General features: G+C 36.0%; 4 protein-coding genes and 1 long non-coding RNA gene across 6 annotated transcripts; 3 read left to right on the top strand and 2 right to left on the bottom strand.

Annotated features, from left to right (window-relative positions):
- Positions 1 to 240: 240 nt before the first annotated feature.
- LOC110805103 (uncharacterized) lies at positions 241 to 1,044 on the top strand. Its single transcript, XM_022010717.2, has one exon. The coding sequence runs from the start codon at positions 351 to 353 to the stop codon at positions 882 to 884; it is 534 nt and encodes a 177-aa protein (XP_021866409.1). The 5' UTR covers positions 241 to 350; the 3' UTR covers positions 885 to 1,044.
- A 4,126-nt stretch (positions 1,045 to 5,170) lies between these two features.
- On the bottom strand, positions 5,171 to 26,291 carry LOC110805107 (calcium-transporting ATPase 8, plasma membrane-type). Of its 2 annotated transcripts, XM_022010723.2 has the most exons (35): positions 26,113 to 26,291; positions 25,597 to 25,866; positions 23,966 to 24,082; positions 23,845 to 23,884; positions 23,504 to 23,613; positions 23,240 to 23,371; positions 23,033 to 23,122; positions 21,176 to 21,245; positions 19,114 to 19,184; positions 18,843 to 18,926; positions 18,690 to 18,767; positions 18,531 to 18,602; positions 17,022 to 17,105; positions 16,816 to 16,898; positions 16,606 to 16,714; positions 16,467 to 16,522; positions 15,632 to 15,674; positions 15,470 to 15,553; positions 15,180 to 15,317; positions 13,705 to 13,770; positions 13,534 to 13,632; positions 13,043 to 13,153; positions 11,974 to 12,144; positions 11,331 to 11,390; positions 9,960 to 10,124; positions 9,690 to 9,806; positions 9,488 to 9,586; positions 9,035 to 9,172; positions 8,822 to 8,922; positions 7,132 to 7,177; positions 6,890 to 7,024; positions 6,555 to 6,662; positions 6,360 to 6,451; positions 6,023 to 6,120; positions 5,171 to 5,578 (listed from the first exon to the last, which is right to left on the bottom strand). In XM_022010723.2, exons 2-35 carry the CDS (start codon positions 25,759 to 25,761, stop codon positions 5,574 to 5,576), a joined length of 3,237 nt encoding a protein of 1,078 aa, XP_021866415.1. In that variant the 5' UTR covers positions 25,762 to 25,866; positions 26,113 to 26,291; the 3' UTR covers positions 5,171 to 5,573. The 2 variants fall into 2 exon arrangements, with proteins under 2 accessions (XP_021866415.1, XP_021866416.1); XM_022010724.2 differs by having other exon boundaries at positions 25,597 to 26,187.
- Positions 26,292 to 26,300: 9 nt separating this feature from the next.
- On the top strand, positions 26,301 to 28,912 carry LOC130467724 (uncharacterized). The gene is made up of 2 exons (XM_056836383.1): positions 26,301 to 26,440; positions 28,458 to 28,912. Exons 1-2 carry the CDS (start codon positions 26,411 to 26,413, stop codon positions 28,878 to 28,880), a joined length of 453 nt encoding a protein of 150 aa, XP_056692361.1. The 5' UTR covers positions 26,301 to 26,410; the 3' UTR covers positions 28,881 to 28,912.
- Positions 28,913 to 41,281: 12,369 nt separating this feature from the next.
- Positions 41,282 to 42,431, top strand: LOC130466725 (uncharacterized). The gene is made up of 3 exons (XM_056835341.1): positions 41,282 to 41,885; positions 42,160 to 42,257; positions 42,399 to 42,431. The coding sequence occupies exons 1-3, from the start codon at positions 41,282 to 41,284 to the stop codon at positions 42,429 to 42,431; spliced, it is 735 nt and encodes a 244-aa protein (XP_056691319.1).
- Positions 42,432 to 43,187: 756 nt separating this feature from the next.
- LOC130466743 (uncharacterized) lies at positions 43,188 to 47,156 on the bottom strand. The gene is made up of 5 exons (XR_008926895.1): positions 47,098 to 47,156; positions 44,877 to 44,998; positions 44,061 to 44,141; positions 43,687 to 43,755; positions 43,188 to 43,396 (listed from the first exon to the last, which is right to left on the bottom strand). It is a non-coding gene; the product is annotated as an uncharacterized lncRNA (long non-coding RNA).
- Between the last annotated feature and the right edge of the window lie 74,740 nt (positions 47,157 to 121,896).

The raw sequence follows: 121,896 nt of genomic DNA, 5'->3' as shown, positions 1-121,896 counted from the left end.
TTAAAAGGTGGTAAAATGAATTTTTGTTTATATTTTAGGCGGTAAAATAAAAATTTGAGAACTCTAAATGGTAAAACACAAATTCAGATTCATTTAGATGGTAAAATACAAAATCTCCATATAATAAACATAAACAGAATAATACTCGGCTCGACCGGGTCGGTTAGTTCTCACTAGAGTCAGTGTCTTAGTGACTTAGTGAGTCATTAGTCCTTAACCTCTTTAGCCAAAACCCCAAATGCTACCAAAAAAAGGAAATATAAACCTCCCTTTTATTTCCCCCTTTCATCAACCTTAGGAAAGAAGAAAGAAGAGAGAAAATCCAATCCAAGCTAACAGTTCCAGCAACAATGGCGATCAAATCAGAAACCCTAACTCGTCAATCCACAACCCCAAATTCATCCTCAGATCAAATCGATTCAATCGATCCAATCCTCCACATCCTCCGAATCATCCCATTCTCTTTCCTTCATCTTCCTCGCCTCCGCCTCAAACTCCCCTCACTCTCCCTCCCTTCCCCCATGACAGTTTTCTCTCTCATCCTCCTCACCTACTTCATGGTCGTCTCCGGAATTGTCTATGACGTTATCGTCGAACCCCCCGGCATCGGTTCCACTCAAGATCCCCGCACCGGGGCCGTTAAACCCGTCGTCTTCCTCGCGGGTCGGGTTAACGGGCAATACATTATTGAAGGGTTGTCTTCTGGGTTCATGTTTCTGCTTGGTGGTGTTGGAATCATTCTAATGGATCTTGCTCTTGATAAGAACCGCGATCGGAGTGTTCGAGTTTCGTATGCTTCTGCTGGGATTGCTTCCGTTGTTATTGCTTATATCATGAGTATGCTTTTTATTCGCATTAAGATCCCTGCTTATTTAAGGTCGTAAGTTTTGTATAATTGTTATATGATCTGATCTTAAGTGTTTGTAGCTGTTGAGGAATTATTATTGGTTTTGTAGGATTTCGATCATTGAGCTTGTTTAAATGATCATATTTTTATCTAGGAATCCAACTTATATATAATATCACATGAATTTGGCCAATGTATGATCTAAGTGTTTGTAGCTTTTGAGGAAGTATTGGTTTTGTAGGATTTTAATCATTGAGCTAATTGGTTTTGTAGGATTTTGATAATTGAGCTTGTTTAAGTGATCTTATTTTTATCTAGGAATCCAACTTATATATAATATCACATGAGTTTGGTGAATGTATGACTTGCATTGTAGACATTGTAGTATGGCTGATGTTGCAATGTTGAAGTGTTTCTGGGGTTTAACTTACGATTGGGTTATTGGGGTCATTTTTTAACAGAGGAGAAAGGTCTCAGTTTGATTAGTCATTGATTCGTTTCTGTAAATTCGACTAAAATTGTTGATTTGTTTGGTTGTATGGTTAATGTTTGAACTTAGAAGTAAGAAAAATACACCAGAGCACGAAAGCCAGGATCTTTCCATGAATGTGGCAAGCTTTCTAGTGTTCTACACTTCTATTTGCATTGTTGTATCTTGTATGGTTAATGTTGCAATGTGGCAAGCAATCTAGTGTTCTACACTTCTACGTGCATGGTGTATCTTGTATGGTTAGTGTTGCAATTGATGAAATTACAATGTGATTCCGGGTTTTGACTTTTGATTTGGTTGTCGGAATCATGTGTAATTGAGGTGAAAGTTCTCAATTTGATTAGTTATTGAATTCGTTCTCCTTGGATATTAACAGAATTTGTTTATTTGTTTGGTTGTATTGTTAGTGTTGGAATTTGAGAGTTAGAAAATTAGAGGGTAAGATTGGCGGTTATTAGAAAAGGTTGCCGATGAGAGTCGTGTTTGGGAGTTGGGATGGTACTGCGTTCAACATCAGTCTCAATTCTGACACGGTATGGTGCAGTTGCTTGGATGCATTAGTAGTGTAGGCAGGGGTGTAGTTTTAGTTAGGTAACAGTGCTAAAGTAGTTTAGGAGTAACTGTATTGAGTTTGCTGACAGTGTTGTTGTCTTGAGGTTGAAGTAGGCACATAATTACGTATGATGTGACCCGATCTCATAGAGGTTGAATCCATGTTGATAATATATTGGCAAATGCATCATGTTATAAGAATCGTTTTGTCAATTAGTGTCCTTGACAAGCACAAGTGCATACCACATTTGGTAAAGTTAGATATGTTTGAGCTGTTTATAAGAAGTGCACATCACCTTAGTTGACCCCTTTTGTGTAATCCCTCTTAGGAATCCATGGTGCTTTTATTAAAATATCTTTTGATCAGACGTTACCTTGTGATTCTAAGTCTAGAATATCAGAGCTTGTTTGCCTGTTTGGTATAGAGTTTTTAAGTGGTGGAAATGGAATCAATTAACTATTTCCATTACCTAATGTTTGGTATGAGAGGAGTAGTAACACAATCCATTTCCTAAGGGTAAACATTACTACCATTTGTTACTTCTCCCAACCTTATGGTAACAACATTGTTACCCTCCCCAATCCCCAATTCGTTACAAGTGAGTCCTTTTCTAAGGTATACCAAACAACTAATATACCCTTTCCCCTTCTTATTTATTTCATTTTCATTTCCTTTCCTAAGTTTGTACCATATAATTCTGTCTAGATTCTATGTGGAATTCATAGAAGTGCACATCACCTTAGTTGAGCCCTTTTGTGTAAATCCCTCACAGGAATCCATGGTGCTTTTATAAAAATATCTTTTGATCAGACATTACCTTGTGATTCTAGGTGCAGAACATTAGTGTATACAGTATAAGTTCTGTGTAGATTCTATGTGGAATTCACAGTAAGACGTGGCAGTAGTCTTGGATTGTTGGTGCAGCCTAGTACGTAATAGTACTTAAGCTTGGCGATTGACGAAGCTAATGCATCCGTCATGGATATTAGATGTTAGGAACTTGTGTTTAGGGCTTTAGGCTCGTTGCTAGATACGGAGTATATCTGTAACTCACATAGAGTAGCGGTTGAACTAGATCAAGAATGTCGACTTTAGGGTTTGCAGGGTAGAGCACTTGATTGGTCAGCTGATAATGATATCCTATAATCCTAGCATATATTATGTCTTTCTTGGTCTTATAATGACAGAAGTATAAAGAGGTTGACTGTGCGGATATTGAAGATGAGGAGTTGAGGACAATGGCCTGCCGCCTGCTAACGGTTGTGTTCACCAACTTACATAAAGGTAAGAACCTAATGTTCTGTTTGGGAGGGCGTAAAACGTGTTCATGGAAAACAATTTTCCCCTTTTCAATCATTTTACGTTGTTTGGTTGGGTAAGGGATGGAAAACAATTTTCCATGACTCCCTCAAAGGTGGAAAACCCTTTTCCATTTGAAAGGGAGGGAAAACACTTTTCCTTCTTTCCTCCTTACCTCCCTCTCCTTTCTTCTCCTCAATCTTCACGATCTTCACCCATTTTCCTTTAAGGTACCAAACAAAGGAAAACTAGTTTGAAATTGTGTTTTCTCTTGAAAAACGTTTTACGCCTTACCAATCGGAGCCTAAGTTACTCCAAACTTAGTTAGGTGGAAGAACGACATGTGAGACTCTCTTTAAAGCTGGGCATGGGTCGGGAACTTTTTCTGCAAGATTGTCTTCGAATATACCCGCTTTGATTGCTTAACGAATTAATTTCATTGCTTAACTAATTGGTTTCACTGCTTAACTAATTATTTCAAATACTTAATTGATTGGTTTCACTACTTTGGTTTCAGTACTTAACTAATTGTTTTCATTGTTTAACTAATTGGTTATATTACTTAACTTATATGACATCAAAGCGGTCTTTTGTAAGACCAGTCAAGCGCTCCTAGTGTTGCCCTTTCATCAGAGTTTCCTTGAGTTGGGTCATCTCGGGCCGAATAGCACCAGCCACCTCTACTCACATTTCTGAATCTCTGTTGTTGACTCAAAACACAAGAAAACAATAACAACGATTGAATTCAGCTTAACACAAGGAGATGCTAAATCAACCAATATCTTGATTGCAAGGAATAAAACTTGAAAGAGAGTAGAACTAGCCCGCGCGTGTCTTAAAGTGACGTGTCTGAAACGGACTGAGGAAAAAAATGTGACACAACACGTGAGTCACGCCGTGCATAGCTGTTAGCACTCTCCCATTGAAGTGCAAAAGGTCTTGCGCGCACAAGGTGTACAATAAATTTATTGCCAAGATAACTTTAACCATTTTATTTGTAACTTTAACCTAGTTTTGATTAACTTTTATATTAGTAAAAAAAAATTGATAGATAAATATTTTAAATGGTTAAATGATTAATTTTATACATTATTAGTAATTTTGAAGAAATAAGTTTTACTAAAATGAAAAAATTTATCACTTAAAAATAGATAACTTTTACATATATAAGCTTAACTTTTAAGCATTTTGGGTTAACTTTTAATTTGGTGTACAATATTTATTGTACACCCATTATAAATAAGAATTTGTGATTGAAGTGCTACCGATTTTTCAATTTTAGCAAGCTAAACAAGATAGAGGAAGAAACAACTTGACAAAAGAACAAATGATAACAAGGATTTTACTATTTTAGGTTCACTAGTTGTTGGATCGTGCGCGCTAGCACATGATCCCCCAAGGTATAAAATATTATTTTTGTAAAAATGTTACTTAAAAGCTAGGAACTTACAATTTATGGTAAATGCTAGAAATGATATGTTAAAGTTAAATGTTGAATTTACATGTAACGGGAAATAGAAACCATATGCGTTTTAATTGATAGTTCGAAGGTACAATATATAGGAAGTTATACCCAAAGAAAACAATATATTTTGTATAGCAATGGAAGGGTGAAACCGTAAATGCTCTATTGTTAAGAATAAGACAAAATAAAACAAAGAAGAAAATGAGGGGTATGCACGTAAATGCACTATTGGGTGAATAGTAATCAAAGTATGAAGCTTTATAAGTGTTAGGATTTTGCCAAAGTTGTTTCAATACTAGTGAAGTTGGACGAATTTAGGTAAGTCTATCACTTGTTTCTCGACAGACATTTGTTTGAGTCCAGGAATATATGTCACATACTTGTACAATTTTCATAAGCAATCACACGAACCCAACAAAAGATGATGTAAGAAATAAGATGAGTTATGTAGTTACACACATATCATATGCTCGAAAGAGTAGAAATACGACTCCTTTCAACACAAAACAAAAAAAATGGAATAATAACAATGGTCATACTCATACTTGCTATCTGAAGTGAATATACACATTTGCCCAACAACTACACAGAAATCATTCTTGTATCTCGAATTCTCAAATTCTCAAATTTTTGTCATATGCCTTACGATCCCAGAGCTAGAACAAAACCTAAACCAATAACTCTTTAACACACCAACAACTTGTAATCGTGATATTAACAACCCGGCCAAAATAGGGAGTGGTAGAGAAAAATCTGTTTACAAAAGATTTGGCATCAATGATATCAGGAAGAAAAATTATATCCACTGTCAACCCGGTATGTTTTTGTTAGTCACCAAAAGCAAAAGCGCGCAGAAAATCTGAAGCTACCATCTACTTTCTTGTAAGTATACTGTCATCCGAATGCCAGTCTTCCCTCCCTAGCCTGAAATTCCAGCACAGATGAACAAGTTTGAATAAATGCTCACGTGATCAATACGGGGTGAACAAGTACTTCCTCCGTTTAGAAATAGTTGCACCTTATTTTACTTTCACGTTTGCCAAAGCACACCTTTGACCGTTAATATCTCTATTAGTAAAAATGATTTTTTTTTTAATAATTTGAAAAGTAAACATTGAGGCTAATCCAACCATTTTTTTTATGATAACATTTATTGTTTTATATATGTATAAAAAGATAGTCAAATTTAATACTTCGTATATGAAGAGTGCATAAAGTGAAAGTGGTGTAACAATTTCTCAGCGGAAGAAGTACATCTCAGAATTCCTTAAACTAAACAAAGGTCAAAGCAATGTAGTAGTACTCTTTGGAAGAATTTTGAAAATTTCACGAGGTAAAACTGGGATGAGGAGTTTAGATTAATCTTACTGTCGCTATTTCTCTGACGAGATTTTCCACACTTTAAAAGCTCGCTCAGAGGAGCCTTTGGTACTGGAATAAACTTCCCCAGGGCAGCAAGAGGCCAACTAGTTCAAGAAAAGGAGAGATCAGAACATGAGAAACATCTGTCAAAAAGATAATTTAGGCAATACATAACATAAATATGGAATATGTTGAAGGACAAACAGCAAACCAAAAGAGAGCATTCAAAGGGAAAGCTATGAAAATACGCATTATAACGGGTTTAATATACATGACACAAATATGGTTTATGCTCGGGGAGAAACAGGAAACCAAGAAAGCGCAGACAGAAAAAAAGAACTACCTGATTATACCAATGACAAAGCAGACGAGCCACATTTGCCAGTTCAGCCTTGTAGTTTTAGCAAACTTGCCAAGGAACTCAACTATCACGACCTGTCATATACACAACAAAGCAAAAAAGGAAATAAAAAAAAAATAAAAGTTTGCACAACTTTGAATTATTAACAGTCCATACACGTAATTTTACCAACCTCACCTGTAGTACTATAGTTACTGCTATTATTCCCATAAACAATTGGTTTTTAAGAACTCCTTCAAATATGTTAACCTGATCTGGCTTACGAGCATTGAACTCGTTAAAAATCTGCACATTAACAAATTGAATCAAAGTGTTAATGCATCAGTCGAAGTCCACAGATTTATCAAAACACCTAACGCCTGCACCCTAATTACATCTGCTCCCTAAAAATTCTCAAGTGTATATTAACTATAGGTCTATATACCCATACCAAAAAGAAAATTGTAAGCATCTAGGGAATGAAAAGATATGTGAAAGAACTACAAGCTAGTTTATCTGTACTCCAAGCTCACCTGACAAAGCACAAATGCATTGAAGATCACTGTGTTGTTTACTTCATTAGCGAGTTCAGTTGTATCATGCCGCAAACGCAAGATATCATGACCTCGGAAGTTGAGTGTAAGCAGAACAATCACTTGATATATAGCCTATGATACCGAAAAAACAGGCAAGTTATATTATACAATAACATTGAACATTGACCAATTCAACTATATAAGTATCTGCATTTAATATTTGTACATAAGAGGCACACCTGTATCAATAGATTCCTCCACATAATATTTGTTATAAGAGGCTCCCTACAAAAAAAATAAGTTAATTTTTTTAATATTTTCCAAGATACTCAAGGACAAAACTAGAACCAATCGCTTAATAACCAGTTCAAGAAATCTTCAATGCAACACACATGAGAACTTCCAGCTATAAAACATGATGCTATCAAATGTCATCAAACAGTTCAATACCTATTTATGGCATTGGAAAATCACCATCTACTCATCTAATCTAAGGTTAATAAAGAAAGGGAACAGCTACAACCTCTCAAATTTTGGTACAGGATGATGATGAAATGGAAGAGAACATAGTAAAGATGAGATTATTTAGAGCTTTAGGGACCAATCTAGCAACCATGAAAAACTACTTTTTTTTCTTTTTTTTTCCGATTAATTTGTGTTGATTGTGTCTTTACTCAAGTCTTCTCTAAATGATTTTTCCTTGTGCCGGTACCTAATAATAAATTTTGCTTCCCTTTGTAAATTTAAGCGTTTATTATGACTTTTATCAGTGATATATTGTTTCGAGTACAAAATACATTCTGCAAATGGTTTTATCAGGTTTTCGGCATTTTAGGTGCGCCTGACGGCCTGACCTACAGAAGATGCGCGCCTTTTTGCCTTGCTCCTAGGCTCAAGGGATCCTCTCAGCACCCTGGTGCGCCTTGCACTTATAAAACTAAGCACTTTTAAAAAGTGTTCCTTAACCAGTTGATCATACACTCCAGAAATATCAATCATTTTTCGGAAATCAATATGCTAATACAGCAATAAATTTCCAACTATGAAGAATGTGAAATGTCTGGCAGCTTAAGTTTCAGCATTCCAGAAATGGGAACAGCAGGACAAAGAAGAAAAGGAACTGGAACAGGCAGAAACAACGGGAGATATTTCTGATATTGAAATCTATCACGAGCAAAAAACGTGGAACCTACTTATTTACCTTAACCTTGACCTAGCTGACTAACCCCTTCTCTGTCACCCCTCTATTCCATCTTGTCACTGTCCTCATCAAACTCCCTTCAATTGCACTCTTCGGTTAACACCGCTGTTAAATCATTGGTGGTCACACCCTTCTCGTACTGGAAATATTGATGCAATGGACTAATCCCTGAATTCAGAATTTATATTGTTGAGTATTATATGCTGCTTTCACTCCTGTCACACTGCCAAGCTGGAAAACTGGGTTGGTGGTCTAGTGGTGGTAATGTGGTATTGTGTCCCAATTTTGGTGATAGCTCTCTACTTTCCTCTTATTCTTTCTGCTCAGTATGTCAATGGTCTTGTTTGGTCATGTAAGAAAATTTAAGTTGTTTTATAACTTTCTCTTTTAACACCTTTAAGCTTCCTATTGTCAAATGTTCCCTTGTTTGCTAGATTTTGAGAATTCCCGTTTCCCGATTCACCTGGCTATCTAGACCAAACTCATACATGTAAAGCATTGCGCCATTGCATTCTCTCCCACTCAAACCCTATAGTATAGCTTGTGGTTAGAGTATGAACTGATACATCACAATATTTAAAGTAGAAGATTTTTGCAGACTGTAAGAAATCTTCATAATGCAAACATGAGAAGCAACTATATGGATGGACAGTATGTTTCCTGTATTTTAAATAAATTTGATCGAAATGAATAAACATATTTCTAAGAGTTAAGCTTCCTATACAAACCTTCGACCAACTGGAGGTCTGTGCATAAGGTGATCTGTAGGTGGTTCTGTAGCCAATGCGAGCGCTCCTAGAGTATCCATTATCAGATTGACCCAGAGAAGCTGCATAGCACAAACGCGATATTATTGAAGACGGTCATCTGAATGTTATGCAACTCGAAACTAGCAAATGCTATATCCTTTGAAGTAGAGAAAGAACAGGTGAGAAAACTACCTGTACAGCATTTAAGGGGACATCACCAGTGGAAAATGCAGCAACAACATTGATTATGAGGGCAGCCACATTAACTGTAAGTTGGAATTGAATGAATTTCTGAATGTTTGCATATACAGATCTACCCCATCGAACAACCTGCGAGTTACAAAAAAAGTGTTCCTTAACCAGTTGATCATACACTTCAAATACTAGTATGAAGAGCAGGAAAGAAGATTCGCACTTAAAGAATCCACCCAGAGTACCAGTATATATATATATATATATATATATATATATATATATATATATATATATATATATATACACACACATACATACTTTCGTAAAGCTTTCAACAAACATACAGCAACATCATACTATGTCTCCAGAGATTCCTCATGCATCATGACTACTAAGTGAAATGAGCCACAGTTCTTTGCATCAATTGACTACTAACTAAGACCAACCTACCTTAACAACTGAAGCAAAATTGTCATCCAAGATGATGATATCTGAGCTTTCTTTTGCCACTTCTGTACCAGCAATACCCATTGCAAGACCAATGTCTGCCTAAAGCCAAAGAAAAAATAGACTTTCAGTATTAACAATACAGAAGAAAGGTTAAGTCTGCTAATAAGAAAAGGTGACTGAGAGAGATCCATTCACAACATACCTCATGTAATGCTGGAGCATCATTAGTTCCATCACCAGTAACAGCTACAACATGGCCCCTTCTCTTTAAAGCTTGAACAAGCAAAAGCTTGTCATTTGGTGAAGACCTTCCCATCACCTGTAACACATAGTTACTGCTGTCAGTCGATGTTACTTGTCAATTTATTATTTAAGCACTACACTTGAAGGTTAATTGTTCAATTCTTTCCAATGCAATAATGCAGGGGGATTAATGCTAACTTAAAAGAGTAAATAAAGTTAAAGTGTATACTGATATCTTGTCTGCAATCTCTTCTCTCTCAGCTTCTGATTTGCTACGAAATGACTTCCCCTCAATCAAGTTTGGTTCATTACAATCTGCATCTGAAGCTAGGATACCACACTCCAAAGCTATTGCTTTAGCAGTCTGAAGATTATCACCGGTGACCATGCGCACCTGAAGCCACATCAGACAAGGATTAGAAGTGGGATTACCATTCTAAATAAATACACAAATAAAGCATGATAGATCCTAGGAAAATTCAGGAAAAAAAATCGTCAAAAACTTGAAAGCACATGGAAGTTTGTGTAACCTTAAACATGACATGTCAATGAACCAACATAGTAAGCAGTTAGGCAATGCAGCCACAACCTTAAGCATGTAAATCTTTACAACTTCTCCAAATCTGTCCCCCCTTCTCCTGTCTCTTTTAGTCTACTCATATGACCCAGAAAACTAAGCGGTTTCCACATTTATAACATAAGCAGTTCTCTCCACAACAACTCTACAAGTTGTTGTCAAAAAAAAAAACTCTACAAGTCTACAACTCGTGATCACCAGGATGATAGCATAGGAGGGAGTCAAAGCTTATGCCAGATACGTATATGCCCTTACAGAAGTCAAGCCAGAGAGATATAACAATCATTCTGTATTTTTTGTCTTTTTTCCCCTGTTGTTGCGATCGGAATGAATAAAGCGAAGATTTTGGATAGATTAAAATAAATAGAGCGAGCACCGAAACCCTATTGCTGCCAAAAACACCAAAGCCTTAGACAGTACTCTCTTATAGATAATTAGATACCCATTTGTTCAGCCACGTCAATTTAAATACATATTAAAGTGGTGTTCTCTTCAACTTATAGGACCTTAATTTAAATAAGTTTCAGGTTGATACTGTAGGTTCCAATGAATAAAATATGTAATATTATGATTATTATTATTATCATTATTATATATTTGACTATTATTTATGTTGTTATAAATATTCTTCCCTCACACAAAAAAAAAACACTAATATAAATATTCTAATGGCTAAAAGTTTATAAATAATCTACTGTAATAAACTTTAAATAAGATCTAATAAGGTTTTATAAGGGCAAGTTCAGGTCCTATAAGTTGAAGACTTGAAGAGAACACACCCTAACTTTGCTTCCGCGAGCCAGTGTTGAATAATGGGCTAGTTACCCAGGTTCAAAGTCCTTAGCACGGCAAACAGGAAAAACAAAGAAGATGCACATGGGCAATGGTCAATGTTATCAAGATATGTTAAACTATCATTGGAGTTCTAAAAACTCAACAACTTGATAATACAAACTTTGGTGGCAAAAAAGGCTTCATTAAGCTTCCAATGCAACAAAATTGATTGCAACTTAAGAAACATACCTTCACACCAGCAGCCGTGCATAACTCAACTGAATCTTTGACTCCAGGGCGACAAGGGTCCTACAAATTAACAATCAGACTTCTTAAATTTTGGTAAAACACTTTGACATTCAACCCCATCATCTCCAGCACTAAACATAAACACGAAAGGCGTAAAAACAACAATCGGTGGTATTAAAACAAAGGGAAGAAACATGAAGAAAATAATCAACTGCTAGATAAGAAGACAGTAAATATTTGGTGAACCTAACGCCTCCCAATAACTGCTACTCCAGATACTGTCCCTAATTCTGACCTGGTTTTAAAAAGACATAGGTTATAAGGTGCAAGGCAATTGTCCAATACATGAATACATAGACGCAGAAAATTCAAGTGTTCGCAGATGTTTTTAAATGTTTATTCGTGTCTAAACTTATTGCGTTGTCTATAGCAATGCAAACCACAATAGACTCCAATGATATGGATTCAGACATCCGGTTTCCAGCATTGAGATTTGAACTAATCAAAGCTAGCACTGACAAGACCCAAGACCTCCAAAAGCATAGAATAGTGATTCTACAGAGCATAAATATCCTTTAACAAGAATTGTGAAGGCATAAACCCTTCGCACTGACAGTGACACTCATATTAACTGATCAAGTACCTTTATACCAACAATTGCCAGCAAAACCAACTCATCGTCTGGAATCACCCACTGAGATAGTTTCTCTTCATCAGACGGCACTTGATCCAACTCGAGTGATCTATATGCAATGGCAACACAACGGAGACTTTGCTCTGCCATCTGGTTAATAGCCTTTTTAAAATATGCCACCTGTGACATCAGAGGTAGCCAATTAAAACCATGTATCATGAAACGAGTGCATGCACTTAAACAGCCTACCAAAATGCCGATCTTAAAAATCACCAAGCAAATTCTTAATAATAACAATGTTTTTTATTCCAAACTTGGCAAGAATTCGAGTCCTCTAAAATATGCCCACAATTTGGTACAATCGAGAAACTCAAGGAGAACTAACATTACTATTACTGACCTCTATCAGAACAAAGATAACAGTATGATTCACCCAGTTATATAGTTCTGTACATTCTTGTGTAGACTAAAAAGTCAGAATACAAGAGGGAAACTAACAAAGCTCTTCGGCCCAATTGTTTCTACTTTCATCCCTATTCCATAAGGAACTCTTGAGGTCATTATCGTAAATGACCTTTTGGTGTCCTCCTATAAAATAGTCTAAAACGCTCCTTAGTACTTACAAACTATATTAACATTAACTGTAAAACAAAATAAATTAATCAATCATATTTAATCACAGTTGACAAAAAGTCAAAATAAAAAAGGAAAGTCACAACCAAATACTTATTCTCAATCAAATATACTCCTTATTTATAACATAATTTATTTCTTCTTTCAAATACTTCATTATGCCACATTTTGATATTGTCACAAATAAATCATATTTTAACTTAAAGTTTTTAAACAAAATTCAATCAAACAAACATAATAAAAATCCATCCCCCAATTATTTTGATGTCTACTTTTTCTTTTGTGGATAATTTTTTCTACATAACATAATTTGGTTTTCAAATATATCTTCGCACGTCCCGCGTGCATATAAGACTAGTATAATATATCAGAAGACGAGCCACAACAGATTTAAAAAAATAGGATAATGTGTGAATATTCTATTGGACCACATTTTCTGCTTTACCTTCTGCTCGTCCAGTGGAGCCAAAGTGTCATTTTCATCCAAAAAACTAGTGCACGAGGCCAAGACAATTTCAGCAGCTCCCTTCCAGTGTACATGAACTTCAGAACCAGTCTGCAAATAAGATATAAAAAAGGAGCAATAAGTTCATGGTAGAAAATAGCCATCTGTTCAAGTACCCACTCTCCCCACCATAAAATTAATATTTCAAAATTGGCAAACGGAGGAAGAGAGACCAGGGTCATTCTTAGCTTATTGACACTAAAACTGTCTAGAGGATTTAATAAGCAGGTTGTACCATGTCCATGTAAAAAACAAAGATTTACAGCAACCATTACACTAATAGTTTGCTCATTCACCAGTCACCACTTGCGTATATAAAAGCCCATTTAATTATATTTTGGTGTAGCATAATCTTCACCATCTTATCATGATGGAAGGATCAATTAAGGGGGAAAAAATGGGTTGACATAAAATTCTGTCACAAAACTTACTGTTTTAACAGCAACGCCTCCCTTTTTTTTCTCTGAATTGAACGGGAATGCATGGATGATCTTAGATTCTGCTCTTTTAGCATCAAAGTTCATTCCAAGCTGAAAACTTCAAGTTAGTAACGAGGAAAAAGATATTATCAGCTTCAATTACCAATATCGCAAATTAAGTACCTTAACTCCCCAAGAAAGGATGGCTTTTTCTGTTGGTGACCCAGAAATTTCGATATCCCCACCACCCTGCATTGAAAACAAAAAAAGTAGCACACGGCCATGGCTTAATAATTCCACTTTAGAAAGCCAATAACTATTACTTGGACTAAATTTTCAAAAAAAATCTAATTTTAGGGTACTTCTAAGAGAGGGGTAAAACTCTAGAAGCTTAACTGCCTCTGTATGTTGGGATATTATTGAACCTAAATTAATTTACAATGCATTAAAGTTTTTTATTCATAACTAAAAATGCTCTCTATCTTAATTATTTATCCAGCCAACTTCAGACGGAACAAAAAACAAGATACATAACGATCACAGAAAGAATTTCTGGTTCAGCAGCAGTGGGTGATTTCTATTAGCCACCCTTAGCCCCACCATGGAGAAAGAGGCACAAGATATTCAACAGAAAGTTAACGATGCCAGTAACACATAATTCCTCTGATATTTTTCTATTGCTACATAATCTTTATGAAGTTTCATTCAGTGGCAAGATTGGCAACATTCCTAAGTGGACAATTTGACATTCAAAATGGCATTCTTGAGCTTACTTCAATGTTGTCAATCTTTTCCTTTCACATAATCGCACGGGTCAAGTGGTCCATCCCTACCCTTTATCAAATTTCCTTAATTTTTGCGCCCAACCCACATAACGCAATAGATATTGAATGGAGAAAGTATTTCTTATACCAAGTTCTCCAGCATTTCAACCACCAGAAGACAGCAACTCAGAGAGAGGAAAACATCAAGACAGGGTGAGGGAGAACACCCAAAATACTGTATACTTCCTCAGTTCTTTTTTTATTGACACGCTTCTTTTATCACTTTTTCCAATGCACAACTTCAACCATTTATATCTTTAATTATAAATAAAAATTAAAAAAAGTTGATATTTTAAAAAACACAATTACACGAATCTAATAAGATCCTACATGGCTATATTTTTTTATGTATAAGTCACAAAAGATAGTCAAAGTGCAATATGTGAATAGTACCAAAAGTCAAAATGCGTCAGCTACAAAAGAACGTAGGAAGTACAAGTTAGCACAGTTCCTCTGTTTCTCCCCAATTGGATATACATATACTTTAACAAGCCACAACTGCCTTAGCCCCTAATCGCTACAAATTAGTTTGTCCCATAATAACCTATCACAGGAAGAAGCAACTCTATCAAAAATTCTACCATCCTGTTCCAGCCAAATGGTACACAAGATAAAATCAAGGCATTTCTCCATAACAGACTTTTCTCTTTCATCCTTCCAACCCCCAAAATATGAATTTACAACCAATTTATTATGTTCAACAGACTAACACAATCATCTACGTGGACCACAATTATCATATGATTCAATTCAACCCAGTCCATCTGTCCACACCCCAACATTAAGTTTCATGTAAGGAATTTCCTTTAGAGTGAAAATTCAAGGTGAACTCACCTCGGGAAGAAACACATTGCCAGTTGTATTCTGCGCAACGCCCTCGACGAGAACAGAGGATAACATGGGAGAAAACAACGAAACATCATTTGGTGGATCAAATTTCTTCCCATTGGCATGAGCTTCGACGACAGTCATCTGCAAGGATTTAAACAGAAATATGAGGTGTATCGTAATGCATTCAATAAACAAATCAATATTAAGTAGAGTATATAAATTTCAATCCATGAATAAATAAACATAAGAACGTGCAGCGACTACTTGTAGTAATTGTATGAACAGAGCCTTGCCTGATTAAGGGTCAACGTTCCAGTTTTGTCACTGCATATTGTAGTGGCAGAACCCATGGTTTCACAAGCTGAAAGCCTACGAACCTGTAGTGGAGTAAGATTTGATCAACACGACATCATCAAATCAACAATAATTACTCAATAAATGCTTGAGATACAAACCAAAGCCTTGTCCCTCATCATTTTTCTCATTGAGTAAGCAAGCCTGCAAGAGACATCACAAAATTAATCAGCAATGAGAAGGATACAAGTATGTAACAGAACAGTTATCTAGAAATACCGTTCTACACAATTGTGATATTGGAACAAACAAGAAGAGCACGTATGCCATCTTGCTGATCCTTCTAAGTTCTAGAAGATTTTACTCTTGCAGCACAAGATTTAATGTTGTTTTGGCCCTACCCCGGTCATATTAACAGATATTTAACTAACAGATATTTAACGAGCAAGAATATAGTAACCAAGACCCCCTCGCTCTGCATAGCTTCCTTCAATATTCGTTTAAAAAATGACGGAAAACTACATGCACCAAGAGAATCTCTGCATGCTATTATTTTAACATCGGTGAGGCCTACAACATAAGCAATGATCTCTATTGAACTCAACTATATTCACATATGTTCATGTCATCAAGAACTATGGGAGACTTAAGGTTACTCTGTGGGTAATTTTGCCGTACATAGGTGATCCGCTCAAGTGTTAAACTTGGACATACATATAACGACTCCACAGGTCCAAAATGCAGTGTCGACTCTGTCGAGTTACCGTACCCAATTTCAGAGATTCTAGTGCCCGACAACAGAATACGAGAAAAAAAGACGAGTCCAAATGACATAATTCAGGACAACAGAAGCAGTCATACATCGTAAATATGGGGAAAATAGAATAAACACGAAACAGAGCCTATAAGATTTATACACAAATGTTGAGTTCCTTTAACTGGAGGCCACAAAGGAAAAACGAAAAACCAAATGAAAGAAGAGGGTATTAGACATACGTTAAGGTTACAGCCAAGGGAAGACCTTCAGGCACCGCAACAACCACAATAGTCACCTGAAATGTCAATTAGCTGTAATGCCCACAAGAATAACAGCATATTTATCAAGAAAAAAAAAATCCAGGAAAGGTGTACATACAGCAACAGTGACAATCCTGACGACTCCTTCTATCGCATGTTTTGCCCTTGTCTTTCCTTTCTGGAACTCTGGCATTCCTTTGGCATCTGTTGTATGACCAGTGAAGTACCTACACCAGGGCGCCATATGTATTTTATGGTAAACAATAATACAGCTGTATTGCAGTAATCAGAGAATATAATGTAAAATTGTGAACTGAATTTGACTTACCTTGCAAGGAGGACAACTAAAACAACAAAGGCCACTGTTAAACCAGCAATACCTATAAAAGTCGCAAGGCCATTCAGACGCACCTGAGGAATTGAAGACATTTAAATTAAAAGAAAATAAAAAAGGTGTTACAGAAAAACAAAAATATGTATGTATGTGTATTGATAAAAATCTGTTCATAGCGACATGTGTATTAAGGAACATACCTGCAATGGTGTTTCTTCACCGGTGTCCTCTGAAATGCTGGCCATAAGCATACCCCATTCCGTGTTTATACCCACACTCGTGACCTGAAACAAATTAAATACTAAAAAACTGATTCCTTCAAACTGGGAATCTCATACGGAGTACAACAGGTCTAAAATAATTTTTTAACTACTACAGTTAAACAACACGAAACGTATACTACAGTAGGCAGGAAGAAACAAACTAATCAAATGAATCCTGAAGATGGTACAGAAGTCAAGAAAAGCCACATTAATGGAAGGTAGATTGCAATAACTGGCAGCATGTGTAACTTTTGAACCGACAACAATCCTCTACTGTACTCAATCTCTGAACAAATAAGACCATGAGTCCTGTCAAGGATCACGCCACTCAAGGATTACAACTTGCTAGAATGACCCCGTTTCAAATCAACTCTCATACAAAATTTTCTAACAGCCAGTGATAATTGCTCGCGAGTTCTTGTTCCCTGCTTTCCATGATGACTTGATGAGATTGATGACAGTATGACACGCATTCTAACACATTTTCTTGCCCCTCTGAATTTCTCTTACCAAATCAACCAATATACTTTCATCCATCCATACCCAACAAGACTGTAATTCTCTAGGGCCAACGTTTCACTTCTCGAGTTTAGACAAATGAAATAAAATTGTTCTACTAAGTTTTTGCTTTATCATCTGCTTAGAGTAGTAAGTAGATGCCTTTCTATGAAGCATCAAGGTTGTAAAACAACCTCTCGCATATTTTAGGGGTAAAGCTGATTGGGCGTAAGGTATCTAAGTAAGGCTGCAAATACATGACCCATTTAACTCATCCCAGGACCCAGGCTGTAGCTGAGAGCCTTAGTAGAGCACTGTAATAATTTCATGGGTTTGTATGATTTTGGGCCATTGATAGCAGCAACACATATCGAATACAGGACATCAAATTCTGTTGCAGACTTGTAGCAACAATCCAAGGAAAATTGTGCTGGAAGCATACAAATGCCAATGTAGAGAATAGATAATTAGTCGACTTGATTTGAAAATTCGGGAAAATAAATGATGTGCCTACTTATCCCTATACTATAAGCATCCTCTATCTGCACTCGCAATTCACAAAGAAATACTACCTCTGCTCTATATCAACTGTACCAGTCGTCATTTAGAAAGAAGCAGACAACTGTTATAGACACTTGCATAGTCATGAGCAAATTACAGAAAGTGACGGTGGATACTCAGGGAATTCCAATAAAACAAACCCGATACTCCTGGAAACTAATACAATCATTTTGGACAAGAAGAGTATAATTTTGACTTCACCGAACCAACAAAGTTAAAATGTCAAGATTGTGGAGTAAAATGCATCATGGCAGGTAGTATAATGAAAGAAAACTATTCTTAATTTAAACAGAAGGCTGTACAATCCAAAAAAACACAAGTCTCAGTGCAGTTACAAACTACAACCGCTGATCAGGGCTTACATACAACTAAGGGTTTGAAATTTACCATCATAGTACCGTAGCCATCAGCTACTTTGCAGCCAGACATTAAGAAGGGTGACTTTGCATCCTTGGTAATCTACAAAAGTCCAGTTCACGAGGTTCAACAAGTGGAATGAGGTGAGTACTTAAAAGTGTCAAGGACTAAGAATAGGAAGAAGCGTACGATTTTGCTCTCTCCGGTCATACTTGACTCATCAATTGCAAGAGATTGACCAGAAATTAGCACTCCATCAGCAGCCACCTAAAACAATCCAGCCCAATAAGCATATACATAAACACACTGCATGAATAAAGAGAGAAATAAAAATAAATTTACCTGATCACCAATTTTAAGCGGTATAACATCTCCAACAACAATGTCAAAGATTGAAGACTCCACCCTTCTACCCCCTCTGATAACCTGCGCGTACATATAAATAGAACATGGTTACTCCGATGAGGCATACAAAAACAATCTAATGATACATGCAACAACAATCTAGTAGAGCATGCACGAAAGAGATATATATTCAATGAGGCTACTCCTCCTAGTCTTGGGCTACGTGCTTTTAATATGGTAGAAAGAAAGTGTACAAGTATTAAAGTACCTCAAGATGTATATTTCTTTTCTGGTCATTCAGATTCTGGAACTGGAGAGATTGTCTGTAATCACTGATGGCTACAAGATAGGGGGGAAAAAGTTTCACATCTCCTTAGAAAAATTAAGACAACACAAAACAAAAGCAAAACAAACCAACAAAAGAAGATAAAATAAGCTATGGGGCTGTTTGAACGGCCGTAACGAAAAAGAGACAGGAATTTGAACCATGTCTCTCTCGGCCGTTGATTGGTTTCCCATTCTTGTAGTCATCTTTCCATATTTTTTTATTTTTTTGAGCTCCCTCTTCCCTCACTTTGTTTCCCTACCCAAGCCAACTTGGGACTTCTCCAATATCCCATTTCCCTCCTCTAGGTCTCTACTCATCCTGTACTGTCAGTCCAACAGAGCTTTAACCCTAGCCGTCACTTAAAACTCCGGCAATGATCCGAGGCCCAAGGGTTCCCTGACACACTTCCACGACAACACCAACACACCTTCGACAATGGTACAATTCGACCCTATCATGGTCAGTCAAACTTGGGCTGCAAGGTTCCAGATCTGGAACCTCCAGTCAAATACGACGCTATACAATTGAATTTGAAGGCTGACGGTGTCGGATATCAGATATGGTGGTTGAGAAGAGAAGATAGTGGTTACAAGGGTGTGGTCTTCGATTATTTGTCTTTGATATTGATTAAACTTATTGTTCTTTGATTAAGAAAATATCAAATCATGCAAATTGAAAGTGTTCGGAAATTTTACGATTCATCGGTGGCTTAGAGGTGGTGTCTGGTATTGGTGTTCGTGGCGGTCAGAAACAGTTGTTGAGAGAGGTGTTAGCTTTCCTCTCCTTCAATCTTCTTTACTCACCAAACATTTAAAAATAAAATTAAAATCTTTCTCACCTCCAACCAAAAATATTGTTCTTTGAATAGACTTTGATGCAATTCTTTTCATTCCTCTTTCTTGTTTCCTTTCCTTATCTTGGTTTATGAACCACACAACCCCTTAATATAACTTAATTTGTATTGTACTTCGTATACATATTGCAATGTCATTTTTTATTAGGTTAAGAAGAAGGGACCCTACTGAACCACCAGCGCCTATCACATGTTAGTCAGCCCAACTCTACACTTAAGCCCCTCCCAAGTATATCGCAACTGATGGGGCTCGACCCTGTGACCTCCAAGTCACAAGGTGAGTTACTCCACCAACCAACTTCTATTGGCTATATTTTGGAACCATAAATGTAACCAACTTCTCATCAAATATCAAACAAAATACAAAAAGGGTTTTCTTTTTCAACACCAACTTTGGAAATCGTTCCTATATACTAGAATTTTCCCAATGGTTGTTTCCAATAAAGTTAAAATTACTTTGCTAAAGGACTTTCAAAATACGATGCGACAAATTAGAATGATAAATTGACTCACTACACTGCTTACGCTTTGTATTCATTGTGAATAACAAACATCTATTGCGTATCTGATTAAGAGTAAACCAGAAACAGCCTCAAGGTACTATTCCGTATATGCAAGAACTTCACCCCATCCTTTGCAAAGGTTTCTTTGGGATATTTATAGTGTGAAAGCAAATATTTTATTTCCTAAAATGGAAATGGTGCAATATTTGTGAAACTTCCTTAAAAGATAAATGGTGCAATAATATTGGAACGGAGGAAGTATGTTCATTGGTCATCCTTTCACATCAACTTTTAAGTAAACTATTCTTGCAATATGTAACTTTCATTTCACATTTCGTGTTCTTAGCCCAAGATCTACATCAACTAAGTGACTAACCCCTTGAAATATCATTAGGTTACTAACATTGTTTCCCTTTTTCTCCCCATTGATCTAAGTAGCTTGGTTACTGTGACCTGTTCCTATTAAAAGCAAATTGTTAAGTCTAGCTCATTTGACAACACAAACGCCATAAGGAATCGAAGTATCATAGGCCTTGGTAATGAGTTCCCCTCCTTGTCAACACTGCCAACTTACAGAGAATAGAAACAGTTTTATATCAAATAAAGGATTCACATCCGCGATCCTTGAGAAGATAATCAATTATACCTGTAACAAAAATAACCAGGAACACAGCAAAGAGAATGCTTCCCCCATCATACCATCCTTTCTGAATTCCCTGTAAAGATAAAAAAACAGTAATGATAAAGAATAAAATTCCAAGTGCCAAAGAAACATGAAAAAAATCAACTGTAATGAACATGAAATTTAGAAAACAAATTTCAAAAAATGTTGTCAAAGGTGTGGTACGCTCTACATCTTTGAAATAAATTAGATAAAAAAAAAAAAAAAAAAGGACCACTCCTTCAAGCTAAGGAAATTTTGTCTAACAGCCTATTAGATATAATATTTAGAAAAGAACTACCTAATAATCCTGAACTTGTTTTAGAGACAACTACCTATTTTCAAGTTTTTAACTGAACAATAAGACCAATATTCCAATAGGCCCTGATTCTTCCCGTTCCCTTTCTTTACCTCCCATTTTCGAGTTTCCTCTTATAATTTCTCCATTTTCCATTGAATCTTCAAAGCCATCTCAATCAAAATCCATCATCTTTGAACATCCAAGCAACGGATCGAAAACCGGGGGGGGGGGGGGGGGTGTATTACCGAGTTGTTAGCGTAATAAAAGGAGGTTATGATTAAGTTTTGAAATTGGGTCTAAAGTAGCTGAGATATTGTCCAATTCTATATTATGGTTTTCAATAGAGGTTAACTGTTCAACTTCAGATCTGGGATTAAGTGTTCCATAAGTTCATGTTATTTATCAATTACCCCCATAATTGTTAACCCTAATCCAAAAATTAGTGAGAAATAACAATATCAGACATTAAAAGCCCCAAGGTCTTCAATTCATTACTTCTAGAATTCAATGGAGTGTATGTTTGGTATATAGTTTTTAAGGGAAGGAACTATTTCCCTTAAATACTGTTTGATATGAGAGCAGTTTTCCTAAGGCAACCATTACACCATTAATTACCACTCCCAACCCTATGGTAACAACATTTTTACCCTCTTCAATCCCCAATTTGTTACAAGTGATTCTTTTCCTAAGTTATACCAAATAACTAATATTAGTAATAGCTAACACTACCCTTCCCCCTTCTTATTTATTTCATTTCCATCTCCTTTCCTAAGTTTATATCAAACATGCCCTAAGAGAATATCATGTGTTTTGGTATTGTTAACGGAAAATAGGCCCTCAATGACAGAATTTTCTAATGGTAGACAACTGTTGGTAGAGCTAGTCAAATAAAAACTTAATAAAAGGGGTTGCTTTTAGAAAGGGGAAAAAAAACAGATTGTTTTTGAACTTGATAACTCGTAGGACATTGTTCACACAATTTCTTTTAATTATTCATCGTCTTTTAACTACTCGGGGAAAGCGTATCGATCCGAAAATTCCCTTATCCATTTAACAAATGGGATTCGGAAAGCACAGGAGAAAGGAACTATAGCCAAAGTAAATAAAATTTTAATACCAAAATCAGCCGTTTTTATTAATAATAAGAAATCTTGTCAGTTGAAAATTTAAATTTCATATTACTCTTGAGCTAGAACAATCAATAGAAGCAATAGAGGACTTCGGAAATGAACTATCAATGAAAACAAAATTGAGCATTAGCGAACCATTCAGCTCAGCACTTGATTTCTCACTGAAAATCATGACACTGATATAACCTCAAAGCAGTTGTATTTGTGGACCAAAAAAGGATGCAATAGCTTTTAAACCCGAGTATCAGAGAACCATTCAGCTTTGCACTTGATTTTTCCTAAACATTTATTTTTACAAAACTGTTTGACGCTTGTTGAGGTTTTGATTAAAAAAACCCAAGCCATTTAATTATCAATGAACCAACAGCAAACATATACTACAATTTTCTTCCACCAAGGCTTCAGACTCACCTCTGATGTGATACCGAGAGCCAGAGATGCCACAGCAGCTACCATCAATATTACTAAAGTCAAATCTTGACAAGCTTCCCAAAGGAACCGCTAAACCATGTAAGAAAAAATAGAGGAGGATAAGTCATATTGCATATCCTTCATTTCAGAAAATTTATTAAAATCTTTCAAGCAAATTATGTTCCTTGGGAAAAAAAAAAATCTAACCCAAAAACTTCGCCCCTTTTTTCGAGGATAAGTATTTGATCCAAATACATTTTTCCTTTGCTGCATATCTTCTTCAGTCCCTGGGATCCCCTTCTCCAAATTTGATTTAAGCTTTTCTGCTAACCGAGGTACCTAAAATTCAAATACATGTAATGCGTGTTAAAATAGAGAAGACAAACAGCATTAAAAACAAATTAAATGCTTTATACACAGCCAGAGGACAGGAATCACTAAAAAGAACTAGCTGAATACTAACAAACTTACCCCACCAAATTGCTGCAGAACTGATGAATCGTGTTCTTTTGACATGGCAGCAAGTTCCTCTGGCTTAACTCCATAATCGCCATGTTGAACATCAGGATACTCTTGGGTTACTTTGAAAAAACAAAAACATATGGTGAGAGAATAAACAAAACATCATAGCAGGAACCACAAGCCACTTAGCTGATAACATTATGTAGCAAATAAGCCTAACTGCACAACCCAACATGATTAGGGAGAAATAGAAAGATACCACCAAAAAATGCAACATTCACAACAACCAAAGTAAACTTTCACATAATTACTGCTGCCTATCTATGAAAATAGAATGACAAGAGAATTACCCTGTGCTCTCTCTGCAGCTTCCTTGAAAAGATTTGCAGCCTAAAACAGTGACAAATACAAATGAAAAACAATTTTAAATAGTCAAATATAAATGAATAGTCCCCAGAGTTAAAAACATACCCGTACGACTTGTGCATGCGTTCTGATTTTTCTGATTATTTCTTTTTTCTCTTCTTCCTTCTTCAAATCCAAGGTGTAACGAAACCTCCGAGAAGCATTAAGAACAAGTGCTGCTTGCTGGAGATAAACAGTATTTAATCAGCTCAAACTGCTTCCCATGGTATAGCATTATATACAGTTATAACTTATAATGGAAACAAATAGTGACCAATTGGTTCCAGCGCCGCTGTGCCAACCAAATGGTGATGAAAGCCTCAACTCAAGCACACTTCAGCAATCTAGTTTTTGTTCATATTTAATTGTTACAAGTGCTTCTTAAGCCTCCAAAAGTATTAAGGTAATTAGCTCAACTAGTTGAACTCTACAAATTCAACCAGTAAAAACGCAAGCTATGATGCTTAGATGGTAATGCGTGTCAAACTTGGACATAAATCCAGTTCAACAGTCTGGGATATGAAAAGATGCTTAACTAGAAGATGCTGGACATGGTTACAAGCGTAAAAAACTGAACTATAGGCATGAGGAGAAACATACGTTCCCATTTACCTTGTTGGCCAAAATTGAGGTGTTCAAGTGTCTATACCTATTTGGAGTATCAAGTCAAAAATCCGGAATCATAGCCTATTCTTCATTTCACCTCAAATATCCAGATCAGATACTTGATTGGTATGACAATTAGGTCTTTCGTTTTGGGCCAACATCATATAAGTATTATAAAATGGACGTGTCTAACAGTTGGACGTGTACCCCTATTTGACACCTCTAGCCGAGTCTGAGTAACATAAATCAAAGCACACATGATTGTGCGTGAAACAATCCTCATACGCAATTCAGCTTGCTAACAGTATTCATGTTGGGTTACTAGATCAAGCTGGTCCATGCATGTTAGAAGTGTTTTTGCTTTTATCAACCAACATTCACTTCACTACTCACCAACAGTCCGGAATCTATACAAACATACGAACAAAAGAATCCCCCCAATCCCCAAAGATCGTCTACTTCGTATATCATATTAACTATGAAATACCCTCCATTATTCCCCCTTCTCATTCAAATTTGATCCACTACATTCATACCCAGATTTTTTTAGTGAAACAAAGCAGTCCACCCTATATCTTATCACTCAACTTCAATTATTCAAACAAATAAACTCATTACATACAAGTATACAACACCCAGATTCAATACACAATAAATCTCATTGTAACAAATACTACCCACAGAATTTTTCCTCTTAAAAATGACATTCCACAAACTACCCAACCAATATATCTAAAATTAGCTCATCCACAAATTAATCCAACAGGACCCAAAATAACAGTACCAAAAGAATTAGCACCAAAATTTACAAAATTAATCTCAATACAGTTTGCTCCCCTGCACAGATTTTACACTCAAAATGCAACTCAACCTAAATCTCACAACCCACAACACCCTAAATATCATTCATAAACAAATACCAACAAAACAAAAACAAAAACAAAACAAAAACAAAAACAACCAAAACAAACCCATCAATAAACTAATCCAATAAAACCCAAAATACAAAAATTAGCACCAAAATTAACAAATTTATTAAATAAATAAACATCAAAAAATAGCACCAAAACAAAAATTAAAAACTGACATACCCTCCAGCGTTTGAGGCGTTCAATAGGAGCATTCTTAGTAGTGGTAATATCAAACGGACTAAACCCACCACCATCCTCGTCGGAAAAACCACCGCGGCTACTTCCACCGGCTTCCAAATCTTTATGCCGCCGATACGGCGAACCTTTGAGCTGCTCAACTTCCATTGTTTTTTCCCTTTACCTTCTTCGCAGGAGAGATAACACTCAAAAGTAGTTTTCCCTTGTAGTGGTAGTTGTGGGTAGTTGTGGTTGAGTTTGAACTCAACTTTACTGCATTATTACTACAACTCGATTATTCCTTTTCTTCCTTCTCAATTCTCTTGAAAATAAATGTGAAATGAATGATTTAAACATGGAAATTTGAAAATATTATACGATTTGTTAAAGTTAAGCAGATTTAATTAAAAATGGTAAGATGGATTTGAAGCAATAACTTTGGAATAAATTCCTTGTTGCAACATTGAAGCAAAAGAGCAAAAAGGAAGAGGAAGATTGCTATAAATAATGAAAATATACCCAGAAATATTCGGAATTCGAATCGTCTTTTTCCTGCTTACTTTCCTTGCCTTCTTTTTCTTTCCTCTCTGTCACTATTCACACACTTGTGATGGTGACTGGTTTACTGGTGAGAGCAGTTTCAGCAGTTTCAGCAGTGCAAAGCCTGAGGAAGAAGCTGAGAAGTTTCCAGGAAGTTACCGGTCAATTTATTTCCTCGAATAAGAAAAAACGTCAATTTCAATTGGTTATTTTAAATTTCATAACTCCATTTCCGTTTTGGGATAATGCCGACTTCGAGTAGTTGCCGACTTCTCCTATGAAATACGGAGTACTTGTTCGGATACGGGTACGTGTTTAAGGGTTTAAATGTCCAACTCGGTTGGATTTTGTTCTTTTTTTATCTGATCTAATTTAATTTATCTAGTTTTTGAAGTGATCTAATTATTTTTTACAAGTACTTTTTCTTGTTCTGGTCTAATCTGGTTTGATCTAATAAGTAATAATAAGGTAAATAGAATAGAGCTTGACAAAGTACTAATAAAGGACAATAGCCTAAAATAAAGTGTTGACAATACTATTTGACAATTGATCAAAGAGTTATTTCTGTAAACGGTTCAACCAATTGTTTGTTGGTTCAGTGGTGATTGGGGCTGAACTTGGTAGGGAGAACCCGTGTTCGATCCCCCGCAACAACAATTGGGAGGGTGAACCGGTTGTCAACACCAACAAAAAAAATCTGTAAACAGTTCATTCATTAATGGACAAAGTGACCATCATTACATACGAGTGGATACGGCGATACTTTAAAATCTCTCATTTTTTTAATGTAAGATGAAGTGTCCTAGCGAGTCAGAAACCATCACGGGTTAACTTGTATGGATTAGCAGGCTAAACACTTTAAGAGAGGGAATAATAGCAAGGATAACTCTCCGTTAAAGTGCCCCCGGTGAAAATTGAACCCCAAAGTTTTAGTTGGAAAATGGAATCCTTTCCATGGGCCAAAACATTTATTGATTTTACTTTTTTTTCAAATAAGAAAAGAAGTAAGATGAAGTTTTACTGTATCTTACGACATGAGAAAACAATACTCCATATAAACTTACAAGCGAAGCTTAAACTTAAAAATATCTTCAAACACTAAGGTCATGTTTTAGTTCACCTTATCTGTTTTGATCTGATCTGATCTGATCTGAACTTATTTTTTCTGAACTGGTCTGGTCTGATCTAATCTGGTCTGATCTGATGTGATTCTTCATAATTAAGTTTAAATAAAAAACTACATTTATTAATATTTCTCCGTAAACAACTTATGTGTAAAATAAATGTTACACAAATTTATAATATTGTTATTATTTATTTGACTTTGCTCATGATTTAACTATTCCTTATATTAGATAGACCTAGACATGATCTTGATAGATCGGTTATGATCTAGACATATAAGTTATGATCTGGATATGAGCTGTACATATCGATTCTGATATGGACATGATTTGATAGATTTGTTCTGTTCTAGACATGATTAGTTCTGATCTGGACATGATCTGTACAAACTAGTTCTGTTCTGGACATGATATGTACAGTTCAGTTATGATCTGGACATGATATGTACAGATCAATTTGGATCTTGACATGATTTGTACAGATTAATTTTGATCTGGACATGATTTGTACAAATCAGTTCTGATCTGGACATGATTTGTACATATTAGTTCTAATATTGACATATCAGTTCTGCTCTGGACATGATCTGTACATATCAGTTCTGATCTTGTCATGATCTATACAGACTAGTTCTGATCTGGTCATGATCTGTGCAGAACAGTTCTGTCTGGTCATGATAGTACAAATCAATTCTGATATGCACATGATCTTTGCAGATCAGTTCTGATCTGAACATAATCTGTACATAGTTGATATCTAAACTAGTTATAATCTGGACATATCGATTCTGATCTGGACATGATCTGTACAAATCGGTTTTGATCTGAACACATTGGTTATTTAAGGATCAGTTCTGATGTAGACAAGATCTTTACAGATTTGAACATGATCTGTATATTATCTTATCCTATCAGTTATGGTCTAGATATATAATGGTTATGATCTATAAAAATCATTTATAATATGGACATGACTTGATCATATCGTTTCTGATATGGACTTAATGGTTTTAATTTGGACATGATGAATTTGAATATTTTGTTAATATTTTTTTATGCCTTAAGTAATACGGAGTGGATTTTAATTGCACCTACAACAACATTCTTTTTTTATTATACCAATAATAGTAATAAAATATTAATAATAATAATTATACTCTTTTGGATATTTGCTATCGGTCGGGGATTTCTGCTCGCAAGGAGGTTGATGTTGGGCTGACTAGTGAGAGTGATGGAGCTCTTCGTCCGGCAGATATATTGCTCTATTCATGGGATGGCGGTCTAGATGTTTGTGTTGACTTGACTGGGTCTTCCCCTATGACGCAATCGTGGTTGTCAGGCTTCGTTCCGGGTCGGGTTGTGGCGGTTGCAACGCAACGGAAGCAGGATAAGTATGCGGCACGTTGTAGGGCTTTGGGTTACGGTTTCTTTCCTTTTTCCTTCTCTTCTTTCGGGGAATTAGAGAAAGGAGCTGTTTCGTTGCTGAAGCGGGTCCAAGCGTACTCCAGGGCTCAAGACATTGGGGCGCGGACAGCTGCCCACATTTTCAGCAGGATCGGGTTCGCCATAGCTAGAGGAGTGGGGGCCCAGATTGTATCTCGGCTCCCCTCCAACTTCTTGTAGTTTACTTGATCTTTGTAGCTTGTTAAGCTTGTAACGTTTTGATGTGGTTTCCCATAATAATAATAATAATAATAATAATAATAATAATAGTAATAATAAAATAATAATAATAATAATAATAATAATAATAATAATAATAATCTGGTCTGATCTGATCTGATCTGATTAAATCTGAAATAAGTAATAGGATCCTTAAATAAGGTGAACTAAACAGAGCCTAAATTAAGATCCACCCTCAAAACCAAATTTAATTCTCCGTACAAATGGTAGGAGAGACTCTCATAGCGTCATACCATTTGAAAATAATTCAAACTAATTAAATAAAGAAATAAATTGTTAAAATTTAATAATATTATAAAAAAATTGAAAAGAAAAATGAATGCGAATAAATGAGATATTTCGATTCCTTTAAAAACATCAAATATTTACTTATGCATCATGGACATGCATGATGTAAACTAGTTAATCACTTGCTTAACATGGTTCATCATCATCACTTGATTCATTAAAATAATTTAACAAAACACAGATGAGTAACAAGTAAAAATTGAACAACATCGAAAGTGAAAATGTGTCAATCGAAAGAAAGGGAGGAAGTACACATTTATACATAGTACGATTTAAATTTTTGGTTTGTACAACAAAAGATGTTGCCTAATGGTAGGTATCAAGTTAATTTGTACTACATTTGTAACTAGGGCCCAAGAGTCAAGAGTGTAAACGAGTCGAGCGACTATTATTTTATTCATGTTCATATTTATTAACTTAAGCGAGCTTGGACTCAAGCTTTCAACACAGTTAAAAACTTTGTTCAAACTCGGTTATTAAGAAAATTCTTTTGTACATGAACGGTTCGTAAATGACACGTTTATTACTTTGAACCGGATTGATAATCAAACTGATTACAAAATCACTTTTTTTTTAAAAATCGTATAAAAAAGTATTTTCTTTAGGTTTTCTCGTAAATGATTTTTATTTAAAGAGTTTTAAAATTTAAAAATACTTCGAGTAAAGATATAATCATAATCTATAATATATAAAGTACATTATATTACTTTTTCGATAAACAAACTAAAAGTTTAAATTATAAATTGCTAATACATTTAAAAAACTTAAATTGTACTCCTTGACCTCACAAACTTATGGGATATTAACTAAAAATATAAATAAGTTGATCATGAACGAATTGTTCGTGAACGTAAATAAGTGAATATAGTTATCTTAATGTTTAAGCTCATTTATTATACGAATTCAAAAATTATTCTATCTTGATTTATTATCAAATAATTGGAGATAAACCCGAATAATTTACTGCAAATCTTGACTCACTCACACCCTATTTGTAACGTCAGTGAAGATTTAATTATGCTTAAAGCAGATCTTACAATAAAACTGTTTAAGATCCGCCAGCAGTATCCTTGTATGTCAAACGATATAAAAAAGTTGGTGTACCGATTTTATAAAATGAGTGATGAGTCATAACTTAAGCTATAATATTGCCGCGTATGTATTGTCTATAGTCCAGCTAAAAAGGACATGAAATCGTGTTCTCGTCCCTTATGAGTTGTAATTTGACGATTTGTTGTAGCCTTTTTCTTTTTTCTTTTTTCTTTTTTCTTTTTTCTTTTTAAAAGGTTAATCTCCTACATCACCTGCTCGATACGTGGTGATGGTCTCCAAATTTTTATTTTATTTTTATACTGAATCAAATCATAGATCCCTTGAGCATAATAATAATACACTTTTGTTGTTAGTCTATGTTCTAATTTTTATTACTTATCAGATTAAATTACAAAGATTATATCAGATTAAATCAGAAAAAATAAAATAACTCATAAGAAATAATCCAATGAAACAAAATTATACCAGATTAAAAATAAATTAAATTAAATCAGATCAGATCAGGCGAAGAGAATAAAGACTTAGTTTATGAAAATATAATTGGAACTACACTAACATAGTATGTTAAGTAATGTATAAAAAGACAATTAGATGGAGTGATGATGAGGCAACATACATACAAGCAACCAAATGAGGTAATACCCAATTAATTAATTAAGTTAGGTTTAATACAGACTATACTTTATCACAATAGTCAATACCTTTCATTATTATTTTTATTTTTCTTGATGTTGGTTGCCTGCTGGATTGCAAGTGCCTTATATCATCACCAAAAATCTCGTGAATTATAATTATTTAAATTTTTGGACCCTCAATTGTGTCAATATTATGAACTACGTAGCAGAACATTATTATGTAATGGATGAGTATTGGTTTAAAGATTATGGAAATAATAGATACCATGTAATAATAATTGCTATATTTTTATATATATTTTAGGTACATTAATAATGGATATATATACGCAATATTATAATATATATATTTTAGGTACATTTAATAACATATTATTAAGCACATAAAACATGTAATACGTATGTAGTAGGACGGAAATTGCATATAATATGATTAAGTATTTTCAAGATTTATTAATTAGTGAGTATGTAATAACTTTTAGGGGAGACACTAGCATAGCACCCGTGCGATGCACGATTTATAAGCTTTAACATTAATTTTACACGATTTAAACTATATCTAATTTAGTGAGTAATAGTGGTGATCTTAACATTACAAACACTCTCTCTGTCCCAGATTAGTTTTCACACTTTCTACTTTTAACCGTCCCATATTAGTTTTTACGTACACTTCTATTTTGGGAAAGACCCCACAATTATTTAATACATATTTCTTTCCACTGCCAAAAAGTTTGGCTCTCACACTCTCTCACATTTAAAAATACTCTATTATCTTCTATCACATCTATTTTTCAATGAAATAATACCAACTGTCTCTTTTCACATCTATTTTTCCAATAAAATAATATATAATACCAAACAACAACTTATCTTCTAAAACTATGTGTCCTGATAAGTGTTAAACTAATTTAGGACCGAAGAAGTACGATTAATGGCCTCCAAATTAAACACGGACTTTCAAAATAACCCTATCGCCTCAATGCTCTCCCCTTAGGACATACTATATATTTAATTTTGACCTTAAAACTCAAAGATTCAATTATCCTAAAGCCTTTTAGTAAATATTGATCACATCTCAATAAAGACTCTTTTTTTCAATCCCAATATTCTTTTAAACGACAATTTTTTCACCATGTACCCTTTAGGTTTACAAATATTCATCAAATACCCTCATGTTTTCAATAATTCATAATATAACCCTGAGACTTTACAAATTCTCAGTGTGTCAATGACGTTTAATATCCGTTAGAATTTCTCAGTTTCATCTTCATTGCCTCTCGGTTTCATCTTATTTTCTCCAACCTTAGTCATCTATTTTTTCCGAGTTACACTATCACTTAACTATTGAATAATTTCAAATAAAAGATTTTTATTATTTTTAAAAATTGATTTGTTAAAAGAAATAATTTATCTTTTAAAAAAATCTTTTGTCTAGTACTCCCTCATTCCATAAAGTTCCCACTTTTTTTTTATTACGTGCGTTCTTCATTGTACTACTTTGAGTATTAATATCCTCTATTACGTATTAGTAAAAATTATAAAAATTTGATATTTGAAAAATTTGCATTGAAATGAATCAAATAAGATGCCACAAGTTAATGTTTGAATAATATTTAAACTACCAATTATGGTCAAAAAATTTAAAATTATGGAACCGGGGAAGTATAAGACTCGTGCACACGATACACTTTTTAAAATTTATACTAATAATTTTAATAGGGTCTGAATAAGGCTATATTAGTTTGTAAGACTATACTATTTTAGTTTGTAAGACTATAATACATTTCGGATATAGTATAGTTATATATAGGATTAGGGAATGACATATTTTAATTTATTGCAAGATTATATTAAGATCACTTGGACAATTGGACTTAATAAAGCCCTTGGATGTACTATATAGGGAATGATTGATTTTATGTTTTTTTCCCTTTTAGTTTCTTCCTTGTATCTTTATCTTTAGTAAAAAAAAAAAAAAATTAAGATCACTTTTGATTTATTTGAAAAAAATTATTATTTGACATAAAATATTTACCCTCAAAAAAGAAAAATTGTGTATAATGAATATAAGATAACTATTTCTTACTAATATGCAAGCCTAGAAACGAACTTTGACTTATTGAGATATATAAATCTCGGAGTTCTATTAAAAAAATAAATTTATGCATTTTGCATCAGACGCTATATAAAATTTGTCGATATATGTCTATAATGAATCCCCACGATAAAAAAGTTTAGTGTTCCCCCGATTTGACAATAATATTATTGAGTGGTGTGACCCTTGTTAGACATAATGTAAAATTAATCATTTTTTTACTATAAATGTTTCAATTTTCACTGTAAAAGTATCCCTTATTTTCAACATTTCCTCTCCTAAAAAGTTATAAAATTTTCCTAAGAAAATTATAAATTATAAACTTTTTCTAAATTTTTTATAAAGTTATTCTTATTTAATGCGACTACAACGAAGTTCAAGCTTGAATTTTCTCACTATGTCGTTGGCGCAAGTGTTTAAGTTTAGTTTTCAGTTCATAATCCTATATTAGAGTGGAAACTAGTATAATACCCGTGCGATGCACGATTTATAATCTAAACATAAATTTATATGAAACTTGGTAGACGATTATCATCAAAATAGATCTTATAGCTACTCTGTATTCTCCAAATTAGAATTAATGATGGATAAGTTTATTATTGCTCATTCGATGTCTTATTTATTAAAATAGTTAAAACAAATAAGGGTACACAAATAAATTTATTTTCTTTCTTATTCACCTCTTGTGTCAAGCATAAACTTAATTATCTCATCTACCCTTCACTTCGATAGTAATACCTAGTTATTACTCGCAGAGTCGACCATTAAATTCATTACCCGGCCACTTAACACATAACTACACCATTTACTTTATTCAATCAGAGATAACTTTGAGGCGAGGTGAGGCCTGCACACCCATACCCGCCTATAATTTTCATCTCCATCCCCTCCATCTACGACATAAACGATACCCACCACTTCCAATCCCAGAGGTACAAAATAAACTTTATCCACCTCTTCATGACCCCCCCCCCCCCTTCCAATGTATCCATCCCCGCCTCAAACGCACCCCTGGACTCAATGTTTTTGGTAAGATAGTTTTGAATTTCAAAACTTATTGGGTTTTTGACAATTCCTTAATCTGATTAGAGTAATTGAATAAATAAATAAAATATTATAATAAGTTAGTTGTAATTTTTTTATATTATTCATAATCAATTAGATGAAGGATTAGCAACACAGGTGGGTCCAATCTAAAATTTATCCTTGTCCCGTCACCCACGACGAATACATTTTTTAACTCCATCATCCACCAAACTTTCCTCCATCCCCGTCCACTTGAGTAGGATGCACGGGGGTCTCCCAAAAAATATGTCTCGTTGACAATCTGACATCACTATATATATTCGATCAATAATCCTTTCCTTAACCAACTTTTAAATATATGAAAAAAATATTACGATAATAACAATGTGGAAAATTTTGTTTTTCAGATTTAAGATTAAGTATGTTTTTCAGATTTAAGATTAAGTATAGGCTAGGACCCGTCATAAAAAAAATATGGCTAGGGGTCTCATTTTGTTAATTAAATTTGGGCAATAAAATGTTTGAGACAACCTTGTAAAATATATTTAATCAAGAGTTAAGATTTGTTATTCATATCCGGATTCATTATATGACACTAATTCTTAAAGAGATGATAGCATTGTAATAATTTAATTGATAGTACATGTTCAACTATTATAAGATTTTCGGTTATCAGAAAATGCATGCAAAGATTCATTGTATTTCAAATAATAAACGATCAAAGATAAACATTCGTTATATATATCCGTATCTAGCCTATGACATAATTTCTAAATAAAAATTGATACCGCATCCAGTAGTTTACAATTAGTCATTATTTATGTTATAAGCTAGAGAGGCAAATCATAGAGCGATATTTGTCCATATCCACATCGATTTGACTTCTGTTTGGTATAGTACAAAGTATATAGATATGGATATGGAGTATAAGTTTTAATTAAGAAATTTATTGGTCATAAGTAAATAGTACTTCGTAGTATAATCAATTATTACCATAAGTAATTAGAAGCTAGATTGTAGGTAAAATAAATACAAAGTATATTATTATTTTATCATATGATTTTTATTTATATTATAAGAGAGGCACATCAGACAACATTATTTTTTCAGGTCCACATCGATTTGTCACTATTTTAGTATTACGTATACAAATGTTGTTAAAAAATGATTAAATTATCATTCAAGGAGCTTTTTTAAGTAGAGAGTTAGTGTGTTAGTTGCACATCGATGTTCTTATTTACTACTTCAACCATGCTTTTGGATAATGCAATTTTATTTTCACGGTTGTTAATAAGTAACTTCAACTATTAATATCTTAAATTATCAAATAAGTAAAAATTATTTTTAAAAAATGGTAATATTGTGTAAGTATTTAGACAAATCCAAAAAAAATGTTAGGGGGTACATGACTATGTTCATCATAAAGTATTAATAATCACACAAAAAAAAAAAAAAAAAAAGTAGAGGGGTGTGTGAATATAATAGATAGTGTTAAAATCAAAGAGTTGCATCTAAAAATTGAGGAACTAAGTAGTAGAATAGTAGGTGGATTAGATTACGCAAGTTTTCTTCATGTTTAACAAAGTTACATTTTTTTTTTATATATAAAAATAGTAAAATATTACTATCAATGGCTTTGATAATATCGAATTTAGTTGATAAATATACTACGTATAAAATTGTACAACCAATTGCGGTTTTCAAATTTAGTTGTTAAAATATTATAGAGTACTATAGTAGTTTTTTTAATACACTCTTATTCATATATACTTGATTGATTTTCTGATTTATTTGTATTCTAATTATCCAATATCTGTATATTGCTTTTAAAGTTTTATAAAAATCATAGGTACTAAGTATAATGGATTAATAATCTTTATATATAAAAAGATAACAGTCATATTTGTTAGCAAAGTACATAAAGTATAATTTACAAAATATTCTCCATGTGTAGAATGTTTTTTTTTTAGGAAAATAGACTCAATTTTTTTTATGAGGGGTAAGTTAATTCAATCAAGATTGAACCTCACTTCGATCGCCTTACGTTGTTCAAAATAATTACATAATCAAATATTTAATTTTTCATATATTTTTTTATTTCTATAAGAGAGGCAAATCAGATAGCGATATTTATCAGCTCCACATTGATTTCCTCTCTTTTATTATAGTATATAGGTAACCTAATATTGATATATTTGGTCAAAATCTACCTTACCTTTGAGCTAAATTTTGATAATTTTGACATAAATTTATTATTAAAAATAATTTTACTATTAACCATAATATTGATAAAAAAAAATAATTTAAACATGACCACATTTTTAGGATGTGATGATTGTTTCCAAGTCAATTAAATCCAAATCCGCACCATGCATCACCAAGGTGTGATGCACGATTTACATGTCAAAATATTAATTTTCCTCGAAATTTTATATATAAGTGATATTGCAACACTTCACATTAACATTTAATAATAATTTTTTGTTGCAAACATATTATAATAAAAATATTTTTACTAAGTAAAAGAAATGTCAAAATCATAAAGTAAAATTGTGATAATTTAACTTCTCATCCACCAATAATAATTCAATTGAGCTAGTTATTGTTGAAACATTGTAATTCGCTTGTTTTCAAACCTCACATAGTCACATTCGTTTCCTTTAATTTCCATGATGATGTAACGGGGTATCATAGTGCATGTTATAATAGCTAATTTTGACTCTGGTGATTTGACCGTAAATGATAGGAGTAAGCCATAATATGACATGTTATTATATATGTACTTTAATATGGAATATATTGTATAAAGGCGTGAGAATTGCACAGAATAGCACATACTCCCTCCGTTCTTGAATGTTAGTCCCCTTTCTTATTGAGTTATTTTTTTATTTTTGGAGTCTTTCCTTATTTGTTCAACATTTATCCATTTTATACCCTTATAAATATTCAAATGGCTCACTTGTTTATTCTCAATTAAAACTTATCCCCATTAAACCCCTTAATTCTTTCTCTACCCTACACACGTTGGTTAGATTCTATTGAAATACCAGATTTCAATAGTATTTTTTGTTGGAATGTTTTCAATTACAAAAGGGACTAACACTCAATAACGAAGGGATACATATTTTTTGTGGAAAACATTGAATAAAGATTGTAATGAAATGAAATAAACACTTATTAGAATGATAATTGCAAAAAGTAGCACATAGTATTGCATTCCATAATTTTGTGGAAAAGATTGTAATGCATATGACAACTTGCATGATGACAAATGGTTATAATATGCACTCAAATTTACTAACAAACACGTTTTGCGAAATATTTTTTGGAAAAGATTGTATTCGTATTAGAGATATGCATGTTAAAGAAAAGTAATTATAGTAGATATACTATAATTATGTTAGGTAGTCAATGTAAATATATAAAGATAATATAATAAAATTGTGTTAGATAATCACATGTAACTATATAAGTTATAAACATAGTAACAATATGTAAGAATAATGTTAGGTGTGACTCGTGAGATTGAAATAGAATTATGCCAGGATACATAGATCTTGATGTATTTTAATGAGTAATAAGTATATATAAAATAAAAAAGTCAAAAATATCTTTACAATAGTTACTTAATTAATACTTGTGCTTCACGTTTTATTTTTTGGAACTAATTCACGTTTTACATAAAGTTACAATGATATCATGATTTATTAAATGAGTAGTAATAAAGTTAAAGATATTATATGAGTATTTTCTGCAGGTTGATCAAGTTAAAGATATGAAGTATGTCTTAGAGAGTATTTTTAACTAAAAGAGAGGTGAATCAATGAGTGACACTTGTCATCACCACATTGATTTCCTCTCTTTTAGTATATTATATAGATAGATGGAGAAGGTGGGAGGTGGAAGCTAAAATAGAGGAGTGAAAAAGAAAAAAAAGATCTGACATTCAATACTACACCCGATTTCTTGAAATGTTTGGGTTAGACAATAACATCCAATATGATATATGCATAAATCGTTATTTTCAAATATGTGTAGTATTATAAAGAGAACCTGAATATTTAGACATATATCAACAAATTTTAGATAGGGTTTGATGCAAAATGCATATTTTTTTTTCTAATGGAACTCAGAGATTTTGGGACTAAGACTTTGTTGTTATTGTTGTTGTTGTTGTAATAGAACTCAGAGATTATATATCTCAATATGTCAAAGTTAGTTGTTATGCTTGCATATTAGTAAGTAGTTATCTTATATTTCATTACACATAATTTTTTTTTGAGGGGATACATTATACTTGGTGTATATTATGGAGGGAGTAGCAATGTTGTAAAATTTAGACATTTAGTAAAAGATTGTTAGTTACTCCGTAATATTGTTGGAATTTTATGGCATTTTCTATAGTAATAAATTATTATTATAATGAATGTAGTTTTTTTTTTTTGAAGGGATTATTATAATGATGGCAGTTAGTTGTAATTATAAAAATGTATCCATAATACATTTTTCCTAATATATCTCCTATAATTAATTCTCTAGCTCTTTACCTTCCTTAATAAGATTTTAGTTTAAAGAGTGAAAAAAGGTCTATGATTTGTATACCATATATTTATATATTAGTATATTACAATATCTTTTTAGCAAAAATAAACCAAAGAAAATTTCATATTTTTATATAAAAAAATATTATAATTAAAGGAGAGGCGAATCAATGAGTGACATTTGTCATCACCACATTGATTTTCTCTCTTTTAGTATAATATATAGATAGATGCTTCAGTTAAATATTATGTAAAAAAATGATACAAAACGAAGTACTAATTTTATAATATTCTTATGTTCACGGGATCAACTCAATCTATTAACCAAATAAGATTATTTTCAAATTAAATAGTTCTTTGGGTGCAAATAACTCTTAAAGTATATTTCTCTTAAATAAAGTAAACTATTACGTACCTCAAATCAACTAAAGGAAACATTTATTTTTGCAAGAAATAGTTTTTAAGTTTTTAAAAAAGCTTCTTAAGTGACCGATACTAAACATCATTACACCTAGGGGTGAGCACGGATCGGATATCCGATCCGAAATATGATTTCGGATCGGATATTCGAATCCGAAAATTGTGAAATTTGATATTTGTATCTGATTCGAAAAGTTTCGGATATCAAATATCCGATAACCGAAAATTTTCGGATCGGGTATCCCGGATATCCGATATCCAATTTCTTAATGTTTTTTTTAAAAAATTTAAATTTGTTTTCCATCAATTTCTCACTTTTACTTGTAATTTCACCGTTCACTATCCAAAACAAAGAAATAAAGTTCCTTATTATGAAATTGAGAACTGTAATTTAAGAATACATAAATTCTTACTTTGTATAAAAAACAAGTACAAGTGCTAAAATCTCCGAAAAATTTATATTAATCGACGACTTCAAACATACAACTAATTATGCCTTAGTGTTAAACAAAGGCCTAGTGTTGCTTACTTTTAACGTGTTACGGAGCATATACTTCATAAATTTTTCACATTGTAAAAATTAAGAATAAATTGCATTAGATTTTATTTTTATTTCGGATATTTTTCGGATATCGGATATCCGAAATGATGAAAATCAATATCCAAATAGGTATTTGGTATTTGAATTTTCGGATCGGATATCTGATCCGAATTCAATTTTCATACTGGATATCCAAAAAAGCGGATCAAATACGAATCGGATTATCGGATATTCGGATTTTCAGATAGTTTTGCTCAGTCCTAATTACACCTCCATTTCTAAAATATATTTATTTAGGAAGTCCTAAAAAATGTTTTTGTTACATTTATCATTACTAGTTGTTGGAACGTGCGCTAGCGCGCACGTTCCCCCAAGATATAAAAAACTATCTCCCGAGACACTATATAAATCATACACAAATTCTTGTTTATAATGGGTGTACAATAAATATTGTACACCGGAGTAAAAGTTGACTCAAAATGCTTAAAAGTTACATTTATATAGGTAAAAGTTATCTATTTTTTAGTGATAAATTTTTTCATTTGAATAAATATTATTTTTTCAAAATCACCAATAATGTATAAATTAATCATTTAACCCTTTAAAATGTTTATCTATCAACTTTTTTATTTTATAATATAAAAGTTACAGAAAAATAGGTTAAAGTTATGAAAAACTGCATAAAAGTTATCTGGGTGTACGATAAATTTATTGTACACCTTGTGCGCGCAAGACCTTTTGTAAATCATAAGCCTAATTACTCTATAGAAATAGTTGAAATCATGAAAAGAAACACCGTTAATTACTTGATGTAGGTTACATATATAGAAATCATGGCTAAGCACAAAAAAAATACATGACTAAGTATAGAGAAATTAAACACGACCGACATAATAGCATAAAGAACAGTCGCGATAGTTCCTCGCCCAACTTTGTGGCAACGTACAACTCTGCAAGAAAAGATACATTATTACTTAGTTGATCAATGATGAAGCAAGAAAGCAAGAAACTTGTCCGTCCTGCAATTATTGATTATAATTATAATTATACACAGACTATTGTCGCACTCAATCACCTGATATAAGGTCTTATGCATAATAGTATTTTAGAGTTGGATAACTACGTTTATTACGTTTATTTGCGCTGGTGAAATTTCAATTGCACCCTGAATATTTGTTTACATTATATTTACCAGAAAATCCAAATAGAATTAGCTCTTCATATTCATTTATCAAGTTCACTTATGTTGTGGTGTACTCTAAATTGTATTTTGAGAGAGTGCTGTAGAAATTTGTTGATTGATTATATGTAAGTTTAAGATATCATGTTCCATATTTGTTGCCCTGAGACTTCATTTGTAGATTATACGTTGCTCCTGAGATAAGGAGGGATTTAAAAAAATGAGCTAACTTTTTTTTAAAAATGACAAAAATTAAACAAACCATCCTTTCTAATGTGACAGACACAATGTTGAGTGTCCTCGACGACAACATTTCCAATACGTACTGCTAAATAATGAAACAAAAGCAATGCATTTGCTGGAATTTCAAGGCTCCTACACTCGTACCAATCTCTAACTTCTTTAGAACTTGGGGGAGCAAATTTCCTTACAAACGAGTATGCAGAGTACTTGTCTCCGTTTCTCCATAGTCTGACATCAATCTCTCTCCCTCGGAGTCCCAATCTATCTGATTCATCTTTTATAGCGCTCACTCAAAGATGCCCTCGTATGCCATCTTCAAATGACATATTCAAGCCTCAGAAAAGAAGAATGCAATAATGATGGCCTTAGGAAGAACTTCGCAATAAAGGGCTTGGATTTATCATCAAATTCATACTTGACCACTTCAGGTCTGAAAACGATCCTGAATATTTGTCCCAAAGTGGAGAAGATCAGGCTATCTTCTTGTTTTAAACGCGATAACCAACTGGATTTAACTGATATCCTGGAGTGCAACAGGGGACTCGTGAACAAGAACTTAACTTGCGAACTGAAAGTATCTAGAAAAGACGCGGTTATCTCAATGTTAGAGGTGTTGAATGTACAAGATTTAGAAATAACTGATGAAGTGTTAGGGATGTTGGTGAGGATGTGCCCTGGGCTGGCTCATTTGGATCTAGAGGATTGCGACGAGTTGACAGAAGAAGGGGTAAAAGAGGTGATAAAGCCGTGTAAAAAACTAAGATTTTTAAGCCTTAGTGCTTGTTTGAATGTGGATGTCAACATTATAGTGTGGATTGTGGATAACATCCTATCCTTGAGACGACTCGTCTCACCATCTTACTCATACCCAGACGACGAAGATCAAAAACGTTTCTTGCAGCAAGGTTGCCTTGTTAGTAAGGGTAAAGATTACGAAATGTATTGTGTTTGCTTTGCATTGATTTGTATGAGACTCTTTTCTTGTATTTTGTTGTGTACATTACCTTAATTTGGTTTGGGGTTGATGATTATATAATCTAATGAAATACGAAGTGTAATATGCTAATTAATTTATGCTTATGGTATGCTTAGTCCTAGTCAAATATTGCTACTACTTCAGGTTAGGTACTGCATCAGTTTACAAAAATCTCAGAATGTGAGGTACGGATTACTCATTAACTTTTGATAATATTGTAGTCACTTTTGGGACGCATTTTGATGGTTGCATACTTGATGTACGATGTGGGTTTGCCTGTAATATTCTATCAATAAACAAAGTTGACTTTGCTCTTTTGGTAATTAGATTGGTGGATTTGGAACCTTTTTTGTTGGTGCATTTTAATATTTGTTAACAATGTGTTGGTCATTTTTAGCTTAAGAACTCTGTAATATTGTCATTTTGTATTTAGTACTTCGGTTTGGATTGGTTCTGGCAGTATGGGGTAGTCAAGGTTAGAGGCGCTGTGTAGAGATTGTTGCAGTTGGTGTAGTGCATCAGTTTCTAAAGTCAGCAGGTTCAGACGTCTCAGATCGTAGGCTCATTAGGTGCACTCGTGAGCTGTTGTGGCTGTAGTAAAGCGATGGCGTTTGCTGGTGGTTTATAGGTGGTTGTGTATCGGAGTTATTGCAGGATTGTGTTAGAGGCTACTTGTGGTAATGTTGTATATATGTTCTTGCAATGTAGGTTATTTTGTTGCTGCAGTTGTCACTTGTCATTTAAAGTGAACTGACCAATGTTGACTTTTGGAGGGTGTTAAGTGTTGCTTCACTCGCCTGTGTTATCTTGTTTTGATTTCGTTTTGCAAGCATAATATACTTCGTATAAGCTAGAAAAGCAATCAAAATAGAGAACGATGACACGGTGTTCAATAAACGAAACCTCCATTAAAATATGACTTTTAATTACAGACCAACCCATTCTGATTGCAAACTAAACAACCAAACCCAAATAGTTTGAATCATGAACCAAATAATAGTCATACCTACAGTAATCAGGCTGACTTTGAAAACTGACAACAAAAAGCTGAAAAGTTTTCATAATTTGTAAAAAACAGAAAATTGAAAACAACAAATGATACTGAACGATCCCAGAAGCAAAATTAAAGCTTCCTATCACTATCCAAAAAAATTTATTGAAATTGCAGCTTAAGTGAAGCTAAGAAGACCACAATAGAAATTGGGTTTATGAAACTGGTGTACCTTTGAAAATGGGATGTTCTAAGATCGTTTGGAAAGAAGATCGTATACGAGAGAACCACCATGAAAACGCCATTAAAATGTTCTAGTTTTCCTGACGTAGCAGCCGTTATAAGAGAACCACCATGAAGACGACATTATACGAGAGAACCACCATGAAGACGATAGTATAGTTGATCAAATAAGTCTTTTTTGCAACAGGAAACCCACACCTATAATTGATATGTTTAAAGGTAGCCTGATGCAAAAAATTTGAGCAGAATTAGGGAAATTGTATGATTTTAGATTGGCAGCCATTTCACGGATAATGAACCACAAATAGAAATAAGGTAACACTGATAAGACCTAGTCTATATAAAGCATGAACTATGTGAAGCCAAATTAGTGTTGGTATCATGAAAGGTTGGTGTACCCTGAGAAATTATATCAGGGATAAATACCAAGTTTAAGACGGCCTAACACCAACCCAGTTCAACAGGTATTGTGGTACAGCTCAAGTCAGTTCAACAGGTATTGTGTAAAGCTCACCTGAGATGCTGAAACCCAGTGTATCATTGACTTAAGTTGTGGATCTCCACCAAATCTTCACAGCACACCCTAGTAAGAGATAGAATGGAGGAATGATAGTAAACATTAGAATGTCAATAATGCTCCCAAATTGCGGAAATTAAAGAATGGGGGAACGATAGTAAAACCCCTAAAAGCAAAATTTAAATACCTACCCCTAAAAAATTGAAAATTTGGGAGAAGATAAGACTCTGAACGTACACCAAGAACCCCTAAACCCCCTAAAACTCAAAATACTCTCATCGTCTGTAGAGTATTTTTACTATGTGCCTTAAATTTAATAGAAAAGAAAGGAAGGACATTGGTCCAGAATCATAAGAACCTGAGCACTTTACCTGAGCCTGCTATATGATCAGGATTCTGTCAAACAGCTGCTATTTGAATATTTTCTGATAATATGCAATTGAAGAAAGAACCTGCAACTTAAGAAGCATTGATTTAGACAAAGGAATAACAAGTTCAGATATAAATAGTACAATTAACTACAGTTCCTTAGTTTCAAGATTTTTTTGTCAGCAAAGGCGGCAATGTACTTATCTCTCTGTCTATGTATCTCTCTATCTCTTATAGTTATCTCTGAGTCTTACTATTTACACTCTCTCCCCCCATCTCCACTATCTCCCTCCTTTTAAATGATGATTTGAATTTAGAAAGGCTAAATGATATGAGATAATCTCGTGGGTAAATCTCCTGATTCCATAAATCAATATAGACTTTTACAAATCATCTTGTGAGTAAATCACCGAATTCTATAAATCAACATAGATTTTTACAGTCATCGAACTATTTCTTCACCACAACATAAACTGATGACAAAAATGCAACACAATAACATCACAAAGACGATTTCAAGTGCACAAACGATTCCAATTAAACATGAAAAAATCATCAGAAATCCTAAGCTAAAATTAACGAAGCGAAGCTCAAACTTCAGGAAAATTAAAGAATATCGTACAAACATAAGGCTAAATGAGAATATGAAATGAGTTATATTGTGAGAAAATCAGTCCTGATTCTAATAAAGCAAACCAGTTCGTGATAAATAAAGCAAACAAAATTGAATCCCTAAAATTCATTATACAAAATTGAATACAAGTAATTGAAGCGGGGAATAAAGCAAACCATATCTACAGCAAGCAGAAACCGACAACCTCAAGTTCATCTGGCGAGATACCCTCTTGTGGTATAGCCGGGTATACTTGCACTTCAGGAGAGCCTGCAGTAGCATAGATTCTTCCTTCTTCAGTGAGAACCCAGCGCTCCCTCTAATATCCTGAAAATTGCCAAAAATACATATTCGCTATAAATCATGCAACAAACCCAAGAAAAATCTAATCTAGTATCCTATACAATTACCAAACATGTATTAGAGATAAATAACATAAATACACAATAAAATCCAAGAATTTTTTTTCTCGAAGAGCATAAATCCATAGGCCTGGAAACAAAAACCTTTTTCCTTATCCACACAGTTAAACGAACTGACCTAATTGTACAAATCACAAATGGCTGAACAAACTATGCAAATTATATTCAGTTAATATAAATGGCTGGACTCTACAAGAATGGAAAAGTTAATATAATTGACCAAGCTTAATAACATGTATTTGAAGACCAAGCTCAACAATAGCTTATAAAAGATATCAGTGACATTGTGCACAAGTCAAACAAGTCACGGAGACACTCAAGTCATTAAAAATACAAGAATAAGTCTCACTATATAGGGGAACATTCGGCTAAAAACTCACTGTATAGTCGGATAATTGCTTGTTTATGCCAGCCTTCACTCAAAGTAGCAAGAACTATTACGGGAAAAAAACCAACTATTGAGTTCTGAAATAAGAATTTGGAGGTGAAATGTGATCAATAAAGAGATCACTTGTTAGTTATATACATCACTCAAAGTAGCAAGAACTATTACGGAAAAAAAAAATACAAGAGTGAGTAAGCTTAGTACTATTAGTCACATTAGACTCAAGAACCTTGTTTCAAGCAACCCTCAAAGTGTAACTAAAATCATTTTAGGCAGCTTACAAAAATTCAAGTGCCTATACAGTGTAACTACAATATATCACTCAACCATACTTCCCTGCCACTTACTTCCAAAACATTAAACCTAATTAACTCATCAAAGTTCCACTCTTTCCTCTTTTGGCGATATCTATTTAAGAATGATTCCCAATATTTGTGTCCTGGATATACCTCATATCTCCCCATACCCTCCTAGAGCTAATAGAATTGCTTCAGCCTGCGAAAATCAAATACTCAAATAAAATAATTATTCCCTCTGTTTGATAATCTAAAATATCTAAAATTAAAGGCATTTGAACAACATATAATTCAGATAAAACAACAGTGGACGGAAATTAATTTACTATCTCACTTGAGGGTTAGCCTCTCAAGTCTCAATTACATCAAACACGGATGAATGAAGTAATCAAGCTTACTATCACACTCTTATTCCTAAAAGAAGTAGGTCAAGCTGATCTAAAGATAAATGAAGTTTTCTTGAAAAAGGAAAACTTTCCAAATACAACCCTAAAAACTTAACATTTTACGGGTTACAACCTCAAACTCTCATTTTTGTTAATTACAACCCAAAACTTAAGCTCCCTTATTAAATTTCAACCCCGGGTCACATTCCTGCTAACTTAATCGGAATGTGATGTCATAATTATAATTTCAACCAATTTAATCCCAATTAAATGAAATTGAAAACAAAAATCATTAACAAAAATTAACAAAAAGGAATTTACTCCCTCAAATTAATCCATCTTCTTCTCAACTCTGTCCCTCGATTACTCCCTTCCCCAATTACTCCATCTTCTCACTCCCATAATTCTCAAATTGCTTCCCACAAATTCAGTTGTTCATCCATGGAGCTCAACACACACATCCTCAGTATCAAAATACACATATGAGGGCCGCTGCGCACCTCAACACAAAAACACAACTCCAGCAAAGACCGGTAAGAACAACACCAATAGGATGACCACGCAACTACAGTAAATTTAAACATAAAGAACATCAAATTTCTTTGTTGAATCAACAATAGTTATTCTAACTTCTAAGCAATTTGGCTATGTAATTGACCCAGAAACACAAAACTCCGATAGCAAAATACCCATACGAGGGGGCTTTTTGCACCTGCACAGGGATGTACTCGTATGAACCAATTCAACAGAGAGATACGAGAGATACTCGTATGAACCAATTCAACTAAATTGTAGATCCAAAACACAAAACCCTAATACAAAATCAGTCATATGAGGGATATTCTCAAACCTCAGTCCAAAAAAAAACACAAACCCAGTAAAGAAATATTAGCAGCTAATCATAAAAAAGCTTTCTTTGAGTTTTCTTTGTTTGTACCTTCCGATGTATCAATGTTGTACTCCTTCTCAGAATCCTCGAACGTGGCCTTCTATCACACTACAAAAAAACGCGGCACATTGTGACGCTTTTTGGGACAAATTGCGACGGTATAGAATGTCGCTATTTCACATAGCGACGCTTTGGGAGGGGGTCGCTATTTTCATTGCCGCTATTTACCGACGCTTTAGAGCGTCACAATTTGCAAAATATCGATGAATTTCGCCGCCGCTATTTGGGATATAGGGACTCTATAGATAGTCGCAATATTTAGACAGCAAAAAGCGTCACTATTTGCACACTTATAGACACATTTCTCCGCCACTATAAACCATATAGAGACGCTTTAGACACCCGAAATATATGGACTCTTATTAGAGTCCCTATATGTTCACTTTCGTGCGAGTTCTCCTCATTCCCTCCAAAATAATTTAGACCCTTTAGAGCGTCACAATTTGCGCACATATATATATATATATATATATATATATATATATATATATATATATATATATATATATATATATATATATATATATATATATATATATATATATAATCAATTAATCTAAAATCACAAATTATTTATAAAATATATATTGACCATAGATGGTAGTAATCAAATACTCTACTACATTATCATAAAACACCGTAACGTCGTGCTTTGATTATAACGATAACGATATAAATCATCCATACATTAAATTAGTTTTCAGAGTCTAGTTAACTGAAATAAAAGGAATATGTTAAAACAAAAACAACTTCCTAACATCATTTTTTCTACAAGAAAGTCCAAAATTTAATAAAAACTACTTCCTGACTACGTACAAACTAATTACCAAGTAAACCTATTGCTATGCTAGCTTAGCTTCAAGATAACTTGTTGGTCTTGATCTACATATACCATTACCACTTGAATCATCAATAATCTGCAAAGAAAATTTAATATGTCAAATATATGTCAAATATATATATATATATATATATATATATATATATATATATATATATATATATATATATAGATTTACACTCAAATGAGAAAGCACCTTATAATAGGAAGAATGAGAAGGAATCTTAGCCCTTTAAATCAACCGTCGAGATTAACGATGAGTTTTATACTTTATGTTTTCTTTTATTTTACTTCCTTCGGTCTTCTTCCTCTCAACAGTCATACTCCTTTATTTGAGCTCCATTGTATCTCTCCTCATGCATTCAACCAATTACCATGGAAGCAAAACCCTTACCCTCTTCATTCTCCCTTCCGGTCGCTCCATCGTACAACGTGCCACCGCACCGTCACCATCGTGATTCCGCCCAACCCGCCGCCGCCCCATCACCACCGTATTTCCGCCCAACCTATCGCCGCACCACCAGTCACCACCATCGTAATCTCGCCTAACTGGTCAACTTCCAAACTTCCATAATTGAGTTGTGTTTTCTCTCTCCTCCTCAAGCTTTCAACAATGGAAGCTAATATCCCCATTTTTCTCTCTCCTCTCATCAGCCCAATCATCAATTACACTACCACTGCAAACCAAAAAAGGTGTAGTTTTGTGTATGGATAATTAAATTGGAGATACTATTAATTCAATCGACAATCACCATTCAATTGAACACATAATTTTCGACAAGTAATGGTAATTTACAGAATTTGCTAATTAATTTTTGGAAATTTTCTCATTTGATTTTTTTTTTTGCTCATTTGATAAAATGAGTAAATTATTTTTGCTCATTTGTTAAAATGAGCAAATCAATTTTGCTCATTTGGATAAAATGAACAAATTAATTTTGCTCATTTGGATAAAATGAGCAAATTGTTTGTGCTCATTTGAATAAAATGAGCAAATTAAAAAAATATTGTTTCAGTGTTTCTTGTGAAGTCACCATCAAATGAGCAAATTATTTTTGCTCATTTGTTAAAATGAGCAAATTAATTTTGCTCATTTGGATAAAATGAACAAATTAATTTTGCTCATTTGGATAAAATGAGCAAATTGTTTGTGCTCATTTGAATAAAATGAGCAAATTAAAAAAATATACTGTTTCAGTGTTTCTTGTGAAGTCACCTTTAATTCTAATAAGTTAATTTTGGCTAAAACCCTTCTTATTAAATCATGTCTTATCAGGTACTTGGCCTTTCACTGCCACACACTCAACTTTCGCAAAAAATCCCAGAAAAAAACCCAATATTTCTTCTAATCAACAGTACAGTAATTTAATCGAAAACATCATGAAATAAAGGTACAGAGTATTGTTATAAGGGGGAAACCTTCATCGGTATTAGTATAAGTGTTTGCTTCATTGGTATTAGCGTAGGAATTTAGTCAATATCTTTACTTAAAATACCAATTGAAAACTAAGTTGGGAATTTTCAAATAATGGATTTTTAATAAATTGAAGAAATAGAAGATTGCCGGTGAAGAAGTTGTAAGAGAAAAAGCTGGTAATTGTAGAACTTTTCAGGATGAGAAATGGTGGAGAGAGAAAGAGGAGGTGGAAGATTGTGGAGAGAGAAAGAAGAGATGGGATTTGTTTCAAATGAGATTTAATTTCGGTCAGTTTACGACTCACGACTCCGTGAAATATCCGCCATTGGATCAATTTAATTTGTACAGTCTATACTCCTTCTCATTCTTCTCATTTTAAGAAACTTCTCATTGGAGGTTGACCCTATATATATATATATATACAAAAAAAAAAAAGTTAGGTATCGCAGATTCGCAGCTAGAGAATATATACATATACCTATAGTTGATATGTCAAACTAATCGCTTGTCCCATGATTACAGACCCCGGAAAGAGAATTCACTAGCAGGATTTCTGGACTAGAAATCTATAACAAGAATATCAGGGATCTTCTCAATTCTGAATCTGGTCGCACCCTTAAGCTAGAATCTAGGACCGATTAGTATGCTGGAGGGGAGAGATTGGTTTCTATGCACGAAACAGCTAAGATGAGTCCACATAAGCTAGAAATAGTTATAATGAACAAGCATCAAACTGTTAATGAATACAGTAAACAATTAAATACACACTAGGAGGAGAGATATACACCTTCAGGTTTCGAAAGCCACCATTCCTTAAGGAAAACCTGCAAAGTCCAAAAATAAACCCACTAAAATTAATCATTAGGGAAATCAAGTTTCAAATACTCGGGATACTAAAAGCAAAAAAACCCCTGAAAATAAAGGCATGCACATTTACACCTATGTAAACCCTAAAAAGACCCAGAAAAATTAAAAAATAAAAGAGTTACAAATGACCGACTTCTTATAATCAAAATACCTTCAAAAGCAAGTCACTACCAAGTAGCTTTGACTTTTCAGAGCACCAAAAGTAACAAATTTATCCATAAAGAAACTTCATTACAAATGATCGGCCAGATTGGGCTGCAGGTGTTTCCCAAGCTATTGAAGCAGAACCTCAACAGTATTTCTTAATGTTGCCAGTCTTTTAGTTTGGCCTTTGTCCCCTAAAAATCAGATAAATCAAATGATGAAAGAAGACCAAGGTTCAAAATTCCCCTACACAAATAAAACATGGACTTTGAGAAACCGTTTTACATCTAACCGAAACAATCCAAGTAAGAGAAAGACAAACAATATCATAGATTCACAACTATTTGGAACAAAAGTGATACGCGGACGAGTTATCTATCAAATTGAATAGTAGTACCCTCAAGAAACAAAGAGAATTAACGAATGCCATATTTATTCACCCAATGACTACTACTGCTACTTAGCTGATGTTTTTCCCTATTTCTAAATGAAATCCGTAGTAGACAACAAATGCCTTGCATATTGTGACTTGTCATCTCGGGCATGTATCAAAATATTAATCAAGTTAGCATAATGAGCTCACAAAACAGTAAGAGACCAGGGGCTACTTTGTTATTACTACAAAATGGCCACAACATGCTTACTACAATGGTCAAGGGAAATGCGCTTACTACAATCATTCTTAAAAAATAAATGCAGGAATAATTCAAAATGGATGTTTTCACAGCAGCATTGAAAAATCTCAAGAGTCCATAGGGTCCTATAGGAGAACATTAGATTGTGTTTAGTACCTGAAGGGCTAGAGGTAACACATCCTCCGGATAACTTTATGCGGAGTAAAAAAAACAAATTTGATCAAGCCTCTTATTCAGCAACAAGTACGTACTGCATTAAAACAACTTTCGAAAAACAAAAATTTGTCAGATGCAAGAGTCAATCAAATCAAAATGAATAAAGAATAATTTGAAGCAATTTCATTTGCTATTTTGCTGAGTCAAAAGCAAAGTGAGAGTCGTCAAAGCCTATTCTAGAGACAACCAACACGATTGATCAGAATTCATCGATCGTCCATCTTAAGATTAAATCAGTAGTCTCTGTTTAAGTACTTAGTTCCCAAATCAAAGGAAGCAAGGGATCATGGAGAAAAAAAATAGCAGAAGATGAAGATATATGTAACTTGCAAAGACATAATTTTAGCTGAAAATACCTTAAATCGGCATCTGGAATAATTCCTTCCTGATTCTCTCGTCTACGTACCCCAATCAACAAGTCACAACACACTTCCACTTGGATCTAATGAACGGTCATGCAAAGAAATCACTAATTAGGAACAAAAAGTATTAACTAAATCAGTAATTGGCTAAAAATCAGTTGAAACCCCATGATTAATTTGAAATACAAAATCAAAACGTTTTATTATCTGGTTAAAGTTGTACCATAGAACAGAAATTAACACCTTAGTATTCTATGATATCCTCAAGAAATGTTGAAACCCTAAAATTTACTAAACAGATTACAAAAATTCTAGAAAATTGAAACAACTTCCAAATTCAAATCATTAATCTCGCGCCTGTTAGCCTAATTGTGATCTACTCAATCCGAGATAAACCAAAAAAAAAGTAACACTAAAACCCTAGAATTCACCCGCACACACAAGATGGACGAGAAAGAGTGCAAAATTGGTTACGAATTTTGAAATTTACCTTCAGAATTTGAACATTCGCCACTGATATATCCGGAATTGATCGAAGAATCGCCATAACAAGTGTCAATGTATAGTGTGAGGAAGAACATCGGAGTAGAATTCAATCAGAGTTTCGTCGATCGGAAGGCCTGCAAGATAGTGAGAGACATACTCGGCATTTCGGCAGAAGAATCTGTACAGCAACGAATATATTAATTGGAGTAAGAGAGATATTTGGGAGAGGAAGGTAGAGGAGAGAGAGGGAGTGTAGGAACTTCGAGGCAGGCTACATCGCTGTCCACCAGCGACAAAAAGACCCCATACCCAGGGCAAAATTGTATTTTCGCTATATGAGTTGAAAAGTCAAACAAATTATTAAATATCGGCAATATGACAGTAATTGATACAACAATGACAGTATTTTAATACAACAATGACAGTATTTATGTAAACCATTATAATACTTATATAACACTTGTATACATACTTTTATCCATTTATTTAATATGCAACACTTTTATCCATTAATTTAAGTTGTCCCTTTAGTTTTTCTATTTCATTACACTTGTATACATAATTTCCTTTTTTTGGGTGATTGTGACAGTATTTTAATACAACAATGACAGTATATATATAACAATGACAATACTTATATCACCAATGACAGTATATAACAAGTTAGCAACACTTGTACACTTTTATTTAAGTGTGGGCCACCTTTCCAATTTTTTTTTTGTTTTTGGTGGGTATGGGTTTTTTTTGTCGCTGGTGGACAGCGATGTAGACTACCTCTAGGAACTTCACTGGGGAAAGAAAATGAAGAGCCGTGAAAGGGCCAAAGAGCAAAAGTGAAACCGACCAAGGGAGATAGGCTAGAGGGAAAATTATTTAATTCAAGTGTAATGCAAGGGTTCTATTGTCATTCTACTATTGTTAAGGAAATGTTAGGAAGGCTTTCTTGCTTTTTAAAGGGTTATGATATGTGACAGATCTGGTATCCTTTTAACTTAAACTCAGGTGCCGTCTTTCTTGTTTGCTGCAATAAATTGGCCCTAGGACTCTTTGATTACTTCCAAACATATCTACTAACTTATTACTACTCTGTAATAAGTTAGTAGACATGCTTGGTTAATTTAAACTAACAGATCACATGTGCCACGAGATCACTTATGCCACAATATTCGTGTTTTTATGTTCTTATCTCCTTAGCACCTGTAGCAACTGAAATGTAACAAACCAAATAAGATTGAAAAACAATCAAAATCAGCTCTCTGATTAGCAAAGCTTGTAGCACCACCGTTGTGAATATGACCTTGTACTTTGCTACCGCATAATTAAGGGGCAAACAAGAAAATATAATTTGTGATTTCTTATCTATGATTCTATTCATCAGGTAAATGTAAGAACAGTCTGTTCCTGTTCACCTACTCTGATCTTGAACTTCTAATCACTAAGAAAATTACAGACTAAGCTCACTGAATTCTTTTCTTTAAATCAAACCAAACTAAGAACAATAACAACACATAACAGCAGCCACTGGATCAAATAGAGCGGGTGGGCAAACCAGATAGTCATTATAGTAAAAAAGTTCACTTAGTGCATGAGAAAAGTAGAATTACCACTGCTAAGCAAGTGCAAACATAATCGCATGGCATAGCAACAAGTGAAGTGTAATAGAATAGCACCCCCATCCTTTTTAAATTAAGACAGAAACGCAATCAGAAAACAGCAAAATCAAGACATAGAACTATCGAAAAAATAAGAACATGAGACTGCACACTCACAGGGTGTTGGCTAAAGGGCGTACTGATCTAATTACAGTCATCTATCCAAAGGCATGTCAATTCCTTAATTCTGTGTGAAAGCACAATTTGTAAGTGTAACCTTGCTGACAGACAATATACCATATAAATGCTCAGGAAAAAAAAATTACTCGAGTTTGATCGAGGAGCCTAACAGAAAGCAGAACCAGAGGCAAGCTCAGAATATAGACAAGATAGCAGAGTAGCCCTAGCACGTGAATAAATTGGCAAAAGATGTGATGGGGACTTTAATAGAAACTGGATTCAGATGTTCTGAAAGGTAAATTACTAATAGCAGAAACGGATAAGGTAAATTACTAATAGCAGAAATGGATAGGGTGGAACCAAATAAACAGAAAATTAGAAATTAAAGCAATAAGGCATAAGAAGAAGTCAGAACCAACCCCCTTCTTAGAGAAGAACAACGATTTGGCTTAAGTAATTAACCAAATAAACGGATAAGCAGAAGTCAGAACCAACCCCCTTCTTAGAGAAGAACAATGATTTGACTTAAGTAATAAGGCATTCACATAATGACACAAAAGGCAAATTGAAGCTATTATATCATAAAATTAGAAATTAAAGCAACATAAAAACAACAGATCTGTTGTAATATGAGAATAGCAACATCAAGGAAGGAGACGTTTGCCAGTTGCCCGAACAAACGTGCCAACAACAGACTATCGGTCTCAGAAAGTACAAAGGTAATCAAGAGAAATACAACATAAAAATCCAATTTTTTTGAAAAGTAATGATAATACCTGGAGTAGCAACAGGGAAGGAGAAGTTGGTCAGTTGCTCCAACTACCGTCCCAAGAATAGACTATCGGCAACCGAAACTACAAAAAGAGATAACAAATAAGCAGTATACCATTTTTTTCTAGTAGAAAAATAGAGAAACTAAGAAGACGCTCTCCTTCCCAAAACTTTACAGCCAGCCAGATTTCAGAAGCCTTTGTTTATGGTAAGAAAACAAGGGTAGTACAACAACTTTATCTCACAAAAACTGAAGCTATAAAAGGCATCACTTCCTCACTAACATTCTATGTTGTAAACACAAACAACCTAATCACCAAAAACAAAATGCAACAAAAAAACTTCAGTGAAACCTAAGTCAACAAAGGCAAAAACAGCATAAAACACACAGAACAACATACTGACAGCAGATTAGGCAGAACAGAACCAAACATAAAATTAGATCAAAGACGCAGCAGATCAGAAGATCAATATACAGAGCAACAAGTATTAGCAATTCAACATCACCAGCATAACATGCATCAAACAACCCAGCAGTTTCAACAAATTAACAAAAACAAATAGACGCTCTCCTTCCCAAAACTGTACAGCCGGCCAGATTGAATTGTCGGCCACCACTGAATGCTATGAATGACCAGGGCATCATAATACGTGAAGCGGGAAACGTACTCAATCTCCGGGTAAAGTACTCAAATTGATGAAGTCATTTTATGGCTTAAAGAAAGCACCAAGGCATTGATTTACTAAATTGTCCTCTCTGCATTAATTTTTTTTGGATATGAACAATCAAAGACTGATTATTCATTATTCGCAAGGAACAAAGATGGAAAGTTTGTAGCTGTTCTAGTGTATGTGGATGATCTAATCTTGGCAGGAAATTGTCAAAGGGCCATAGATAATGCTAGATCTCTTATCTCAGCTCAGTTTTATATGAAAGACACAGGAGAACATAGCTACTTTCTCGGAATTGAAGTAATCAAATGGATAGGTCAAATCAAAGCATTTTTCTGTCTCATAAAAACACACTCATAACAAGACACAACCACACGCTTGCAAAATCTGATAGAATCGGCCCTCACTAGCATGTTGTATGCTAGCAACTGCTGCAATCCCCACTACATAAAAGCTACTGCAATTACTAACATTTTTTCTGTGCATATGCAGCCAATGCAGTGTATACAAGCAATCAGCCTCTAATCTAGCTCCCTATGATAACCATGTATGAAACACTAGGGTCATAACTCGGTCTCTGTTTTTTACTGTCAAAATTCAAGCAAAACATAAATGCATAATTCATATGATCAACCAACAATTCAACTTAAGGGAAATTCCCAAATTCCAACTTTACTACTCTCAGAGTCTCAGCTCAGTTATTTATATCAGAACATCAAGATAGAGCAAAACTACCCTCAGCTCAATAATTCCAAAAGCATACAACACTTTGATACAATTTTGTAACTAGGAGTAGCATGTATAACAACACAACAATAATAATCTTAGTGAAAAAAATTAAGTAGGTTTTTAATTTTAAAGGACTTGCCTCTTAGGCTCTCAGCAACAACTAGCAACCTGGGAACTTGACCAAGAGCACTAGAATAAGACCCATAAATCAAACTCGCCAACAAGAACAAAAACACAGTGCTATCCAAATTCATCAACAAATCCACCAATCCCATATGTTGGATTAAATATCCTTTCCAAGATATCCACGAAAATCAGCAAAACATCAAGAACAATTTCTTTCATAATGTTGAACCTCAAATATCTATTGAAATTAGGGTTCCTCGCAATAACAAAATAAAGGGAGAACTATTGATCTTATTCTTAAAACGAGCCCCAAAATTTATAATAAGACATGTTTATTATATGAGATGGAATCAAAAGCAACCTCCCACCCCAGGATTAACTTAAATCGTTCTGCAATCAAGAAAAAACATAAAATTTACTATGCAAAGCCTCATTTCTGCAACAAAGGTTATAAAAAAAACTAACCTGAAAGATCGAGATACTGGAGCGAATTTGTCCGATGCGCCAAGGAAGCAGCAAATAAAAAATCAGAGGATGCTCTCCGATAAAAAAAACCAGTGGAAGAAGCGAATTTAACTTGAATTTGTTGGGCGAATTGTGAATTGAATTGGGATTTTCCATGAATACATAGAATAAGGAGTGAGATAAAAGTGGGATGAACTGAGAGAATTGAGAGATTTGATTGTGTTAACGTACAGGTTGAAGACGAAATCCAAGGAATTCGTTAATGGTGCTGAAGGTGAGGAGGGGTGAAGACGGATTCATCGGGAAATCTGAAGAGGGATGTTAGGTTTTGGAGGTAGGTCGGTGAGGAGGTTGAGGGAAACGTGGGAGATGGAGTGAGGGTAAAGCGCGATTCAACGAAAATTTTAGGAGAATAAGCGGGATTTTTTTAGCCTGAATGTGTAAGTGGTTTTGTGGGTTTACAAACACGTGGGTTCCACGTATTTTTTTTTTTGCTAATAACGACGGTTTAGAACGTCGAAATATATTTCGACTGCTTAGAGTGTCGCAATTTGCAAATTCATATACGCGCTGACAAAACTCCTGCGACCCTTTGTCACACCGTCACAATTATTCCGTCTAAATATGTACCCTTTTGTTGTAGTGTCACCATAAAACAACATCCTCTTGAAGAAGAACGAACATTGACGATCTTAAAATCTAGGGTGATGGAAGGAGATGTGTGAAGGGGCGGAGGAGATTGTAGAGAGGAGAGCTAGGGTTTTTTGAAAATGAAAGGGGATGAAGATCCCAGTGTCGAGGAAAAGGAAAGGGGAAACAAAGAGGAACAAAGAAGGCAGATGGTTGATGGAACATGTGGCATCATCCAACATTATGGCAAAATTCAGTAATTAAGGTTGAAAGTTAGGGGCAAAATAGGCAGCACACTATTGCTGCAATAGTAAATTGAAGTTTACATGTTTTAAAGTGTTAGGATTGAATACATATTTTGAATCAGTATTTATAAATATATAATTTACATACGTTCAATTTTTTAATTTTTCTTAAGTTCTACCTTGAGATAAATCAAATAAGATTTTCAATAATATATATTTTTCTTATATATTTATTGAGAGATTATTTAACTCCACTAGCATCAGAATCTATAAAGACACAAAATGAGAAAAACACAAAGTAGTGAACAAAGGTAATAGTGACATCAAATGACATTTTGGTTTAAAACGTGAGTATTATTCCAAAAATTGACTAACTAGTTGTTCGGTATATTTTCAAGCAGACTTGTTCCCACCATTTTTTTTTTCTAAGGGACATTCAGTTTCATGAGTATAAAAGCAATACACCTATCTTCTTTAGTTGATACGTTTTGATTTCTAGCAATACTTTATTTGGACTGCTTTTTGTGATGTAAGCGAAGAACTTAACAAGAACTATGTCTTGGTCAACATTCTGGCTCTTGAGTGGTTCTTGAGGGGCTTTTCATGGAGAGCTACTTCAATGTAGCTCTTGCCCAAGAGCCCATCCAAGAGTTGATTCTTATTGAAAAGTGGGGAGTAACTTTGAAAAATGGATAGTAATTTTGGTTAAAAGACAATTAATTATGGACCACAAAATGGTAAAAAAGGATTGGGTAGCTTATTTAAGGAACCAACCAATGTACGTTGGGTGTTTTTAGGAATAATTGTAGAGAGATAGTGGAAAAAATTGCGGGTGCAAATTCTGCAATTGTTCCTTTAATAGGCTTTCTTAGAGCATCAATTATAAGGGTCACTCTTATTTACCCACTCATAATCTCTCTCTTCATTCACCTCATCACCATCTCTTAATAAGAGTTATCTATTAAAAACCCCAAGAAATAACTACGGAGTATCTCTTATTTACTCCCTCTTAAACACCTTTTACATGTATTTATTTATTTTTAACAAAAATGTCCAAAACAAGTATAATATTCTCACAATCATCCACCTCACCCCCCTCTTATTTCTAAGAGTTTACCCCTAATTTAGAGGATATCTTAATCAACTTCTAAATAAGAGGTAACTAAGAGTTAAATCTTTTTTTATTAAGAGTTAACTTTTAAAATTTCTCTCTCTTTAAGAGTGAGCTAAGAGTGCACCATAATTGATGCTCTTATAGCTCTTCAAGAAGTATTTTGAATTTTGAAGGGTCAACCAATGTACTTAGAGAAATTAGTATTATATTCATTGACAAAAGTAATAAAATAAATATGTCGACAAAGAAGAACAAAGGAAATATTTCATAGGCGAATGATAGTGTGATGCATCGGAAAAAAGAAAAACACATACTTGTATAGAGTAATGTACACAATTAGGTTTTATTATGTTCGACTTATTTCAGACAAAAAAAGTTCAGATACGTTCAGATAAGTTCAGATAATATAAGTCAACAAATTTAAGTTTTTTTTCCAGACATTTTCACACGCAAATAAATTTATTTCAGACAAAAAGTATTTTCAGATAAAATAAGTTCAGATAAGCTCAGATAACATAAGTTCAAACAAAATACGTCGAATAGAACGGAGCTTTAAGGAAACAAATGAGGTCTAAGCTATTACATAATATATTTTCCACTGTTGGGGGTCTAACTTACTCTTTTTTTTGTGCAGTTCTTGTGCGCACAAGGTGTACAATAAATTTATTGTACACTAAGATAACTTTAACCATTTTTTTCGTAACTTTAACCTAGTTTTGATTAACTTTTATATTAGTAAAATAAAATTGATAGATAAATATTTTAAAGGGTTAAATGATTAATTTTATACATTATTAGTTATTTTGAAGAAATAAGTTTTACTAAAATGAAAAATTTAATATTGAAAAATAGATAACTTTTACATATATATGCTTAACTTTTAAGCATTTTGAGTTAACTTTTACTCCGATGTACAATATTTATTGTACACCCATTGTAAATAAGAATTTGTGTTTTTTTTTTTCACTGTTTAGGGTGTTAGATGTATTTTCCAGCCTAATTTAACGGCGGTAGTAAAGTGAACGCTCTGCCGTGAGGTACAGCAGAAATATAAAATGTTCGAATGAAAAGCGGTGGCTGCGGTGGCGCACATCCCGGTAATTGATGGACATTCCTCAACGACAACAGGAAATAAAAGTCCAGTGTGGCAATTATCATGGAAGAAGAACATGCCGTCATTAAATGTTAATGGCCGGTTTGGTCGGTTGTCTTGGGTTTTTCGAACGTGAGTTCCAATGACTTCTTCACATGAGTCATCTTATGTTCTTAATTACATGTAATTAGTACTTAATCACTCCTACCAAGTTACCCCTAAGATGGAAGGATTCCTTAATCACTTGTGCACCTTTTGCTACTTTAGTTAGGTTCCGTTCTCTTTACCTGATTTGGTATATTTTTTTCTAGTCTTTGGTGTGGTCTGATTTAACCTTGGTCTATGCCTGGTCTAAATGTTTTTTGCGAGTGCTTTTTTTTTTCCTGATCTAGTATGATTTTTCTAGTCTAATTCAACAAGAATAAGGTGAAGAGAACCCAACCCTTATCACATCTATGACATTTACAATAATTTTGACAAGTAGTGAAAAATATCGACCAGACTTGAAATTAATAGACACGAAGTTACTATGTTTTGAACAAATTTCATGACTTGAAACTCGTATTTATCAGAACTTGAGAACCCTGGATTTATTTTGTTGAACCTAACAAAACTTATGGATGACCTATTGGAAATTACAATAAGAGTAATTATATAAATAAAATTAGTGTTAGATTTGTGAAACTTCCTTAGAGTACCTTATATTGATCATATTTATGGTGTTATAGTAGTTATAACTATATTAGGAAACTTAATGTGACTCGAAATGTACAATCCATATCATAAGAGAATTATATTCCCTATCACACCCCACGGTTATAGCAGGAGGAGGTCGTACGGTATGACTATTTCTAAAATCAAAATATAATTATCGCAAAAGACATTTCAAGAAATTGTCTGCAAACTGATATCTCGAGGAACATGGAGCACTCATACTCGACCCAACACAACCTTCTCCCGAACAAAATTGATATTCATCTCGACATGCATGTTTAGTGCGTAGGTGTTGTAGTGGGTTGCGAGTGAGGTAGATTGCATTGTTATTATCACAATAAGGAACAATTTCCTTTCGGAGAGGATAATATGTAGCTAAAGTAAAAGATTTCACAGCAAACATGCCTCAACAACAACATTTGTGAAGCCTCTATATTTTGCTTCTGCACTAGATTTTGATAATGTTTGCTGGCGTTTGGAGGACCCATAAATCAAATTTATGCCTAGGAAACAACAAAACTCCGAAGTCGACCGCGTCTGCCTGCCTGGACACCAGCCCCAATCCGCATCAGTATAAGTAACAATTGTATGCGGCGTCAATGCGTGGGTATTGGACTGAGCCAGAATCAATAATTCGGCAAGACTATTATTTAGAATACGGGTCATATGTTTTACAATCACAGTTGCTAATCAGATCCAGCAGTATTTCCGTGAGGCCCAAATGGACTACATGTCTACATTGTGTTCAAGTTTCTCGCTAATGGCAATATTAGTCCACAAAAGTTGGTAATTTGCATGTGAGTTACAAAATTAAAAGTCATAATTCATATGGAGTGATACTTTTTTATAAAGTGTTAAAAGTCATGGATTGAATAATTAACATTCTGTTGAATATGAGCATAGCCTTGCCCACAACAATTCGTGATAGGTGGAGTAACCATCAACAAGGGCGAATCTTAAACAGTTTTACGAGTGAGACCGTTTGAAAAAAATTAAGCAATATATTATGTAATTATACAATTATACACAAATTTAAGAGGTGGCGTAACTAAACATGCACTGCAAAATTTTTCGGCCGGGGGGGCCAGGCTCATCCCAACCCAAACAAAGATCCGCCGTTGACCATCAATATTACTTAGTATGGGTGTTGATAATGAGTCAGTAATGTACGATCTGATACCATGAAAATACGGGCCTGCGCTGCACATATTGGAAGAAGAGAAAGTCCACCTCACAAGACCAAAGAAGATTACACCGTGAAATCATATTGGGAATAAATGGTGTAGCTCATTAGCCTTATTAAACGAACATATTTTTCTTTTTTTGTAAAAGGTTTTTTTGGGTGCAACTAACCGCAAGGACTATACAAATTACAATGAAGATGTGAACGTTCGAACATAAAACCTATCATGCACAAACCACCCTCAATCTTAGCCACTACTTCCTCCGTTTCAAAAAGATCTTTACAGTTACTATTTGCACGAACTCCAATGCAATATTTAACTATTAATATATCCAATTTCGTATGTGAAAAAAATTATAAAAATTTGATATTCTGAAAATACATACCGAGACCAATCTGACAAGATCTTACATGTAATATTTTGATGTATATAATAGTGAGAATTTACGGTCAAAGTTTTTATACTTTGGACACATTTTTCAAAGCGTAAAGAACTTTCAGAAACAGAGGTAATACTTCGTATAAAACTTGATTCACAAGAATTTCCCCTAATCGACCTTCTTCACAACTTCCTAACCGTCACCCTCGAAGTCTCGAGTACGTTAGACTTTACATTGCATTATGGGAGGGTCGTCACTGAGATTTCTATATCATCCATTATAATCTCTTTGTTTTTGATGGACCATCCATTATTATCTTGTTGCACCATAAAAGGAAGAAATTCATTACGACGAATACGACCTACCTAGGTATAGACATAAGCACTTCATCACCATGACTTCTAAGGGAGTCTGAGGTAGTACACTAGCTAGTGGTTTACGTCCACTTCTAACTAAATATGATTATGGGTCGGCCGAGTCCACGAATTGTGGGCTTGAATGAGCCCAACCCACGTCAAGCCTGCTGGGTCTTATTGGACCAAAAATTTTAAAAATGGGGTAAGGCGCCCATGCTTACTGGCCCTCTTGTTTAGCAGGGCCGGCTAAAAGGCGGTCCAACTGGACGTATAAGGCCACAAAATTTTGGGCCCAAAATAAAGTAATTTTGGTTAAACCCCCCAAGTGAAGGAAATAATGCCCTTGGTCCAAGTATGCATTCTATGTTAAAGTCTAATAAATGCGGTTCAGTATTAATTAACAAGTTAATAATTCAGTGAGATCAAGTGAGCTGAATGCCTAGCTAGAGGCCGCTTCAGTTCAAGTGGAATTAATGATATTAATCCACAGCTTACTCTTGACTGAACCTGTAGGGTCACACAAATAGTACGTAAACGGATCAAGTATTTAATGGCATTAAATACTCCATCTATGAATATTCGGAACCGACGGATCTTGGTTTCAGTGGGAGCTAAGATCGTCACAGGCAAGAAATGAATACTCCGGAAACGATGATATTGCCGGAAACGGAAATATGGATCGTATCGGAAATATAAATATTATCCAAGTCGTAGATGTTGCCGGAAACGGAAACATGGTACGTATCGGAAAATATTATCGGAAATGGAAATATTGCCAGAATCGGAAATATTGCCGGAAACGGAAATATTGTCAGAATCGGAAATATTACCGGAATCGGAAAATAATTCCGGAAACGGAAATATTAAATATTTGTTCGAAACGGAAATTAATTCCGGAATCGGAAATATTAAATATTGTTCGTATCGGAAATGAATTCTGGAATCGGGAAATTTAATCGGAAGCGCATCGTACGAATAAGCATCGGACGAGGCCTGCCGGACGAGGCCCAGCACGAAGCCAGGCCATCGCCCAGCAAGCCAAGCGCGCCGCACAAACAGCCACGCCAGGCCCAGCGCAAGGCCAGGCCCAGCAGGCTGCGCAGCACGCGCAGCGCGCAGCGCGCGCGGGCGCTGCGTGGGCTGCTGCTCGCGCGCACGCATGGGGGCCCATCGTGGCTGCCGTGCGTGTGTGTGCAAGTGTTTGTGTTCGTGCACGTTTCCTAAAACATGCAGAGTTCGGTTAATGATTAAATTCCTAATTCTATTTGATAAATTAATTAAATTAGAGTTCTTGTAGGATTCTAGGTTTAATTAATTTGTATCTGAATAGGATTTCGATTCCCTTTCCATACCCCTATAAATATGAGGCTAGGGCTCACAATTTATAACAAGTTTCAAAGTATTCAAAAAGTGAGTTTTTGAGAGAAAATTAAAACACACATCTTGCTCATAAAGTGCCGAAATTTTCTAGTACCTTAAGGGCGATTCTAGTTGGTCAATCTTAAGGCGGATCCGGACGTGCTGTGGACTATCTACGGAGGGACGACACTTGGAGTCCTAAAGACTTGTTCTCGTTCGGTTCGGGCGCAGCTAGGGAGGGCACGCAACAAAGAGTATGCATCTAAATTATGCTATATGATTATGTGTAAATAATATGTTGTCCTGGGTTAATGGTTGTTTCCGCATGATATATGTAATGTCATATGTATCATAACCTAACAGTGGTATCACGAGCCCCTTATTATTTTCATAATCTAAATTGCATGAACATGGTTAAATATTACAAATTTGCAAGAATTAAAAGGGGTGATTAATTTTCGTAATTGTTAATTAATTGCAAATTGCGTTTATTTAATTATACGTACGCAGTTTTTCGGCAGTTTCTTCGTTACTCATCCGAATTGAGTGATTTTTGTGTCAATTCCGCATGTAAAAGGCATTCTAAAATTTTGACAAAAAAAGTATTTTTCTGCCGAACCCAGAATTCTCAAATTCGAAGCCTAACTATGACTTTTCGAAGGTTTTAGTTTTTCGAATGCAAAATTTCGTAAATTTAAGATGTTAAATTAAATATTTGCGATTCTTGTTGATAAATCTTGAATTTTTGATTGACCTACTGCATATGTTTAACAAGTTTGAATGCCTAGTCTTGTTAATTATGCAATCTAATTTGTAATTATGATTAATTTGTTGAAAATTAGAATAATTTAGAATTAATTTGATTTTCATAATTAATTGTAATTTAATTAGAAACCTATGATTAAAAACCACCATAAAAATTGTAAATTTATGATAAATTTTAAATTTTTATGACCTAGACTTGAATCCATAACAATCGGAAATCAATTGGATAATAAATTTTCGATTTATCGCCCTAAAATTATGAAATTAATATTATTTATTAATTTGTCATTAATTTTAAATATAAATTTTAAATTTTTTATGCGATTCGTTCATAAAACTTGCACACACGAAGCAATGGACGCTTCGTGTTACCCTTAAGGGGTGTTGTATAATGCGGGCATGCGACGACGAGCAAGGGAGCTCGTCGCCCGTGCGGCACGAATGCAATGAGCAAGGGCGTAGTGCACGAGCACAAGGCAGCAGCCCTGCCTTGTGTCGTGTGCCACGAGCAATGGACGAATGGGCATGGGCGAAGGGCGAGCCAAGGCAGTCGCGTGTGGGCAGCAAGCGAGCTGCGCCACAACGCGCGCTGCCTCGCACAAGAGCGCGCAGCCTCGCGCGCAGCGAGCGCAAGCTCGCGTGCCACGAGCGCTGCGCCCAGCATTGCTCGCGCGTACAACGAGCGAGGACTCGCGCGCACAGCCAGCATTGCTCGCGCGCACAGCGAGCGATGTCGCCCGCCCAGCGAGCGATGTCGCGCGCCCAGCGAGCGATGGCTCGCGCGCCCAGCGAGCGATGTCGCGCGCCCAGCGAGCGATGTCGCGCGCGCACTGCGAGCGATAGCTCGCGTGCGATGAGCGCTGGCGCGCGCAGCGAGCACCAATGCGTGCAGAGGCTTGCGATGGGGATGCAGCAGCTATGCGACGAGCGCATGGGCTGCGCGCACATGGCCAGCAATGGCTGTGTGCGTGCGGCCCATGGGCGTGCAACGCGTAGGGTGTTTGTGTTACGATTAAAGATCGTTTTGAATGTTTAATTTGAAAATTCCAGTTCACGTAATTTTAATTAATTTTAAAATTAAGAATTTAAATTATTTTCTTGGATTTTAATTTTGAATATTGTAATTATAATAAATGTTATTTATTCTAATTATTTTACTAAAATTAAAATCATGAATTAATTTAAATACGACTGAAATTAAATTAAACTTTTTGGATTCAATTATAAATTTATATGAGCTTTAAATTTTAATTAAATTTGTATGTTTCCGGTTAGACTAGAAATACATTTTTATGTTTAAAATCAGTAAAGCATATGAATTTATTGGTTTAAGTGGGAGCGCTTTTTAGTCATAAACTCTTGATTAGGTCTACAAATCCTTAAGGTTAAAACAACTTGATTAGAATTAATAAGGACTGAATAATTGGTAGATTATTGGTGCCCTTGATTAATTGCTGCAAATGTTTACGTGATGCATAATGTGTTTTACTAACCAGCTATGTGGGCCATTCATGATAATGAATGGGTGAATGGTATATATTGTATATGTACTGTTTTGCAGGTTATGAAGTGACTAGTATGGCCCAAATAGGATAGAAAATATGGTCTGCGTACCATTAATTTGAATGTAATTGGTCTAAAGTACCAAAGTTATTTTTCAATTCAATAATGGTATGCGAACCATCAAATAGTTGTAATTAGTTATAGCTTATCCTATTTGAAGAAAATGGTGCCTCCCACGGAGATTTTCAAGACGGACTTTGAAGTCAAAGCTTCAAGATGAAGTCGGGCCATACTAGATCACAAATATCTTATGCATGTTTTAAGTTATTTATTGCTTTTAAATATGTCTTAAAATGCATGAGATCAAAAGCTTGATTATGTTGCATGATTAAGGATTTTAGTTCACTTAAAATCTAACCAACATAGTAAGAGCCTTAAGTTCCAAACTTAAAAAAATTGAGTTAAAAGGTGCCATGCCAAAATATACACTTGCTTGGATATCCTTTACATCAATCTAGTAATAGTTTTCGCTCAGCGAGGTGTTACTTATTGGTCCTAAAGGGGCAAGGTACACAAATAATTGTGAGTACATGTTAGTTTTGGTGAAACTCAACGATATAAGTAAGGAGTCCTTTTATGTCGTGGCAAAATCGATAGGTTTACCTAATAAGTTCTTAGACGTACTTATCAACCAAGAATAGTTTCTAGACTATTAGCAAAAGGCTTTTGCTTACCTAAGATGTTCTAGGATTAAGTCGACAAACTGTGCTTAGTTCTTCAATGATTTTAGGATCTTGGAATCATTTTATTCACACCTGCCGGAACACATAATTTGAATAAAATGCTTAATAAACATTGAATTATGCATGTATGCTAGAATTTAAGTTTATTAAGAGAAACTGTGAATGGTTATTTGTTTGTTTATTCTTTTCAATTGTAGTTTTAATATGGCAAACAACAATCAAAACATCATCATGGGTTCTGAGCTCATGGTCAAGCTGAACCTGACAAATTTTCTTGAATGGGAAGCTAAGCTAGTTGAAATAGTCAAACTCAATGGACTTGAGTATGTACTGTCACATCCCATGCCAAGCTACTATGCCAGAGACATGACCCCTGAGAGATTTTACGCCTGGGATGCGGATCTCAAAAAGGTTATGAGTCTCATGCTGAACAATATCCCTGATGATTGGGCTAAAAGGTTTGTAGCCTATGAACCTTTTACGCTCATCAAGAATCTGAGGGATATCTGTCGTGGAAGTACGGAGGACAGGGACCTGAACGTCCATGAGTTGATTGAATCAATGTCTGGTCTAAAGGTTAGTTCTCCCAACAGGTGTTATAGGATGGAGGTCCAAGAAACACATGTTCAGCTCCTTCGCACTAAACAGAGGGTAGGCGTCCCACTGAGGTTCCATGTGGATCTTATGTGTTCATATTTTGATCGCCTAAGTCTACTAGGAACACCAATAAGCGAAAGGATGGCAGTCTCTGTCTTTCTCAATTCACTACACAGGGTTTGGTCGCTTCAAGCAACTATACCTAAGTGAACCAAGAGAAGAAACAGTTGCAGAATTTATTCACCTTGTCAGAAAGGCTGAAATAGTACTGGACTGTGAAGCCAAAGATTTACTCAAGGCTAGAAAGAGACCATTCAAGAAAGGTGGAAAGTCCAAGGGCAATGCTAAATCAAAGCAGGACAAGTCCACATCAAGCTGTCTTTATTGTGATGGAATAGGCCATTACAAAAGAGAATGTCCAAAGCTAAAGGAAGATCAGAAGAACGGAACAGTCGTTCCATCTTCAGGTATTTTCGTTATAGACTGTATACTTGCTAATTCAACTTCTTGGGTATTAGATACAGGTTGTGGCTCACACTTATGTTCCAATCCACAGGGACTAAGAAGAAGTAGAAAGTTAAGCAAGGGTGAAGTCGACCTACGAGTGGGAAATGGAGCACGGATTGCTGCATTAGCCGTAGGAACTTACTATTTGTCGTTGCCCTCCGGGCTAGTTTTGGAACTGGAAGAATGTTTCCATGTTCCAAGTCTTACTAAAAACATCATTTCAGTTTCTTGCTTAGATGCTAAGGGATTTTCCTTTTTAATAAAAGACAATAGTTGTTCGTTTTATTTTAAAGAGATGTTTTATGGATCTGCTAGATTAGTCAATGGACTTTATTTATTAGATCACGACAAACAAGTATATAACATAAATACCAAAAAGGCCAAAAAGGCTGATTCAGATCTCACCTATCTGTGGCATTGTCGATTAGGCCATATAAACTTGAAACGCTTAGAAAGACTTCAAAGGGAAGGAATTCTAGAACCATTTGACTTAGAGGATTATGGTAAATGCGAATCATGTTTACTTGGCAAAATGACAAAGCAACCTTTCTCTAAAGTTGGAGAAAGAGCAAATGAACTATTGGGTTTAATCCATACAGATGTATGTGGACCAATGAGTACAAATGCTAGAGGTGGTTTCAGCTACTTTATCACTTTCACTGATGACTTCAGTAGGTATGGTTATGTCTACCTAATGAAGCATAAGTCTGAATCCTTTGACAAATTCAAGGAATTTCAGAGTGAAGTAGAGAATCAATTAGGCAAGAAGATTAAGGCACTGCGGTCTGATAGAGGCGGTGAATATCTGAGCTATGAATTTGATGACCATCTGAAAGAATGTGGAATTCTATCAGAATTGACTCCTCCTGGAACACCACAATGGAACGGTGTGTCAGAACGGAGGAACAGAACCTTGCTAGACATGGTCAGGTCAATGATGGGTCAGGCCGAACTTCCATTAGAATTTTGGGGACATGCACTAAATACAGATGCACTCACTATAAATAGAGCTCCGTCTAAAGCTGTCGAAAAGACTCCATACGAATTATGGTTTGGAAAGCCTCCAAATGTGTCTTTTCTTAAGATTTGGGGATGTGAAGTATACGTCAAACGATTAATTTCAGACAAACTTCATCCAAAATCTGACAAATGTATCCTTGTGGGCTATCCAAAGGAAACAAAGGGGTATTACTTCTACAATACATCTGAGAACAAAGTGTTTGTTGCTCGAGATGGTGTCTTTTTGGAGAAGGATCACATTTCCAAAATGACAAGTGGGAGAAAAGTAGACCTCGAAGAAATTCGAGTCGAACAACAAACTCTAGAGAATGCTCAAGATGACATTCAGGATGAAACTCAGAGATCTTTAGAAGAATCTGGTGAGAATCATGGTCAATCTAGAAATGTTACCCCGCGTAGATCGCAAAGATATAGATCTCAACCGGAAAGGTACTTAGGTATTTTGACGAACGAGAGCTATGACGTTCTATTACTTGAAAGTGATGAACCTGCGACTTACAAGCAAGCTATGACGAGCCCTAGCTCCAAGCAGTGGCAAGAAGCCATGCAATCTGAATTAGACTCCATGTCTGAAAACCAAGTATGGGATTTGGTCGATTTGCCAGATGGCTACCAAGCCATTGGAAGCAAATGGGTTTTCAAACTGAAAAAGGACAAGGATGGGAAACTTGAAGTTTTCAAAGCTAGATTGGTCGCAAAAGGTTACAGGCAAGTCCACGGTGTGGATTACGATGAAACCTTTTCACCAGTTGCAATGCTAAAGTCTATTCGAATAATGTTAGCAACCGCTGCATATTACGATTACGAAATATGGCAGATGGATGTCAAAACTGCTTTCTTAAACGGCGTTTTAACAGAAACTGTGTTTATGACACAGCCTGAAGGTTTTGAGGATCCAAAGAATGCTAAAAAGGTATGCAAGCTAAAGAAGTCAATCTACGGATTGAAGCAGGCATCCAGGAGCTGGAATATACGTTTTGATGAAGCAGTCAGTGACTTTGGTTTCATCAAGAACGCGGACGAATCTTGTGTATACAAGAAGGTCAGTGGGAGCAAAATTGCTTTCCTAGTATTATATGTCGACGACATATTACTTATCGGAAATGACATTCCTATGTTGAACTCTGTCAAGATTTGGCTTGGGAAATGTTTTTCGATGAAGGATCTAGGAGAAGCACAGTACATATTGGGCATCAAGATTTACAGAGATAGATCTAAAAGGATGATTGGACTTAGTCAAAGCACTTATATCAATAAGGTGCTTGATAGGTTCAAGATGGCGGACTCCAAGCGAGGCTACCTACCCATGTCTCATGGAATGACTCTAAGCAAGAATCAGTGCCCAAAAACACTTGATGAGCGTAGACGAATGAATGGGATTCCATATGCATCATTGATTGGTTCAATAATGTATTCTATGATATGTACACGCTCGGATGTTGCGTACGCACTCAGTGCTACGAGCAGATACCAGTCAGACCCAGGAGAGGCGCATTGGACTGCTGCCAAGAATATTCTGAAGTACCTGAAAAGGCACAAAGATGACTTCCTGGTCTATGGTGGAGATGATGAATTAATTGTTAAAGGCTATACGGACGCAAGTTTCCAAACCGACAAAGATGATTTTAGATCACAGTCTGGGTTTATCTTCTGCCTCAACGGAGGAGCAGTAAGCTGGAAAAGTGCTAAGCAAAGCACCATTGCGGATTCTACAACTGAAGCGGAGTACATTGCTGCACATGAAGCAGCAAAGGAAGCTATATGGCTAAGGAAGTTCATAGGAGAACTTGGTGTAGTCCCCTCCATTAAAGGACCAATAGCCCTGTATTGTGATAATAACGGAGCTATTGCACAGGCAAAAGAGCCTAGACACCACCAGAGAGTCAAGCATGTACTTCGTAGATTTCACCTTCTACGAGAGTTCGTTGAAAGAAAAGAAGTCGAGATAAGCAAAATTGGAACTGATGACAACATATCAGATCCATTAACTAAACCTCTGCCGCAGGCGAAGCACAACTCGCAAACTGCAGCTATGGGAATCAAGCATATTGGAGAATGGCTTTGATGTCTCTGTTTAATGTTTTAAAGTTTTAGAGTTTAAATCCTTGTAAAACATTATTGGTTAATCATTCACAATAAATGAAAAGAATTCATTTTTCCATTTAATTTGTGGTTTATTAAATGATGAGTCCCTTCAATTTGACGATATATTCAAGATAGACTGTCAGGACCAGTCCTGTGACTAAGAAATGTCTATCAAGTGAACTTGAATGTCAAAGGTTGAAAATGGTCCCTAATCGGAGTTTTCTATAAAATTGGACGCATAGAAAACGTTAGACGATTAGAATGCAAGATGACTAGTAGTTCTGTTTCTTGAACTATGTGGACATGGCAATGTCATAATCATTTGCATAGATACTTACTTTGGGAAGACTAGTATCGGACAAGACCTATGAAACTTTACTGTAAGAGATGAAAGTCTGTCATAAGTAAATTTCATTAAATTATTAGACACTAAATCCTCAATACCTGAGTGATTTGAGATTACTTGTTTGAGAACTGGTTGCTTTGACGTTGACCAACCGTCGCACCGTAAAAGGAGGCTATAAAGGCAACGCTCAGGTAATCACCTATCAAACGAAGTCTAATCTCAAGATCGCAAGATTGGGATTGTCCTCCCATAAATCGGGATGAGATGCTTAAAAGTTGTACAAGGCCACTCGGAGAGCTAGAAACTGTGAAATGCATGGCCGTGCTCGGATGAATCATAGGCTATGATTATCTGTTTATTTGATCAGTTGAACTCTGAAACCGAGGAACACCTCTGGACATAATAAGGATGACAACTCTTACCTTATGTTCAAGAGCAAGCATCGAGCGACAAAGTAATTAGGAAATGCACACTTGTCCCTAAGGACAAGTGGGAGACTGAAGGAAATAATGCCCTTGGTCCAAGTATGCATTCTATGTTAAAGTCTAATAAATGCGGTTCAGTATTAATTAACAAGTTAATAATTCAGTGAGATCAAGTGAGCTGAATGCCTAGCTAGAGGCCGCTTCAGTTCAAGTGGAATTAATGATATTAATCCACAGCTTACTCTTGACTGAACCCGTAGGGTCACACAAATAGTACGTAAACGGATCAAGTATTTAATGGCATTAAATACTCCATCTATGAATATTCGGAACCGACGGATCTTGGTTTCAGTGGGAGCTAAGATCGTCACAGGCAAGAAATGAATACTCCGGAAACGATGATATTGCCGGAAACGGAAATATGGATCGTATCGGAAATATAAATATTATCCAAGTCGTAGATGTTGCCGGAAACGGAAACATGGTACGTATCGGAAAATATTATCGGAAATGGAAATATTGCCAGAATCGGAAATATTGCCGGAAACGGAAATATTGTCAGAATCGGAAATATTACCGGAATCGGAAAATAATTCCGGAAACGGAAATATTAAATATTTGTTCGAAACGGAAATTAATTCCGGAATCGGAAATATTAAATATTGTTCGTATCGGAAATGAATTCCGGAATCGGAAAATTTAATCGGAAGCGCATCGTACGAATAAGCATCGGACGAGGCCTGCCGGACGAGGCCCAGCACGAAGCCAGGCCATCGCCCAGCAAGCCAAGCGCGCCGCACAAACAGCCACGCCAGGCCCAGCGCAAGGCCAGGCCCAGCAGGCTGCGCAGCGCGCAGCGCGCGCGGGCGCTGCGTGGGCTGCTGCTCGCGCGCACGCATGGAGGCCCATCGTGGCTGCCGTGCGTGTGTGTGCAAGTGTTTGTGTTCGTGCACGTTTCCTAAAACATGCAGAGTTCGGTTAATGATTAAATTCCTAATTCTATTTGATAAATTAATTAAATTAGAGTTCTTGTAGGATTCTAGGTTTAATTAATTTGTATCTGAATAGGATTTCGATTCCCTTTCCATACCCCTATAAATATGAGGCTAGGGCTCACAATTTATAACAAGTTTCAAAGTATTCAAAAAGTGAGTTTTTGAGAGAAAATTAAAACACACATCTTGCTCATAAAGTGCCGAAATTTTCTAGTACCTTAAGGGCGATTCTAGTTGGTCAATCTTAAGGCGGATCCGGACGTGCTGTGGACTATCTACGGAGGGACGACACTTGGAGTCCTAAAGACTTGTTCTTGTTCGGTTCGGGCGCAGCTAGGGAGGGCACGCAACAAAGAGTATGCATCTAAATTATGCTATATGATTATGTGTAAATAATATGTTGTCCTGGGTTAATGGTTGTTTCCGCATGATCTATGTAATGTCATATGTATCATAACCTAACACCAAGAACTACCATTATATATTTATCAGCTGCTTTGTTAAGCATTATGTGATCTTTGTCCCAGTTGGTTAAGAGTCATGAGTGTTGTTGTCGAGACCAAAGTTTGATTCTTGAAACCCCCCAACTCCCCCCTTTTCCTTTTTTTCCCCTTCTTTTTTCATGTCCATCAAACCTTTTCATCCATTTCCTCAAACCAACCCATATAAAACGTCAAACCATATTGTATAAATAAAATAATATTAATATAATAATTATGTGTTTTACATTAAATAATTGTCCGTAAAAATTTATAGGTGCCCAATACCTGTATTTAGCACATGACCTCCAAATTATTAAGTCTAATTTTACCAAAAGGTACTTTGCCGTGACGGGTCAAGTCGGGCCCCGATCCACTTCCAATTAACGTATACCTCATCAACTAACGTTCACTTTTAGCTATAGTGTCAACACGGTCATAATTCAAAAGATATGCATCCACCTTTTATTAGTTCATGATCAGAACATGAAAGGTGAATTCATAAACAAAATCATCATACACTCAACAATCTAGCTTAAAAAAGAGAGGAGGTTGTGCAATATCATATCAGCTACTAACCCGTTTCAAAATAATCTTTATAATTACTATTTGCACGACTTGAGAATTCCTCTATCATCCTTTCCGTTCCTAGAGTATTTTGCGTACCAAGAAAATGTTAGTCGTATTTAATATGTTAACAGTATTAAATAACGCAAAAACCAAATTATGGTAAGTACTTACGTCTCATTTGGTAACCAGATCATATGGTGTCATGAAAATGAATTTACAAGAAAAATCAATAGTTATTCCCATAGTAATGCTAATTCATCCAAAGTTATCTCTTCTTCATAAGTTTTCATTAACCCTTTAATTACACTTAGTTTCTGTAATCCCCCGTAAATTTATAAATGTTATTAATATATTTTAAAGTATAGTAAATTAGATTTAAATAGAATTTCCAAATTTTAGTAATAAATATATAATTAACATATATTTATTTCATTAAATTACGTTCTAAATATTTTAACGATTTATGAAATCTAAAATAATTTTAGAATTCTATGTTGAAAAGAATTTTGATTACAAAAACACGATTTAATTTGGAAAACAATCCTAACCGGTTTTGGATTCAAACATGCAAACTCAATTCTAATCCTAGCCCAAGTTGACAAAGCCCAAATAAATAAACCCAAAACTCCCCACCCTTGTTGAACTTCACGTGAGAAAGAAAAGAAAACTCTCAAACTCTCCTTCCCTCCTTCACGCCAATTTGCAAACCCTCAAGCCTCCCTGTTTTCATCGGCCACCACCTGACCGCCGTCGGCCACCACCTGACCGCCGTCGACCACCGCCTGACCACCGTCGTGTTAAGTTATGACAAATATAAAACATATATTTCATGCGGAAAAACCATAAAGTCAGGATCCAAATTTATTGCCACATACTCAATTAGCATAATTTAGGATACATACATGTGACGCGTGCCTTCCCTAGCTGCTCCCGAACCGAACAAGAACAAGTTTAGGACTCCAAGTGTCGCCCCTACGTAGATAGTCAACAGCACGTTCGGATCCGCCTTAGATTCAATTAACTAGAATATTATCTAAGGTTATATGTTTATTCGAAAGCTTAATTATATTTTAGACAAATTATTAAGTTAGTTTAAACTTAAACTATATGAATACTTGTTGATTGTGGTGTATAAATTGCATGTGATTATGAATCACGTATTTATAGGGAGGAAATATCGGACTTAGATTTCCACTAGGATTCAATTTACTAATTCAATTAGAATTCTAGTTAAATTAATCCATTAGAATTTAATGTTTAATTAAACACTAAACATTTAATTTTTGTGGAATTAGGAAAACAATTAATCGAGCAATCCTAAACGACCAAGGATTAGTAGCATTGCACAAGCACACACACACGCAACCCATAAGGCCACGGTGCGCGGCTCGGCCCAAGGCAGGCTGGCAGCATGCGATCCATCCTTGGGCGTTGCTGCTGGGCCTCGCCTGGCTCGCTTGCTGCGGGCTTGGCCACGCCTTGCTCGCTGCTTGCGGGACTCGCTGGCCTCGTTGCGCGCGGGCTTCGCTAGGCGCGGGTCTGGCTTCGTGTTGGGCCTTGCGTCTAGCAAGCTCGTCGGACGATCGTTTCGTACGTCGCGCTTCCGATTCGTTTTCCGATTCCGGAATTCATTTCCGATTCGAACAATATTTAATATTTTCGATTCCGGAATTTATTTCCGTTTCGAACAAATATTTAATATTTCCGATTCCTGAATTTATTTCCGATTCCGACAATATTTCCGATTCCGGTAATATTCCGTTTCCGGCAATACTTTCGATTCCGGAAATATTTCTATTTCCAATAATATTTTCCGATACGTACCATGTTTCCGTTTCCGGCAACATCTACGACTTGGATAATATTTATATTTCCGTTACGATCCATATTTCCGTTTCCGGCAATATCATCGTTTCCGGAGTATTCATATTTTTCCTTTTGACGATTTCAACTCCCACTGGAACCGAGATCTGTCGATTCCGAATATTCATAATTAGAGTATTTAATTCACTTAAATACTTGATCCATTCATGTACTATTTGTGTGACCCTACGGGTTCAGTCAAGAGTAAGTTGTGGATTAACATTATTAATTCCACTCGAACTAAAGCGGCCTCTAGCTAGACATTCAGCTCACTTGATCTCACTGAATTATTAACTTGCATAATTAATTAATACTGAACCGCATTTATTAGACTTAGCATTGAATGCATACTTGGACCAAGGGCATTATTTCCTTCATTCTCCCACTTGTCCTTAGGGACAAGTGTGCATTGCCTAATTCCTTTGTCGCTTGATGCTTGCTCATGAACATAAGGTAAGAGTAGTCATCCTTATTATGTCCAGAGGTATTTCTCGGTTTCAGAGTTCATCTGATCAAATAAACAGATAATCATAGCCTATGATTCATCTGAGCACGACCATGCATTTTTCAATTTCTAGCTCTCCGAGTGGCCTTGTACAACTTTCAGCATCTCATCCCGATTTATGGGAGGACAATCCCAATCTTGTGATCTTGAGGTTAGACTTCGTTTGATAGGTGGTTACCTGAGCGTTGCCGTTATAGCCTCCTTTTACTGTGCGACGGTTGACAACGTCAAAGTAACCAATTCTCAAACAAGTAATCTCAAATTACTCAGGTATTGAGGATTAGTGTCTAATAATGTAATGAAATTTACTTATGACAGATTTTCATCTCTTACAGTAAAGTTTTACAGGTCTGTCCGATACTAGTCTTCTCAAAGTAAGTATCTATGCAAATGATTGCGACATAGCCATGTCCACATAGTTCAAGAAACAGAACTACTAGTCATCTTGCATTCTAGTCGTCTAGCGTTTTCTATGCGTCCACCTTTATAGAAAGCTTCCGACCAGGGACCATTTTCAACTTTTGACATTCAAGTTCACTTGATAGACATTTCTTAGTCATAGGATTGGTCCTGACAGTCTATCTTGAATATATCGTCAAATTGAAGGGACTCATCATTTAATAAACCACAAATTAAATGAAAAATGAATTCTATTCATTTATATGAATGGTTAACCAATAACGTTTTACAAAGTATTAAACTCTAAAACTTTAAAACATTTATTAAGGACATCAAAGCCGTTCTCCAACATGCTTGATTCCCATAGCTGCAGTGTGCGAGTTGTGCTTCGCTTGCGGCAGAGGTTTAGTTAATGGATCTGAGATGTTGTCGCCAGTTCCAATCTTTCTTATCTCGACTTCTTTTCTTTCAACGAACTCTCGTAGTAGGTGAAATCTACGAAGTACATGCTTGACTCTCTGGTGGTGTCTAGGGTCCTTTGCCTGTGCAATAGCTCTGTTATTGTCACAATATAGAGCTATTGGTCCTTTAATGGAGGGGACTACACCAAGTTATCCTATGAACTTCCTTAGCCAAATAGCTTCTTTTGCTGCTTCATGTGCATCAATGTACTCCGCTTCAGTTGTAGAATCCGCAATGGTGCTCTGTTTAGCACTTTTCCAGCTTAATGCACCTCCGTTGAGGCAGAAGACAAACCCAGATTGTGATCTGAAATCATCCCTGTCGGTTTGGAAACTTGCGTCGGTATAGCCTTTAACAATTAATTCATCATCTCCACCATAGACCAGGAAATCATCTTTGTGCCTTTTCAGGTACTTCAGAATATTCTTGGCAGCAGTCCAATGTGCCTCTCCTGGGTTTGACTGGTATTTGCTCGTAGCACTGAGTGCGTACGCAACATTCGGGCGTGTACATATCATAGCATACATTATTGAACCAATCAATGATGCATATGGAATCCCACTCATTCGTCTACGCTCATTTGGGCACTGAGTCTTGCTTAGAGTCATTCTGTAATACCTTGAATTTTCGGATATTTTCTAATAAATTATTTTGGTAATTTAAGAAATTTTACCATCAAAATAAAGGTTTTAATAAGTTTTAATTAAAAGAAACAACAAGTATATTTTAAGATTTATTTTATAAATTTTTCTGAAAATAGTCTCCTAGTTATACCATAATACCCTAAGTTACAAATACCCGGAAAATCCCCGTAAGTAATTTCATAACCTTCTCAAAACCCTTCTTCCTCCATCAGCTTTCCTTGCCGTCGCTCATTGATACCCTTCAATAAGGATCTTCTCCTTCAATCCTTACTGTTAAACTACTCATAAATTACACAACTTGATCCGCCATCTATCACCTTTACAATTGGAGTCGTCCTTCCGTCGTGGTATGAATCAACCGCTAAATTACGTACTATCTCCCTTCATCTTCAGTTGAATTCTATCCTTTTTATATTGTAAATCATATTATTTATGTTCCTTGTTGAGATAAAAGGTTGTTTTAATGAGTTAAATAAAAACATCATCTAATTCTTAAAAAAATTCTTAGGATGCGTGTTTTAAGCAATGTATTTTCCTTAGCCAAAAGAAAGCTCTGACTTTTCCTTCTTATTAACTTTGTCTTACGAGATTTTGTTTCATTATACTCCAATGGTGATTCGGCTATTAACAGTCTATAACTAATATTATTTTACCTTATAAAATATTTGTTGGACAAGTTTTGATGATCTATTTGTTGACCGAGCAGACTACAAAATTAGGCTAACACTAACCTTGATACTAATGGAATGACTAATTTAGGATATTTTGTCATTTAATTGTAGACGGGGACTACTAGGTGATTTATTTGAAGACTTCATACCTTGAGAAGCTACGCTCGTTCAAGGTAATTTTTAATGTCCATCATTTTTAGGTCCCGTTAGAAAAAATATTTTGGACATATATACATGTTATTACTACCTCCGTTTCAGAAAATTCTTTACGCTTTGAAAAATGTGTCCAAAGTATGAAAACTTTGACCGCAAATTCCCACTATTATTTACAATCAAAATGTTACATGTAAGATCTTGTTAGATTGATCTCGTTATTCATTTTGAGAATATTAACTTTTTATATTTTTTTTCCATACAAAATTGGATATATTAACGGCCAAACATTGCACCGGAGTCCGTGCAAATAGTAAGCGTAAAGATATTTTTGAAACGGAGGAAGTATGTGCTAGGGAGATTAAGGCCCTGTTTAGCTCACCTTATTTCAGGACCTTATTACTTATTTCAGATCTAATCAGATCAGATCAGAAAAAATAAGTTCAGATCAGATCAGAAAAAATAAGTTCAGATCAGACCAGATCAGATCAGACCAGATTATTTTATTATTATTATTATTATTATTATTATTATTATTATTATTATTATTATTATTATTATTATTATTATTATTATATATTTATATCATTGTTATTCAAATTCATCATGTCCAAATTAAAATCATTAAGTCCAGATTAGAAACAATATGATTAGGTCATGTCCATATCAGAACTGATTTTTATAGATCAGAACCATTATATATCTAGATCAGAACTTATAGGATCAGATAATATCCAGATCATAACTGATATGTACAGATCATGTCCAGATCATGTTCAAATTTGCAAAGATTTTGTCTACATTAGAACCGATCCTTACAGACCAATATGTTCAGATCAAAATTGATTTGTACAGATCATGTCCAGATTAGAATCTATATGTGTAGATTATAACTGGTCTAGATATCGACTCTGTATAGATTATGTTCATATCAGATTTGATCTGCAAAGTTCATGTCCATATCAGAATTGATTTGTACAGATCATGACCAGATCAGGACTGGTTTGTACAGATCATGACCAGATCAGAACTGATCTGTACAAATTATGTCCAGATCAGAACTGATCTATACAGATCATGTCCAGAGAAGAACTGATCTGTACAAATCATGTCCAGATCAGAACTGAACTATACAGATCATGTTTAGATCAGAACTGAACTGTACAGATCATGTCCAGATCAGAACTGAACTGTCCAAATCATGTCCAGATCAGAACTGATTTGTACAAATCATGTCTAGATCAGAACTTCTGTACAAATCATGTCCAGATCAGAATCGATCTGTACAGATCATTTCTAGATCAGAACTTATATGTGTAGATAATAACAAATCTATCTAGATCATGTCTAGGTCTATCTAATATAAGGAACAGCTAAATCATGAGCAAAGTCAAATAAATAATAACAATATTATAAGTTTGTGTAACATTTATTTTACACGTAAGTTGCTTAATATTAATAAATGTAGATTTTTGTTTAAACTTAGTTATAAAGAATCAGACCAGACCAGATCAGACCAGATCAGATCAGATCAGATCAGAAAAAATAAGTTCAGATCAGATCAGAAAAAATAAGTTCAGATCAGACCAGATCAGACCATATCAGATCAGATCAGATCAGATCAGATCAGATCAGGAGAAATAAGGTGAACTAATCAGGGCCTAAGTGTTGTGAATATGAGTTTTGTGATTTGAAATTATAGCACTCTGCTAGCATCATTATTACGAGAATGTGGTTACCGGTGATGTTTACAATACAGAGTACTACTGTTGATGTTTACGGGTGGAGTACTATCAGTGGCGGACCTAGGCTTGGACATCCTAGGTCACGTGACCTACTTAAGAATTGGGTCATGAGTTTACTATACTAGGGATATGGAAATCATTACGTAAGTAATGGGTTAAGATTAAACTATGTTTTCTTTTATTACCACCGTTAATTTTACTATTACTACTACTGTAATGGTTTTGTGAAAATAACTACCTTGTTTATTGTCCCCAATTTGACAAAATGGATAACTGGAAATATGAACATGAATTAGTTGTGGAGGATACTCTGTAGTGCTCTATGGTGGATGATGGATTGTATCAAACATATGTTACACTTGTTGATGATTTTTAAATGGGTCGTCGTGCAGCTATAAGTGATATATGAACCTTGTTTTGGTTCTCGGGTTCCTTGTTATGTGTTTTGACCTTAATAAATTACTAATAACGTAAAGTGAAACTTAAGAGGGAAAAACACATAAGGGTAAGGAACAGGTTGCCCTTCTAGATTTTGTTCTATCGGTGCACTTTAGTAGAGACCCGGTAGGCTTCTAGTAGGTTTCTATTATTCTGTTAAATTTTCTGTTTAGTCTTCCTCCTAATTCTATTGGTGCGCGGTCAAACTGTGCTTAGTTCTTCAATGATTTTAGGATCTTGGAATCATTTTATTCACACCTGCCGAAACACATAACTTGAATAAAATGCTTAATAAACATTGAATTATGCATGTATGCTAGAATTTAAGTTTATTAAGAGAAACTGTGAATGGTTATTTATTTGTTTATTCTTTTCAATTGTAGTTTTAATATGGCAAACAACAATTCATTCAACATTCGATCAATTCTCGAAAAGGAGAAGTTGAACGGGAAAAACTTCCTTGACTGGCAAAGGAACTTGCAAATAGTTCTTATGCAGGAAGAAAAGGAGTATGTCCTAGATGAGGCGATGCCCGAAGCTCCAGGCGACGGGGTCACTCAGGCTGCCCTCAATCGTTGGATTGATGCCAACAAGGATGTGAAATGTCTAATGCTCGCCACCATGAGTGCGGATCTGCAGAAAACGTTCATCAACTCAGATGCTTTCACAATCATCAGTGAGTTGAAGAACATGTTCCAAGATCTGGCTCGAGTCGAAAGATTCGAGACTCATAGGCAAATTCTTGAGACCAAGCTTAAGAAAGGCGAGCCCGTAAGTCCACATGTTCTCAAAATGATTGGACTCATTGAGAATATGAGTCGGCTGGATCAGCAATTTTCTCAGGAAATGACTATAGACACCATCCTCCATTCTCTTCATAGCGGGTATGATCAGTTCAAACTGAACTACAGTATGAATAGTCTGGACAAAACGCTCACTGAGCTTCACGGTATGCTGAAGACCGCTGAAAAGACGCTCAAAAGTGATAAGCAGGATGTGCTTATGGTGCGTGGGGGCAAGTTCAAGAAATCTGGAAAGAAGAGGAATGCTAAGAAAGGTGGCAACAAGGCCAGCCCAACTAAGCAAACTGGCGCCAAATCTGCAAAGAGGAAGGTCAGTCAACCCACTTCTGAATCCGAATGCTTCTACTGCAAGAAGAAGGGGCATTGGAAGAGAGATTGCTTGAAGCTAAAGGAAGATCAGAAGAACGGAACAGTCGTTCCATCTTCAGGTATTTTCGTTATAGACTGTATACTTGCTAATTCAACTTCTTGGGTATTAGATACAGGTTGTGGCTCACACTTATGTTCCAATCCACAGGGACTAAGAAGAAGTAGAAAGTTAAGCAAGGGTGAAGTCGACCTACGAGTGGGAAATGGAGCACGGATTGCTGCATTAGCTGTAGGAACTTACTATTTGTCGTTGCCCTCCGGGCTAGTTTTGGAACTGGAAGAATGTTTCCATGTTCCAAGTCTTACTAAAAACATCATTTCAGTTTCTTGCTTAGATGCTAAGGGATTTTCCTTTATAATAAAAGACAATAGTTGTTCGTTTTATTTTAAAGAGATGTTTTATGGATCTGCTAGATTAGTCAATGGACTTTATTTATTAGATCACGACAAACAAGTATATAACATAAATACCAAAAAGGCCAAAAAGGATGATTCAGATCTCACCTATCTGTGGCATTGTCGATTAGGCCATATAAACTTGAAACGCTTAGAAAGACTTCAAAGGGAAGGAATTCTAGAACCATTTGACTTAGAGGATTATGGTAAATGCGAATCATGTTTACTTGGCAAAATGACAAAGCAACCTTTCTCTAAAGTTGGAGAAAGAGCAAATGAACTATTGGGTTTAATCCATACAGATGTATGTGGACCAATGAGTACAAATGCTAGAGGTGGTTTCAGCTACTTTATCACTTTCACTGATGACTTCAGTAGGTATGGTTATGTCTACCTAATGAAGCATAAGTCTGAATCCTTTGACAAATTCAAGGAATTTCAGAGTGAAGTAGAGAATCAATTAGGCAAGAAGATCAAGGCACTGCGGTCTGATAGAGGCGGTGAATATCTGAGCTATGAATTTGATGACCATCTGAAAGAATGTGGAATTCTATCAGAATTGACTCCTCCTGGAACACCACAATGGAACGGTGTGTCAGAACGGAGGAACAGAACCTTGCTAGACATGGTCAGGTCAATGATGGGTCAGGCCGAACTTCCATTAGAATTTTGGGGACATGCACTAAATACAGCTGCACTCACTATAAATAGAGCTCCGTCTAAAGCTGTCGAAAAGACTCCATACGAATTATGGTTTGGAAAGCCTCCAAATGTGTCTTTTCTTAAGATTTGGGGATGTGAAGTATACGTCAAACGATTAATTTCAGACAAACTTCATCCAAAATCTGACAAATGTATCCTTGTGGGCTATCCAAAGGAAACAAAGGGGTATTACTTCTACAATACATCTGAGAACAAAGTGTTTGTTGCTCGAGATGGTGTCTTTTTGGAGAAGGATCACATTTCCAAAATGACAAGTGGGAGAAAAGTAGACCTCGAAGAAATTCGAGTCGAACAACAAACTCTAGAGAATGCTCAAGATGACATTCAGGATGAAACTCAGAGATCTTTAGAAGAATCTGGTGAGAATCATGGTCAATCTAGAAATGTTACCCCGCGTAGATCGCAAAGATATAGATCTCAACCGGAAAGGTACTTAGGTATTTTGACGAACGAGAGCTATGACTTGAAAGTGATGAACCTACGACTTACAAGCAAGCTATGACGAGCCCTAGCTCCAAGCAGTGGCAAGAAGCCATGCAATCTGAATTAGACTCCATGTCTGAAAACCAAGTATGGGATTTGGTCGATTTGCCAGATGGCTACCAAGCCATTGGAAGCAAATGGGTTTTCAAACTGAAAAAGGACAAGGATGGGAAACTTGAAGTTTTCAAAGCTAGATTGGTTGCAAAAGGTTACAGGCAAGTCCACGGTGTGGATTACGATGAAACCTTTTCACCAGTTGCAATGCTAAAGTCTATTCGAATAATGTTAGCAATCGCTGCATATTACGATTACGAAATATGGCAGATGGATGTCAAAACTGCTTTCTTAAACGGCGTTTTAACAGAAACTGTGTTTATGACACAGCCTGAAGGTTTTGAGGATCCAAAGAATGCTAAAAAGGTATGCAAGCTAAAGAAGTCAATCTACGGATTGAAGCAGGCATCCAGGAGCTGGAATATACGTTTTGATGAAGCAGTCAGTGACTTTGGTTTCATCAAGAACGCGGACGAATCTTGTGTATACAAGAAGGTCAGTGGGAGCAAAATTGCTTTCCTAGTGTTATATGTCGACGACATATTGCTTATCGGAAATGACATTCCTATGTTGAACTCTGTCAAGATTTGGCTTGGGAAATGTTTTTCGATGAAGGATCTAGGAGAAGCACAGTACATATTGGGCATCAAGATTTACAGAGATAGATCTAAAAAGATGATTGGACTTAGTCAAAGCACTTATATCAATAAGGTGCTTGATAGGTTCAAGATGGCGGACTCCAAGCGAGGCTACCTACCCATGTCTCATGGAATGACTCTAAGCAAGACTCAGTGCCCAAAAACACTTGATGAGCGTAGACGAATGAATGGGATTCCATATGCATCATTGATTGGTTCAATAATGTATGCTATGATATGTACACGCCCGGATGTTGCGTACGCACTCAGTGCTACGAGCAGATACCAGTCAGACCCAGGAGAGGCGCATTGGACTGCTGCCAAGAACATTCTGAAGTACCTGAAAAGGCACAAAGATGACTTCCTGGTCTATGGTGGAGATGATGAATTAATTGTTAAAGGCTATACGGACGCAAGTTTCCAAACCGACAAAGATGATTTCAGATCACAGTCTGGGTTTGTCTTCTGCCTCAACGGAGGAGCAGTAAGCTGGAAAAGTGCTAAGCAAAGCACCATTGCGGATTCTACAACTGAAGCGGAGTACATTGCTGCACATGAAGCAGCAAAGGAAGCTATATGGCTAAGGAAGTTCATAGGAGAACTTGGTGTAGTCCCCTCCATTAAAGGACCAATAGCCCTGTATTGTGATAATAACGGAGCTATTGCACAGGCAAAAGAGCCTAGACACCACCAGAGAGTCAAGCATGTACTTCGTAGATTTCACCTTCTACGAGAGTTCGTTGAAAGAAAAGAAGTCGAGATAAGCAAAATTGGAACTAATGACAACATATCAGATCCATTAACTAAACCTCTGCCGCAAGCGAAGCACAACTCGCACACTGCAGCTATGGGAATCAAGCATATTGGAGAATGGCTTTGATGTCTCTGTTTAATGTTTTAAAGTTTTAGAGTTTAAATCTTTGTAAAACATTATTGGTTAATCATTCACAATAAATGAAAGGAATTCATTTTTCCATTTAATTTGTGGTTTATTAAATGATGAGTCCCTTCAACTTGACGATATATTCAAGATAGACTGTCAGGACCAGTCCTGTGACTAAGAAATGTCTATCAAGTGAACTTGAATGTCAAAGGTTGAAAATGGTCCCTAATCGGAGTTTTCTATAAAATTGGACGCATAGAAAACGTTAGACGATTAGAATGCAAGATGACTAGTAGTTCTGTTTCTTGAACTATGTGGACATGGCAATGTCATAATCATTTGCATAGATACTTACTTTGGGAAGACTAGTATCGGACAAGACCTATGAAACTTTACTGTAAGAGATGAAAGTCTGTCATAAGTAAATTTCATTAAATTATTAGACACTAAATCCTCAATACCTGAGTGATTTGAGATTACTTGTTTGAGAACTGGTTGCTTTGACGTTGACCAACCGTCGCACCGTAAAAGGAGGCTATAAAGGCAACGCTCAGGTAATCACCTATCAAACGAAGTCTAATCTCAAGATCGCAAGATTGGGATTGTCCTCCCATAAATCGGGAAGAGATGCTTAAAAGTTGTACAAGGCCACTCGGAGAGCTAGAAACTGTGAAATGCATGGCCGTGCTCGGATGAATCATAGGCTATGATTATCTGTTTATTTGATCAGTTGAACTCTGAAACCGAGGAACACCTCTAGACATAATAAGGATGACAACTCTTACCTTATGTTCAAGAGCAAGCATCAAGCGACAAAGGAATTAGGAAATGCACACTTGTCCCTAAGGACAAGTGGGAGACTGAAGGAAATAATGCCCTTGGTCCAAGTATGCATTCTATGTTAAGTCTAATAAATGCGGTTCAGTATTAATTAACAAGTTAATAATTCAGTGAGATCAAGTGAGCTGAATGCCTAGCTAGAGGCCGCTTCAGTTCAAGTGGAATTAATGATATTAATCCACAGCTTACTCTTGACTGAACCCGTAGGGTCACACAAATAGTACGTAAACGGATCAAGTATTTAATGGCATTAAATACTCCATCTATGAATATTCGGAACCGACGGATCTTGGTTTCAGTGGGAGCTAAGATCGTCACAGGCAAGAAATGAATACTCCGGAAACGATGATATTGCCGGAAACGGAAATATGGATCGTGTCGGAAATATGAATATTATCCAAGTCGTAGATGTTGCCGGAAACGGAAACATGGTACGTATCGGAAAATATTATTGGAAATGGAAATATTATCAGAATCGGAAATATTGCCGGAATCGGAAAATAATTCCGGAAACGGAAATATTAAATATTTGTTCGAAACGGAAATTAATTCCGGAATCGGAAATATTAAATATTGTTCGTATCGGAAATAGATTCCGGAAATGGAAATTTAATCGGAAGCGTATCGTACGAATTAGCATCGGACGAGGCTTGCCGGACGAAGGCCCAACACGAAGCCGGGGCCATCGCCCAGCAAGCACGCACGCCACAAGCCCAGCGCGCGCCAAGGCCACGGATGCGTGGGCCGCGCTGCATGGGCTGCTGCTCGCATGCGCATGGGCAGCCCTTGTGGCTGCCGTGTGTGTGTGTGAGTTTGTACTCATACGTGATTCCTAAAACTGCAAGAGTTAGTGTGTGATTAAATTCCTATTCCTAATTAGATAAATTAATTAAATAGAATTCATGTAGGATTCTAATTTCAATTAATTCGTATCTTACTAGGATTACGATTCCTTTTCCATAACTCTATAAATAAAGGCCTAGGGGTCATAATTTATACACAAGTTTCAAAGTATTCAAAAGTGAGTTTTTTGAGAGAAAATTAAAACACACATCTTGCTCATAAAGTGCCGAAATTTTCTAGTACCTTAAGGGCGATTCTAGTTGGTCAATCTTAAGGCGGATCCGGACGTGCTGTGGACTATCTACGGAGGGACGACACTTGGAGTCCTAAAGACTTGTTCTTGTTCGGTTCGGGCGCAGCTAGGGAGGGCACGCAACAAAGAGTATGCATCTAAATTATGCTATATGATTATGTGTAAATAATATGTTGTCCTGGGTTAATGGTTGTTTCCGCATGATCTATGTAATGTCATATGTATCATAACCTAACAGTGGTATCACGAGCCCCTTATTATTTTCATAATCTAAATTGCATGAACATGGTTAAATATTACAAATTTGCAAGAATTAAAAGGGGTGATTAATTTTCGTAATTGTTAATTAATTGCAAATTGCGTTTATTTAATTATACGTACGCAGTTTTTCGGCAGTTTCTTCGTTACTCATCCGAATTGAGTGATTCTTGTGTCAATTCCGCATGTAAAAGGCATTCTAAAATTTTGACAAAAATAGTATTTTTCTGCCGAACCCAGAATTCTCAAATTCGAAGCCTAACTATGACTTTTCGAAGGTTTTAGTTTTTCGAATGCAAAATTTCGTAAATTTAAGATGTTAAATTAAATATTTGCGATTCTTGTTGATAAATCTTGAATTTTTGATTGACCTACTGCATATGTTTAACAAGTTTGAATGCCTAGTCTTGTTAATTATGCAATCTAATTTGTAATTATGATTAATTTGTTGAAAATTAGAATAATTTAGAATTAATTTGATTTTCATAATTAATTGTAATTTAATTAGAAACCTATGATTAAAAACCACCATAAAAATTGTAAATTTACGATAAATTTTAAATTTTTATGACCTAGACTTGAATCCATAACAATCGGAAATCAATTGGATAATAAATTTTCGATTTTTCGCCCTAAAATTATGAAATTAATATTATTTATTAATTTGTCATTAATTTTAAATATAAATTTTAAATTTTTTATGCGATTCGTTCATATAACTTGCACGCACGAAGCAATGGACGCTTCGTGTTACCCTTAAGGGGTGTTGTATAATGCGGGCATGCGACGACGAGCAAGGGAGCTCGTCGCCCGTGCGGCACGAATGCAATGAGCAAGGGCGTAGTGCACGAGCACAAGGCAGCAGCCCTGCCTTGTGTCGTGTGCCACGAGCAATGAACGAATGGGCATGGGCGAAGGGCGAGCCAAGGCAGTCGCGTGTGGGCAGCAAGCGAGCTGCGCCACAACGCGCGCTGCCTCGCACAAGTGCGCGCAGCCTCGCGCGCAGCGAGCGCAAGCTCGCGTGCCACGAGCGCTGCGCCCAGCACTACTCGCGCGCACAGCGCGCGATGTCGCTCGACCAGCGAGCGATGTCGCGCCCCAGCGAGCGATGGCTCGCGCGCACAGCGAGCGAGCCAGCGCGCCCAGCAAGCGATCTCGCGCGCGCGCACTGCGAGCGATAGCTCGCGTGCGATGGGACGCTGTGCGGAGGCTTGCGATAGGACAGCAGCAGCTATGCAACGAGCGCATGGGCTGCGCGCACATGGCCAGCAATGGCTGTGTGCGTACGGTCCATGGGCGTGCAACGCGTAGGATGTTTGCGTTACGATTAGATCGTTTTGAATGTTTAATTTGAAAATTTCAGTTCACGTAATTTTAATTAATTTTAAAATTAATAATTTGAATTAATTTCTTGGATTTTAATTTTGAATATTATAATTATAATAAATGGAATTTATTCTAATTATTTTACTAAAATTAAAATCATGAATTAATTTAAATGCGACTGAAATTAAATTAAATTTTTGGATTCAATTATAAATTTATATGAGCTTTAAATTTTAATTAAATTTGTATGTTTCCGGTTAGACTAGAAATACAATTTTATGTTTAAAATTAGTAAAGCATATGAATTTATTGGTTTAAGTGGGAGCGCTTTTTAGTCATAAACTCTTGATTAGGTCTACAAATCCTTAAGGTTAAAACAACTCGATTAGAATTAATAAGGACTGAATAATTGGTAGATTATTGGTGCCCTTGATTAATTGCTGCAAATGTTTACGTGATGCATAATGTGTTTACTAACCAGCTATGTGGGCCATTCATGATAATGAATGGGTGAATGGTATATATTGTATATGTACTGTTTTGCAGGTTATGAAGTGACTAGTATGGCCCAAATAGGATAGAAAATATGGTCTGCGTACCATTAATTTGAATGTAATTGGTCTAAAGCACCAAAGTTATTTTTCAATTCAAATATGGTCTGCGTACCATCAAATAGTTGTAATTAGTTATAGCTTATCCTATTTGAAGAAAATGGTGCCTCCCACGGAGATTTTCAAGACGGACCTTGAAGTCAAAGCTTCAAGATGAAGTCGGGCCATACTAGATCACAAATATCTTATGCATGTTTTAAGTTATTTATTGCTTTAAATATGTCTTAAAATGCATAAGATCAAAAGCTTGATTATGTTGCATGATTAAGGATTTTAGTTCACTTAAAATCTAACCAACATAGTAAGAGCCTTAAGTTCCAAACTTAAAAAATTGAGTTAAAAGGTGCCATGCCAAAATATGCACTTGCTTGGATATCCTTTACATCAATCTAGTAATAGTTTTCGCTCAGCGAGGTGTTACTTATTGGTCCTAAAGGGGCAAGGTACACAAATAATTGTGAGTACATGTTAGTTTTGGTGAAACTCAACGATATAAGTAAGGAGTCCTTTTATGTCGTGGCAAATTCGATAGGTTTACCTAATAAGTTCTTAGACGTACCTATCAACCAAGAATAGTTTCTAGACTATTAGCAAAAGGCTTTTGCTTACCTAAGATGTTCTAGGATTAAGTCGACAAACTGTGCTTAGTTCTTCAATGATTTTAGGATCTTGGAATCATTTTATTCACACCTGCCGGAACACATAACTTGAATAAAATGCTTAATAAACATTGAATTATGCATGTATGCTAGAATTTAAGTTTATTAAGAGAAACTGTGAATGGTTATTTATTTGTTTATTCTTTTCAATTGTAGTTTTAATATGGCAAACAACAATTCATTCAACATTCGATCAATTCTCGAAAAGGAGAAGTTGAACGGGAAAAACTTCCTTGACTGGCAAAGGAACTTGCAAATAGTTCTTATGCAGGAAGAAAAGGAGTATGTCCTAGATGAGGCGATGCCCGAAGCTCCAGGCGACGGGGTCACTCAGGCTGCCCTCAATCGTTGGATTGATGCCAACAAGGATGTGAAATGTCTAATGCTCGCCACCATGAGTGCGGATCTGCAGAAAACGTTCATCAACTCAGATGCTTTCACAATCATCAGTGAGTTGAAGAACATGTTCCAAGATCTGGCTCGAGTCGAAAGATTCGAGACTCATAGGCAAATTCTTGAGACCAAGCTTAAGAAAGGCGAGCCCGTAAGTCCACATGTTCTCAAAATGATTGGACTCATTGAGAATATGAGTCGGCTGGATCAGCAATTTTCTCAGGAAATGACTATAGACACCATCCTCCATTCTCTTCATAGCGGGTATGATCAGTTCAAACTGAACTACAGTATGAATAGTCTGGACAAAACGCTCACTGAGCTTCACGGTATGCTGAAGACCGCTGAAAAGACGCTCAAAAGTGATAAGCAGGATGTGCTTATGGTGCGTGGGGGCAAGTTCAAGAAATCTGGAAAGAAGAGGAATGCTAAGAAAGGTGGCAACAAGGCCAGCCCAACTAAGCAAACTGGCGCCAAATCTGCAAAGAGGAAGGTCAGTCAACCCACTTCTGAATCCGAATGCTTCTACTGCAAGAAGAAGGGGCATTGGAAGAGAGATTGCTTGAAGCTAAAGGAAGATCAGAAGAACGGAACAGTCGTTCCATCTTCAGGTATTTTCGTTATAGACTGTATACTTGCTAATTCAACTTCTTGGGTATTAGATACAGGTTGTGGCTCACACTTATGTTCCAATCCACAGGGACTAAGAAGAAGTAGAAAGTTAAGCAAGGGTGAAGTCGACCTACGAGTGGGAAATGGAGCACGGATTGCTGCATTAGCTGTAGGAACTTACTATTTGTCGTTGCCCTCCGGGCTAGTTTTGGAACTGGAAGAATGTTTCCATGTTCCAAGTCTTACTAAAAACATCATTTCAGTTTCTTGCTTAGATGCTAAGGGATTTTCCTTTATAATAAAAGACAATAGTTGTTCGTTTTATTTTAAAGAGATGTTTTATGGATCTGCTAGATTAGTCAATGGACTTTATTTATTAGATCACGACAAACAAGTATATAACATAAATACCAAAAAGGCCAAAAAGGATGATTCAGATCTCACCTATCTGTGGCATTGTCGATTAGGCCATATAAACTTGAAACGCTTAGAAAGACTTCAAAGGGAAGGAATTCTAGAACCATTTGACTTAGAGGATTATGGTAAATGCGAATCATGTTTACTTGGCAAAATGACAAAGCAACCTTTCTCTAAAGTTGGAGAAAGAGCAAATGAACTATTGGGTTTAATCCATACAGATGTATGTGGACCAATGAGTACAAATGCTAGAGGTGGTTTCAGCTACTTTATCACTTTCACTGATGACTTCAGTAGGTATGGTTATTTCTACCTAATGAAGCATAAGTCTGAATCCTTTGACAAATTCAAGGAATTTCAGAGTGAAGTAGAGAATCAATTAGGCAAGAAGATCAAGGCACTGCGGTCTGATAGAGGCGGTGAATATCTGAGCTATGAATTTGATGACCATCTGAAAGAATGTGGAATTCTATCAGAATTGACTCCTCCTGGAACACCACAATGGAACGGTGTGTCAGAACGGAGGAACAGAACCTTGCTAGACATGGTCAGGTCAATGATGGGTCAGGCCGAACTTCCATTAGAATTTTGGGGACATGCACTAAATACAGCTGCACTCACTATAAATAGAGCTCCGTCTAAAGCTGTCGAAAAGACTCCATACGAATTATGGTTTGGAAAGCCTCCAAATGTGTCTTTTCTTAAGATTTGGGGATGTGAAGTATACGTCAAACGATTAATTTCAGACAAACTTCATCCAAAATCTGACAAATGTATCCTTGTGGGCTATCCAAAGGAAACAAAGGGGTATTACTTCTACAATACATCTGAGAACAAAGTGTTTGTTGCTCGAGATGGTGTCTTTTTGGAGAAGGATCACATTTCCAAAATGACAAGTGGGAGAAAAGTAGACCTCGAAGAAATTCGAGTCGAACAACAAACTCTAGAGAATGCTCAAGATGACATTCAGGATGAAACTCAGAGATCTTTAGAAGAATCTGGTGAGAATCATGGTCAATCTAGAAATGTTACCCCGCGTAGATCGCAAAGATATAGATCTCAACCGGAAAGGTACTTAGGTATTTTGACGAACGAGAGCTATGACTTGAAAGTGATGAACCTACGACTTACAAGCAAGCTATGACGAGCCCTAGCTCCAAGCAGTGGCAAGAAGCCATGCAATCTGAATTAGACTCCATGTCTGAAAACCAAGTATGGGATTTGGTCGATTTGCCAGATGGCTACCAAGCCATTGGAAGCAAATGGGTTTTCAAACTGAAAAAGGACAAGGATGGGAAACTTGAAGTTTTCAAAGCTAGATTGGTTGCAAAAGGTTACAGGCAAGTCCACGGTGTGGATTACGATGAAACCTTTTCACCAGTTGCAATGCTAAAGTCTATTCGAATAATGTTAGCAATCGCTGCATATTACGATTACGAAATATGGCAGATGGATGTCAAAACTGCTTTCTTAAACGGCGTTTTAACAGAAACTGTGTTTATGACACAGCCTGAAGGTTTTGAGGATCCAAAGAATGCTAAAAAGGTATGCAAGCTAAAGAAGTCAATCTACGGATTGAAGCAGGCATCCAGGAGCTGGAATATACGTTTTGATGAAGCAGTCAGTGACTTTGGTTTCATCAAGAACGCGGACGAATCTTGTGTATACAAGAAGGTCAGTGGGAGCAAAATTGCTTTCCTAGTGTTATATGTCGACGACATATTGCTTATCGGAAATGACATTCCTATGTTGAACTCTGTCAAGATTTGGCTTGGGAAATGTTTTTCGATGAAGGATCTAGGAGAAGCACAGTACATATTGGGCATCAAGATTTACAGAGATAGATCTAAAAAGATGATTGGACTTAGTCAAAGCACTTATATCAATAAGGTGCTTGATAGGTTCAAGATGGCGGACTCCAAGCGAGGCTACCTACCCATGTCTCATGGAATGACTCTAAGCAAGACTCAGTGCCCAAAAACACTTGATGAGCGTAGACGAATGAATGGGATTCCATATGCATCATTGATTGGTTCAATAATGTATGCTATGATATGTACACGCCCGGATGTTGCGTACGCACTCAGTGCTACGAGCAGATACCAGTCAGACCCAGGAGAGGCGCATTGGACTGCTGCCAAGAACATTCTGAAGTACCTGAAAAGGCACAAAGATGACTTCCTGGTCTATGGTGGAGATGATGAATTAATTGTTAAAGGCTATACGGACGCAAGTTTCCAAACCGACAAAGATGATTTCAGATCACAGTCTGGGTTTGTCTTCTGCCTCAACGGAGGAGCAGTAAGCTGGAAAAGTGCTAAGCAAAGCACCATTGCGGATTCTACAACTGAAGCGGAGTACATTGCTGCACATGAAGCAGCAAAGGAAGCTATATGGCTAAGGAAGTTCATAGGAGAACTTGGTGTAGTCCCCTCCATTAAAGGACCAATAGCCCTGTATTGTGATAATAACGGAGCTATTGCACAGGCAAAAGAGCCTAGACACCACCAGAGAGTCAAGCATGTACTTCGTAGATTTCACCTTCTACGAGAGTTCGTTGAAAGAAAAGAAGTCGAGATAAGAAAAATTGGAACTGATGACAACATATCAGATCCATTAACTAAACCTCTGCCGCAAGCGAAGCACAACTCGCACACTGCAGCTATGGGAATCAAGCATATTGGAGAATGGCTTTGATGTCTCTGTTTAATGTTTTAAAGTTTTAGAGTTTAAATCTTTGTAAAACATTATTGGTTAATCATTCACAATAAATGAAAGGAATTCATTTTTCCATTTAATTTGTGGTTTATTAAATGATGAGTCCCTTCAACTTGACGATATATTCAAGATAGACTGTCAGGACCAGTCCTGTGACTAAGAAATGTCTATCAAGTGAACTTGAATGTCAAAGGTTGAAAATGGTCCCTAATCGGAGTTTTCTATAAAATTGGACGCATAGAAAACGTTAGACGATTAGAATGCAAGATGACTAGTAGTTCTGTTTCTTGAACTATGTGGACATGGCAATGTCATAATCATTTGCATAGATACTTACTTTGGGAAGACTAGTATCGGACAAGACCTATGAAACTTTACTGTAAGAGATGAAAGTCTGTCATAAGTAAATTTCATTAAATTATTAGACACTAAATCCTCAATACCTGAGTGATTTGAGATTACTTGTTTGAGAACTGGTTGCTTTGACGTTGACCAACCGTCGCACCGTAAAAGGAGGCTATAAAGGCAACGCTCAGGTAATCACCTATCAAACGAAGTCTAATCTCAAGATCGCAAGATTGGGATTGTCCTCCCATAAATCGGGAAGAGATGCTTAAAAGTTGTACAAGGCCACTCGGAGAGCTAGAAACTGTGAAATGCATGGCCGTGCTCGGATGAATCATAGGCTATGATTATCTGTTTATTTGATCAGTTGAACTCTGAAACCGAGGAACACCTCTAGACATAATAAGGATGACAACTCTTACCTTATGTTCAAGAGCAAGCATCAAGCGACAAAGGAATTAGGAAATGCACACTTGTCCCTAAGGACAAGTGGGAGACTGAAGGAAATAATGCCCTTGGTCCAAGTATGCATTCTATGTTAAGTCTAATAAATGCGGTTCAGTATTAATTAACAAGTTAATAATTCAGTGAGATCAAGTGAGCTGAATGCCTAGCTAGAGGCCGCTTCAGTTCAAGTGGAATTAATGATATTAATCCACAGCTTACTCTTGACTGAACCCGTAGGGTCACACAAATAGTACGTAAACGGATCAAGTATTTAATGGCATTAAATACTCCATCTATGAATATTCGGAACCGACGGATCTTGGTTTCAGTGGGAGCTAAGATCGTCACAGGCAAGAAATGAATACTCCGGAAACGATGATATTGCCGGAAACGGAAATATGGATCGTGTCGGAAATATGAATATTATCCAAGTCGTAGATGTTGCCGGAAACGGAAACATGGTACGTATCGGAAAATATTATTGGAAATGGAAATATTATCAGAATCGGAAATATTGCCGGAATCGGAAAATAATTCCGGAAACGGAAATATTAAATATTTGTTCGAAACGGAAATTAATTCCGGAATCGGAAATATTAAATATTGTTCGTATCGGAAATAGATTCCGGAAATGGAAATTTAATCGGAAGCGTATCGTACGAATTAGCATCGGACGAGGCTTGCCGGACGAAGGCCCAGCACGAAGCCGGGGCCATAGCCCAGCAAGCACGCACGCCACAAGCCCAGCGCGCGCCAAGGCCACGGATGCGTGGGCCGCGCTGCATGGGCTGCTGCTCGCATGCGCATGGGCAGCCCTTGTGGCTGCCGTGTGTGTGTGTGAGTTTGTGCTCATACGTGATTCCTAAAACTGCAAGAGTTAGTGTGTGATTAAATTCCTATTCCTAATTAGATAAATTAATTAAATAGAATTCATGTAGGATTCTAATTTCAATTAATTCGTATCTTACTAGGATTACGATTCCTTTTCCATAACTCTATAAATAAAGGCCTAGGGGTCATAATTTATACACAAGTTTCAAAGTATTCAAAAGTGAGTTTTTTGAGAGAAAATTAAAACACACATCTTGCTCATAAAGTGCCGAAATTTTCTAGTACCTTAAGGGCGATTCTAGTTGGTCAATCTTAAGGCGGATCCGGACGTGCTGTGGACTATCTACGGAGGGACGACACTTGGAGTCCTAAAGACTTGTTCTTGTTCGGTTCGGGCGCAGCTAGGGAGGGCACGCAACAAAGAGTATGCATCTAAATTATGCTATATGATTATGTGTAAATAATATGTTGTCCTGGGTTAATGGTTGTTTCCGCATGATCTATGTAATGTCATATGTATCATAACCTAACACATGAGACATGGGTAGGTAGCCTCGCTTGGAGTCTGCCATACTGACCTTTCAAGTGTTAGGTTATGATACATATGACAATTCATAAATCATGCGGAAAAACCATTTAGCCAGGAATACATATTATTTACACATAATCATATAGCATAGTTTAGATGCATACTCTTTGTTGCGTGCCTTCCCTAGCTGCGCCCGAACCGAACAAGAACAAGTCTTTAGGACTCCAAGTGTCGTCCCTCCGTAGATAGTCCACAGCACGTCCGGATCCGCCTTAAGATTGACCAACTAGAATCGCCCTTAAGGTACTAAAGATTTTCGGCACTTTTAGGCAAGGAATGTGTCTGAATTTTCTCTCAAAAACTCACTTTGAATACTTGAATAATCTCTGAAAATATGTGACCCTAGGCACCTATTTATAGAGTTATGGAAAGGGTTTTGGAATCCTATTAGGATACTAATTTATTTAATTATAACCCTACTAGGACTCTAATTAAATAATCATTATCTAATATTTTTAGGATTTAATCATACTTCGAATCCCGATTGCTTCAGGATTCCCGCACAAGCATTGCACGAGCACCGTACACCCGCGCAAGCCTTGCGGCCCACGCTAGGCGCACAGCGCTCGGCCCACTGCTGTGCTCTCGCGCGCGCCCAAGGCCTTGGCTGGGCCTGGCCTTGCGCTGGGCCTGGTCGAGGCTTGGCGTGCGATGGTGCGCGTTGGCTTGCTGGGCGACGGCCTGGCTTCGTGCTGGGCCTTCGTCTAGCGGGCCTCGTCCGATGCTAATTCGTACGATACGCTTCCGATTAAATTCCCGATTTCGGAATTCATTTCCGATACGAACAATATTTAATATTTCCGATTCCGGAATCAATTTCCGTTTCGAACAAATATTTAATATTTCCGTTTCCGGAATTATTTTCCGATTCCGATAATATTTCCGATTCTGACAATATTTCCGTTTCCGGCAATATTTCTGATTCTGGCAATATTTCCATTTCCGATAATATTTTCCGATACGTACCATGTTTCCGTTTCCGGCAACATCTACGACTTGGATAATATTTATATTTCCGATACGATCCATATTTCCGTTTCCGGCAATATCATCGTTTCCGGAGTATTCATTTCTTGCCTGTGACGATCTCAGCTCCCACTGAAACCAAGATCCGTCGATTCCGAATATCCATAGTTGGAGTATTTAATGCCATTAAATACTTGATCCGTTTACGTACTATTTGTGTGACCCTACGGGTTCAGTCAAGAGTAAGATGTGGATTAATATCATTAATTCCACTTGAACTGAAGCGGCCTCTAGCTAGGCATTCAGCTCACTTGATCTCACTGAATTATTAACTTGTTAATTAATACTGAACCGCATATATTAGACTTATCATTGAATGCATACTTGGACCAAGGGCATTATTTCCTTCAGTCTCCCACTTGTCCTTAGGGACAAGTGTGCATTTCCTAATTCCTTTGTCGCTCGATGCTTGCTCTTGAACATAAGGTAAGAGTTGTCATCCTTATTATGTCCAGAGGTGTTCCTCGGTTTCAGAGTTCAACTGATCATATAAACAGATAATCATAGCCTATGATTCATCCGAGCACGGCCATGCATTTCACAGTTTCTAGCTCTCCGAGTGGCCTTGTACAACTTTTAAGCATCTCATCCCGATTTATGGGAGGACAATCCCAATCTTGCGATCTTGAGATTAGACTTCGTTTGATAGGTGATTACCTGAGCGTTGCCTTTATAGCCTCCTTTTACGGTGCGGCGGTTGGTCAACGTCAAAGTAAGCAGTTCTCAAACAAGTAATCTCAAATCACTCAGGTATTGAGGATTTAGTGTCTAATAATTTTAATGAAATTTACTTATGACTGATTTTCATCTCTTACAGTAAAGTTTCATAGGTCTTGTCCGATACTAGTCTTCCCAAAGTAAGTATCTATGCAAATGATTATGACATTGCCATGTCCACATAGTTCAAGAAACAGAACTACTAGTCATCTTGCATTCTAATCGTCTAACGTTTTCTATGCGTCCAATTTTATAGAAAACTCCGACTAGGGACCATTTTCAACCTTTGACATTCAAGTTCACTTGATAGACATTTCTTAGTCACAGGACTGGTCCTGACAGTCTATCTTGAATATATCGTCAAATTGAAGGGACTCATCATTTAATAAACCACAAATTAAATGGAAAAATGAATTCTTTTCATTTATTGTGAATGATTAACCAATAATGTTTTACAAATATTTAAACTCTAAAACTTTAAAACATTAAACAGAGACATCAAAGCCATTCTCCAATATGCTTGATTCCCATAGCTGCAGTGTGCGAGTTGTGCTTCGCCTGCGGCAGAGGTTTAGTCAATGGATCTGATATGTTGTCATCAGTTCCAATTTTGCTTATCTCGACTTCTTTTCTTTCAACGAACTCTCGTAGAAGGTGAAATCTACGAAGTACATGCTTGACTCTCTGGTGGTGTCTAGGCTCCTTTGCCTGTGCAATAGCTCCGTTATTATCACAATACAGGGCTATTGGTCCTTTAATGGAGGGGACTACACCAAGTTCACCTATGAACTTCCTTAGCCATAGAGCTTCCTTTGCTGCTTCATGTGCAGCAATGTACTCCGCTTCAGTTGTAGAATCCGCAATGGTGCTTTGCTTAGCACTTTTCCAGCTTACTGCTCCTCCGTTGAGGCAGAAGACAAACCCAGACTGTGATCTGAAATCATCTTTGTCGGTTTGGAAACTTGCGTCCGTATAGCCTTTAACAATTAATTCATCATCTCCACCATAGACCAGGAAGTTATCTTTGTGCCTTTTCAGGTACTTCAGAATATTCTTGGCAGCAGTCCAATGCGCCTCTCCTAGGTCTGACTGGTATCTGCTCGTAGCACTGAGTGCGTACGCAACATCCGGGCGTGTACATATCATAGCATACATTATTGAACCAATCAATGATGCATATGGAATCCCATTCATTCGTCTACGCTCATCAAGTGTTTTTGGGCACTGATTCTTGCTTAGAGTCATTCCATGAGACATGGGTAGGTAGCCTCGCTTGGAGTCCGCCATCTTGAACCTATCAAGCACCTTATTGATATAAGTGCTTTGACTAAGTCTAATCATCTTTTTAGATCTATCTCTGTAAATCTTGATGCCCAATATGTACTGTGCTTCTCCTAGATCTTTCATCGAAAAACATTTCCCAAGCCAAATCTTGACAGAGTTCAACATAGGAATGTCATTTCCGATAAGTAATATGTCGTCGACATATAATACTAGGAAAGCAATTTTGCTCCCACTGACCTTCTTGTATACACAAGATTCGTCTGCGTTCTTGATGAAACCAAAGTCACTGACTGCTTCATCAAAACGTATATTCCAGCTCCTGGATGCCTGCTTCAATCCGTAGATTGACTTCTTTAGCTTGCATACCTTTTTAGCATTCTTTGGATCCTCAAAACCTTCAGGCTGTGTCATAAACACAGTTTCTGTTAAAACGCCGTTTAAGAAAGCAGTTTTGACATCCATCTGCCATATTTCGTAATCGTAATATGCAGCGATTGCTAACATTATCCGAATAGACTTTAGCATTGCAACTGGTGAAAAGGTTTCATCGTAATCCACACCGTGGACTTGCCTATAACCTTTTGCAACCAATCTAGCTTTGAAAACTTCAAGTTTCCCATCCTTGTCTTTTTTCAGTTTGAAAACCCATTTGCTTCCAATGGCTTGGTAGCCATCTGGAAAATCGACCAAATCCCATACTTGGTTTTCAGACATGGAGTCTAATTCAGATTGCATGGCTTCTTGCCATTACTTGGAGCTAGGGCTCGTCATAGCTTGTTTGTAAGTCGCAGGTTCATCACTTTCAAGTAATAGAACGTCATAGCTCTCGTTCGTCAAAATACCTAAGTACCTTTCCGGTTGAGATCTATATATATCTTTGCGATCTACGCGGGGTAACATTTCTAGATTGACCATGATTCTCACCAGATTCTTCTAAAGATCTCTGAGTTTCATCCTGAATGTCATCTTGAGCATTCTCTAGAGTTTGTTGTTCGACTCGAATTTCTTCGAGGTCTACTTTTCTCCCACTTGTCATTTTGGAAATGTGATCTTTCTCCAAAAAGACACCATCTCGAGCAACAAACACTTTGTTCTCAGATGTATTGTAGAAGTAATACCCCTTTGTTTCCTTTGGATAGCCCACAAGGATACATTTGTCAGATTTTGGATGAAGTTTGTCTGAAATTAATCGTTTGACGTATACTTCACATCCCCAAATCTTAAGAAAAGACACATTTGGAGGCTTTCCAAACCATAATTCGTATGGAGTCTTTTCGACAGTTTTAGGCGGAGCTCTATTTATAGTGAGTGCAGCTGTATTTAGTGCATGTCCCCAAAATTCTAATGGAAGTTTGGCCTGACCCATCATTGACCTAACCATGTCTAGCAAGGTTCTGTTCCTCCGTTCCGACACACCGTTCCATTGTGGTGTTCCAGGAGGAGTCAATTCTGATAGAATTCCACATTCTTTCAGATGGTCATCAAATTCATAGCTCAGATATTCACCGCCTCTGTCAGACCGCAGTGCCTTAATCTTCTTGCCTAATTGATTCTCTACTTCACTCTGAAATTCCTTGAATTTGTTAAAGGATTGAGACTTATGCTTCATTAGGTAGACATAACCATACCTACTGAAGTCATCAGTGAAAGTGATAAAGTAGCTGAAACCACCTCTAGCATTTGTACTCATTGGTCCACATACATCTGTATGGATTAAACCCAATAGTTCATTTGCTCTCTCTCCAACTTTAGAGAAAGTTGCTTTGTCATTTTGCCAAGTAAACATGATTCGCATTTACCATAATCCTCTAAGTCAAATGGTTCTAGAATTCCTTCCTTTTGAAGTCTTTCTAAGCGTTTCAAGTTTATATGGCCTAATCGAAAATGCCACAGATAGGTGAGATCTGAATCATCCTTTTTGGCCTTTTTGGTATTTATGTTATATACTTGTTTGTCGTGATCTAATAAATAAAGTCCATTGACTAATCTAGCAGATCCATAAAACATCTCTTTAAAATAAAACGAACAACTATTGTCTTTTATTAAAAAGAAAAATCCCTTAGCATCTAAGCAAGAAACTGAAATGATGTTTTTAGTAAGACTTGGAACATGGAAAAATTCTTCCAGTTCCAAAACTAGCCCGGAGGGCAACGACAAATAGTAAGTTCCTACAGCTAATGCAGCAATCCGTGCTCCATTTCTCACTCGTAGGTCGACTTCACCCTTGCTTAACTTTCTACTTCTTCTTAGTCCCTGTGGATTGGAACATAAGTGTGAGCCACAACCTGTATCTAATACCCAAGAAGTTGAATTAGCAAGTATACAGTCTATAACGAAAATACCTGAAGATGGAACGACTGTTCCGTTCTTCTGATCTTTCTTTAGCTTCAAGCAATCTCTCTTCCAATGCCCCTTCTTCTTGCAGTAGAAGCATTCGGATTCAGAAGTGGGTTGACTGACCTTCCTCTTTACAGATTTGGCGCCAGTTTGCTTAGTTGGGCTGGCCTTGTTGCCACCTTTCTTAGCATTCCTCTTCTTTCCAGATTTCTTGAACTTGCCCCCACGCACCATAAGCACATCCTGCTTATCACTTTTGAGCGTCTTTTCAGCGGTCTTCAGCATACCGTGAAGCTCAGTGAGCGTTTTGTCCAGACTATTCATACTGTAGTTCAGTTTGAACTGATCATACCCGCTATGAAGAGAATGGAGGATGGTGTCTATAGCCATTTCCTGAGAAAATTGCTGATCCAGCCGACTCATATTCTCAATGAGTCCAATCATTTTGAGAACATGTGGACTTACGGGCTCGCCTTTCTTAAGCTTGGTCTCAAGAATTTGCCTATGAGTCTCGAATCTTTCGACTCGAGCCAGATCTTGGAACATGTTCTTCAACTCACTGATGATTGTGAAAGCATCTGAGTTGATGAACGTTTTCTGCAGATCCGCACTCATGGGGGCGAGCATTAGACATTTCACATCCTTGTTGGCATCAATCCAATGATTGAGGGCTGCCTGAGTGACCCCGTCGCCTGCGGCTTCGGGCATCGCCTCATCTAGGACATACTCCTTTTCTTCCTGCATAAGAACTATTTGCAAGTTCCTTTGCCAGTCAAGGAAGTTTTTCCCGTTCAACTTCTCCTTTTCGAGAATTGATCGAATGTTGAATGAATTGTTGTTTGCCATATTAAAAACTACAATTGAAAAGAATAAACAAATAAATAACCATTCACAGTTTCTCTTAATAAACTTAAATTCTAGCATACATGCATAATTCAATGTTTATTAAGCATTTTATTCAAGTTATGTGTTCCGGCAGGTGTGAATAAAATGATTCCAAGATCCTAAAATCATTGAAGAACTAAGCACAGTTTGTCGACTTAATCCTAAAACATCTTAGGTAAGCAAAAGCCTTTTGCTAATAGTCTAGAAACTATTCTTGGTTGATAGGTACGTCTAAGAACTTATTAGGTAAACCTATCGATTTTGCCACGACATAAAAGGACTCCTTACTTATATCGTTGAGTTTCACCAAAACTAACATGTACTCACAATTATTTGTGTACCTTGCCCCTTTAGGACCAATAAGTAACACCTCGCTGAGCGAAAACTATTACTAGATTGATGTAAAGGATATCCAAGCAAGTGTATATTTTGGCATGGCACCTTTTAACTCAATTTTTTTTTTAAGTTTGGAACTTAAGGCTCTTACTATGTTGGTTAGATTTTAAGTGAACTAAAATCCTTAATCATGCAACATAATCAAGCCACAATCTTATGCATAATTAAGACATATTTAAAGCAATAAATAACTTAAAGCATGCACAAGACAAATGTGATCTAGTATGGCCCGACTTCATCTTGAAGCTTTAACTTCAAAGTCCGTCTTGAAAATCTCCGTGGGAGGCACCATTTTCTTCAAATAGGATAAGCTATAATTAAAACTAATTACAACTATTTGATGGTACGCAGACCATATTTGAATTGAAAAACAACTTTGGTACTTTAGACCAATTACATTCAAATTAATGGTACGCAGACCATATTTTCTATCCTATTTGGGCCATACTAGTTACTTCATAACCTGCAAAATAGTACATATACAATATATACCATTCACCCATTCATTATCATGAATGGCCCACATAGCTGGTTAGTAAAACACATTATGCATCACGTAAACATTTGCAGCAATTAATCAAGGGCACCAATAATCTACCAATTATTCAGTCCTTATTAATTCTAATCAAGTTGTTTTAACCTTAAGGATTTGTAGACCTAATCAAGAGTTTATGACTAAAAAGGGCTCCCACTCAAACCAATAAATTCATATGCTTTACTAATTTTAAACATAAAAATGTATTTCTAGTCTAACCGGAAACATACAAATTTAATTAAAATTTAAAGCTCATATAAATTTATAATTGAATCCAAAAATTTTAATTTAATTTCAGTCGTATTTAAATTAATTCATGATTTTAATTTTAGTAAAATAATTAGAATAAATCAAATTTATTATAATTACAATATTCAAAATTAAAATCCAAGAAAATAATTTAAATTATTAATTTTAAAATTAATTAAAATTACGTGAACTGAAAATTTCAAATTAAACATTCAAAACGATCTAATCGCATCGCAAACACCCTACGCATCGCACGCCCATGGGCCACACGCACACAGCCATCGCTGGCCATGTGCGCGCAGCCCATGCGCTCGTCGCATAGCTGCTACTTCTACCCTTCGCAAGCCATCGCACAAGTTGGTGCTTGCTTCGCGCGCGCCAGCGCTCGATGCACGCGAGCCATCGCTCGCTGTGCGCGCTTGACAGCGCTCGCTGCGCGCGCTCCAGCGCTCGATGCACGCGAGCCATCGCTCGCTGTGCGCGAGCAATTGCTCGCTGTGCGCGCTCGCCAGCGTTCGATGTGCGCGCTCGCCAGCGCTCGCTATGCGCGAGCCATCGCTCGCTGCGCGAGGCATCGACGCTGGGCGCAGCACTCGTGGCACGCGAGCTTGCGCTCGCTGCGCGCGAGGCTGCGCGCGCTTGCGCGAGGCAGTGCGCGTTGTGGCGCAGCTCGCTTGCTGCCCACACGCGACTGCCGTGCCTTGCCTTAGCCCATGCCCATTCGTCCATAGCTCGTAGCCCACGACACAAGGCAGGGCTGCTGCCTTGTGCTCGTGCACCATGCCCTTGCTCATTGCATACGTGCCGCATGGGCGACGAGCTCCCTTGCTCGTCGTCGCATGCCCGCACTATACAACACCCCTTAAGGGTAACACGAAGCGTCCATTGCTTTGTGCGTGCAAGTTTTATGAACGAATCGCATAAAATTTAAAAATTTATATGACAAATTAATAAATAATATTAATGTCATAATTTTAGGGCGAAAAATCGAAAATTTATTATTCAATTGATATCCGATTATCATGGATTCAAGCCTAGGTCATAAAAATTTAAAATTTATCATAAATTTACAATTTTTATGGTGGTTTTTAACCATAGGTTTCTAATTAAATTATAATTAATTATGAAAATCAAATTAATTCTAAATTATTCTAATTTTCAACAAATTAATCATAATTACAAATTAGATTGCATAATTAACAAGGCTAGGCATTCAAACTTGTTAAACATATACAGTAGGTCAATCAAAAATTCAAGATTTATCAACAAGAATCGCAAATATTTAATTTAACATCTTAAATTTACGAAATTTTGCATTCGAAAAACTAAAACTTTCGAAAAGTCATAGTTAGGCTTCGAATTTGAGAATTCTGGGTTCGGCAGAAAAATACTTTTTTTGTCAAAATTTTAGAATACCTTTTACATGCGGAATTGACACAAAAATCACTCGATTTGGATGAGTAATGAAGAAACTGCCGAAAAACTGCGTACGTATAATTAAATAAACGCAATTTGCAATTAATTAACAATTACGAAAATTAATCACCCCTTTTAATTCTTGCAAATTTGTAATTTTTAACCATGTTCATGCAATTTAGATTATGAAAATGATAAGAGACTCGTGATACCACTGTTAGGTTATGATACATATGACAATTCATAAATCATGCGGAAACAACCATTAAGTCAGGAATACATATTATTTACACATAATCATTTAGCATAGTTTAGATGCATACTCTTTGTTGCGTGCCTTCCCTAGCTGCGCCCGAACCGAACAAGAACAAGTCTTTAGGACTCCAAGTGTCGTCCCTCCGTAGATAGTCCACAGCACGTCCGGATCCGCCTTAAGATTGACCAACTAGAATCGCCCTTAAGGTACTATTATTTTCGGCACTTTTAGGCAAATATGTGACTGAATTTTTCTCTCAAAAACTCACTTTGAATACTTGAAAACTCATTGTAAATATGTGACCCTAGGCACCTATTTATAGAGTTATGGAAAAGGATTTGGAATCCTATTAGGATACTAATTTATTTAATTATAATCCTACTAGGACTCTAATTAAATAATCATTATCTAATAGTTTTAGGATTTAATCATACTTCGAATCCCGATTGCTTCAGGATTCACGCACAAGCATTGCACGAGCACCGTACACCCGCGCAAGCCTTGCGGCCCACGCTAGGCGCACAGCGCTCGGCCCACTGCTGTGCTCTCGCGCGCGCGCCCAAGGCCTTGGCTGGGCCTGGCCTTGCGCTGGGCCTGGTCGAGGCTTGGCGTGCGATGGTGCGCATTGGCTTGCTTGGCGACGGCCTGGCTTCGTGCTGGGCCTTCGTCTAGCGGGCCTCGTCCGATGCTAATTCGTACGATACGCTTCCGATTAAATTCCCGATTCCGGAATTCATTTCCGATACGAACAATATTTAATATTTCCGATTCCGGAATCAATTTCCGTTTCGAACAAATATTTAATATTTCCGTTTCCGGAATTATTTTCCGATTCCGATAATATTTCCGATTCTGACAATATTTCCGTTTCCGGCAATATTTCCGATTCTGGCAATATTTCCATTTCCGATAATATTTTCCGATACGTACCATGTTTCCGTTTCCGGCAACATCTACGACTTGGATAATATTTATATTTCCGATACGATCCATATTTCCGTTTCCGGCAATATCATCGTTTCCGGAGTATTCATTTCTTGCCTGTGACGATCTCAGCTCCCACTGAAACCAAGATCCGTCGATTCCGAATATCCATAGTTGGAGTATTTAATGCCATTAAATACTTGATCCGTTTACGTACTATTTGTGTGACCCTACGGGTTCAGTCAAGAGTAAGATGTGGATTAATATCATTAATTCCACTTGAACTGAAGCGGCCTCTAGCTAGGCATTCAGCTCACTTGATCTCACTGAATTATTAACTTGTTAATTAATACTGAACCGCATATATTAGACTTATCATTGAATGCATACTTGGACCAAGGGCATTATTTCCTTCATCAAGCACATTATTCATATAAGTGCTTTGACTAAGTCCAATCATCTTTTTAGATCTATCTTTGAAAATCTTGATGCCCAGTATGTACTGTGCTTCTCCTAGATCCTTCATCGAAAAACACTTTCCAATCCAAATCTTGACAGAGTTCAACATAGCAATGTCATTTCCGATAAGTAATACGTTGTCGACATATAATACTAGAAAAGCAATTTTTCTCCCACTGACCTTCTTGTATACACAAGATTCGTCTGCGTTCTTGACGAAGCCAAAGTCACTGACTACTTCATCAAAACGTATATTCTAGCTCCTTGATGCTTGCTTTAATCCGTAAATGGATTTCTTAAGCTTGCATACCTTTTTAGCATTCTTTGGATCCTCAAAACCCTTAGGCTGTGTCATAAACAAAGTTTTTGTTAAAATGCCGTTTAAGAAAGCGATTTTGACATCCATCTGCCATATTTCGTAATCGTAATATGCAGCGATTGCTAACATTATCCGAATAGACTTCAACATTACAATGGTGAAAAGGTTTCATCGTAATCCACACCGCGGACTTGCCTGTAACCTTTCGCAACCAATCTAGGTTTGAAAACTTCTAGTTTTCCATCCTTGTCCTTTTTTAGTTTGAAAACCCATTTGCTTCCTATGGCTTGGTAGCCATCTGGCAAATCGACCAAATCCCAAACTTGGTTTTCAAACATGGAGTCTAATTCAGATTGCATGGCTTCTTGCCATTGCTTGGAGCTAGGGCTCGTCATAGCTTGTTTGTAAGTCGTAGGTTCATCGCTTTCCAGCAATAGAACTTCATGGCTCTCAAAATACCTAAGTACCTTTCCGGTTGAGACCTATATCTCTGCGATCTACACGGGGTTACATTTCTAGATGGTTCTTGATTCTCACCAGATACTTCTAAAGATCTCCGAGTTTCAACCTGAATGTCATCTTGAGCATTCTCTAGAGTTTGTTGTTCAACTCGACTTTCTTTGAGGTCTACTGTTCTCCCACTTGTCATTTTGGAAATGTGATATCTTTCCAAAAAGATACCATCTCGAGCAACAAACACCTTGTTCTCAGATGTATTGTAGAAGTAATACCCCTTTGTTTCCTTTAGATAGCCCACAAGGATACATTTGTCAGATTTTGGTTGAAGTTTGTCTGAAATTAATCGTTTGACGTATACTTCACAACCCCAAATCTTAAGAAAAGACACATTTGTAGGCTTTCCAAACCATAACTCATATGGAGTCTTTTCGACAGCTTTAGACGGAGCTCTATTTAGTGTGAGTGCAGCTGTGTTTAGTGCATGTCCCCAAAATTCTATTGGAAGTTCGGCCTGACCCATCATTGATCTAACCATGTCTAGCAAGGTTCTCTTCCTCCGTTCTGACACACCGTTCCATTGAGGCGTTCCGGGAGGAGTCAATTTTGATAGAATTCCACATTCTTTCAGATGGTCATCAAATTCATAGCTCAGATATTCACCGCCTCTATCAGACCGCAGTGCCTTAATCTTCTTGCCTAACTGATTCTCTACTTCACTATGAAATTCCTTTAATTTGTCAAAGGATTCAGACTTATGCTTCATTAGGTAGACATAACCATATCTACTGAAGTCATCAGTGAAAGTGATAAAGTAGCTGAAACCACCTGTAGCATTTGTACTCATTGGTTCACATACATCTGTATGGATTAAACCCAATAGTTCAGTTGCTCTTTCTCCAACTTTAGAGAAAGGTTGCTTTGTCATTTTGCCAAGTAAACATGATTCGCACTTACCATAATCCTCTAAGTCAAATGGTTCTAGAATTCCTTCCTTTTGAAGTCTTTCTATGCGCTTCATGTTAATATGGCCTAATCGACAATGCTACAGATAGGTGAGATCTGAATCATTCTTTTTGGCCTTTTTGGTATTTATGTTATAAACTTGTTTGTCGTGATCTAGTAAATAAAGTCCATTGACTAATCTAGCAAATCCATAAAACATCTCCTTAAAATAAAACGAACAACTATTGTCTTTTATTAAAAAGGAAAATCCCTTAGCATCTAAGCAAGAAACAGAAATGATGTTTTTAGTAAGACTTGGAACATGGAAACATTCTTCCAGTTCCAAAACTAGCCCAGAGGGAAACGACAAATAATAAGTTCCTACAGCTAATGCAGCAATCCGTGCTCCATTTCCCAGCCGTAGGTCGACTTCACACTTGCTTAATCTTCTACTTCTTCTTAGTCCATGTGAATTAGAACATAAGTGTGAGCCACAACCTGTATCTAATACCCAAGAAGTTGAATTAGCAAGTATACAGTCTATAACAAAAATACCTGAAGATGGAACGACCGCTCCGTTCTTCTGATCTTCCTTAAGCTTTGGACATTCTCTCTTGTAATGGCCAATTCCATCACAATAAAGACAGCTTGATGTGGACTTGTCCTGCTTTGTCTTCTTTCCGGGAACTGAATCAACATTGCCCTTGGACTTTCCACTTTTCTTGAAGGGTCTCCCTTTAGCCTTGAGTAAATCCTTGGCTTCACAGTCGAGTATTATCTCAGCCTTTTGACCATGCAGGTGAACAAACTCTTCAACTATTTCTTCTCTAGGTTCACTCATGTATAGTTGCTTAAAGCTACCAAAACCACTGTGGAGTGAATTGAGTAAGATTGAGACTACCATCCTTTCGCTTATTGGTGATCCTAGCAGACTTAAGCGTCCAAATAATGAAAGCATTAAGTCTACATGAAACCTTAGTGGAACACCAACCCTTTGTTTAGTGCGAAGGACCTGAACATGTGGTTATTGGACTTCCATCCTAAAACATCTGTTATGAGAGCTAACCTTCAGGCCTGACATTGATTCGATCAACTCATGGACATTTAGGTCTCTGTCCTCAGTGTTTCCACGACAGTAAGCTACAAATCTCCTAGCCCAATCATCAGGGATGTTGTTCAGCATGAGACTCATAACCTTCTTGAGATCCGCATCCCAAGCTGCATGTCTTTCAGGGGTCATGTCTCTAGCATAGTAGCTTGGCATGGGATTGAACATTACATACTCAAGTCCATTGAGTCTCACTATTTCAACCAACTTAGCTTCCCATTCAAGAAAATTTGTTAGGTTCAGCTTGATCATAAGCTCAAAACCCATGATGATGTTTTGATTGTTGTTTGCCATAGTTAAAACTACAATTGAAAAGAATAAACAAGTAAATAACCATTCACAATTTCTCTTAATAAACTTAAATTCTAGCATTCATGCATAATTCAATATTTATTAAGCATTTTATTCAAGTTATGTGTTCCTGCAGGTGTGAATAAAATAATTCCAAGACCCTTAAATCATTGAAGAATTAAGCACATTATGTATTTAGACCCAATTCTAAAATATTTTAGGTAAGCAAATCCTTTGCTAATAGTCTAGAAACTACTCTTGGTTGATAGGTATGTCTAAGAGCTTATTAGGTAAACCTATCTCATTTGCCACGACATAAAAGGACTCCTTACTTATATAGTTATATCGTTGAGTTTCACCAAAACTAACATGTACTCACAATTATTTGTGTACCTTACCCCTTTAGGATCAATAAGTAACACCTCGCTATGGCGGAAAACTATTACTAAGATTGATGTAAAGGTTATCCAAGTAAGTGTTATTTTGGCATGACACCTTTTAACTCAATTTTTAAAGTTTGGAACTTAAGGCTCTTACTATGTTGGTTAGATTTTAAGTGAACTAAAATCCTTAATCATGCAACATAATCAAGCCATAATCTCATGCATAATTAAGACATATTTAAAGCAATAAATAACTTAAAGCATGCATAAGATATAAATGTGATCTAGTATGGCCCGACTTCATCTTGAAGCTTCAACTTCAAACCCCGTCTTGAAAATGGATTGGAAACTCCGTCTTGAATTTCACCATGGGAGGCGCCATTTTTTTTAAATAGGATAAGCTATAATTGAAACTAATTACAACTATTTGATGGTACGCAGACCATATTTAAAATTAAAAACTTTGGTGCATTAGACCAACTTTACATTCAAATTAATGGTACGCAGACCATATTTTCTATCCTATTTGGGCCATACTAGTCACTTTCCATAACCTGCAAAACAGTACATTTATAAAATACCATTCACCCATTAATTTATCAATGAATGGCCCACATTGCAAGTTAGTAGAACATATTATGCATCACATAAATATTTGCAACAATTAATCAAGGGTTCCAATAATCTACAAATTAATCAATCCTTATTAATTCTAATCGAGTTTCTTTTTAACCTTAAAGGAATGTAGACCTAATCAAGAGTTTATGACTAAAATGCTCCCACTAAAACCAAGAAATTTACATGCTTTACAAATTTTAAACATAAAATTGTATTTCCTAGTCCAACCAGAAACTTACAAATTTAATTAAAATTTAAAGCTTATATAAAATATTATTTAGATCCTTTATTTTTATTTTCGGTTGATTAAAATTAATTAATCTAAATTTTATCAAGGTTTTAATTTTAGTAAAATAATTAGTATAAATAAATTTATAATAATTAAATTATTGAAAATTAAATTCTGAGAAAAAATTAAATTACGAAATTAAATTTAATTAAAATCGTTTTCAACCGAATAATTAAAACGAACCAACGGGCCAAGATAAGGCCATAGGCTTGTGCCCATGCCTCGTCGAGGCCTTGTAGTAGCAGCGCCCATGGCCTGCAACTGCATTGGTCGTAGCATGAGCATTGAGCAGGCCACGCGTAGCACGCAGGAAGCCGAGCAAGCCACGCACTACGCGCATCAAGCATCGCTCGCTGGGACGAGCCAGCGCGCACTGGGCGGACCAGTGCTTGCTGGAGCGTGCCAGCGCTCGTCGCTTGCGCGCATGGCCTGTGTGCTCGTTGCCTTCGTCTCGCCTCTCGCTTACTTGCACACCGCACACACTGCACAGCAGGGCAGCCTCCCGCCCGCGCGCGTGTGCCCGTTCCTTGCTCGCTGCCTCGTACCGCATGGGCGACGAGCTCCCTTGCTCGTCGTCGCATGCCCGCACTATGCAACACCCCTTAAGGGTAACACTTAGCTTCCATTGTTTCGTGCGTGCAAGATTCATGAACGATTTTCATAAAAATTAAAACTTTTATAATTTAAATTTATTGACAAATTAATAACTTCATATTAATTTCATAAATTTAGGCGAAAAATCGAAAATTTATTATTCAAATTAATTCCGATTATATTTTTTTTATGGATTCAAATCTAGGTCATAAAATTTTCAAACTTTTCAATTTTAACAAAATTTATGGTGGTTTTTAATCATAGGATCCTAATTAAATTGCTAATTAATTATGAAAATCAAATCAAATTCTAAATTATTCGAATTTCAACAAATTAATTACAATTACAAATTAGGTTGTATAATTAACAAGATTAGGCTATAAATTGTTAAACATATACAGTAGGTCAATCATAGATTCAAGATTTACAAACATGATTCGCAAATATTTAATTTAACATCATAAAAATTATAAATTTTGCGTTCGAAAAACTAAAACCTCCGAAAAGTCATAGTTAAAGCTTCGAATTTAGGAATTCTGGATTCGGCATCAAATCTTTGATTTTAGTCAAAATTTCAAAATGTCGTTTACATGCTAAATTCACTATAAATTTATACTATTCCTACCATTATTGACTAAACTGCCGAAAATCCTGCGAAAATATAATTAAATAATCGCACGAATTTGCAATTAATTACATACAACGAAACTAATCACCCCTTTAATTCATTGCAAATTTATAAAATTTAACCATGTTAACTATAATTGATTATGGAGTTAATTAGAGGCTCGTGATACCACTGTTAGGTTATGACAAATATAAATCATATATTTCATGCGGAAAAACCATAAAGTCAGGAATCCAAATTAATTGCCAAATAGTCAATTAGCATAATTTAGGATACATACATGTGACGCGTGCCTTCCCTACCTGCTCCTGAACCGAACAAGAACAAGTTTAGGACTCCAAGTGTAGCCCCTCCGTAGATAGTCCACAGCACGTTCAGATCCGCCTTAGATTCAATTAACTAGAATATTATCTAAGGTTATATGTTTATTCGAAAGCTTAATTATATTTTAGACAAATTATTAAGTTAGTTTAAACTTAAACTATATGAATACTTGTTGATTGTGGTGTATAAATTGTGATTATGAATCATCTATTTACAAGGAGGAAATATCGGACTTAGATTTCCACTAGGATTCAATTTACTAATTCAATTAGAATTCTAGTTAAATTAATCCATTAGAATTTAATGTTTAATTAAACACTAAAAATTTAATTTTTGTGGAATTAGGAAAATAATTAATTGAGCAATCCTAAACGACCAAGGATTCGTAGCATTGCACAAGCACACACACACACACACGCAACCCATAAGGCCACGGTACGCGGCTCGTGAAGGAAATAATGCCCTTGGTCCAAGTATGCATATAATGTTAAGTCTAATAAATGCGGTTCAGTATTAATTAACAAGTTAATAATTCAGTGAGATCAAGTGAGCTGAATGCCTAGCTAGAGGCCGCTTCAGTTCAAGTGGAATTAATGATATTAACCCACAACTTACTTTTGACTGAACCCGTAGGGTCACACAAATAGTACGTAAACGGATCAAGTATTTAATGGCATTAAATACTCCATCTATGGATATTCGGAATCGACGGATCTTGGTTTCAGTGGGAGCTGAGATCGTCAAAGGCAAGCAAGTGAATACTCCGGAAACGATGATATTGCCGGAAACGGAAATATGGATCGTATCGGAAAAATAAATATTATCCAAGTTGTAGATGTTGCCGGAAACGGAAACATGGTACGTATCAGAAAATATTATTGGAAATGGAAATATTGCCGGAATTGGAAATATTGCTGGAAACGGAAATATTGTCAGAATCGGAAATATTATCGAAATTGGAAAATAATTCCGGAAACGGAAATATTAAATATTTGTTCGAAACGGAAATTAATTCCGAAATCGAAAATATTAAATATTGTTCGTATCGGAAATGAATTCCGGAAATCGAGAATTTAATCGGAAGCGTATCGTACGAATTAGCATCGGACGAGACTTGCTAGACGAAGGCCCAGCACGAAGCCAGGCCCGCGTCCAGCAAGCCAAGCGCCCAACACAACGCAGCCAAGGCCACGCCAGGCCCATCGCAAGGCCAGGCCCAGCAAAGGCCAAGGCGCGCGCGCGCGGGCTGACGCTCGTGGGACTGCGAGCAACGCCTGCTCGTGTGGGCCGCAAGGCCTGCGTTGGCTGTGCGGTACGCTCGTGGTCGTTCAACGTTTGTGTTCGATACGAATCCTAAAGCTGATGGAATTCGTTCATTGATTAAATCCTAATCCTAATAAAGATAGAATTAGTTTAAAAGAGTTTTAATGAAATTCTAATTAAACTAATTTGTATCCTAATAGGATTATAATTACTTTCCATAAACTCTATAAATAGGTGCCTAGGGTCACATATTTACATCGAGGATTGAAGTATTCAAAGGTAAGATTTTGGAACAAAATCAGCCAAACACTTGTAGCCTATTAGTCGAAAATTCTTAGAACCTTAAGGGCGATTCTAGTTGGTCAAGCTTAAGGCGGATCCGGACGTGCTGTGGACTATCTACGAAGGGACGACACTTGGAGTCCTAAAGACTTGTTCTTGTTCGGTTCGGGCACAGCTAGGGAGGGCACGCTACAAAGTGTATGCATCTGAATTATGCTAAATGATTATGTGTAAATAATATGTTTCCTGGCATTAAGGTTTTTCCGCATGATTTATGTTTTGTCATATGTATCATAACCTAACAGTGGTATCACGAGCCTCTTATTATTTTCATAATCTAAATTGCATGAACATGGTTAAATTTTACAAATTTGCAAGGAATTAAGGGGTGATTAGTTTTCGTAATTAATTGCAAATTGCGTTTATTTAATTATATGTACGCAGTTTTTCGGCAGAATATTCGTTACTCAACCAAATCGAGTGATTTTTGTGTCAATTTTGCATGTAAAAGGCATTCTAAAAAATCACTCGATTTGTCGTTAATTTTAAATTAAAAATTTTAAATTTTTAAGAAAACGCTCATAAATGTTGCACGCACAAAGCAAATAAAGCTACGTGTTACCCTTAAGGGGTGTTGTATAGTGCGGGCACGCGACGACGAGCAAGGGAGCTCGTCGCCCGTGCGGTACGAATGCAGCGAGCAGCATAACATGGCGCGCGCGCGAAGCAGAGGTGTTGGCCGTGTGTGCTATGCGATGGGCGTGGGCGAGGGGCAGGGCAAAGCGAGCAGTCGCGTGTGGGCAGCAAGCGAGCTGCGCCACAACGCGCACTGCCTCGCGCCAGCGAGCGCTGGCTCGCGTAGCAAGCGATGCCTCGCAAGGAGAAAGCAGCAGCAGACGCGACACATATAACACCCTAATAATTCCTTGCCTTTTATAAAACATTTTCTGACTTAAAACACAGGAATTACCAAGATATTACCGCCACCGTGATAACGACTAAGGCTATTTACCAGAATTATGCAGCGGAATTAACTAACTTTCAAACATATTAAATACATAGTTAATGGTCATTAAAATAAGTTGGAACCGTTGAGGCCCAAACTAAAACAAACCATTTGAAATCCATTAACTGAAATAGTAATAGTAGTAGTATTAGTCATGACTATTAATAAAAATAGAGTTTATAAATTACGGAAGAATAAAACTCTCAACTCGAATCCCATGATAACTTCCTCCGCAAGTTATCTCTACAGACCTGCTTTATTGAAAATCTACTCCCCAACAACGCAAATGCAATTGATGGATCATCATAGGGTCATTAAGGCAAATGCCATGACCAGAAGACATGAAGCACGAAGTCAGCAAAAGCTGAGTACGAACAAGCTAGAATAACGTTCTATCCTAACATGCTTCACTCGACAGATTAAATAATCCACAGGCAAAAGCCATATAATAAATAGATAAACATGGAGACAAGACTCAACACTTGACACGACTCTTGACTCACAGTTTAATAAAAAGTAGCTTCGAACGGGTAAAGTAAAGTATCCTCAAAAGGAAAGACAAGGGTGATGGGAGCCAACCATACACCAAAATAAGTCGGGCTACTACCGACAATCGGGCCATACCGACAGGAATTCCAATGCACAACGGCATAAAAGAGAATGAAACAATGTCTTGTATCATTCTAGGAGTACAAGTTTCCGGCAAGACTCCCCCCATTGTTCATACTCAAGGTATATACGTTCCAAGAGTTTTGAAGCTCTTTGGGTTACACTTTACGTTAATTAGTATATTATGTTCAAGGCGACTCAAGACTCTACACAGGACACAACATTCAAACAATTAAACAATTAACCAATTCAACAATGACACTTCATTATTTTAATTCTTTAGGACTTGTGATCAAACATAGACTCAAGTGAAATTACTCCCATTGTTCCTTCTCAAAAACACCGTTTGAGATAACCCGACATTGCCTATTAACAAGCGGGGTGTGCCCTTAGCACGAATTGTCCTTAATTCAATTCACATAGACTCTCTAATATATTCTACCCCTTGGTAGAATATATATTGCTCACTGGCAATATTCGACTGGCTCAATAATTATGCTAGACATCTTGTACTATAGCATAATAATAATAACAACTTGCATGCGCACTACTCATACATGCAAACCAACTTGAACGACATGCTTGACATAATTCAACGATTATAAAAGTCCATAACATGATAGTTCAATAGAATCTATGAAGCATAATTCAATTCATAACATGCTCGTTCACATAGATTCAATAATAATAATAACATGCTCATTCTCGACATTAAACATGAATTCATAATAGCATATTCATTCCCAATCATCAAACATGAATTTCCAACATATAAGTTCACATGACTCGCATTCAATACACTTCATAAAGTCATCAAGGGATGGGTGGTCACCCTAGTCTTGTACGTACCTGGAATACCTAAGTACGGGGCCACTATGCGAATCACGACTCACTAGAAATCAACTCCTATAAACAAAATGGAGAAACTCAATTATTATCCATGTTTACTAAATTTCCAGCAACTATTTAAGATTCTAAAACTCTTAGTTTAGAAATCATTCATTGATTGGTAATTTAATAGTCTCAAATAGTCAACTCAAGTCCTAACATAAAAACATTGACTTTTTAGCTTTAAAACCATTAAAACCAACTTTTTAAACCTTAAAAACAATCTGAAAATTAAGATTGATTCCCATAATTTAAATCATCATTAAATTATGTAAATCAATTGCCTATACAGTTGGGATTAAAACCCTAGTAATAAACAATCATAAAAACTATGTTTTGGTAATAAAAATTGACACTTTATTAAGTCATTAAATCTGAAAATAATAATTTCAATCATCAAAACCAATCTCTTTAATTAAATACGACCATAAACCAATACGGTGTTCATAACCGTTCTAATCAATTTAAATAATCCAAAACAATAATAATAATTTAATAATTTAAAAACGGAATTTGGAAAAGGTTAAAAGTATACGGAGTATGAACGATAAACAACAACAAAACACACACACAACACAATTGTGTTGCGTGTGGGCAGCGGCACAAGGCAGCACTCGTCAAAGGCAGGGGCGAGCCAAGCTCGTGGCTTGCTTGCGGCCGAAGACAAGGGCGGAGGGAGGAGAAGAAAAAATTACTGCAGCAGGATTTTAGAATGCTCATAACTTCTAATATGTAACTCGGAATTGATTTATTCTTGAGGCAAAGTTCAAGAACTTTTTGAGATCTACAACTTTGAAGAAGAAATATTTTTCTGAAAACGAACGGAAGTAGGAGAAAAACGGCCAAACATAAGTTCGACGAAAGAAAGAGGAATTTAGGGTTAGGGTTTTACTTTTAGGTTTAATGAATAATAGTGAGGGATTTTGAGGGTGAGCACTTATATTTATAGGCTTAGGAAACTCCAAGATGGGCTAGGCTTTAGGATTCCCTTTCGGGCTTCATTAAACATAAGATGGGCTTGCTTAATTAGTTTGGACTTGAACTTGGAATTGAATTGAGCTAGATTAATTTAAAATCGTTTTACTTTTGAAACCCAATTAAATTCCCAAGGAAATAATAAATTCGTTTGGTAATTAATTAAAAATAATAAATATTCTAATTAATTAAAAATAAATTTAAATAACATTTAAATGCGATTTAAATTCTAAAAATCATAAAAATGCTTTATAAATATAATAAAATATATTTATAAATACAGAAAAATACGAGGTATTACAACACAGCACAGAGGCTGCGCGCAGCGTGGCCAGCGATGGCTGCGTGTGCGTGTGGCCTGTGGCTGCGTGTTGCGTGGAGCTATGTGTGCCTTGTGCAGCGATCAGTCGTGCACTCGATGGGACTTGGGCGCAAGCTCAAGTGCTCGTCGTGTTACGATTGAATCGTTTTGAATTTAATTTGAGATTTTCAGTTCGGAAATAATTTCAATTAATTTTAAAATTAATAATTTAAATTGTTTTCTCGGATTTTAATTTTGAATATTCTAATTATTATAAATTTTTATTTATACTAATTATTTTACTAAAATTAAACCTTGAATTAATTTAAATTCATTTAATTCAACTGAAAAATAAATTAAATAAATGGATTCAATTATAATTTATATGAGCTTTAAATTTTAATTAAATTTGTATGTTTCCGGTTAGACTAGAAATACATTTTTATGTTTAAAATTAGTAAAGCATATGAATTTATTGGTTTAAGTGGGAGCAATTTTAGTCATAAACTCTTGATTAGGTCTACAAATCCTTTAAGGTTAAACAACTTGATTAGAATTAATAAGGACTGAATAATTGGTAGATTATTGGTGCCCTTGATTAATTGCTGCAAATATTTATGTGATGCATACAATGTGTTTTTACTAACCAACTATGTGGGCCATTCATGATAATGAATGGGTGAATGGTATATATTGTATATGTACTGTTTTGCAGGTTATGAAGTGACTAGTATGGCCCAAATAGGATAGAAAATATGGTCTGCGTACCATTAATTTGAATGTAATTGGTCTAATGCAAAAAATTTGTTTTTCAATTCAAATATGGTCTGCGTACCATCAAATAGTTGTAATTAGTTTAATTATAGCTGATCCTGTTTGAAGAAAATGGAGCCTCCCACGGTGAAATTCAAGACAAAGTTTCCAATCCATTTTCAAGACGGACTTTGAAGTTGAAGCTTCAAGATGAAGTCGGGCCATACTAGATCACATTTATCTTATGCATGCTTTAAGTTATTTATTGCTTTTAATTATGTCTTAAATATGCATGAGATTGTGGCTTGATTATATTGCATGATTAAGGATTTTAGTTCACTTAAAATCTAACCAACATAGTAAGAGCCTTAAGTTCCAAACTTAAAAATTGAGTTAAAAGGTGTCATGCCAAAATAACACTTACTTGGATAACCTTTACATCAATCTAGTAATAGTTTTACACTCAGCGAGGTGTTACTTATTGATCCTAAAGGGGTAAGGTACACAAATAATTGTGAGTACATGTTAGTTTGGTGAAACTCAACGATATAAGTAAGGAGTCCTTTTATGTCGTGGCAAATTCGATAGGTTTTCCTAATAAGTTCTTAGACGTACCTATCAACCAAGAGTAGTTTCTAGACTATTAGCAAAAGGCTTTTGCTTACCTAAAATATTTTAGAATTGAGTCAAAATACATAATGTGCTTAATTCTTCAATGATTTTAGGGTCTTGGAATCATTTTATTCACACTTGCTGGAACAAAAATTCGAATAAAATGCTAATGACTTGTTTAAATTGCATGATTGCTTTAATTTTCAAGTTATTATTCATGATAAATGTTTAGACTTTGCATGCTTCAATGTATGTTTTAATTATTGTTTATAATTAAATATCTTGCACTGCAATAAATCCTTTTAGAAAGGTAACAGTAAATTTCCTCGATTGGTAGTGAATCCAAGAACGATTCACGGAAATGAGAGAAAATGAGCAATTTAAAATGTACGTTTCTTATAGCGACTTTTATGGTTGTTTTCGAATATCAAAATCGAATGGCGAACCGATTGGTGCTTGTGGATTCAAAAATACAATGTAGTTTTAAGTTCATAAAGCATTGAGTTTAAACGCTCAGCTTTACCAATGGTTAACAACCTAATATCTTTGTCCATTTATTTCTCGAATGAGTCTAGTCCCTAGACATTCGAATAGATCGATGCTTAGAGAACTTTAGAAGATTTTGGTAAGATCATCTAAGTTGAAACAGAATATTCAACATAAATTAAATGGTAAGAACCTTGTTTAGTGACATTGGAAATGTCTAACAAAGTATAAAAGTCAACACTAGAAGTCAATTCTTAAAACTATAAGAAAGGGTACAAGAAATAGGAAAACAAGGAACAAACGAAAGGAATTTACGATTCCGTTTCTACCTATAAGTTTATGTTTAAAAGAGAAGTGACCTAGCAATCAAACTTCCTTGGTATCATATACCGCTTGAGGTTCTTACTTCGGTAAAAACTCAAACAATGGAAGCTAGGCTACACTAATGGCCTACAAGTGGGAAATGAAGCATGGAAATGCTACATTAGTTGTAGGGTCATCTAGTTTGTTTTACGTCCTTTCAAAGGCTGGAACTTAATGGCTATTTTGTTCCATAGTCAGCATACCTAAATTTCTACTTCAAACACAGAAAGACTCACATTCAGAAGAATGAAAACAATGCTTGTTTGTTTGTTTATTTGAATGAAATGGTCATTTACGGGTTGAGTCAATATGCTTGATTAAAACAAACAACTTTTTAACAATAAAAACTTTACTAGGTTCAAATCAACCCCTTGATTTAAGTTCCACTAATCTTTGGCACTGTTGCTTAGACCATATCAACAAGTTAACATTCAAAAGCTCTATTTTGATAGACTTTTGAAAGTTGATTGATTTCTAGATCAATTTAAGACAACTAGTCTTACTTGTTGAAAGTAACAAAAGAATATGAACTATTGTTAGAACACCTAGACGATAGAGTTCAAAGCTAAAGAAAGATTTTATGACTTTATTATTTCACATGGATTTGAGTGAATATAGGTTTATTTACTCAAATGTGATATAAGTTGAATCTGTTTGGCTAGTTCAAAGATTCAGAAGTATAAAATCCACTTGGCAAGAAATCATAAAGATCTAGGTTAGATCATGTTGTTGATTACTTATACCAAGAATGATCATCAATGATTGTGTGTAGTAAAATTCACAATCTAGCTCCATAAGATATGGCATATCTAAGTTGGAATGATCGAAGTCGATTAGTACTTGATTCGATCAATGATGAATCATAAAGACTTTTCCTATAATTTCTAAAACAAGATGCTCAACTACCACCAAACTAAACCAAATTCGTCAAAGCTATTGAAAAGTAATTTCAGAATATCTTTTCATAATATATATAAAGAGTTCCTAAACTCAGTGGGAGCTTAGTGTTTGTTATTCAACAAACTAAGGCCCAAGTATAGATATATGTTTCATTGTGATTTATTCAAATGAGACACAAGGGTATTGTTTCTACCACGAATTTTTGAGAACATAATGTTTGTTTGCTCGAAATAATGTCCTTTTGGAGATTCGTTTCCAAAATGACAAGTGGGAGAAAATAGACCTCGAAAGTCTTCGAGGCGAACAACAAACATAAACGGACATTCCGGAGGCTTTTCGAAGTTCTTTAGAAAATCCGAACACGTATTCTTTAAGGACTTTAGAAGTGGCTTTAAAGAATAGACATCTCTTAGAAGACTTTACAAGTGCTTCAAATATTCAAAGGACTTTCAAGTGGCTATTGATATTCTATTGTTTGATGTTCTATACCCAAGTAGGCATAGAGTTCAGGTCACTGAATCTATGCGATTCTTCTATTAGATAGTGAAGAAACCTACAACTTGCAGTCAAACTATTATCATGTAGATTAATGAGTTTGTGACCTGTAAGAAAGCTATGACGAAACCCAGATTCCCTAAAATGGTTAGAAGCCATATATAGACCCAAATGTTTTAAATGGTTAGAGGCCATAAAACATACTTTGATGACAAAATTGAAATTTTGTTGATTTGCAAGAATAGTTTCACACCTATTGGTTGCAAGTTTGTTTTAAGGATAAAAACCATCAAACATGAAATTGTGTTCACACACAAAGCTAGATTAGTTGCTAAAGGTTACAAGCAAATTCACGGCGTGGATTGTGTTGAAACCTCATGCATAATCGTAATGCTCAAGTCTATGATTCAAGCAATGATTGCATATTGGTAC

This window comes from Spinacia oleracea, chromosome 2 (assembly GCF_020520425.1).
Source record: "Spinacia oleracea cultivar Varoflay chromosome 2, BTI_SOV_V1, whole genome shotgun sequence".
Classification (NCBI taxonomy): Eukaryota; Viridiplantae; Streptophyta; class Magnoliopsida; order Caryophyllales; family Amaranthaceae; genus Spinacia; species Spinacia oleracea.
Note: the sequence above shows the minus strand (reverse complement) of the source record. Positions and strands in the feature narration are given on the sequence as shown.

What these genes read in the sequence shown, in the direction of transcription:
- LOC130467724 (XM_056836383.1), top strand. Translation starts at nt 26,411, where the DNA reads ATGAAATACGGAGTACTTGTTCGGATACGG. An exon ending in GAGTACTTGTTCGGATACGG is followed by an intron (nt 26,441 to 28,457) that starts GTACGTGTTTAA and finishes TCTGCTCGCAAG; the next exon opens with GAGGTTGATGTTGGGCTGAC.
- LOC110805107 (XM_022010723.2), bottom strand. Translation starts at nt 25,761, where the DNA reads ATGGAAGTTGAGCAGCTCAAAGGTTCGCCGTATCGGCGGCATAAAGAT. An exon ending in TCAGGATTGTCACTGTTGCT is followed by an intron (nt 16,523 to 16,605) that starts GTATGTACACCT and finishes TTGACATTTCAG; the next exon opens with GTGACTATTGTGGTTGTTGC. An exon ending in TTTGTCATTGGTATAATCAG is followed by an intron (nt 6,121 to 6,359) that starts GTAGTTCTTTTT and finishes TTCTTGAACTAG; the next exon opens with TTGGCCTCTTGCTGCCCTGG.
- LOC110805103 (XM_022010717.2), top strand. Translation starts at nt 351, where the DNA reads ATGGCGATCAAATCAGAAACCCTAACTCGTCAATCCACAACCCCAAAT.
- LOC130466725 (XM_056835341.1), top strand. Translation starts at nt 41,282, where the DNA reads ATGACATATTCAAGCCTCAGAAAAGAAGAATGCAATAATGATGGCCTT. An exon ending in AGGTTGCCTTGTTAGTAAGG is followed by an intron (nt 41,886 to 42,159) that starts GTAAAGATTACG and finishes ATAATATTGTAG; the next exon opens with TCACTTTTGGGACGCATTTT. An exon ending in AAGTTGACTTTGCTCTTTTG is followed by an intron (nt 42,258 to 42,398) that starts GTAATTAGATTG and finishes TGGTTCTGGCAG; the next exon opens with TATGGGGTAGTCAAGGTTAG.